The sequence below is a fragment of the Martes martes genome (genome assembly GCF_963455335.1).
Source record: "Martes martes genome assembly, chromosome: 3".
Taxonomy (NCBI): domain Eukaryota; kingdom Metazoa; phylum Chordata; class Mammalia; order Carnivora; family Mustelidae; genus Martes; species Martes martes.
Window position 1 is genome coordinate 86,709,588 of NC_137890.1, and position 143,048 is coordinate 86,852,635.

General features: G+C 48.0%; 1 protein-coding gene across 12 annotated transcripts; it reads left to right on the forward strand.

Moving 5' to 3' along the window:
• The first annotated feature begins 49,695 nt into the window (after positions 1–49,695).
• Positions 49,696–105,338, forward strand: BIN1 (bridging integrator 1). 12 transcript variants are annotated; one of them, XM_080798545.1, is made up of 16 exons: positions 49,696–50,125; positions 77,147–77,227; positions 83,564–83,618; positions 83,876–83,970; positions 84,325–84,420; positions 85,297–85,404; positions 89,984–90,069; positions 90,270–90,345; positions 91,717–91,799; positions 93,202–93,246; positions 94,850–94,997; positions 101,222–101,329; positions 102,225–102,314; positions 102,569–102,679; positions 102,985–103,086; positions 104,687–105,338. In XM_080798545.1, exons 1-16 carry the CDS (start codon positions 50,042–50,044, stop codon positions 104,792–104,794), a joined length of 1,476 nt encoding a protein of 491 aa, XP_080654671.1. In that variant the 5' UTR covers positions 49,696–50,041; the 3' UTR covers positions 104,795–105,338. The 12 variants fall into 12 exon arrangements, with proteins under 12 accessions (XP_080654671.1, XP_080654670.1, XP_080654667.1 ...); XM_080798544.1 differs by lacking the exon at positions 93,202–93,246 and adding an exon at positions 96,300–96,428; XM_080798541.1 differs by lacking the exon at positions 101,222–101,329 and adding an exon at positions 96,300–96,428 and having other exon boundaries at positions 104,687–105,336.
• Positions 105,339–143,048: the final 37,710 nt, after the last annotated feature.

Consider the following 143,048-nt stretch of genomic DNA (forward strand, 5'->3'; position numbering starts at 1 on the left):
TGGCGCAGGGCGGGGGGACTGTGGCTTGGACTTTGCATTAAGGCAAAAGCTGAGAACGAAATAGAAGAGCCACTATATGGAAACCCAGAAGCTAGCCATGCAGAAGCAGTACCATTTACCTGGGATCTTGGTCATCGGGGCTCTCCTGGCCTCTGCTCCTTCCCTCCCTCTCCAGGGACCAAGACCTTCGGACTTCCACCTACAGGAGAAGCGCCTGAGAACTCCTCCAAGTTCCTAGCAAGGCCTCGAGGGACTCCACTCCTGGACCACCCTTCCTAGTCCTCGCTGGGCTGACCTGCCCCCGACCTAGACCCCAGTGGGCAGTGGGGGCAGGACCATGAAGGAGCTCATTTTTTCCAACATCAGCTCCTTTTCCCCTCTGGGGAATCCCCTGGCCAGCCCAGAGGAAGGCCCTTCTTCATGTATCCAAGAAAGCAGTGTGGTTCCCCTGAGGGTCCCCCAGGGTCCTAGTATCTTAGCAGCACAAAGAATGTCAGGTGCGCATGAGTATAGTTGTGTCTGTGAGGCCTCCATGAGGCTGACTTTAAAACCTGAGCTTCGACGGAGGATTGGGAAGAATCCCCATTTGCAGGGACTTGTTATTCCAGCATTGGGGGTCCTCAAAAAGCTTTTGGGATCCAGAAGATACATATGTGCTCTGGAGTTCATAAACAGAAACTAGTCATGAGTCCACCTTCTCTAAGACTCGAAATGCTACTGCCTAGACTCAGGATCACAAATCCTATGCAGTAGATTCTTGATTCTTGATTGTTAAGGAAATGTACAAGACTGTTAATAAAAATGGGGACTGGCCAAAGGTCCAAGAGGGGAATGTAGTGCACTGGCTGCTGAAGTAGAGCAGGGAGAGCACTGAGTGTTTGGAGAGCACTGAGGATTGTGGAGGCAGACAGGGGAGGCAGTGGCAGCGTGGGCAGGAACAATGGATGGCCTGATCACTACCCAAGCTTCGTCCCAGAAGCCATCTGGAGATGGCGCCACCCTCCCTGGACCCTCAGCTCCTCTGCTGGAATAGATGAACTCCCTGGCTCCGTGACCCTGGCAGAAGCATCCAGTCAGCTGAGCCTGAGTTGTGTAACCTCTCCTGGCTACCAGGGAGTGTGGAGGGAGAGGGCTTGGCCTCCTCCAGCCGCACAGTGGGTGGCAAACCTGGCTTCCACCAGACAGATAAGAAGATCGCTCTCCTGGCTGAGTATCCCTAAATATCAAATGTCCAGCACAATTGCCAAGAGATTGTGGTTATTTAGTTATGCAGTTGAAATGACTGGTAAAAGAATTGCTTATATATACATGTATATGTTGTTGAATATTATATGGATATATAATATTATATATACTATATATTATAATTACATGTAGCAAATATAACATCATATATACTACTTGATTTTATTCATTTTGAAAGAAATGTCTCTCTTTTAGTGGCATCAGAGGCTTCTAACCTAAAACTTTAAGATGCTAATTTCCACCAGGAAACATTTTGGAACCTGTGGCAGAGGACATACAGTTTGGGAATGACCAAGTTTATGTCAGAGCCTGAAGTAAGTATTGAACTCAGTCTTTTGGTGTTAACAGGGCATTTCCCCCAGAGGTTATTGGGCTGTCCTGCCCAATGTTGGTATTGCCAGATAAATAAGAACATGGGCTATTAATATTGGCTCCACATTTATTTTCATTTTTATTTATATTCTTTTTTTTAAGATTTTATTTATTTATTTGAGAGAGAGAGAGAGAGAGAGAGAGCACACGAGCAAGTAAGAGGAGGGGCAAAGGGAGAGGGAGAGAGAGAATCCTAAGCAGACTTCATGTTAAGCATGAAGCCTTATGTGGGGACTGATTTCACAACACTGAGATCATGACCTCAGCCAAATTCAAGAGTTGGATGCTTAACCAACTGAGCCACCCAGGCGCTCCTTGTCTAATCACCTTATTTCAAGTTATTGTGCCAAGCATCGTTGACAGAAATGAAGGCTACTTGGTTCTGCACACAGGGAGGTTACAGTTGGATACAGCAGACAACGCATAATTAGAGTGTTATAATGCGTTATACTTCTTAACAGTATGCTGGTGGGTGTGAAGTCCCAGAATAGACTACTCAGTGTATCTTTCTAGAGAGTTGATTTCATTCCATGTTAAATAATTTAAAATCCGATAATGTTATATTAAGACACTTGGAAAAAAACACTCAGCTATACTGTGGAGTTGAATGTAAAATATGAAGTGGATGTTGGCAAAAATGGTGAAATAAAGACCTCTGACATTTCTTTCTATAAAAGCAATGAGAAATACAGCAAAAATGGTCAGAATCAGCTTTTTTAGAACTCTGGGAATTAACTACAAGCTTGCAGAAATTTGGGGAGCATCTATTTAAGACAAATGCCTGAATCTCGGTAAGAATGGTAAGCTTTGTAGCATTTTATTATGCCCTAATCCCACCCTCTGGATAGTCTTGAAAAATAACAGCCCACATTTGCAGTGAAAATCAGCAGCCTGGCAGCCATCTAACAGAGCAGAACTGACCTGGAACACTTCCAAAGCCCCATCACCAGAAAACTGTCATAATTTGACATGCTGATGGTTCCTTGGAAAACTTCATTTACTAGGCTGTCTGTATTTGACCTCTAAGCACACACAGTGTGAAAAGCCTTTTCCTAGGGAGCATTTTAAAAATACAATTACAGGCAGGGCATCTGGGTGGCTCAGTGGGTTAAGCACCAAACCCATTATTTTGGCTTAGGTCATGATCTCATGGGTTGTGGGATTGACCCCTGCATCAGTGGGAAGTCTGCTTGGGATGCTTTCTTTCTATCTGCTCTTGTCCCTTCCCCCACTTGCACCTGCTCTGTCTCAAATAAATAAATAAATCTTAAAAGAAAACAATTACAGGCAATTGATTACAGATGGGTCAAATAGTAGAGCTTTAAGAGGAAATTATGGGGAGTTCAATGTCCATGGGATACTGAAAAGCTCTAAAATATTCTTGGGAATCTAGAAGGCCATGCTTATGTGTAGAGCTGTGAGCATATTGAAGGCTGTATGCACACTCAAGAAAGACTTGAAAAAGCTTTAAGCTCTCACCTCTGGCTGATCTTGAGGCTCTGCAAGCAGGAAGTAAAAGCTTTAAGAACTGAGTTGTTCAATTGCCTGGCTTAGTTGTAAACTGTCTGGCTGAGTATTGAAGGCATGCTGAACACATACAGAGCCCCTCAACAAAGTCTGGGGAACTTATTGGTTCCAAGTCTTTAAGGAACTTTCTCTCCAGACCACCAGACTAACTGAACAGAAACTTCAGTGTCCATATATGACAAAGAATACCTTGTATGAAGGATTAGTTAAAAAAAAAAAAGGCATTAAAACAAAACAAAAGACCAACTACAACAAACAGCAAAACAACAAACTCTGGGGAGAGGGAGAAACTGATTTTCAGAATTGCCATAGCATATTATTTGATATATTCAGTTTTCAACAAAAAATTGTGAGACATGGAAAGAAATAAGAAAGTGTGACCTAGTCACAGGAAAAAGAAAAGTAATCAATAAAAACTGTCCCTGAGGAAGTCCAGATGTTGGACTTACTAGTCAAAGACTTTGAATCAGTTATTTTAAATATGTTCAAAAAATTAGAAAACATGTTATACTAAAAGAAAACATATGCTTAATTTCCACCACTTTACTGGTGTTCTATACTCATCGTGCCATCAGCATTCTCTTATTTTCTTTTAATATGACACAGCCATGTGTATGTGTTATAAATTCTGCAGTTGAAAAGTGCAATAACTAAAATGAAAACTTCACCAGAAGTGCTCAACACATTTGGGCAGACAGAAGTAAAAGCCAATGAATTTGAAGATAACTCAACTGAGGTTATTCAGTCTGAGAAACAGAAAGAAAGAAGAATGAAGAAACATTAACAGATTCTCAGAGTCCTGTGGGCACCATCAAACATACCAGCATATGCATAATGGGAATCTCAGCAGGAGAGGAGAGAGAAAAAGGGGCAGAAAAAATACTTGAAGATATATTGGATGAACACTCCAAAATTTGGTGAAAAAAATAATTTCATATTTTACATGAAATATATGTAAATAATATAGACCTAGGTTTACGAGTGCTCAACAAACTTCCAAGTGGTCAATAAGCTTCAAGTATGGTGAATTCAAAGAGAGAGAGACCCACACCTATAAACATCATAATTAAACTGTCAAAAGACAAAGGCAAAAAAGAAAATCTTGAAAGCAGTAAGAGAGAAGTGACTCATCATGTAGAAGTGATCCCCAATAAGATTCAAACTGATTTCTCATTAGAAATAATGGAGGCCAGGAAACTGTGGGATGATATATTCAAAGTTGTGAAAGAAAAAAAAAAAAGTCAAACAAAGATTCCATATCCAGCCAAGCTGTCCTTTGAAGATGAAGAAATTTAGATATTTCCATATAAACAAACACTGAAAGAATTCATCACTAGAAGATCTGCCTTACAAGATATGCTAATGGGGGTCCTTTAGGCTGAAATTAAAAAAAAAAAAAAAAAACCAAAAACCACCAGACAGCAACTTGAATCTGTATGAAGAAATAAAAATCACTGGTAAGGTAACTAATAGGTACATATAAAAAAGATTATAAATGTCTTTTTTTAATCTGACCTAAAAGACAACTGCATAAAGCACTAATTAGAAATCTGTGTCAATGGTCACAAAATGTATAAAGATATAATTTGTATGACAATAAAGCCACAAAGCAGAGGGAAGAGAATGGAGCTTTATAGGAAAAAAGTTTTATATACTATTGAAACTAACTTGGTATTAATCTGAATTAGATTGATATAAATTAATATGCTAATTGTAAGCCCCTGAGTAACCACTAAGAAAGAACTTGAAAAGTATATAGTAAAAGAAACACTAAGAAAATAGAAATGATACATTAGGAAATATCTATTTAATACAAAAGAAGGTAGTATCAGAGGAATAGAGGAACAAAAACATATAAAAAATATAGAAAGCAAAAAAGATAAGGGCAGACATAATTCCAACCGTATCAGTGATCACATTAAATGTAAATGAATTAAGCAATCCAATCAAAAGGCATAGATTTTCACACTGGATCAACAAAACAAAACACAAGATTCAACTATACGCTTTCTACAGGAGACATACTTTAGATCCAAAGATACAAATTGATTAAAAGTAAAAGAATGGATGGGGTGCCTATTCGAGCATCTGACTCTTGATATTGGCTCAGGTCATGACTTCAGCATTGTGAGATCAAACCCTGGGGCTCTGTGCTCAGGGTGGAGTCTGCTTGAGATTCTCTCTCTCTCACTCTCTGTTTGCCCTTCCTCTCATTCATGCGCTCTCTCTCTCTCAAACGTATAAATAAATCTTTAAAGAAAAGAGTAAAAGACCTAAAGATACAAACGTAGTGATCCAAAGCGGCACGTGCACCGGAATGTTTATAGCAGTAATGTCCACAATAGCCAAACTATGGAAAGAACCTAGATGTCCATCAACAGATGAATGGATAAAGAAGATGTGATATATATATATGTGTGTGTGTGTGTGTGTGTGTGTGTGTGATATATATATGATATATATACACATATATATCTGATATATATGTGTATATATATCATACATATATATCTGATATATATGTGTATATATATACACATTGTGTATACACACACACACACACACACACATATATATACAATGCAGCCATCAAAAGAAACGAAATCTTGCCATTTGCGACAATGTGGATGGAACTAGAGGGTATTATGCTTAGCGAAATAAGTCAATCAGAGAAAGACAACTATCATATGATCTCCCGATGTGAGGAAGTGGAGATGCAAAGTGGGGAGTTTGGGGGATAGGAAAAGAATAAATGAAACAAGGTGGGATTGGGAGGGAGACAAACCATAAGAGACTCTTAATCTCACAAAAAAAACTGATGGTTGCTGGGGGTAGGGGGGTAGGGAGAGGGTGGTGGGGTTATGGACATTGGGGAGGGTATGTGCTATGGTGAGTGCTGTGAAGTGTGTAAACCTGGCGATTCACAGACCTGTACCCCTGGGGCTAATAATACATTATATGTTTATAAAAAATTTAAAAAAGTTATAAACAAAAGAAAAAAGTAAAAGAATGGGAAAAAAGATATGTGATGAAAACATCTGCAAAGATAAGAAAGATGAAGTGGTTAGTCACTGGACAAAATATACTTTAAAAATATTACTAGAGATAAGGAGGGTGATTTTATAATGATAAAGAGTCAAATCATCAGTAAGGTGTAACAATTGTAAACATATAAGCAGCTGACAGCAAAGCCACAAAATACATGAAGCAAGACATAATTGAAGGAAGGAATAGGCAATTCAACAGTAATAATTGGGAGTCTTCATATGTCATACTCAGTAATAGGACGATGCCATAAATCAACAAATAAAAGACCTGAATATCATTATAAACCAAGTAGAACTAACAGACATCTATAGAACTTCCTACCCAACAACAGTAAAATATACAATCTTTTCAGCTGCACATGCAACATTCTGAAGAATAGATCATATGCTAGGCCATAAAACAAACTGAAATAAATTTTTAAAGATTGAAATAATACAAAATATATCCTCTCACCACAGTGGTATGCAATTGCAAATCAATAACTGAAAGAAATTTGAGAAACTCACAGATATGTAGAAATTGACAATACACTTCTAAATACCCAATGGATCTAAGAAGAAATCGCAAGTGAAATAAGAAAATACTTTGAGATAAATGAAGATATAACATACCAAGCTTGTAAGATGCAGCTAAAACAGAGCTTAGGGGGAAATTTATACTTGTAAAGACCGATGTTAAAAAAACAAGACCTAAAACCAAATAACCTAATCTTCCACTTTAAGACAAGAGAAAAAGAACAAACCAAACCTAAAGCAAGTAAAGGAAGGTGATTAACAAAGAACAGAGTGACTATAAATGATGCAGGGAACAGAAAAATAATATAGAAAAATCAATAGAACCAAAAGTTAGTCCTTTAGAAAGATCATCAAAATAGACAAATCTTCCTACTTTGGTCAAGAAAAAAGAGAAAAAATTCAAATAACTAAAATCATAAAATAAATAGGGGATATTATTACTGACAGAAATAAAAATGATGTTAGAGGAATATTATGAACAATTGTATGTTAATAAATTAGATAACAGATGAAATGGATAAATTTTTGCAAAGATACAAACCACCGAAACCGACTCAAAAAGAAATAGAATATCTAAATAGACTTAAGAAAAGAGACTGAATTCGTAATAAAAACCCCAAACCATACACACAGAAAACCCAGGCCCAGATGGCCTTAATGGTTAATCCCACCAAACATTTAAAGAAGAATTAATATCAATTCTTTACAAACCCTTCCAAAAAATGGAATGGAAAGGAACAAAACAGTTTGTAAAGTCTATATATATATATATATATATATATATATATATATATATATATTTTTTTTTTTAGAGAGGGGAAGCGGGTCAGGGAGAGGACAGAGGAAGAGGGAGAGAGAGAATCATAAGGAGACTCCATGCCAATGTGGAGCCCCATGCAGGGCTTGATCTCATAACCCTGAGATCATGACCTGAGCTGAAATCAAGAGTCAGATGCTTAACTGACTGAGTCACCCAGGTGCTCCAATAAAGTTAGTATTATTCGGATATTAAAATAAGACATGGACATCACACAAAAAGAAAACTACAGACAATATTTCTTATGATTATAAATGCAAAATTCCCCCAGCAAAATACTAGCAAACCAAACTGAGCAACACATGAAAATATTTATACACTAAGACCAAGTGAGATTTGTCCCCAGAATGCAATATTGGTTTAATATCCAAAAGATAATTAATGTAATACATCATATCAATACACTGAAAACAACCACCACATGTTTATTTATCAACTGTTAATAGATTAGACAACAGGAAAACCATTTAATAAAATCCAACCCCCTTTCATTATAAGGCATTTAACAAACTAGGAGTAGAAGGGAACTTCCTCAACTTAGTAAAGGCAGTTACAAAACAAACAAACCTAAATCTACAGCTAACATCATACTTAATAGTGAAAGATTGGATACATTTTCCCTAGAATCAGGAACAAGACATGGATGTCTGCTTTCACTATTTCTATTCAATATTGTAATGCAGATTCTAGCCAGGGAAATTAGGCAAGAGAAAGAAATAAATGGAATCCAGATTGGAAAGGAAGAAATAAAAGTTTCTCAGTTTATAGATGACACAATCTTATAAAAAGCAAATTCTAAGGAATCCACAAAAAAATTGTTAGAACTGATGTATGAGTTCATCAAGGTTGCAGGATACCAGCACAATATACAAAAACCAAAACCAAAACCAAACCAAGGGTATTTCCATACATTGGAGTGAAAAATACAAAAACAAAATTAAGAAAACAGCATTAAGAGGAATAAAATACTCTGGAATAAATTTAACAAAAAGAGTATAAGCCTTGCACATGGAAAACCACAAAATATCATTGAAAGAAATTACATAAAACTTAAATGGAAACACATTCCATATTCATGGATCAGAAGACAATACTCCTCAAATAGATTTACAAATTCAACACCGTCCTTCCCAGAGTTTGAGCTGGATTTTTCATGGAAATTAACAAGTTGATCCTAAAACTCATGTGGAAGCCCAAGGGACCCAGAAGAGCCAAAATAATCTTTAAAGGAAAAACAGTGTCAGACAACTCACATTTCCCAATTTCAAAACTTACTACAAAGCTGCATTAATCAAGACAGTGTGGTGTGGGCATAAGGAAAGACATATAAATCAATGGAATAGATGAAATTCTGGGAATAAACTCTCACATTTACATTAGTTGATTACTAATTAGTTGATATAAACAAAACAAGCTAAACAAACAAAACAAAACAAACAAAAACAACTAATTAGTTGATACAAAAGGATCAAACTAATTCAATGAGCAAAAATCAGTCCTTTCCACAAATGTGCTAAGACAACTGGACATTCACATGCAAATGAAAGAAATTGGACCTCTACCTCATACCACATGTAAAAGTTAACTCAAAGTGGAGTAAAGACCTAATGTAAATGTGAAAGCTATAAAAATTTTAGGCGAAAGCCTAACTTTTATAACTTTGGATTTGGTAATGGTTTCTTAAATATGACATCAAAAGCACAGAAAACAAAATAAAAAGTAAATAAATTAAACTTCATCAAAATTAAACATTCCTGTGCTTCAAAGAGCACCATGGAGAAAGTAAAAGCTGGGGCCCCTGGCTGGCTCAGTTGGTGGAGCATGTGACTCTTGATCTCAGGGTTGTGGGAGTTTGAGCCCCATGTTGAGTGTAGAGACAACTTAAAAAAAAAAAAAAGTAAAAGCCAACCCACAGAATGAGAAGAAATATTTGAAAGTCATATATTTAACAAGAAACTTGTGTCTACAATATATAAAGAACACTTACAACTCAATAATAAAAAGACTAATAACCCAATTAAAAGTGGGCAAGTAATCTTGTAACCCATGTTGTAACCTAGACTACACTGATAAGGGGAGGTGAGTTCAGGATCTCAGGCAAAGTTACTGTGATGAAGATTCACTTGCTAATGTTGTATAAACTATGGGGGCAGTATTCTCGCCAAGTCGTCAGGATGCATCAGCTCCATCTTTCAGGCTTTAAGAGGTGTGCCAATAGGACACACATCCAACTCAGGCATGCTCAAGAAAGTCCTCCTGGAGCCCCTAAGCTTTAATCCCCAGCTGCAATGTGAGTCCAGTTCATTCTGCTAAGCTCATGAGCTAAGCAGGGTAGCACAGCTGAAGGACCAGCTCATCTTTCCCCCAGGATGTGCAGCCACGGGGATCCTGATCCCTTCCTGAACCATAGCATGCTGCTAAGAATAGTGAAAGTACAGTGTATGTGCCTCTGAAGATCTTCCCATGGAGTCATGAATATTTACAAGCTTTCCCGGGATAAAGAGATCCTCGGCCTGCAATACTGCTCTGAGTGGTCTCTCTCTTCAGAACACAACCTTAAATTCCTGTCCTCCAGGAATCATATCTTGATTTCACCACAGCCTTCTAATTGAATTTCTGGAATGATGAAACCTGAATTTGGCTCATGAATAAGCCAGTGCTGCTTGTAAACTAGGTCTGCTAGGCTATATGAGGGAGGACACTGGCCCCAACATTTCTTAACCTAGTTATCCCTTTTTTGGATAAAATAATATATGACATGAATATTAGTTAGAACTCTCTGGTTGCAAGTGACAAAAACCCAACCCAAACTTGAGTGGTAGCTGGGCTGATGGATCTAGGGATGCAGTGCTACAATGACATCATCTCCTTTGTGGCTTCTGCTCTCTTTTAGCACTGCCTTCATTCTCTTCTATGGCACACTGTCTTTCTTCTAGAGCATGGCCCTAGAAACTTCCAGGATTGCCTCCTCATGTATTTGCCACCTGAGAGGAGTGGGCTTTCCTTCTGACTCCTAGTTCAGAAAATCCCTGGGAAGGCTCAGATTACCTCAGTCTGAGTCAGGTGCTCACCTGTGAACCTATTAACTATGGCTGGGACTGGGTCAGACTACACTGATATGGGGAGGGAAAAATCCTCCAAAGAAAGAAGTGCTGTTTTTAGAGGAACGGGAGCATGAGAGGCTGAAAGACAACTGACCTCTGTTACATGATGCCGACTGGATTCTTTGATGCTGAAGCTGGTCAGGTTGGTAAACTCCTGGTATAGCAGGCCAAGAATGATATTTACTATTTTTTGTCTACACAGTACTCATTCACCTCTTCCATAACAACCACTGCACTTTCCTCTGAGCAACTACTCTACTCCTATTTCCAGCCAATGTGTTGATATGGGACTCCAGCCCAGTGAGGAGTGCGATCTGTAACCTGGACTGGTCAGTTAGCATAGAACAAGCCCTATGGCCAGCTACCCTGATGGTTCCTATGAGTGTCTTCGGGGCTGGAGCTGTGTGTCACTCAGTTCAGGGTCTTCCACAGCAGAGGTTCCCAGACCTGGATGACCTCACAAACACTTAGGGACTCCTTCCCAGATATAAAGAATCTATAAATGTGGGGTTGGTCCTTGGCATGCATCTACCTACCTACCTACCTATCTATCTATCTATCTATTATCTATCTATCTATCATCGTCTCTTTTTTTTCCCCCTGGGCATCTGTATTTTTAATAAGCTTCCTAGTGAATAGGAATGTTTGGGTTTGGGTATCATTGCTCCACCATGTTTGTATACAGTAGGTAATTTATGGCTGCTGGTATACTGGAAAAGCTTGGGGTCAGTTTTCCAGATGTGATCATACTACCTGTCTTTGAATTGCCTGTGGCAATAGAGCTGCCAGGACTCCCTTGATGTGTTTTGAGGTGGTCCTGGTACTTTCAGCTAATGACCTAGGTCCTCTTTTTTGGTGACATGCCACTTGCTGATGGGAACAAGGCCTCCCAATTCCAGGAGCTGGCAGAACCCCAGAGGTCTGGGACACTTGAGGAGACAGCCAAGCTTGAAATGGGCTTGCCGGGTTAGTTCCAATCAGGCCAGGATGACTCAGTTTGAATGTCAGGACCTTCTAAAATTAATCTGCAGCCACATCTAAAATCAGCACCTCACACAAAGTCACCAGCTCCCTCCTTGCCCATGGAGGATTTGGGAACCTGGGGGAGCTGGGACTGGACCATCTCCATTTTTCAGCCCCTCAGACATTTGTCTGAATTTAAACTTGCTAACAGACAGTTTTCCTTCTGCTTTTTCTCTTCTTTTCTTTTAAAATTCTTTCCCTTCCAATTGCAAGCAAAGGCTATTTTTATGTCCAGGGGTTTCATTTCTCAAAAGGAGGATGACAGGCAGTAGATATTTTAGTACCATGTCCTTAGTTCTTATTAATGGAATTAAGGTACAAATTTAATCCAAAATATTCAGAGATTTTTTTAAAGTTATTTTTTCAATTAAAATAGTTGTATGTAATCATTGTAAAAAATCAGATAATACAGAAAGTTCTAAAGAAGAAAGTAATAATTATTGGAAATTTGTCATCCAGAGATAAATAATTGCTGTCATGTTGGTGCAAGTCTTCCTAATGTTTTTTAACAAATCCTCAAATTCCACACACTTAAAAAAAATAAAAAGGCGTAAGTTGCATAAATGGTAAGCCCAAGAAAGTCTTTGGATTCTTTATCCAAGACAGTCTCCTAGAGGGAAGAAATCAGATATTGAGAGTCTCTACATCAATGTTACTTTTAAACTGTCTTTAACTTTCATAGTCTGTTGGTTAAATTATAAATAAGAACTTTCTGGAAGGCAATTTGGTGTTATGTATTGAAAAAAACAATCCTGCATACCACTTGAGGCAGCAAATGAATTGTAGGAATTTATACTAGAGCACAGCTTCCCAAACTTTCTGGTTCTTGGTGCCTTCAGTGTCTCAGAAATTTTTTCACAACATCTCCTAGGCCAAGGAAGCACGTAATAGTTCCATTTATTAAGTAATTATGTCCAAACAACTTGAGTATTTATGTCCTAACAACTTAGAGGTCAACACTATTTCAGATTCTCTCGCACTGGTTCAGTTAAAGCACCAGAAAAACAGGAATAATTATGATATTTATCTCATAAAATTAAATGAGTTTGACAGCATCCTGGCATTTGATTAGCACTCCATAAATATTAGCAATTGGTATTAGTGGCTAGTCATTTAGAACCATGTTTCCAACATGTAGTTCACAGTAGGAATGAGAGAGGGCGCCCGAGGGTATGTTCTGAGCTCAGGGCTGTCTCAGGAGCCTCCCGCCCCCCCCATCCTTTGCCCCCAGGTGGGCAGACTCCTCACGTTCCCTTGGCTCCTCTTTACCTCCTCATCTCCCTCTTTACATTCTCTCCCACCATCCTGCTTTTCCCACCAAAGAGGAACAGGAAGTGAAACTAATGAAGGACAAAAAGGAAAAGACCTTTTCTTATAGGGTAAGGATGTCTCCTGATTGAGTGGGCTCCCATCCACCCTAATCTTGGATATGGGCTCTTTGAGGGCAGCCTACAAGACTTCCTGTGTGTTCTGTGTAGAATTCTCTGGAGAGTATGCTTAAGGCTTGAACTAACTCTTGTAAGATCCTGGTCATGGCATGCCTTACTTATTCTGTAATGGACGGGTCTGATTGCCTACTTCCTTGCAGTGCCCAGACTGCCCACTCCTTGAAGTCCACCAGTCCAGCTGCTCCTTGTTGTTGAGACAGGCCAGGGGATGGTGGCAGAGGAAAGCTAGTGACAGCGGATTCTCCTTAGCTTTGATCTGCCTCAGTTTGTAACATCTCTTGGGCATAAGGCTCAAATAAGCTAACTCCTTTGGGAGAATGCTTGAAGTGGACCTTGGGTTCCCATTTACACCAGGCAGGATTCTTAGGAGATAAAGTGACAAATCTAATCATCACCATCACACAACAGCTGTTAATTTAACACTTACAATGAACCAAGAGCGATACCTTTTATGTACCTTATCCTATTTAATAATGATAAATACCATGTGCAATATATGTCATTTATCTCATTTTGCAGGTGAGGAAACTGACAACCAAAGAGGTTAAAATTTGTCCTAAGTTCACACAGATGGCAAAGCTAGTATCAGTCACAGTTTGTTTGTCTTGGAGATTAGTATTATGAAATCTGAGAATATTATTTGCAAGATTGATGTATAATCACAAAAAATTGGAAATTGGCCTTAATTTCCACCAATAGCATATTGATTACATAATGTGTAATACATCCATACAATGGAGTATTGTACAATGAGTAAGATTGGCAGTGTGATATTTATTGACATGGAATGTTTTCACAGTATATTTTCTTTCTTTTTTTTTTTTTATTTGACAGACAGAGATCACAAGTAGGCAGAGAGGCAGGCAGAGGGAGAGGGGGAAGCAGGATCCCTGCTGAGCAGAGAGCTTGATCCCAGAACCCTGGGATCATGACTTGAGCCGATGGCAGAGGCTTTAACCCACTGAGCCACTCAGGTGCCCCTTATAGTATATTTTCAAGGACAAATATATAGTATGATTCTATTTCTGAAAGATAAAACAAGTGTTCTAAGACCTTACAAATATTGTTAGGTAAAAGAAAAAAACATGTATGGAAAGAAAGATATTTAGAAATATAAATACCAAAATATTAGTCTTAGACCTTTGCAAAGTGGGATTGTGGGTGATTTTTATTTTCTTCTTCATTGTTCACTTCTATTTTCTTGTCTTCCAAAGTATCTTTGTATTGCTTATTAAAAGACAGGTGATGAGCACTGGGTGTTACACACAACTAATGAATCATTGAACACTACATCAAAAACTAGTGATGTACTATGTGCTGGCTAATTGAACATAATAATAATAAAAAAAAAAGACAGAGGAAAAGGGGACACTGGTCTGGAAATAAGGAAATTCTGTGTTCTAATGCCAGCTCTGCCTCGGACTTATTTTGAGCAAGTCCTTTTCCTTATGAGTTTTGGCATCTTCATTTGTAACATGAATGATTGCTTAGTAGACAGAAAAACCCATGAGAGTAAAGACCATGTCTATTTGTCCTAGAAATGTTTGTAATGATGGCTTTACTAAGTAGTGAATTAATGAACGAATGATAAGAGATTTAAAAATTCGCGGCTATGTGGGTGGGAGAGTTTCAGAGACATGGCATGCAGCAATGGTCCTCAAATGCGATCCAGAGGCAGAAGACTTAGAGATTGTGGGATTTTTTGTGCACACCATGAAATAATCATGAAGACTGGGTCTCTGTTACATTCAGTTTGGCAGTTTGGAAGTTGGTTCTGAGCTCAGGGCTCAGAATGGACTTGGGTTCCAGTTCCTATACTGCTCTTTGCCAGCTGTGAAATCTTGAAATTATATATCTTTTTCTGAGCTTGTTTTCTCATCTGTAAAATGAGAGTAATAATTAACACTTAGCTCAGGGTTGTTCTGAGCATTTAAACACTCTGCTTAGAAATTAGTTCAGAATGGTAGACTAAACTCTAGCCACTTTTTCCTATTTCAAATATTTAGAAACACCAGAAAAAAGAAATTTATATAATCCATAATGTTCTGGCAAACAAGAAAGGGCAATCTCAGTGGAACTGAAATTGTGAGGAATTGATGAAAGCAAAAAAGATGCTGGATTTGGAAGAATGAAATCAGTGTCTAAAACATGTGCAGGAAAGACCACTACGAAAGGTGGGAGTGGTTTCGATGGTGCTTCAAGCTTGAAGACAGTGGATGGGGGGGGGGGGTGGTAGCTGACAGGGTAATGTGCTCAGATGTTGTGGTAGGAACAATCAAGCCAACCAGCTACTTACTCCTCCCACCCCATCTTTCCCCCTTAGCCAAACAGCAGCATCAGAGATATTTGCCTCCATCATACAAATGTGAGCACTCGAATTGGAGAGGCAGGGCAACACCTAGGAAGAACAGACATCAGTTTTTTTTTTTTTTTATCAGTTTGTTTCTTACACTCTATCATCTGTCCCGTGTGATGACTGGAGACATCACCCATAGATTGGGTAACAAAGAATCTCAAATCCAAGGTGAGTGCACAACCTAGAACCACTGGCCACTGAGAAAAACCACTACAATGACACAGGCACAGGGTACAATAAACAGAAACACTATCTCCCAAAGAAACAGAACTAGCAGAACAGACAGATTAAACATTTAGAATGAGCAGAAATATCCTCAGAGAATTATTAGAGAAAGTCTGAGATCTCAGAAATAAAAAGATAATAAAATTCTCAAAGGCATCCTCAATAAATGGGCTATGAACAGGTTAGACATAGATGAACAATAGCATGTAAGTGATCAAATTGAGGAATTCTTTTACAATATACTGCAAAAAAAGGAGAAAGCATGAAATACAAGCTAGGATATATGAAAGGTAGATCCAGAAGTTTCAATATCCATCAGATAGAGGTTCCAGAAAGAAAAATAGGGACTAGAAGCGAGGAAGACTGAAGTAAGTACAGGAGGAAATTTCTCAAGTTGATGAAAAACAAAAGTCCTCATCCTGAAAGGGTCCACCACATGACCAACAGAACAGAAATCTTAATATGACGAATAGTTATGCTATGGTGAAATTTGGAACATGAAGGATAGAGAAAAGGAAAACAGATTACTCATAAAGGAAAGCAGATAAATGTCAGATTCAACAACAACACTGCACACTGGAATATCTTCAGAGATCCAAGAAAAAAATGATTTGAACCAGCCTAGCTATCTCTCAAGTGTGAGGGCAAAATATATAAAGACAATTTCAGGCATCCAAGGATGATTAAATAAATTACCTTCAGTTTTTCCTGCAAGAGGATGTACTCCAACACAATGAAAATAAATCCAAGAGAAAGCTATAGGATTCAAGTAGCAGTGATGAATAAAAAAATCAGTAGGAATAGTAGATGTCTAAATAAGTGTTAACTGAAAAAAAAAAATTCGCCATCTGGAATTGAAATCCTAAAATGTACCATTGTAGGTGGGGAGAGAGGAGGAGGAAAGAAGTATGAGAGGAGAAAGGTCTATGAGGTGTGTAGTGGCTGCTCATGAGAGGCACTATACGTATATGAGCCAAGAAAGGACAAAAAATAATGACCAGATATTGGAGTTAAAATTTAAAAGTAAGCACTTGAACATCAGAAATTAAATCAAGAAAACCCATTCCATTGACAAAAAGGAAAAAAGTGGGGAAAAATAGAAAACATGATGAACACAAATATAAAATAAGATGGCAAAAATAGGCCTGCATATATCAGTAATTATAATAAATGTGAGTAGGTTAAATTGACTTATGAAAAAAAATAGCAGATCAGGAAAAAAAGAAGTCTTCAAAATGTAGCTTCATAGTGTTTCTAAGAGAGATAGCTAAAACGAAATGACAGAGACATTGAAAATGAAGGGGTAGAAGATACGATGAATATATGCTGACAAAAAAGGAAGAATGTCTAATCATATTAACATCAGAAAAAAATGGAATATAAGGCAAAACGAATGTTACAAGGAATAAAAAAGTTCATACATAATGGTATAACAATTATGAACTTTTATTCATCTAACTACCTAACATTAATATATAGAAAAGAAAGCATACTTTAAAAAAATGGAAGCCACAACCAGATGGGGTTTGTTTAATAAATATAATGTGTTAATAAATTCAAAGTTCAGAAGACTGTATTTCCTGTAGATGCTGGAAGGGTATTTGATAAAATCCAATGTTGTTAATAGAATAATTTAACGAACTAAGAATAGATGGACTCCTACTTAACATGATGAAATATCTACATATTGCCACCAAGAAGGGGAAGCTTAGAAATGTTCTTGCTATAATTAGGAAGAAGAGAGGCTGCCCCATTTCAGTAATATTATTTAATATTTTCCTGGATTTATCAGCTAACATAATTGAACTGGAGAATAAAATAAGAGCTCTAAAAATGGGGAAAAAGTCATATTATTTTTACTTGTAAACATTTGTTGATTACCGGGGAAACTCAAGATAATTTATTGGAAAATTATAACACATGATAGAGAACTCAATAAGTTTGGTATGTGTAAAATTAATATACAGAACACAATAAACTACATATATATAAACAACAATCAAAAGTTATAATGGAAGAAATGACTTAACTTACAATAGCAATAAAAGAGATGAAATGCTAAGGTAGATGGTGTCAGAATTGGGTTAAATTGTGGGACAGACACACAGCTGGTGGTGCATGCAGGATTGCTTGCTGTATGGAAAACATGTATCTGGTGTCAGAAGTGAGGTAGTGTGGTAGTAACAAATTAAGAGTAGAAGAGACACACTGGAGATGTATTTTATTTTAATTCTTTTAGGGTAGAGAACCTTAAAATATTCCATTCCAAAACTGAGTTCCATTTCTATATGCTGATGAATAATCTAAAAAGGAAATTAAGAAAACAATTCCACTTACAATAGCATAAAAAAATACTTGTGCCCTGAAAGCTACAAAAAATTGCTGAAAGAATTAAAGAAGACACAGATAAATAAATGAACACATAAATTTAAATCCCTTGGTCATGGACTGGAAAACTCAATATTATTAAGATATCACTATTACCCAAAGTGATCTACAGATTTAATGCAGTTCCTATCAACATCCTAACTATGATTTTTGCAGAAATAGAAAAATCCACAACTAAAATTTATATGGAATCTTAGGGGACCCTGAGTAGCCAAAACAATCTTGAAAAAGAACAAAGTTAGAAGACTCACATATCTTGATTTTGAAACTTCCTATAAAACTACTGTAATCGAAACAATGTGGCACTGACACAAAGACACACATACAGATCAATAGAATAGAATAGAAAGCCTAGAAATAAACCCTTGCATATATGGTGCCATATATGGTGAAAAGGGAAAAGATAACCATTTAAACAAAGGTATTGGGAAAACTGGATATCCACACGCAAAAGAATGGTGCTGGGTCCTTATCTTATACTATACACCAAATTAACTCAAAATCAATAAAAACCTAAATGTAAGAGCTAAAATTTAGAAGAAAGCATAAGGAAAAAAGCCTTTTGACAATGATTTGGCAATGATATCTTAATATGACATGAAGAACACAGTCAATGAAAGTGAAAACAGATGAATTGGATTACATCAACCTTAAAAACTTTTGTGAATCAAAGGACACAATCAACAGCGTGAAAAGGTGAAAAGGTGAAGAGAGGAAAATATTTACAAATCATATATTTGATAAAGGGTTAACATCCAGAATATATAAACACATAAAACATCCAGAATATGTATATATTTAACTCTTACAACTTAACAAAACCCAAACAACCTGATTTTAAAAAATAGGCAAATGGGGGCCCCTGGGTCACTCAGTCAGTTGTGTCCTACCCTTGATTTCAGCTCAGGTTATGAATTGGTGGTCTTGTGATCAAGCCCCCCCCGCCCCCCAAGCCTGAGTCTGGGCTCAGCAGGGAGTCTGCTTGAGATTCTCTCTCTTGCTCAGCCTTACCCCCCTTTCAAATCAATCAATCAATCAATCAATCTTTAAATTCTTTTGGCTATATATCCAGACATGGAAATGCTAGATGAAATATGGTAAGTCTATTTTTCCAAAGTTTTGGGGAAACCACCCTACCATGGTTTCAGCTGTGGTATTGTCTTACATCCCCACCAACAGTGCACAAGGGCTCCAATTTCACTTCCTTACCAACACTCGTTATTCTGACTACACAGAGGGACCAGACAGACATGTGAGGGAAGAAACTTCCAAGCAATTCTAGCTTGCAGCCACTGGGGGCTTTTCTTTCTTTCTTTCTTTCTTTTCTTAAAATTTCTTTTCAGTGTAACAGAATTCATTGTTTTTGCACCACACCCAGTGCTCCATGCAATATGTGCCCTCTATAATACCCACCACCTGGCTCCCCCAACCTCCCGCCCCCGCCCCTTCAAAACCCTCAGATTGTTTTTCATAGTCCATAGTCTCTCATGGTTCACCTCCCCTTCCAATTTCCCTCAACTCCCTTCTCCTCTCCATCTCCCCATGTCCTCCATGTTATTTGTTATGCTCCACAAATAAGTGAAACCATATGATAATTGACTCTCTCTGCTTGACTTATTTCACTCAGCATAATCTCTTCCAGTCCTGTCCATGTTGCTATAAAAGTTGGGTATTCATCCTTTCTGATGGAGGCATAATACTCCATAGTGTATACGGACCACATCTTCCTTATCCATTCATCCGTTGAAGGGCATCTTGGTTCTTTCCACAGTTTGGCGACCGTGGCCATTGCTGCTATAAACATTGGGGTACAGATGGCCCTTCTGTATCTTTGGGGTAAATACCCAGTAGTGCAATTGCAGGGTCATAAGGAAGCTCTGTTTTTAATTTCTTGAGGAATCTCCACACTGTTCTCCAAAGTGGCTGCACCAACTTGCATTCCCACCAACAGTGTAAGAGGGTTCCCCTTTCTCCACATACTCTCCAACACACGTTGTTTCCTGTCTTGCTAATTTTGGCCATTCTAATTGGTGTGAGGTATCTCAGTGTGGTTTTAATTTGAATCTCCCTGATGGGTAGTGATGATGAACATTTTTTCATGTGTCTGATAGCCATTTGTATGTCTTCATTGGAGAAGAGAACATGTCTGTTCATGTCTTCTGCCCATTTTTTGACTTGATTATCTGTTTTGTGCGTGTTGAGTTTAAGAAGTTCTTTGTAGATCCTGGATATCAACCTTTGTCTGTACTGTCATTTGTGAATATCTTCTCCCATTCTGTGTGTTGCTTCTTTGCTTTGTTGACTGTTTCCTTTGCTGTGCAGAAGATTTTGATCTTGATGAAGTCCCAAAAGTTCATTTTTGCTTTTGTTTCCTTTGTCTTTGGAGACCTATCTTGAAAGAAGTTGCTGTGGGTGATATCGAAGAGGTTACTACCTATGTTCTCCTCTAGGATTCTGATGGATTCCTGTCTCACATTGAGGTCTTTTATCCATTTCGAGTTTATCTTTGTGTACGGTGTAAGAGAATGGTCGAGTTTCATTTTTCTACATATAGCTGTCCAATTTTCCCAGCACAATTTATTGAAGAGACTGTCTTTTTTCCACTGGATATTTTTTCCTGCTTTGTCGAAGATTATTTGACCATAGAGTTGAGGGTCCATATCGGGGCTCTCTACTCTGTTCCACTGGTCTATGTGTCTGTTTTTATGCCAGTACCATGCTGTCTTGGTGATCACAGCTTTGTAGTAAAGCTTCACTGGGGGCTTTTCAGTGAGATCCTAGACATGGTTGGAACAGAGGAAAACCAATTCCCTAGAACCCTGCAAATCTCCTCACCCAGAATCTGTGGCTTTTGACAATGGTGGTTATTTTATGCCAAGTTTGGAGTATTTTGTTACCTGACTATAAGTACCTGGAAGACACTTTTTGTGAGGAGGAGGGGACGAACACATTGAGGGGTTTGTACCCACGTGAACTATCTCCGAGAGCCCACAAAAAACTGGCTACAGTGGCTACTTCCCAGGGAGGGGACCTGGGTGATAAGGGCATGGGAGGGAGAGACACTGCCCTTCCACTTTAGTACCTCTTGTAATACACATTCCTGTGACCCAAAGAGGAAATAAAATGTGGAGGTGCTGGAAAGGAAGAGACAAACTGTTCTCGATGGTGGATAGTATAACCTTCTACCTGGTTCACCAGGAGCGTTATTTTGGCAATGGTTAAAGTGAATAAGGGGATGTAGCATGCTGGTCAGGTTATATGAGGTGAATGCGGCACTTTCTTAGGTCCCAGCGACAATTGGGTTGAAAATGTCACAAAAGCATTTTCTTCAGGACTGCCCTCTAAAATGAAGTTCCAGGATAGCCATCTTTACTCTCCTAATGTCCCAGGTCGGATGGCTCTTCTCTAGAGTGCAGGGAGCAGCTGGGAAGAGGCCGGCCCAGCTGACATGGGGAGTCAAAGGGTGCAGGCAACAAGGGGACAAATCTTCTTACCATGGAAGAACTGCTGGTTTAGGCAGGACACAAGCTGGCAGCACTGAGGAGCCTTCAGCCAGTAGCAAGAGGGCGGGGAGGCCGTGGAGGGAGAGAGGAGGTTAAGTAATCTCTGATGGGACTGCAGCCAGGGTCGCAATGGACTGGCTCTCTGGTGGAAATGGCCCTCCTCCACGCCTCTGCCTTCCCTGGCTGGAACTCATCAGGAGCCTCTGAGTGCAGGGCAAAGTCCAAGAAATGGAGGATATGTTCCAAAAGAAGGGTTAATGCCTAAGCCAGTGCTTCTCAGCCTTTTGTACCCCCAGAACCACTGAGAGGGGAGGTGCTGCAGAATGCAGTTACCAGGGCTCCTCCCCAACCACCTGCCCAGGAGCCCCCCTTGAGCAGTCCTGAGGGGGTCTGCTATGCAACAAAGCAGGGAAACCCAGCCCCCAAACTCATGTATAAGCAGGGGTGGGGACCTCTTCTACCAGGGTGGCCCGCAGGAGGTCCAGCTGCTTGAGTCAGAAACTGGGAAGTGTGTTGGTTGTTCTCTCTTTGACATCTCCTCACTCCTTGGGTTCCACCCATCACCTGCTCTCTTCACCTTCTGACTTACTCATTTTTTCATCATCTCTTCATCTCCACCATTAATGATGGCAACAACCAGTTAAAAAAAGAATCCCGGGCGCCTGGGTGGCTCAATGGGTTAAGCCTCTGCCTTCTGCTCAGGTCATGATCTCAGGGTCCTGGAATGGAGTCTGCTCGGCAGGGAGCCTGCTTCCTCCTCTCTCTCTCTCTCTGCCTGCCTCTCTGCCTACTTGTGATATCTCTGTCAAATAAATAAATAAAATCTGTAAAAAAAAAAAATCCCAATGTCCTTGCCAGTGCCCCACACCAATTCAATACAAATTTCTTGGGGTAGGTCCCCAAGCTCATGGTTTTTTGAAGGTCCCCAGGTGATCCAATGTGCAGCGAAGACAGTCATTACTGAAGGGTAACGCCATTGCCCTTGCCAGTGATGGGCTCAGAAATGGGCATGTGACCCGATTCTGCTCAATGAGACCTGAGAAATCTTGGGGGTGAGGCTTCTGAAAATCTAGCAGTTCTGGAAGATTATTCAGTTGTAAAAAGGAATGAAATACTGATGCATGCTACAACATGAGTGCATGGGATGGTGAGTTATCACTCACTGGTTATGAGGGCTCCTTCCCGGGTGACGAAAATGTTCTGGAACTAGACAAGGGTGGTGATTGCACAACACTGGGAATATACTAAATGCTGTTAATAGTAAGTTTCATTACGTGTGTTTTACTAAAGAAGATGGCACTTCTCCTTTGTGTCACAGTGAGAAGAGCAGCCTGAGGAAGAAACCAAGAGTAAGAAACACAGAGCAGAAAAATGGAGGCAAACCTGGTCACATATGACAGGGTTGGGCTGCTGAATCGGCACGCCCTGGGGTCTGTGTTACTTCCAGGCATCTTGTCTTAACGTCCTTATGGTTTCAGGCTGTTTGGGTCAGCGTTTGATATAAAACGTTTTAGATTTTCCTCCTCCAGTCCTTGGAACTGGATAATGTCAGGTGGCCTCTGAGCCTGCCTGACTGAGACCACCCATCTCTGCACAGAATGTCCACCAGCTCCCCAAGTCCACTCCATCTCTTCCAGCTCTCCTGGACAGCAACACTGGGCACCAGACCTTAGTTCTGCAGGAGCTCTGAGAGAATAGCATACTTTGGCCGTTGATTGGAGGGGCAAGTCCTCCCTAAACTGCCTCCTGTCTTTCTAGATGGAGAGCAGCTTCAGTCAGATTCCCCACGAAGAGATTATTAGTGTGTCAGTGACTTCGAAGACTGAAGGGAAAATTGTCATGAGCCTCAGGACCAACTTCCACTCTAAATTAGACCTCTTGGGTGACCTGGCACTTGGGAGACTCAGGCTTGAGGCTTTCCGACACCATCAACACTATCATGGATATTGGACCAGGAGTGCTTCCAAGCTCATCCTTGGAGTTAATCATGCCCCCCCACCCCCACAGGAGAGCTCTACTCTCAGCCCTCTGTCTCCCACACCCCTCCATACTGCCAGAGTAATGCCCAACCCTGCAAGGCACCTCTCTGCCCATCCTCCCCACCCCATTCCTTCTCTCTCCCACCATCTGGAGTTCCTGTTGCATAACCAAGACATGCCTGTATCACAAACCTTTGTGTAAACTTCCAACTTTTTCTTCTCATAATGGATGGGAATGGTCTCTAGACCATACAATTCACTCGGTCACCCTTTCCTTTGTCCCATTCCATCTTGGGTGGGGGGACATGGGGCCAGCAGACTCTCAGCTTCTCTCATGGCCATTTTCAGGCCTTTGCTTCCTCATTTATTCCTCATACCTCTCCTTCTCCACTGCACATTCCGGCTTCTCTACATCTTTCCCCATTCCCCAAACCTGAGCCCTCTCTATTCACTGAAGCTCTGCTTCTCCCCTTTCAACTCTTGCCAGCATCGGGGCCAATGGGGCATCTGCTCCATGGCATGTCTAACCAGCCTCACCATTCCCAGACTTCCCACCTGTTATTATGGCCAAGTTATACTGGGCATGGGTAGGGGCCAGAACTTGCCCACTCACCTCACAGCCTTCTCACAACAGACCCATGTTGAGGCACCATTTTTAGGCCTGCACAGTGAGGATGATCATGTGAATGCCTGCCCTTCTTCTAGGTGAGGGCTTCTCCAGGGCCTGCCTGCTTCAGGATGACAGAGTGATGCTCTGAGAGTAGGGCTGAATCATCTCATGGTACTAGGGACTCAATATTTGGGCTTCAAGGGTAAGGGGATAAGTAACCAGCCTGACTTGTTAGGATAGATACCCTGGAGCTGGTAGGTTGGCTAACAGTATGCTGGGTCATTGTCCATAGATACATCTTGGACAGGCAGCTGAGATCCTCTGAGCTCTTCCCATCCATCCATCCATCCATCCATAAAACAGTGCAACTTAGTGCAGGCTTCCAAACTGTCTTGTGTACAGGACCATGTGGGTACCATGACTGAGTGGAGCAGACCAGGAGGAGGATGGTCGCTAGCTAGATTGACCCTGCCTTTGGTGCTGGAGGTGCAATAGGGAGCAATGAGGACTGGGGGAAAAGTAGGAAGAAGGGTCTGATAGAAAGGGATCAGCTTAGTCAATTATTGCCAAGAGGAAATATGGGTCCAATGGGACCTGATATCCTGATTTTTCTAGAAAATCCAAAAATGTGAGCTTTTATGTAAACTCTCCCAATGTTAAATGTTAATGACTAATCAAATTAAAAACTTTGGGCAGGCTCCAGTTATGCAAGTCAAGCAAAACATGTATGGGTTGGAATCAGCCCTGGGACCCCCTCTGGCATGAGATCCAAAACACAGACTTTGGAAATAGATCGAGCACCTGTTCTAGCACTGGCTAGCTGAGAGATTCAGGGCAAGTCATTCACTCACTTTGAACCTCAGTTTCCTCATCTGTAAAACAGGGTAAGACCTACAGGGTTGATGTGAGGGCTGAAGTGGACAATGCATGAAATGCTCTGCACAGTGCATACTTAGAACGCATGCTCAAATGGGTGGCTGTTGTTACAGTGTTTTTTGTTTATTTTTTGTTTTTTGTTTTTTTAAATAGTGAGTATCTGCTCTGGGCCTGGCACAGAGGCAGACATGGGCAGTGAGGACCCTCACAGGCTTGGTGGTGCTGACTTCAGTAGGGCTGGTGCCCAGCAAGCTCCAAGGATGTGGACAAGGATGACGGGCCTCCCCGTCGGTACCTAGACTTCCCCTTCTCTCCTTCCACCTTCCCTTGGCATCCGCCCCTAGTCTTTTTTGGTTCCTTCTGCTGAAAATGAAAAGGGGAAAAGGAATTTTTAAAAAGCAGAACAAAGGTTTTGGTTTTATTTCTTGTTTGCTTTTTAAGCGTATTTAAAATCCCGGTTTCCAGAAAAGTCAGCAAAGATCATGGGGTAAGTGCAGGGAATAGAAGAGCTTGTCATTATGGGGGGGTCAGAGCCTAGGGTACTGGGAACCTCTATGCTCAGAGGCCTTTCCTCTTCCAAGTGTCTGCTCAGTGAGTGTTGTGGGGCAAGAGGTGCTGCAACAAGCAGGCAGGGGCTGTCATCCACTTGGTAGCACAGGGACAGGAAGGCCCTTTGTTTCCGTCTGTGTCCATGTGAAACATCTTCCTGGTTGCTTGAGTTGACTTCAGTTAGTTTCTGTTATTTGAATCCCAGACGAGTGGTTTTGGTTCCAGGGAGCAGTGATCTGCCCACATTCTTACAGACTGAGGAGGGGTTCACTGTGGGTCCCCAGCAGTTTTGTTCTGGGGCTGGGCACCCCAGAGCTCTGCTTGTTTTCTGTGATGCCACTATAGCTCCTGCCTCTCCTGTGACTGCTGTAGGTCCAGCTCCAAATCCCTCTAACTGGGGCCAGTGGTCGGAGTTGGGGCCTGGGCATGCCTGTGTCCTTGGCACTGCTCCTGCTCCCCTCTCCTCCTTCCCTTCTCCTCCCCTTTCCTTTCTTCCCCTCTCCCCACCTCCCCACCCCTCCCTCCTCCTCTCAGCACCCTTCTATCCCTTCTACCCTCACTGAAGGAACTTCTCCAGGTTCCCAGTTCAAAGAAAAAGACACCTGGGGGGTGGAGGTCTGAGAAAGTTTCTGGTTGATTTGGCTCCTGTCTTCGGTTGCTGGCCTGTTAAGGGATTGATTGCCCTACATGGGTCAGGTGTCAGTTCTAAGTACTGGGTGATCTTGAGCAAATTCTTTCACCTGTCTGAGCTTCCATTTACCCAATCTGCCAAATGGGACAATGATATTTATCTTACAGAATTATGTGAAGAACGCAGATATAATCCAGGTGCTGGGAATTCCTTGAGACCAGGGACAATGTCTTATTTATGTCTGAATCCTTAAATTCAGGTTCATGTGAGTGCTCAATACCTGGCTGTTGAATTAACTTGTTTCTAGGTGGTATATATATATATCAGTTAAGAATACTTTCTGGGGTTGGGGGAAGGGTAAAATAGGAGAAGCGAATTAAAAGACACAAACTTCCCATTATCACATAAATTAGATTTGGGAATACAAAGCACAGCATAGGGGATGTAGTTGATAATATGTAACAACTTCATATGGTGACAGATGGCAGCTAGATTTATGTATATAAAATGTTGAAACACTATGTTGCACACCTGAAACTGGTATAATATTGTATTTAATGCAATTCAAAATTAAAAAGTAAATAGATAAAAATAAGACATAAAAAGATATTCTGACTAAAATGATAATATTTAAATATATTTATCAATTGTGATTCATATAAGTATCACTGTAACTTGTGCTTTCTGCATAAAATATTCAAACACACGCACACACACACACACACACACGAATACTTCTTGCTACAAGAAATGCAAAATGCTCTCTGTAGAGCCCTAGTCACATGAAAAGATTCTCCAAATCATGCAAGTGCTTGCATTGGTTCTGTAACTCATGGCATAAGTATAAGCTTATGTGCAAACCTCTTGCTTGTTGTCTTGTGATAACAAAATAACTGCTGGTGCTCCAGGCATTTCATTGTGTTCAAGGCAGCATAAAGGAGGAAGACAGAGCTGCAATTTCCTTTTATTTTTTTAAAAGATTTTATTTATTTATTTGACAGACAGAGATGACAAGTAGGCAGAGAGGCAGGCAGAGAGAGAGAGAGAGAGGAAGGGAAGCAGGCTCCCTGCTGAGCAGAGAGCCCGATTCGGGGCTTGATCCCAGAACCCTGGGAGCATGACCTGAGCCAAAGGCAGAGGCTTAACCCACTGAGCCACCCAGGTGCCCTGCAATTTTCTTTTAATCAAGAAAAGCAGAAAACTTTCCCAATCCCAGAGAATTTTCACTTAAGTCTCATTTCCCAGAGCTAATGTCAAATGTCCACTTGGTTTCAGGGGAGGCTGGGAAGTATTTAATTTTTCCAAGCACTTTAAGAGAGGTGGCAAGAGACAGGGGAGAAATCCTACTGGTTTAGACAATTGCAGTCTGCTCCAGTTTGTGGTGCTCCTGCCCTCCGCCTTCTGATGGAATTGTGGGATAGAGGCATTTTGTGAGCTTATCAGGTTAATGCCTAGAGTACATAAAAGAGAAAGCCAAGTGTGGGATTCGGGATGGGTCCAGAGGTTTGTCTCACTAGAAGGTGTGGCCATCATTTAGTCCATCCTTCTCTCTCGATTTTGACTTCCAGGCTCCTTAAAGAGCCTAACTGGACAAGATGGTGTCTGAGAGCCCCTGCAGCTTATTATGGTTTAGCTTCATGAAATCTCTGTATGAGTCCAGAGAGGAAGGCTGGAAGGCAAAGAGTTAAAAACAATACTATGTATGATTATGTGCACATAGGTATAGATGCATTTGTAGACAACAGGGACAGAAATGCTGGTTTGAAGCATCCCCCACGCTTGGTCAACTGAGGCAGGAGTGAGAAAGCTGTGGGTTTCTACCTATGCCAGTATCAACCCGGCAGGCAGTCCTGGGCCTCAGAGAGGGCTCCACCATGCTGATCTAGCCTGGTGGGGAGGAGAGGGCAGCAAGGGGCCCTCATCATAAAAGAATGAGTCAGGGTGTTTTGGACTCCTTTCTCCTCCTTCTTCCTTCCAGGGAGGCACTTCTTTATTATTAGCTCCAAGAGCAATCTCTTTCCTGAGCTTGTCTGTGCTTTCCACCTTTTCTAAAAGCAAGGTCTGGGCTTATAGCAACGTTTGACATCTCTTAAAGGAAGAAATTCTCCCTTACCTCAAGTGCGGGCTTAAATTATATTTTTAAAATAGCTTTGCTTCTTTAATTATTATTTTTTAGTTTGTGAGAATGCTCTAGGCTAATTATAAAGAAATCATTCACTGTAGAAAAATCTAAAAACTGAATTTGTAAATTTTTTTGTTTTTTCTTTTTTTACTAACTTTGTATGTTTTCCTGTTGCTTAAGCAAGAAGAGCCTATAACAGGTTTTGTTGTGAGATCTTTACTTGAAACTATGACCTAAATGGTTTTGATTATAATGTTCCTTACATATATAAAATATAAAATTAAGCATAAACTCCTTATGCTTATAGCTCTTATACTACTATAAAACCGAAGCAAATTTAGAAACCATATATAAAGAGGGCACCTGGGTGGCTCAGTCAGTTCAGCATCTGCCTTCAGCTCAGGTCATGATCTTGGGGTCCTCGGATTGAGCCCCACATTGGACTCCCCTGTTCAGCAGAGAACCTGCTACTCCCCTGCCCCTTCTCTGCCCCTTCTCCCGTTCATGCTTGTTCTCTCTGTCTCTCATAAATAAATAAAGAGAAATCTTAAAAAAAAGAAACCATACATAAGCAAAATGACAAAACCAGTAAGATTCAAAATAATATTAATTTAACATGAAGGATGTTCATATTTTACTGAAAATGAGTAACTTACAATATGACCGGGAGACATAAAATGCTTTACTTTTGTTTTTTGTTTTGTTTTGTTTTATTCTTTGTTCAACATGCCTACACTTCAAAAGAATTGAAAAAAAAATCTTAAACTTTTTACTTAAGAGTTTTAATCCTCCAGGTAATATTAGTAATGTAATTTTGGACTTATCTGATGCATGGTGTAGGAGAAAGTGAGTAAGTAAAGGTGCTAATTAAAACCAAGATTTTCAGCCTAAGGGGAAAAAAGATATAAATATAAAATCAAAGAAGTTGATGAGGATATGTAATATTTGCAATATTAAATTTGAATTTGAAATATTAGTAAGAAAGCATGATTTTCTTAAATGTGAATTTTCTAGCTCCATCCACAAAGAGGCCCAAAGAGCAATCATATCTCGATGGGCAATGGGCAAATTGACCATCCAGATTTTGTTGTTTACTGCCATTTTCCACTGCAACCAATCAGAACTTTTGGAGAACTGGCTCATTGTAGGAAAGGAGAGAGAAAATATAAGGTAAGCTTTCAATACTTACATGAGAATGGTGAATTTTATGTGTTAGCTTAGGCAAGGTTATGGTGCCCAGCTGTTTGATCAAACACTAATCTAGCTGCTGTTGTGAAGGTGTCCTGTGGATGTGGTTGACATCTAGAATCAACTGACTTTGAGGGGAGTTCACCCTTGATAATGTGAGTGAGCCTCATCCCATTGGTTGAAAGCCTTATGAGCAAAAATGGAGGTTTCCTGGAGCAGAAGAGATTCTGCCTGACTATAACATAAAAATCCTGCCTGAGTTTCCAGCCTATTGGCCTATCCCACAGATTTCAAGTTTGTTTGTCCAATTGTGTGAATTATATTACGATTATGTAACAAATATATAGCACTTAAATATTTGTATACATTATATATAAATATATAATTACATATTAAATTAATATACAGTAATATATATTAACACATTAAATACATTTCTATATTTAAATAATATATAAATAATTATAATAATTATAATAATATTATAAATTATTGGTTTGGTTTCTCTCGGAACCCTGACTGATATCCCTTTAAAGACTAGGAAGGAGATGGGCACCTGGATGGCCCAGTCCTTTAAGCATCTGCTTTCATTCACATCATGATCCCAGGGTCCTGGGATTGAGCTCCCACATCACATTGAGCTCCCTGCTCAGCAGGGAGTCTGCTGCTCCCTCTCTCTCTGCCCCTCCCCCTCTGCTCATGCTCTCTATCTCCCTTTCTCTCTCTCTCAAATAAATAAGATCTTAAAAAAAAAAAAGACTAATAGGGGCATAGCAAAAGAAAAAGGGGCCAGCTAGATGGGACAATTTGAGTATCAAATCTGGGACAATTTGAGTATCAAATAAAAGGACTGAAGTGACTGAAAACACTCAATAAGTAAAAACCCACAAGTCCATAGTAATGTTTACAAAGAAAGAGAGAGGCATCTGGGCAGCTCAGTTGGTTAAATGTCTGCCTTCAGCTCGGTCATGATCCTGGAGTTCTGGGATCAAGCCCTATGACAGGCTCCCTGCTCAGAGAGAAGTCTCCTTCTCCCTCCTCACCCTCTCCCATCTTATGCTCTCACTCTCTCTCCAAAATAAATAAACAGGGGTGCCTGGGTGGCTCAGTGGGTTAAAGCCTCTGCCTTCAGCTCAGGTCATGATCCCAGGGTCCTGGGATCGAGCCCCACCTCTGGCTCTCTGCTCAGCAGGGAGCCTGCTTCCCTTTCTCTCTCTGCCTGCCTCTGCCTACTTTTGATCTTTGTCTGTCAAATAAATGAATAAAATCTTAAAAAAATAATAAAATAAAATAAACAAAAAAAAACCTTAAAAAAAAAGAAAAAAAAAAGAGAGAGAAAGAGGAAGAGGAAAACTCCATTTCATTTTACTACCCTAGATGGTTATTGTACCAATTCCTAACCTGGAAATAAAGAGAAAGAATTAAGCATTCAAACTATCTTTTTAGCAGAAAGTGTAGAAGGAATGAAAGTGTAGAATGAAAAATTATTTTGCAATCCCCAGTGAAATACTGACTTAGCTCATCAATAGATGTTAAAACCATTTAGTTGAAAGTGTGTTAGGATCAGGATACTTATATGACATTTCTCAGTTCATCTGCTGATTGCAAAGCAAAAGCAGAGCTCCACAATGGAAAGAGTAGGCTGTCACCACCTTAGCCAAGAGACCAAATGAAGTATCACTAATAACGGCATGAGCCTATATCATGTACTTCCAGTTGTGATATGGTGTGAGGTACACAGCCTCAAAGGTCAAGTGAGCCTCTGACGAGTGGTTAGACTGAACTTCCAGTTGCTAGTAAGTTCAAGGGAACAAGTCAAACAAACCTCGAGGAAACATAGTTCAGAATATGGGACAGTCTATAGGACAACAGACCTGGTTTCTTCAAACAGGTAACAACATACCCTCAACCCCCAAAGGAGGACGGTTTGAGATGGACTAAAATGTCCCAGGAATAAATGCAATATGTGAAACTTAACTGACTCCTGTTTCAAAAAAAAAAAAAAAAAAAAGGAAGAAAAGAAAAAAAGCCCAATAAGAGTAAAATTAAATTGGTAAAACTGGTAGAATTAAATTAAATTTAATATGGATTAGATATAAGATGCTATAGAAATATTATTGTTAAATTTCTTAGGCATGATAATGGTCATTAATTTTTGAGATTCACACGGAAGCCTCTATAAGTGCAATGTCATGATACTCGCAGCTACACTTCAAACAGGTCATATATATATTATATATTTATTTAAATTATATGTAATATATAAATTGTGTATACATTATATATAATATAGAAATTATGTATACTATGTGTAAGTTATATATATTATATATGTTATATGAATATCGTGTATATGTAATGTTTTACTACATATATAATGTGTCCAAGTGTTCACAGCTGTTGCATTGAGGAGATGGGTATATGAGTGTTGTGTTATTTTTTTCAGAAGAAATTCTAGTATTTATTGATAAATGTAAGACTGATGCTAATGAAACACATTTTTTAAAAATTGAAGTATAGTTAAGATACCTTGTATTAATTTCAGGTTTACAACATAGTGATTTGGCAACCGTATACATTATGCAGTGCTCACTGCAATAAGGGTAGTCACCATCTGGCGCCATACAAGTTATCACAATATTATTGACTATATTCTCTATGCTGTATTTTTTATCCCTGTGATTTATTTATTTTATAACTGGAAGTTGGTACTACTTAATCCCCTTTGCCTATTTTGCCCATTCCTCTGTTCCTTCCCTCTGGCAACCACCAGGTGTTCTCTGTATTTATGACACTGTGTGTGTGTGTGTGTGTGTGTGTGTGTGTATTTGAGTTATTTTTTAGACTCCATCTGTAAGTGAAATCATATGATGCCTGGCTTTCTCTGTCTGACTTATTCCACTTAGCATAATAACTTCAGGGTCCATTCATGTTGTCTTGAATGGTAAGATTCCATATTAGTTATGCCTGCGTAATATTCCCTTGTGTATATACCACATCTTTATCCATTCATCTACCATGGACACTTGGGTTCCTTCCATATCTTGGCTTTTAAGAATACTGCTGCAATAAACATAGGAGTCCATCTTTTCAAATTAGTGTTTTCATTTCCTTTGGGTAAGTACCTAGCAGTGGAATTAACTATTTTTAGTTTTTTGAGGAATCTTCATACTGTTTTCCACAGCTGGACCAATTTACATTCCCACCAACACTACACAGGGGTTCCTTCTCCACAGCCTCACCAACACTTGTTATTTCTTGTCTTTTTGATACTAGCCATTCTGACAGGTGTGAGGTTATATCCCAGGTGGTTATGACTTCTATTTCTCTGATGGTGAGTGATGTTGCACATTTTTGCATGTGTCTATTGGCTATCTGGATGTCTTCTTTGGGAAAATGTCCATTCAGGTCCTTTCCTAATTTAAATAGGATTACTTGTGGATTTGTTTCATTATTTATTTATTTATTTATTTATTTATTTATTTGGTGTTGAGTTGTAGGATTTCTTTATATATTTTGGATAGTAACCCCTTATTGGCTATATCATTTGCAAATATTTTTCCCTTTCAGTAGGCTGCCTTTTCATTCTGTTAGTGGTTTCTTTTTTCTGCACAAAAGCTTTTTAAAAAATTATTTTATTTATTTATCTGTCAGAGAGAGAGAGAGCACAAGCAGGGGAAGCAACAGGCCAAGGCAGGGGGAGAAAGAGGCTCCCTGCTGAGCAGGGAGTCTGATGTGGGACTGGATCCCAGGACCCTGGGATCATGACCTGAGCCAAAGGCAGGCAGTTAACAGACTGAGCCACCCAGGCATCCCAGTGTGCAAAAGCTTTTTAGTTTAATGTAATTCTAACAGCTTATTTTTGTTTTTGTTTCCCTTGCCTGCAGTAAGTGAGGAGACAGATCTGGAAAAAAGTTGCCGAGGCGGTTGTCTAAGAGATTATTGCCTATGTTTTCTTTTAGGAGTTCTATGGTTTCAGACCCCACATTTAGGTCTTTAATCCAATTTTAGTTTACTTTTGTGTGTGGTGTAAGGAAATGGTCCAGTTTCATTTTTTAACATGTAGCTGACCAGTTTTCCTAGCACCATTCTTTGAAGAGACTTTCTTTTTCCCCACTGTATATTCTGGCCTCCTTATAAGCGAGGATTTATTTTCAGGCTCTCTATCTTGTTCTGTTGATCTGTGTGTCTGTTTTGGGGCCAGTGCCATAATTACTGGCACTACTATAGCTTTGTACTATAGCGTGATTACTATAGCTTTGTACTATAGCTTGAAATCTGGAATGGTTGTGTTAGTCTTTCTGTATTTCTTTATGCTTGAAATTTTCCATTAGGGAAAATTGGGGGGAAAAAACCCTGTAAAAGCAAAAAAATCAAAATAACAACAAAAATCGAACATAATAAAGGACCTTGCCTTATGAAAAAGAAGCCATGCTCTCCAGAGTGACCAGCTGGACGCTAGCTCTTGCTGCTGTTTTAATTCTCACGTGCAGCATGCCCATAGAAAGTAGTTCTGGGAGAAGACCCAATTCTCCAACCACTTTCTCCCTCCTGACTATTGTCAAACTTTTCATGGGGCAGTATGACAGTGTTTGGCCTTCTCTCAACTTAATGTCAACATTGACATGTTAAATCTGCTGGCTTTTTCCTTTCTATTTATCATAAGACACAGTAATTTACTTGGTGCCAGCATGATTCTAAATGGAAACAGATTCCAGAAATTCTAGCCTGGTGTGGCTGACAGCACTCAGTTATGAGACGGTCATGCAGATAATCCAGGTGCCGACACTGGTGTTTGCCTGCCTGGCTCCCTTTTATCAGCACATTGATGACAGCACAGTGCTAACTTTTTAAAAGATAAATTATTTATTTATTCATTTATTTAGTAAAGGCAGAGGGAGAGGGAGGGAGAGAGAGAATCTCTAGCAGACTCCATAGCGAGCTTGGAGCCTGAGGTGGGGCTTCAATTCATTACCCTGAGATCATGACCTGAGCTGAAATCAAGAGTTGGATGCTTAACTGACTGAGCACTCAGGTGCCCCTAGCACAGTGTTACCCCCTTTTTTCCCCCAAAGATCTTATTTGTTTATTTGACAGAGTGAGAGAGAGTACAAGTAGGGGGAGCAGGAGAGGGAGAGACAGGCTCCCGCTGAGCAGAGAGCCTGACATGGGACTTGATCCCAGGACCCTGGGATCATGACCTGAGCTGAAGGCAGATGCTTAACCAACTGAGCCACCCAGGTGCCCCACAGTGCCAGCTTTAATGCTCATGCTCCCAAACTCTGTTGTTGCAAAGCGTGATATGTGACCCAGTTCTAGCCAATGGATGAAGCAAGTCATTCGTGGGGTGAGGCTCCTGAAGAACCTCTGTTCCAGGGACACACTTGGAGGGCACGAGCCTTCAGTCTTTTACTCTTTGCTTCTCCATTTCTCTCTGGCTAAAACTGGAGGTGCAGTAGCCATATTGCTGCTGTGAGCAATACACAGAATACCTTAGCCAGCGGATGGAAGAAAAGAAAAGAAAAGAAAAGAGGATGGAAGGAATCCTATGTCCTCGATAACATCTTTGAATAATTGCATCGGCCCTAGACTGCTTTTCTCCAGACTTCTTTCTACATAGAAAATATACGCTCGGGGCGCCTGGGTGGCTCAGTGAGTTAAAGCCTCTGCCTTCAGCTCAGGTCATGATCCCAGGGTCATGGATGGAGCCCCGCATCGGGCTCTCTGCTCAGCAGGGAGCCTGCCTCCCCCCACCTCTCTGCCTGCCTCTCTGCCTACTTGTGATCTCTGTCTGTCAAATAAATAAATAAATAAAATCTTTAAAAAAAAAAAAGAAAATATACGCTCATGTGTTTAAGCCGGTGTTTACTGGCTTAACTTGCAAATAAATATATCTCTGTATGATTCATTCTGAATATACTAATGTTAGATGTTTAGGTTACCATATATGACATGAATGTGATGCAAAAATTCTTAACAAAATATTAGCAAATAGAATTTAGCAATATATAAAAGGAAATAAATACCATGACAAAGTGGGATTTATTCCAGGGATGCAAGTTTGGCTCAATATTAAAAAAATCAGTCAATGTAATCTATTACATTAACAGTCTAAAGAAGAAAAACTATATAATTTCCACTGATGCAGAAAAATCGTTTGAAAAATTCAATACTTATAATAAAAACTCAGATAACTAAGAATAGAGGAAACTTTCTCACTTTGATAAAGAACATCTTTAAAAAACCTACAACCAACATCATACCTAATAATGAAAGACTGGATGCTTTCCCCACTCTCACTACTGCTGTTCAACATAGTACTAGAAGATCTAGCCAGGGCAATAAATCAAGAAAAGGAAGTTAAAGGCATACGGATGAGAAAGGTAGAAATAAAACTATCCCTATTTGCAATTGACATGATTTTCTACATAGACAATCCTGATGAAAGAAGTCAAAGATGATCTAAATAAATGGAGAGACATTGCAGTGGTTATGGGTTGGAAAACATTGAAAAGATGTTAGCTCTCCCCAGATTGACATATAGTGCAATTGCTATCAAAATCACAGCAAGAAATTTTGTAGATATAAGCAAGATTATCCTAAAATTTATGTGAAAAGACAAAGGAGCTAGAGTTGCTATTCCATTTCAATTCCAACTATTGTACACCAGTGGATGTTCAGCGCAATTCTGAGACTAGCTATGCAGAGTTGGACTCCACAAATTAAAGGTCGTGGTCCCCAACAAGACTGTTCCCACTGCAGATGCTGGCCACAAGTGGGGTCCCAAGACACTTGCATGTCTGATCAACTGGATGCAAACTGGGGGGTTCCCATAGCCTCCTCAGGTTCATTGATTCACTACAATGATGCACAGAACTCAGGAAAGTATGATACTTAAGATTATAATTTTATTATACAAATTAGGGACAATCAAATGAAAAGAAAAGTAGGACATGGTCTGGGAGGGAATGCAGAGCCTCTGTGCTATCTCCCTGTGGAATCAGGGAACATCGCTCTGTTGGCACATCGATGTGCTCACCATTCAGGAAGCTCCATTGAGCTTCAGTATCCAGTTTTTATTGGTGTATCATTATATATTGAATCACTGGCCATGTCAATGAGCTCAATCTCTGGTTCCCTTGCTTCCCCTGAGAGCAGAGTTTGGGCTGATATCATTTGGCCCAAAGCCCCAAGCCTGCAATCACATGATTTCAGTGATCAGCCTTTATCCAAGAGTCATTTTATCTCTTAGCATAAACTCAGATGTGATCCAAAGGGTTCATGAATAACAGACACTCCTACTACTTTGGAAATTCCAAGGATCTACTTTCTCGTCTAGGAACAAGGGACAGATTCCAGTCAAATTCTTTAGTATATTACAGTATAAATATATATAGCATATATATATATATATAGTATAAATTTCTCTGTCTATGTTATTATATAATAGCTAATATTATAGTATATTATATAATATAGTATAAATTTCTTTATATATATTATATAGTAATAGCTAGAACAATTTTGAAAAAGGAGAATAAAGGGGGAAGAACCACTTTATCTGTTTTCAAGGCTTATTATATGGCTACTATTATTAAGACTATGTGGTATTGGTGAAGAGATAGACACATAGATCAATGGAACAAAATAGAGAAACCCAGAAATAGACCCACACGTGTGGCCATGGTGGTGGTTTATATTAATCTACACATGTGACAAAATGACAAAGAGCTACACACATAAGTTGTACCAACGTCAGGGTCTGGTTTTTTTTTTTTTAAGATTTTATTTATTTATTTGACAGAGACATAGTGAGAGAGGGGACACAAGTAGGGGGAGTGGGAGAGGGAGAAGCAGGCTTCCCTCTGAGCAGGGAGCCCGATATGTGGCTCGATCCCAGAACCCTGAGATCATGACCTGAGCCAAAGGCAGATGCTTAACGACTGAGCCACCCAGGTGCCCCAGGGTCTGGTTTTATATTGTATGTGAGATATTAGCTCTGGGGGAAACCGGGTGTTAGCTCTGGGGGGAAATGTGAGACGTGAGATGTTAGCTCTGGGGGAAACTGGGTGAAGGGTACACAGGCTCTCTCTCTACTATCTTGCAACTTCCTGTGAATTTGCCATTATTTCATGGTTGAAAGTAAAGAAAAAATGGGGGCAAAATCAAGACTTTTCCAGAAAGAAATTATAATAAAGGATACGGACGGCCTTGTGTACCTCTTTATACTTTGCTCCCCTACAGAACCACAACCCCAGTCTGAGAATCAGCGAGGTGGAGAGGTTGGGTTTGAGTCCTCCTATGTGCAGGTGCTACCTGCTTGCCCTGGGGTGGGGAGCCCTGACGGTTGGCAGAGCTTGTCCCAGAGGAGGGCTTCATCTAGTCAAAAAAGGTACAAATAATAAAATGGCCCTTGCTCTCTCTTTCATTCTCATCTCAGCTTCTCCCATGCATTTGAGTACATTCCGCCTCAGATGCTGTGGGCACTGACCTCTCCTTGGAGAGACAAGCAATAAGGCAAAATAAGTGCTATGGAATTGCAGAGCAAGGGCACTGGGCCACCTGGTTGACAAGGGGAGGCTTCTGGGTGGTGGGATTCTTTTTTTTTTTTTTTTAAATTTATTTATTCATTAGACAGACAGAGATCACAAGTAGGCAGAGAGGCAGGCAGAGAGAGGGGGAAGCAGGCTCCCCGCTGAGCAGAGAGCCCGTTGTGGGGCTCGATCACAGGACCCTGGGATCATGACCTGAGCCAAAGGCAGAGGTTTAACCCACTGAGCTACCCAGGCGCCCCGGGTGGTGGGATTCTTAAACTGGGTCTAGTGTTGAGCTAGAAACAGTGAGGCAAAGGGGAGGATTCAGGTCAGACCCAGGGAACAGCTTGTGCCAAGGACTGTAGGGGAGGGCTGGCAGGTAAGGGTTGGGGCTGGCTTTGAGCCTAGGAGTGCAGGGAGAGGAAGGTACAGAGGCAGATGGCAGCTGGGCCACCAAGACCCTGCACATTAATATACAGTGTTTGGAATTTATTTTATAATCTCAGGAGGCAGTCAAGGGCAGGAGAGTGGCACTGTCAGAATAACATTTGAGAAAAATCTCCCCAGGCAGTGGAGAGGGCGGATGGGAGGGGAAAAGCCAGGGTCCAGTTAGGAGGGCAAGGCAGATGGGAGGTGGGAGGCCTGAAGGAAGACAGGCTATGGGCACAGGGAAGAGGATTCAGAGAGAAACGGTTTGGAGGGGCAAAGTTAACCAGGGCTGTGTAGACACAATGTGGCTATAATGGCTTCAGAGCCCAAGCCAGGCCCCTTTCAAGAATCTCTGGAACACAGCTTCCTCCTGGTTGCCAAAGTGTCCCCGCCTGGACCCTGGGGCAGTGTGGGTCCAGCCCCGGGCTACCTCATAGCATTCTCAGAGACGCTGAGCCAAGAGCCTGGTCATGGCTTGGGAATGTCTTAATTTCTGTAGATGACTTGCACCAATGTCAGAATTTTAAAATGGGTATGTCAAGGTGCTCACTGCAGGGACCTCCCCCTCTCCAGGGGGGCTGCACCTGCACTGGTGAAGACCTCAGGCACAGGGCCCACATAAGGCAGTTGCTTTCCTCCTGAGGTGTCTACATTTGTGTATCTGTAAAAGTCAATCAATTCAAAATACCTACCTAGTTCATGTTTCCTCCCACTTGCAGAATTTTGGGCAACAGGCAGCATTTTATTATGTTACAAATTATCATTTACTATGGTTAGTTTGTAGAGTATTACCTGTACCCTTCCAGACTGACTCCTTGCAGGCAGGGTCCTGCTGTATTCTCTGTATTCTCTGCTGTGTGTGTCCCCAGTGTCTGGGGCCAGCCCGCTCAGTGCTTGATGATGGGTGATCTGGAGATTTCACTCCCTGGGGGGCAGACAGTTCTTCCAACAGCCTTTGTTTCTGTACTTATAGGCAGGCTGTTTTGGGGTCTAATTAGGCTGTAAAAAACACCTCCCTGCTTCATGTTTATGGTGGGGTTTACATAAACTTTATATGTATTATATATACCTACACACATGTAATTTGCATAAACTATATATGTACATAAGCTGTATATGATATATACAGGATAGCATTGGGAATGCTAACCACTGCTTTGCCCCTTGGCATTTCTGTTGCTTCTGACCTTTCCTGGTTCAGACAGATGAGCTCTCTGCTTTCATTGCTTCAAGGGACAAGTCAAATTTTTGGCTTCTGACATTTGAAAGCCAGGACCTGTTCATAAGCCAGTATACTGGGGGCAGTGCCGTATGAGTTAGCCTAGAGCAAGTCTGCCTCCTATCAGACCAGAACGTTACTCTTAGGGTGGGATTGTGGAGAGTCAGAGGGAAAGTGAACACAAATTTAACACTCTAGGTTCTGATGGAGACCAATGCCCAGGCACAGGGAGGGTGACGGAAATCCCAGCCAGGTCTGGAAGAATATGAGAACATAGTACACTTTGCGCAGAGTCCTCCCAGAAGTCATGCACAAGGCACGGGAAGCTCTGCTGTCCTGTCTGGGCAGTGGGCTAAGGAAGCCTCAGAAGGTTACCCATGGCCCCAACATGGAGGGACAGGCAAAAAGATTCCTATGTCTGCCCCACTGCCTGAGAGGTATCCTAGGACCTCAGTCATGAAGGACGTAAGATGTTTCTCTCAAGCCCTGACCAGACTGGGATGCAGCTGTGTGGGTGACACGAGAACCCAGGCTGGAAAGAGAAGGAGAAGGCACGGTAGGGTGTGGAAGTGGCCAGAAGACAAAAGTGAGGACCAGAGCTTTCTAAGTCTGGAGAAATGAGAGAGGGGGATGGAATGACTTCTTGGTGAAATAAGGCTTGAGACGGAAGAGTAAACGAAGTCAGTTAGTTCTTACACAGCCCAGACTGTGGCTTGAGCTCTGCCCCTACTACCTATGAATATGCATATATTAAGCCATTTTTTATTTAAGGAAGCATTGTGTTTTGGAGGCAGAAGCCATTGAATTGGACATTGTCAGATGTTTACTTAAAGTGAACAAAAACTATTATGTTCTGTGTCCCACTCCGTAAAATATAAAATACGAGAAACATGATTTCATGGCAAGAGTGCTGCAGGCCACCTGCACTCTGTGAATGTGGATCACTGTCTGCGCTGCCGCAGCCCACACGGCAGGCCCGCCAGGCAGAGCTCAGCCAGACCCTCGGTGCCTCTCCCAGTTCCCGGGGGCCAGGAACGAGGCTGGGTGGTAGAAACCGGCTTAAATGCAATGCGGGTCAGCAGGAAATAAGTGAATGAAGAAGCATGGCCAGTGAGTTATAAAACCATAAGTAAATACAGCATCCTGAATGCAGCAAGTGTCAGCTAGAGAGAGAGGAAGTGACAAGGGTGGGACCTATGTGAAGACAGAAAGGCAGGCGACTTTGATTGAACACAGCCTGCCCACTTAAGAGACACCAGCTTCAGGTAGGTCTCCCCTGCCTTGATGCTGAGTGCCTGGGCTGACCTTGGGTGGACCATGCCCAGAGCCAGGTGCAGTGGCAACATTCTAGCAGGGATTTGCTGAGTGATTGATCCGTGCTTCACGGAGAGCACCGGGAGTCAGAGCTAACCAGACCCAGTCCCTGCTGCCCAGGAGCGTCAGCTGAGGCTGTGGTTCTCAAATGGAGCATGGCCTCCACTCAAAGGCCACCACAATTCTGTGTAGGAGGTTGTCATTTCTCAGCTCATCGTCTGAGAAAGAAATGATTCTTCCCCATGAAGATGCATAACCTCTACTTCTGCTCTGGTCGCCACCAGGCTTGGAGGAACACATTGGACGCATCACTGCTCACTGTCAGAATTAAGAATTGGGTCCTAAAGTGTTTTCCCCTCACAATCACGGATTGACTTTTGGGAGATATCAGGTATGTGAGAAAGCAGGCACAGAGAAGTGCAGAGAAGGGTCACTTAGCCCTGCCTGAGTTAGATGGGTGGAGAAAGCCTCGCAAGAGGAGATGACGTGTGAGCTGGGTCTGAAGGGTGGGGAGGGGTTGGTAGGTAGCCAGGTGAAGACACAGGGCTGGGGGCTGGGCATGGCAGCAGATGCATATGAGACTTTAGGAAGGGTACATTCAAAGGCCCAGCACACCTGGGGGGCTGTCTGGACAAGGTGACACACATCAGGGAGGCCCCCTCCACCCAGGTGTTTGCTTGCAGACACAAGGATGCTCAGGAAGCATCAGCTGGGCCACAATTATGTTTCAGGTATATGTGATGAACTTGAGTAGACTAAGTAGGAGAAAAAGGTGAGAAGAGAAAAATCCATCACAAAGAAGGAAGGAGGAATCTGGTATAAGGTGAGAAGAATTTTCCTAAAGACTAATGAAATTTACCGTCTTCTCATGTGCATTTTGCAATCTTTGATGAAGGGTCCCTTCAGATCATTTGCTTGCCTTTTTGTTGTTGTCTCTTAAAATAGGTTGTTTACCTTCTTGTAACTGAGCTATAACAGTTGTTCATATGTTTTCAACGCAAGTCCTTTCCTCGTATGCATCATGAGTGGATTTTATGCGACTGAATGACCTCATAATGGTCTCTTTGAAAGAACAGACTTTTTAAATGCTGAGGAAGTCCCATTTATCACTTTTTAGTGGGAGCTTATATTCAAAATATAGATATGCCAAAACTTAGAAATTTACTTATTTAACCAGCCCATGCTTGGATATTGAGGCTGCTTCCCACTTTTTACTGTTTCACTTGTTGTGAAGAATGTCACACTTAAACCTGTGTTCTGTTCTCAGGAAGCCAATGCTTGCAAGTCTTTTGTTACATGCTCTGAAATGTCTTTCCTAGGGGGCTCCTGGTCACTTGTACATGAAGCTCAGTTTCAAGGGACCATCCAGTCCTCCCTCTTAAGAGTCCAATAGCTTGTTAGTTTGTTTATAAATAAACAGACTAGAAGCTCAGTTTCAAGGGACCATCTAGTCCTCCCTCTTAAGAGTCCAATAGCTTGTTAGTTTGTTTATAAATAAACAAACTAGATAGGATTTCTAGAAATCCCTGAAAACATGCATGTGGCATTTTGTCCCTGCTCTCTGTTTGGGAAACCATTTTTTTCATAGATAATACAAAGGCAATGCTAGTAAATTTCCAGTGAGCCTTTCCAAAGTCTGGAATCTTATTTCCAAAGGAAGTCAGCAGTGATTTATTGAAGGAGCACCGGGCAAAGGGTTGTTTGCTTTTCTGCATCTCTATTTGTCCGTTGGTAAAGCTGGCAAAGGTCATCCTGCTATGTCTCACCACAAAGACGGCCACAGTCCAGATTAACTGAGAGACACAATTGTTGGCCTTTCAGACAATGTGTCATGATAGTAACTACCATTTATTGAGGCCACTAAGCCCTATGTTACCTCTAATTCTCAGCCTTGTCCTGTGTGTATTATTGCTTCACTTAGTAGCTACAGGGAGTGACTGGCCCAAGGTCACATGACTAACAGTGACAGAACCTCGGCCTCTGGCTCTGAAGACTATGATGTTGTCATTTTCTTGCTCTGCTACATTTTAGCTGCACTGCAAACCATGCACATGACAGCCAAAGTTTAAAATATGGAGGAGAAGCACAAGTAAGTTGATTATCTTAAAAATTTTGCTTTGCTCTTGGAGACTTCATTTGTTGGTGGCAAAAGGGAGTAACTGGTTCTTACTGGAAATCTTGTTTCCCAGAAGCCTTGGAAATATCTCAGAGGCATTTGGCGGCCCAGTGACGGCCCTACTCTCCAGACTCCTCCTGCAGCACCTGGTTACATCCGATCAAGGTTGGAGCTAAACATCTGGGGTGGTAGGTTTGAAAACCAGGAGGCAAAGCCGGGAACAAGTCTCCCGTCAGAAGTTCCTCTGGAAGGTCGCCCTGCCATTTCCGCAAGGATCTCCTAAATTATGGCTGCACAGGCCGGGGAAAGTGGACAGATGTCAGCGCTCAGCACCGGCTTGAGCAGAGATTGCGAACTGCACGTCTTCAGCTTCCTTTTCCGCCTTTAGTCTTGCCTCCTATTCCTTCACTAGGTACTCATACATCCCGATTTGCCCAGAACATTCCTGGTTTATGTCTACTCTCAGTTGTAATCCACCCCCCCTCCAACCCCTTTTGGTTTATATTAATACAGATGGACCAGGGAGAGGCACTTCAGAGAAACTCTCACTTGACCATACATCAGGGAGTCACCAGGGTTGTCTCTCAGAAGGGCATGATTATGAGAGCACACATTAGCCATGACTCTCTTGATTGTAAGTGACTTCCAATTGGCCTCAGCAAGAAAAAGATGTATTGGTTCATGTAGCTAGACTGTTGAAGCTGAGGTGTGTGCAGGACCCAAGCTTGATTGGAACCAAGTTCTCAAATAATTTTGTTACATCTGTCTCTCTGTCTCTATTTCTCTCTCTGTCCCCAACTCTCCAACTCTTTGTCAGTTTCATCTTCTAGGCAGGATTGTCTACATGGTGGGCAAAGCGGCCCCTGAGGACTCTAGACTCACATCCTCTCATCTTAGCAAGTTTCCTGAAAAGAGGAACTTTCCTTTCCTACAGGCGTGTATCCCTTCATGCCCAGGGAAGGCTCTGATTGGCTCTGCTTGGGTCATGTGCTCATCCTGAGCCAGTTGTTACTGCTTGGGTGGGTGGCTTGCCTGGGGTACCTACACATAATGGCAAAGGGACACGGCTGCACCAAACCACACCAAATGAAGAAAGAGTCCCTAAAGAAAGTAGGTCAATCAGCTGAGCTGACCAAATTGCATCCGCTATCCACTATATACAGCCATCATTTACATAGTCACCTCTTGATCCTCAGGGGCTTTATGTATAATGTTCCACATTTCACAGTTATGTAAAGAGATTCACCCCCACATTACAGATGAGGCTTGAACTGTTTAAATAATATAGCCACGGATGGAAAAGTTGTCAACGGAGGACCTGACTTCTGACTCCAGATCTGTCTGCTCCTTCTACGATATCCTGGTGGCCTGTAAAATGCCTGTAAAAGGTGAGAGGGAGTGAGGATAATCTGTCAGGGGGTGCTTCTTGGACACAGATCACACATAGGCTGCTCTGAAACATGCTTTTGGAAAGACAAATCCCCTTCTGGTTCTGCCTGTAGATTCTCCTGGATTCTCCATCTCTGTAGGTGACAAAAGCTGCTGTGCCAGGAGGGAGGTAGGAAGCTGGCCGATTCCAGTCACTGGAGATGGCCAGGTGCTGACTGATCTCAGCCTTGGACCTACACTGTGCCCTGTGCCTTTGGGTAAACCCACCCTATCCTCTCTGAGTCCCCATCATTATACAATGTTGGCAAAAATCTTACTGCTATTGCACACAGGGTTCTTCTGACAGTCACAAGCATACAAATTAAAAAAACACAAATTAAAAAATACATACAAAATAAAAAAATACAAATTAAAAAATCTTGTTTCGAGGACTGAGCCTGGGTGGCTCAGTGGGTTAAAGCCTCTGCCTTCGGCTCAGGTCATGAACCCAGGGTCTTGGGATCGAGCCCTCATCGGGCTATCTGCTCAGCGGAGAGCCTGCTTCCCTTCCTCTCTCTCTGCCTGCCTCTCTGCATACTTGTGATTTCTGTCTGTCAAATAAATAAATAAAATCTTGAAAAAAAATCTTGTTTCATAAGATAAAATAATGATGATGATGACAATCACGAGAGCTTCTTTTTTTTTTTTAAGATTTTATTTATTTATTTGACAGACAGAGATCACAAGTAGGCAGAGAGGCAGGCAGAGAGAGAGGAGGAAGCAGGCTCCCCGCTGAGCAGAGAGCCCGATGCAGGGCTCAATCCCAGGACCCTGGGATAATGACCTGAGCCGAAGGCAGAGGCTTTAGCCCACTGAGCCACCCAGGCACCCCTCATGAGAGCTTCTTATTCAATTCTTGAAGAACAGAGGGAAAACGTGGGGGCAGTGTTATTTTCTCTTCAAGGGAAAGGAGGACTGTTGTTCGCTTGTGTGAGTTTTTGGCGATTTGGAAAATCATTTTCCCAGACCTCACAGTTCAGCCGTGCTGGTCGGCAGGCACAGCACACATAGTTCGTCTTTATGGTTACTCTTTCTGTGCTGCCATATTGTGGTTTCCCAACCAGCACCCTAGGGGACAGCTTCCTCATTTCAATTTGTATTTTTAATAGCATTTCTTTCTGATCACAAAAATAGTATTTGTGCAAAATTTGGAAAATAAAAAAGTGAGAAAAAAAAATTCACGCGAATTGCTCCACCCAGAGATACAAAACACATTTGGATAGCAACTGACACTAGAATCATATACAATTTAATATCCTGCATTATTCTGCTATCAACACATTAGTGGCATTTCCCCATCACAAAAAACTTCATAAACATTGTTTCGGCAGACATTTCTTGTATTGCTGTACTATAGTTAACCGCACAGGGTAACAGGCCTTTGTGCAGAGGTCTGGGAGTGGGCTGGACAGCTGGGCCCTCGGGGTCTTCTGTGCAGAGCTGGAGGGATGCAGGGACGGGAGACCTGGGCCCTGAAGGGGCAGAAGGAAAGGCAGGCCCAGAACACTTTGCATATTTACTTGTCTGTTCATTTATTCTTGCCTTGGTATTTGAGGCTCCATTAGGCACCAGTTTCCCTGTTATTCTATCAATGCCCATTTCAAGTCTTCAACATCCCTCCCTTAAAGAGCCTCCCTGCCCCTTCCCAGATCCCGTCCTGTCCCAGATGTGGTGCACTCCTGGGAAAGGAGCCCTATGGAACCCACCACGGTTTCTGCCAAGCCCAGCTCAGGACCGGTACCTAGGAGGTGCTCAGAACTGTTTGGAGACTGAGGGACAGAGCAAACATGAATAATAACAGCAAACAATGGCAATAAATAGGGAGAATAAATAGCTAACGCTCATGTTTTCAGTTTTGCATGATCATAAATTAAGGTGACAGAAGTCTGTGTGATTAAACTTTGCTGAATTTTTATTTCCTAGACTTGAAATTCTAGGACTGAAGAATGAAAGCATTTTGATGAATCTTAATACATACTGCAATATCACTTTCCAGAAATTCCATTTTCTGTTATACTCTCAGAAGAGTGCATGTGAGTGTCTGTGTTTCTGGTTGTAAGTAATGTAATTTAAGAAACAGTTCACTGATTTGATGAAAGCGGAGGAAGGAACGATATTTTCATTGATTTAATGAATGGTAAGACTGGACATCTAAAGTTTGTTTTTTTTTTTTTTTTTAAGTAATCTCTATACCCAATATGGGGCTTGAACCCATGACCCTGAGATCAAGAGTCACATGCTCCTCTCACTGAGCCAGGCAGGTGCCCCAAGACTGAACTTTTTTTTTTTTTAAGATTTTATTTATTTATGAGAGAGAGAGGGAGTGAGAGGGAGTGCCGGCACAAGCAAGGGGAGTGGTAGAGGGAGAGGGAGAAGCAGGGAAGCTGATGCAGTCTCCATCTGATCCCAGGACCCCAGTATCATGACCTGAGCCAACCAGGTGCCCCAAGACTGAACTTTTAAAACCTGTTTATTGATCATTTGAATCTCCAATTTTGTGACTTGTCCATTTGTGCTATTTGCCCAGTTATATTGGGACCTTAGTGTTTTTCTTGTGTATTGTGAGAGTTCTATTTTATTTTCAAAAATATTTCCTTAGGGGGCACCTGGTGGCTCAGTGGGTTAAAGCCTTTGCTTTCAGCTCAGGTCATGATCCTAGGGTCCTGGGATCGAGCCCCGAATCGGGCTCTCTGCTCAGCGGGGAGCCTGCTTCTCTCTCTCTGCCTGCCTTTCTGCCTACTTGCGATCTCTGTCTGTCAAATAAATAAAATATTAAAAAAAAAGAATTACCGTATTTAAAGATAGAGCTGTGTGTGTGTTTAGTTATTAAGGCCAAATAGCATATTACGGAATATTTAGGGAATTAAGAGGAAAGAATCAGCTATAATGCTTTAACCTTAAACACATCTATTTCCTTTGTGCATGGTCCTTTTGAGTCTTGGATCATGAGCACTTGTATTTATTTTTAGTGGTTGCAAGGATAGTGCACACAGTTTTTGGTCTTCTCCTTTTCACTCACAATTATACCATAAGCATTATTTTCATGTTGCTATAGCCCTGTAGTGGTTGTTTAGAATGATCCCTCAATGGCCCCTTCGGTTGCTGTGCAAGCTAACTGATTCTATTCTGCTGATAACCGCGTAAGTTGCTTCTAATTTTTTTTTTTTTTTTTTTTGTCAAGTGATATTTTGAAACACCGAAGTCCAGCAAAGCAGAATCTTCCACTGTTCCCTGGGAGCCAAGTGAAATACAGTTTGACTTCTGCTCATTTCCTCCTTTCCTCAGAGGAGTGTTGGGAGAAATCACTCTTAGGGAATGGTTAGAAAAATGGCAATCATAAAATTAGGAAAAGAGACCATGAGGTGAGCATGTTGAGCTTTTAGAAGAAAGTTGCTTTAGCAACTCAGGCCAGGTCGTTTAGGTTTTGTTTTTGTAACTTGTGAATTGATCATGAGTTTATAATAATAATTTTGACAAAATGCTTTCCATTCGTGCAGTGCTTGGTGTTTTTTCTGGGAAGCAGTTCAGTGTCTCCGCTGAGGGCTTATGTGCCAGAAGACCTGGGTTTGGATATCTGCTTATCTCTTGTGACCTTCAGCAAGCCTCAGTCTATCTTTCTGCAAAATAGGAGTAATAATAGGCCAGGAGGGAGGTTATGATCATCCTCTGTGGGTGCTGAGCAGTAATGGGAAGAACCAGGAGGAGCAGCCAGAGTTCAGGGGGACTTCAAGGCAGAGGGAAGCCAGAACCTTTTATTTCCTGGGCCTCAGTTTCTCCACTTGTATGGGGAAGGGTCTTGGTGTATGATCTGCAAAGCCTTTCCTGCTCCTCCCAGGAACCTCGCAGGGGCCACTTCCCTGGCTTCTGTCCATTGTTCTCAGCAGGGCCTCCAGGACTCCTTTCTCCACTCAGCTCCACCAAGTCCCTGAGAAATCCTCCAGGGCTGTCCTTGGCCTCCAGGACAGCAAAGGGCTGTGGCATCCTTCAAAGCCTCTTACATGATTTGGGGAAGGGGTGTGAGAGGAATCAGTAGACTAAATATATACTTATAAATTTTGAATGAGTGTCATTGATTTGTTGGCAAAGCTGGTTAGCAATAACTTTATCGTCTGTTTGAATAACGATCATCAATCTTTTTTTTTTTCTCCCAGCACAGAAGAGAAGACAGCCCACAGTGTAGTGTTTGAGACCCTGGAATGCAGAATCAAGAGATTTGGTTTCAGGCTAGTCTGTGCTTCTTCTTCTTCTTCTTCTTTTTTTTTTTTTTTTAAGATTTTGTTTATTTATTTGACAGACAGAGATTACAAGTAGGCAAGAGAGGCAGGCAGGGAGAGAGAGGAGGAAGCAGGGGCTTGATCGGAGAACGCTGGGATCATGACCTGAGCCGAAAGCAGAGGCTTTAACCCACTGGACCACCCTGGCACCCCTTTTTTTTTTTGCCTTTTTGCCTTTTTTTTTTTTTTTAAGATTTTATTTATCCACTTGACACACACACACACAGATCACAAGTAGGCAGAGAGGCAGGCAGAGAGAGGAGGAAGCAGGCTCCCTGCTGAGCGGAGAACCCAACGCGGGGCTTGATCCCAGGAGGGAGAGGCTTAACCCACTGAGCCACCCAGGTGCCCCATGTGCCTCATTTGTAAAAGGGGAATGATAATAGCACCCACCTCTTAGGGCTGTCGTGGAGGCACTTAGCTGAGTGCCAGGCACACATTAAGCGCTTAGTAATGTTAAATTGTAGTAGTAGTAGTAGTAGTAGTAGTAGTAATAACTATCAGCAAATGGCAAGATGGAGATCCTGGTTGGCATGGAACTAGGTGCCAGGGACAGAGATGTGAAGTTGTCCCAGAGGCCCCCAGAGAACCCAGGTGGAAACCGGTGAGTCTATAGGCCAGGAGGAGGCGGAACGTCCGGCGTGAGGCCAGAGCCGAGCCCCAGGCTGGAGAGCTGGTTTCTGCCGCGCGCTCGCAGCCGGCGTTTCTCTGATTCCAGGGACACGCACCAATCGTAGCTCTCAAACCCGGGTGTTTGAACGCCCTGGTCTCAAAGTGGCCTCCACTCCGGGGAGGACCGGCATCTTAGTCTCCGCCCCGGGGCGGTGTCATAGGAGTGTCCCAGGAGTCCCACTCGCCGCAGCTCCCGGCATCCGCGCGCACCGCTCCCTCCTTCTTAGCCAAGCGTCCCCGCGCCCGCAATGGCCCTTTAAAAGGCAGAGTCTAGTCCTGAGGGGGCGGGCGGGGGGCGCTGACCGCCGTCCGAGGCCCGGCCCCTCCTCCCTGCCCCTCCCTCGGTCCGTCCCTCCCTGGGTCCCCGCGTCGCTCGCCCCCTCGTTCGCTCGCCGGGCGCACGCTCCGCCTCCGTCAGTCGGCTCGGCTGTCTAGCGCGCGGCGTGGAGCCGGAGCCGGGGCCGGACGCGCGGCTAGGGGCTGGGGGCTGGGAGATCGGCGCCCGCCACCGGGCCAGGCCTGAGCCGCGATGGCTGAGATGGGCAGCAAGGGGGTGACGGCAGGGAAGATCGCCAGCAACGTGCAGAAGAAGCTCACGCGCGCGCAGGAGAAGGTGAGACAGCCCGATCCCCGGCCTCCGCGCGGTCCAAGCCACCTGTCCCCCCCTTCCCGTCCCTTCCCCCGCAGGGGCTGGTCCTCACCCGGGATCGGGCGCTGTCACCTCCGGACGACCGCTGCCGAGGGCCTTCGGGGCTCCATAGGCTGCGGCCCCCGACGTTCTGGGCGCCTCTCCGGTCCGCGTCTTCTGTCTCCCCACCCCCAGCGGGGGCAGAAGAGGGCGCAGCTGTCCTCTCACCCCCTCCCCCGCCCCCCCCCCCGCTCTCCCCACCCCCAGCTTTGTATATTCTCCGCCTGTCTGAGGAGAAGAGGCGGCCCACGCTCTTCTCCGGGCGCGAGGTCCAGTAAATCCTGCCCTGGAGGCCGAGGGCCGGGGGACTGGGAGGCGAGGTGGCGCCCCTAGTCCCCCAGCCCCGCGCGGGCCACGCGGGCTGGGCCCTTGCTAGGGGGAGGGAGCCTGCCCCTTGTGTCCCAGGGCCGCTCTGCTCCGGGAATCCCGAGGCTGTCCCTCAGCCCTCGGGTGCCAGCGGTCTAGCTCCAGGCCTCTGGGCGCTTCCTGCGCCCGCCGTTCCTCCTCCCCACCCGCCTCTCCACCTTCTGTCCCCGCGGGCTGAAGGAGGGATCGGGTTTCCTTTCCCGAGAGGTGCCCGAGGCCTGGACGCTCCGGCCCGGCCCCCGGGGAGCACAGCACTGCGCGCCCCTCCGGGAGGTGCCCTCCTCCGAGCCCAGGCTTTGCGTTTCCCGCGGCTGGGAAGGGGGTGGTGGCTTCGGCTCGGGAGCCCACCACCTGGGTGGGGAGCTGGCTCGAAGGAGCTGGGGCCACCCCGGGGGCGTGGGGGGCGCCGCAGGAAACCCGACCCCTCAGTGTCCAGAGTAACTGGCAGCAGGCGAAGGGGATGGAGCCTGGGCTTCCCGTGGCACCCTGACAGTGCAGGAAATGCAGTATTGGGGGGCGGGGGTCCGCGCCTGTTCAGCTTTCTATCCCAAGCCACCTCTGGTTCATTGAATTGGATCACGCCAGCTGCTGACGCCACTTCCCCTGCCGACTGGGACTCTGAAATCTAGGATTGCAGAGTCTGTGCTCCAGCCAGGGTGGTCCCCAGTGCCCCCCAGCGGAGTGTCTCCCACCCGACACTCGGGCAAGAGTGGGAACCCGAGGACAGGCCGGCCTCCTCCAACCAGTCTGTGGCTGTTTATAAACAATGACTTTTGCAGCTGAGACCTTCGGGCTCCCTAAGGATGGAGCCACGTGATGGTGGGGGGGGGGGGCAGCGGTGAGAGCTTCCTCAGCGCCTCCCTGCGAATCCCGCTGCTCATCCTTGTAGTCCCAGGCTAAGGAGATGGGTGGTGTGCGTGGAGGTTAGGGCCATCAGCCAAGCTCCAGATCTGGCCTGCCCCAGCAGCTGTACACCCTTCCCACCGACCCCCCTCCTCCACCTCCTGCCCCAGGCTAGGAGGAGGGATTAGAGCACCACAGATACTGGCTGGGGGCTGGGTAGACTTCAATAAGCTCTGGTGGTGGTGGAGGGGGGCAGATGCTGCTGCCCTTGCTTCCTCCCCCCATCCTCCTCCTGCCCAGGACTGGGTAATCCATCTAGGTGCCTGGAGCCGGCAGCTCTGGGCTAAGCCGACTTCCTGCTCCTCAAGGGCTAAGCAAGATGAATGGGAAGCAGGTTAGGTAAGACAGGTTCCCCGCCCCCACTCCACTGATGTCCTACTCTTCTCTGGCTCCCCTTTGCCCTTTTGGTGTCCCCTTTGACCTGGTTGTCTTGTCTCTGCAGCAACATCTTTCGCTAATTTCAGGGGCAGTAGGCATGAGCTTTGTCCCCTCCTTGTAAGTGGCAATATGTCATCACTGACCCCACTGAGCTGCCACCGCTCCCTCTTTAGCTCCTGGTCTGTGGCATGGGCAGTTGGCTGACAGCTGGTCAGCCATGGATGCTGGCCTTGGCCAAGGGCTGGCCCTTCGCAAGCCTGAGCTGCAAGGGACTGGAGTTGTTTAGTGGTACTGCTGTTGTCTTCCCCTCTGGCACTGCGCACTGGTTAGGAGACCCTCCCCTACTCCTGGAAGCCAGAGAGTAGCCTTCCTTCAGTCCCCTCCTTTGTTGGCCCTGCTGCAGTACCCCCTTCTGGGGAAGCCCGAGGCCTCAATGCACACCAGCCTCTCCCCCTTGCCCTCTTGTGGTTCAGAGTTTGTTGCAGCATGGGTCAAAGGCTGCCTCCCCAGCGTCTTTTGGTGGTGTTCAGGACCCCATCTAACTCACATTGCCAGTGGTCTCACAGGCACCTCTGCCCCTGCCTCGTCTTGGCCAAACCAATGAGTAATGGGGACAGTTCCAGTTGCGTTGCCATAGGAGGGCATTTCCTGACCAGGGGCAAGCGGTAGCTTTGGTGTGGGGCCTGGATAATATCCCCATAGGTAGGAGGGCCTCATCTCTCTTTTTCTTCTTTCCCAGTTTCCCCTCTCAGCCCAAATATCCACCAGGACTCAGAGGGTGACAACGGGGTCAAGGAAAGTTTGCCTTCTGGTGCCCATGGGGCCAGCTCTCCTGTGTCCCCTGCTGAGTATGTCTTTCCATGGGTCTTGGCTTGGCATTACCATCTCATCCTACCCTGACCCTGCATCACTGGTCTGGGTGCTCCCCCTGAGGGGAGGGCAGATCTATGTGTGTATCCAGGCATTTACCTGGCCCCAGCAGGTGCAGAGTGACTGTTTGTGGACAAACAAAAGAGCATTTGGGGGCTTGGCTGGGGAGCCCTGTTGCAGGCCTGTGGGTGGGCTGATTTGTGCTGTGTGCTCTTCTGCTTTCCCTCCTTCAGCAAATCCTGCCTTGGACATGTGGTGTGTGCCTGGTCCTGGGCAGAACCCTGGGTGCAGTGCAGAGCGGGATGTGTGAGGCTCTGATTGGTGTGGAGCTTACTGTCGAAAGGTCCCATGGCCTCTGGCCCCGAGGAGACATAGAGTATATTGGAAGGGTCACCGGGGTCTGAGCATGGCACCACACTTCTCGCCTGCTAGCCCCTGGCTGCCCCCAGAGTGCAGAGCGTGGGCCTGGAGCTTGGGCGTCATGAGGTCATCTTCCTATTACCTTTGGCTTGTTGGACCCTCTGTGAATGACTTTGTCCATTTTTGGGCCTCAGTAGGGTGACTGGGCAGAGCCAGTGTTGGGTGGAACCTGGGTCAGATGACAGAGGATTAGAGGTTGGCTGGCTGGGCCCCTTGGGGGAGGGGCAGGTCGGGGAGAAGGGACAGCTGTGGTGGGGGTGGATTCTGGCCTGCTGGGCCCTGCCCCTGAGGCCCACTGCTTATGAGTCCTCACAGAGGGGGGCCAGAGCTGGGGTGATGATGAGCAAAGGAAGAAGGCTCCGGCAGGGGTGGGAGTATGCACTCTTTCTGTCCCTCATGGCAGGCCCGGAGAGCCTGGTGTGAGTGGGGAGGCCCAGCTGGGAGGGGGCAGTGCCCAGGGCTGGCGAGTTGGAGTAGATGCTCAGCAGAGGGAAGGCGCAATGGCAGTTATTTATAGGACCCTGACACATGGCCATGATGGCACCATGCTCGTCTGCTGGTCAAGGTCTCCTAACAAAGTAGCCCCATCGGCTTCAGCTGGAGCCAGGCCTGTACAACCAATCCTTACCCTCACGACAGCCGTAAGAGGAGCCACATGGCACAGAAGAGCAGGTGCCCTGGAAGGGGGCCCACCCGGGTCTGGGGGAGGGCCTGTGCTCCCCCCATATTCTGCATTTCTCTTTCCACATCTTTCCTCTCTCTGTCCCTGGGTATCTGAGGACTCTTCTTGCCCCTCTTTCTCTGCCCACACCCCACCCAGTGTCCCCTTTTCCTCCACCTCTCTCTACCTCCCTGCTGTGTGTCTCTTTCCTCTGACCTCTTCCCTCAGAGCAGCTTCTCTCTGAATCTGAGTTATCGGTGTAGGTCTTTCACCTTGCTCGCTGAGGGAAGGCTTCTGAGCTAGCCATCATCTCTGGTAGGGTGTCTGTGGGGACTCGGGAGACATTTGGCTGGGGAATGTGGGGCATGGAGAAGGTGGAAACGTGGCCTCCAGATTTTCCCAAGCTCCAGTGTGCCTGGCTGGGCTGGGGCCCAGGGGGGAGCTGAGTCCCCACCCTGGAGAGTCTGCTGGCTCATGCCTGGACTCAGAGGGAGGCCAAGGCTGTTTTGCCCAGGGGCGTGCAGAGAAGGGTATGCTTCCTGGGGGGGTGTGCAGAGAAGGGTGTGCTTCCTGGGCTGCATGGGACATGGAGAAGGTGTTTCAGAAGGGTCCATGTGGGCCAAGGTACAGGGTGAGAGTGAACACAGGAGGCCAATTAGTTCCTTTGAAGAGAAGGGGCACGGTTGGGGTGGTGAGGGGTGGTAGATTTGGGCCATATTTGATCAAGTCTTGTGGGGAAATCTTTGTATCTCTTGGATTCTCAGAGAAGCCGAGGTTTGAACTCTTCTCCTCTCTTCTTCGCAGATGACCCCATCAGGGACCCCCTTTCCACCTCTGATTTCTGGCAGCTGACCAGGACCCTGCCTCTGGAGTAGGCAGTCTTCATCCAGCTTGTCCCGTACAAGCTGTGTGACTTGGACAATATGAAGAGAATGCTTCTCTCCCTCCCTGCTGCCTTAACCCAAGGCCAGGCTTTGCGTGGTTCTGTTTCCATCAGGTTCTAGGATCCCTGAGGCCTACCCTCAGCATTAGGCCTCTTTCTCACCACAGGAGAAGAGAGTACAAGGGCATGTGGGAGAGACAAACATGCGTGGGCTTGGCAGGCAGGCAGTCCTCAGTTTCCCTGTCTAGCTGGACCTTGGGCAAGTGGCAGGACCTTCCTGTATAAACTGGGGCAATAGTGGTTCCTCTGCACATACTGGTTTTGGAGAGTAAAGCCTTGGACAGGGCCCAGCACATGGCAAGTGCTCCCTAGATGCCTGCTCTGTGGGGCAGGGCCGCACGATGAAGCCACCCAGGAGCCTGCCATCCCTGCCTAGGCCTGCTTCCCACCCCTGCCCCTGTGAGTGTCCATTTCAGGCCTCTATAGACAGCTAATCCTTGCTGAGCCCTAGCTGATCAGGGCTTATGATGCCCCAGTGCCAGGGTGGTGGTGGTGGTGGTGGTGGTGTGTGTGTGTGTGTGTGTGGGCGCGCGCGCGCGTGTGCGCGTAGAGGGGCAGCCTAGAGCAGGGGAGGGAATCAGACAGTTCTGGAGTGAATCTTAACTCATCTTACACATAAACTCGGTGGCTCCGAGTAAGCCCTCTCCTCCCCCCACTCTGGGCTTCTTCACTTTGGCCCTCAGCAGAGTGATGGGGGTTGCTTACTCATTCTTCTACTCATGAAATGAACATCGAGCACCCACTATGTGCTGGGCCTTCTTCTAGGGACAGAGGGTATAGGACTGAACAAAACCACACCCTACCCTCAGGGAACTGACCCATCAGGGAGCAAGGGTGGGGGTGAGGGTGGGGTGGGGGGAGATGCTGGCAGCTAGTGAAGCAGGAGGTGGCCCTTCACTTTTTCTCCAGGGAGTCTGATTAATGGGTGCAGCTTTTCCTGAGCATCCGTAGTGCCCCTGCTGAGGACTCAGGCTGGGTTGTGAACGTGGGTGCTCACCCAGTTCATAGGATCAGCCAGAGAGAGGCTGAGTGGAAGCTTCTGGTCTCCAGGTAAGAGGGCACCTGGGGGAGGAAGGCTTTCTGTTGGATGTCACCCTGGTATGTTGTGTTTTTCTAGAGCCTCTTTGGCAAGTCCCCTTTTGGGATTAAAGGTACAAAGAAAAGGATGCCAATGCTAAAACCACTCAGCAGGGCACTGACAGAGGACAGGCCTGGACAGTTTCGGAGGAACCTGGGCAGGGGCTCTGGATGTGGGATGTAGGATTGGAGGATGGAGAGTGGCGGCGGGGGGGGGGGGGGCGGTCCTGAAAGAGGAAGAGGGAGGCACTGAATATGGCACAGACTTGGGGGCAGGCACTTGTAAGACTTTTTAGAAAACTGAGCTTGCATTGCTCCCCAGGCCCTCCTGCCTTTGGGCAAGTCTGGTTCACCTCTCTGAGCCTGCTTCTTCACCTGCTGTAGGGGACAAATGCCATGCAGCATGCTGGCAGATTTGGTGGTCAGAAGCAAAGGGCGGGACTCATCACTCCCCAGAGGGCTGCTCTTGTGCCGTGGAAGGAGCCCTCTCGTGGGAACTGGCTGGTATCTGGGGTTCCTGGGGCCTCCTCAAAGAGGCTGCCATCTCCCAAGAAGGCCACCCATTTGTGGACTGAGCAGCAAAGCTGGCTCTGTGCTGAGGGCTGATAGGGGTCAGGGTTGGGCAGTTGAAAAGGGAAAGGCAGACTTCTTGCTCCAAGAGAAGCCTTTGTCAAATATTAACTTAGCAATAACAGACATGGTTTATTCTACACCTGCTGAGTGCCAGGTACTTGGTAAAAATTCTCATCCCGACTTTAACCAGGTGAGGTCATGATGATTCCCATTGAGCAGATGAAGAAACTGAGGCTGAGCAGTGGTGTGACTTGGCCATAGGCTCTCCCGGTCAACTGTCTGGCTTACCACATCTCTGGTGGAACCATGCAAATGGGATGGGAATCTCTAGTGACCTTTCTTGACCCCTCCTGACCAAGAAGTCCTTGCCTATGAGGGGGATCATTTGACAGATTTGGGTCCCCAAATTAAAGGTGGGGTCTTCTTCCCCCATTAAAGGAGATTTGAGGGCCCTTGTCCCCCACTAAATTCTCACCTGTATGTGACTTCTTCCCTTTTGGGATGTGTGGTGGGCTCTGGAGTGAGGGGATGGCCTGAGGTTTCCTGATGCAGTCTAATGCAAGAGTTCCTGCAAGAAAATGAGGACAAAGGAGACAATGTGGTGTGTATGTGAGTGTATGTGTTTTCCCAAATATAAAAGCTGCATCCAGTTCATTCAGTATAAAGAAACCCTCTTTATTTAGAGAGTCTGTCTACTTTTGTTTATGTTGTTGCAACAGTGTTTCTTTTATGAAATGATGTTAGTACTAATTATTTCTTAATGTTCTTGGGGAAGAAATAGTCATGCAACTGACCACACATGCACAGACACCAAACACACACACACACACACACAAACTCTCTCTCTCTCTCTCTCATGGAGTGGAATCTAAAAGTCTGGGACCCACTGCCCTTGGGGAACTTGCTGCTCGCCCCTGCAGACTGGCTGTGTGGAGTGGGAAGGCAGCTCTCCTGGGTTCAGGCTTGAGTCTGGCCCATGGTAGCCTGGGACCAGCCCCCCCTAGAGTATCTGCTTCCTGAGGGTGGGTCCTGCCTCCTGCAGTGGCTGTGGCCTCTCCCAGCTCAGTGCACTGGGTGTGTGCTCGCAGGGATGCACGGACTCTTCAGGCAGGGCTGGCAGAGGCCTGGGAGATCCCCTGGGTTTTCAGGGTGCAGGGTGGGTGGGGGAGGGCAACTGGGGCTGTAGGATTTCAGGACTTCAGGGAGCAAAAGAGACCGTAGTTAGAGCTCAGGGCTTGGAGTCGGATGGCTGGGGCACCTCCCCCTTGCCACAGTCACATTCTGAGGGACTTAGGCATCATTGCAAAGTACTGTCTCCCACAGTAAAATGGCCTAGGGCTGTGGTGGAGCTTCCCTGAGATGGGGGCTGCTGTGCTTGGTCCCAGAAACTGAGGTTCTCAAGAGCTGGCCGGGGCCCTGCTGGGGAGCCCTTCGTGGCTCTAGGCCAGATGCCAGAGAGGGCTTGGCCTAACCCCTCTCTCTGCCAGAGCCTTCTTCCAACCGGAAACAGCTTTTGGGTGACAGAAATGCCAGGGATCGCTGACCTGGGGGTCTGTGTGGTTTGCTGGACCCATGACTTCACTGTTAGGGCCAGTGAGCTGCTGCCCTCAGACCCATTTCCACTGGACTGTCTGCAGGCCTTCTTCCCTCCACTTTCTGGACCTCCCTTTCAGCCCTGCTTCACAGCCGATGGGGTAGGATTGGAGCCCCAGCATGCGCCAAGAGGGGGAGTTGGAGCCTGGCTGCAGACAGTGGCCTCAGGGAACAGAGAGCCAGGGTGCCCTGGGGTTGGGCACTTGTGCCTCACATGCAGTGCTCAAGCCTGGGGCCATGGGCCACCCCCCCACTGCTGCCTCTGCAGAAGGGTGGAGAGATGCAGACTTGCCTACCTCTGCAGTGCGAGGGCCGCAGTGGCTCTGGGCTGAGCCCCATGGGCTGGAGAGTGAGTGGACGGTTGCCAGCATCCGCCACCACATGGCTGCAGGGAGGGACTTGTACCAGCTGGTGCCAGGCCAGGGCTTCGGGGCCTTCTGGGCCCCTGCAGGCCTCCCTGTCTGGAGCTCCCAGGGCACCTTCGTAGGGACATCCCTGCTGGCTCCTTGTTTTAGATGCTTCAACTTACATTGAATTAGTTCCCTCAGGTTGTGGTGACCTTATTTATTCTGTCATTCCGTTGTTTGTGGCTTGCCCACTGTGGGCCAGGATGCTGAGGTGCTTGGGTACCAAGAGAGAACCTGCCCCTGACCTCAAGGAGCTCCCAGGGCCCATCACAGCAGTAGGGAGAGATCAAAGCAAGGGTGCTGGTGCCTGAAGTGCTTCTTGTCCAGCCTAGGCTATCAGGAAGTCTCCCTAGACGAGGCACTTTCAAACCCTGAGCTGGATTTGAAAGGCAGAAAAGGTGGGTTGTGGGATGGGCAGGGATGTCTCTGGTAGCCTGTCTGGGGTGGCTGGAATGTGTGTGAATGAGGGTGGTCTGGTGAGGTCCGAGACTGAAAGAATAGGTGGGAGGAGAGCAGGCCCTGGAGGGCCAGGAGGGACCCCAGACCCCCATGTGCCTCAGCCTGCTCACCTTCCTTCCTCACGTGCTGCCTGAGCCATTTGTCTATTTGTCTGTTTTCCAGTCTGGGCTTAGCCGAGAACCCGGTGTCTCACCGTCCAGGGCTGAGGAAACCCCGGGCTTTCTGAGGAAAAGGAGGAGCCCCGGGGTGAGGGGGTGAGTCCTGAGTCCTGAGGGAATGTCCTCAGGCTTGGCCAGGTTAGGATCTGGCTGTGCCCAGGAAGGCACAAGGGGGTCTGGGGCCGGGCTACCATCCTGGAGTCTACCCTGTCAGGGGTGGGATCACAGAGTCTGGGTGATGTCTGTTCCCCAGGTTTGCTAGAAAGACACAACATCCTACACTCCCCACCCCACATGTGCACCTGCTTCTTTGTTTTGGGGTCCCAAGGTGGCACTGGGGGGGTGATACTGCTAAGCTTGGAGAGCCTAACAGCTGGGAGAGGCCCTCAGTGCATCAGTTCACCCCTCTTCCAGGCACCCTGTGTGCTCTGCCCTTCGTGGCCAGGCTACTTGTGAGATGGCCATGTGGGGGTCCCCCAGCTCTTGGGTCAGAGCAGGGGAGCGTCATCAGAAGAGGAGCGTCCTTAGGGAAGGAGGGGTCATGCCAGCGGGTGGGGGCCTCTGGGTCTAAGTGCAGACTGCTGGGAGAGGAGTGGACAACAGGAACAGTAATGTTGGTAATGTTGTACAGAAGGAGGCTTGGGGGCAGCTCTGGCTCGTTGGGGTTTCCATTCAGGCCTGTTGCTGGAGGAGCCATCAGAGGCCGTGGGGCTGGATGGGGGTATCAGGTGACAGCAGAGCCTTTGTCAGACTGGCCCCTTTTCCAACAGCTGCTGCTACTTTCTTTGGACCCTTTGGTCAGCTCAGCATCTCCCCAGGAACATCGCCAACGTGCCTGAGGACTGGATGAGCCTGGGCCCGCCACTGGGCACCAGAGACTGACCTGGCACAGGAGACCTGGGCCGGGAGAGGCCCCTCAAGGGGACCGCCACTTCCCACCCTCATCTGCCATGGTGCCCTATTTCTCTGCTCTGGGATAACATCCACTCTGCCAGGACATGTTCACTATCTCCAGGGCAGATACAGGTGGTGGGTAGACGCAAATGCTAACCCGGGGCCCCGGAACACTGGCAGCTGGGCAGGGTCAGAGGACAGATTGATCCAGGGTTAAGAGGTGTGTATGGGAGGAAGACAGACCCTAACAGAGAGGGTGGAGTGTGGCCCCGGTGACAACTTGGCTCCTCTGAGGTCCGGAGCAAGTTGCGCCCCCATTTCCTCCTCTGTACCCGGGAACAAGAGGAAGTGATGTGACCAATGCCTGGTCCCTGGTGGGCACTGGCACATGGGTTTTTTTTTCCTGGGGAGTGTTTGGGGAAGCCCCTGTGAACCCACAGGTAGGGACCATTCTGTCTTTTGTGTTTTGAACTGTTTGTTTTGCTTATGAGAGGATTCTTGAAGTTGAACTGCGGTGTACATTTTTTCCCTCTTTTTTCCTGTGCTGGTTGAAAAAGCTTAACTGGGAGGTCGTGGTGTCATCTTCTCGAGCAGGGAAGTCAGAGGCCCCTGAGCCAGAGCCCCATTGAATGAGGTCGGGGAAGGACACAGGGTTCCAGGTGGGCTGTGCTCCCAGGGACCAGATGAGGCGTGTGGAGCAGGGGGACAGTGGTGAGGGGTCTTCCATCATTCCACTCAGGGAGCCTACTGTGCAACAAGAGCACAGGCTTTAGAGACCTGGCTTGAACCCTAGTTGGGCCCCCAAACCTCAGCGTGCCCATCTGGGAATTTGAGAAGCATGAGATCCTCTTCTCAGTGAGATAAGGTGAACGCTACTTGGGGCAGAGCTGTGTCCCTGCTGGGGCCAGCTGGCTCCAGAGAGTTGGGGGTGGGAGGGTGACAAAGTCTTCCTATCCTTGTGGCATTGTGTAATTTATGCAGAACCCTCCCACCCACCTTTTTTTCATTTGATTCATTGTCTTGCTGACCTGTGAGGTAGGCAGGACTGGATTATGGTTCCGTTTGGCAGATGAGAGCACCGAGGCTCAGGGAAACCCTAGAATTTCCTCCTTTCCTGCTATCAGACTTGGCTCTAGGTTGGCCTTTCCCAGGTGCTGCCACCCTCATCCCCGAATCCAGGGGTAGGGAGAGACTTTTTTTTTTTTTTTTTTTAATGATCTCCACACCTAAGGGTCTTGAACTCACGACCCCTGAGGTCAAGAGCTCTAGCTACTGAGCCAGTCAGATCAGTCAGGCTCCCCTAGGGGGAGACTACTAAAGTGCAGATAAATGCTCATGCCTGTGCCCTGTGTGTGTGTGTGTGTGTGTGTGTGTGTGTGTGTTTGTGTGTGGTGGGGAAGCCACTCTTGGTTGTCCCAGGAGGCTGGCACATCAGAGGAGAAGGTGAAGCTGCAGAGCAAGTCCTTCCCTGAGTCTGGGGTTCCCTCATAGCCAGGTGTCCATAAATCCGCTCCATGAAGGAGGTGGGAACCCGGCTGCCCCCAGGAATCAAGGGACCCTAGAGGGTCAGATTTGGACAGAGCTGGTCTGATCAGGGAACCCAAAGGTAGAGAAAGAGCTGAGCACAGGCCCCATAGCTCACCCCTCCCATGAAGAAAGAGTTGGGGGATCCTGGGGCAGGGAACACTTAAGAATGAGCTAATGGCTGGAGTGTGAGCTGAGTCCTGATCCAAGATGAGAAACAAAATCCACAATTAGTTGGATACATTTACTAAACTTGGGACAGGACACAAATAACTGTTATTTTTCTGAAATAGAAACTAAGCTAGTGTATTATTTATTTGCATCCCCTCCGCACCTAACAGGACAGTTTAGCAGTCTGTTCAGGCAGTGGGCTTGGCTCAGCTAGAATGTCACCACCTTCCCCAAGTTGACTGCTTAGCCCTCCTGGTTGAGTGGACTGTGGGTCTGGAGGAGGCCACGACCAAGGCGGGACCCTGGGCCCTTCCTGAGGATGCTGGAGGAGGCCCTGTCTGGATCTGGTGGACCGGGGGGGCGGTGGGGGGCGGCGTCTGATCCTGACACCTCTGGCCCAGGGCACTGCAGAAGCTACCTGGAGGGAGAGCTGAGTCAGCACTGTGGGAAAGCCACGGTCAGCAGCAGGACAGAATCCAGTGCCTGCATCCCTGCTTTGTGCGGCTGCACTCACAGATCACCCTGGATGTTGTGCACCCCAGGAGAGCTAGGGAGGCCACCAACACATTCTGCAGCCAGTGCAGTGCCGCTCTTGAGCGATGCAGTAGAGAGAGAAGCCTCCAGGCAGTCAAGTGCTTTCAGCACACCCTGAGTCCCGGGATTCTAGCTCCTGGTCTCCTTCTTTTATCTAGGACTTGGTCTAGCTACTTAATCCTTCCTGCTTCGGTTTGCTTCTGTGTAGAATGGGGGTAACTATCCTCCCCGTTAGATCCAGAGTCTTTGAGAGTGGAGGCTGGTCCCATGGTGGGCACCTGCACATAGTAGACACCTAATGTTAACTGAGTTGGAGTGTGAGGCTCCAGTGCAGAAGCAATGGTGAACGTTTTGCATAGTACCTCATATAGTGTGGCAAGTAGAAGGCTCGGGTTCATATCTCAGCTCTGCTCCTCTCAAGCCCTTGACCTTGGGCCAGTTACTTATCCCCTCTGAGCCTCGGTTTTCCTATTTGTGAGGATTAAATGGGAGAATGGTGTCTCCATTTCACACCAAGGACACTGAAAGTTGGGATGCCAGCTCGTGGACCCAGCTCTATTCTGGGGTGGGGGTGCTGAGGTGCCTTGGGTGGGTGTGGGTGTTCAACTGTGCTTTGGCACTTTGTGTGTGTCTTGTTGGGCCATCCTAGCCAAGTCTAGGCCAACCTTGGCCCATTGGTGGTGCAGGAGTCCAGCCCAGCTTGGAATGGTGGGTCTGAGGCCTCCAAGGAGGAAGGAAGGAAGGAGACATTGCCTGGAGAGGGCCTCATGAGGGCAGGGGTGGGACGCCGGGGGACAACATGGACCCCCCCTTTATTTCCCACTCTTTAAGTTCTCCCACTCTGATTTCCTCTCCCTGTAGGCAACAGAATCCTTTCCAGCGTTTAGATGGTCCAGAAGTGTCCAAAGCTGTAGCAGGGGAAGGCCAGGGGCCGACCTTCGAATCTGGGATCGGGTGTCCATCCCTAGGCCTTGCTCTACTCGGATCTTTCCTGTGTGCCTCCTTGGGCACATTCCCATGATTTAAAAACACTTTTTTTAAAAAAAAGGATTCATAGCTCTGTCTGGCTATTCAACTTACCCTCCGTGTTGAATTGTGTTTCTTCTGGTAAGGAGAGCCCTAGGGGAGGAAGCGGAAGTGGGCATGGACCCCTCTCCAACAGGCATAGAGGGTGTTCTGGTGTTGGCTGTGGTTTTGTGTGTGGGGGGTTTCTGCCACACCTCCCTGTCCTCACTGTCTCAGCCCTTCTGGAACATTGGTGGAAGCCTAGATGTGTTGAGTGGAGGGATGTGGGCCAGATCCTGGGGTCCCTCCCTAGTTGGTGAGACAGGGACTCCAGGGCTGGTGGTCTGCATGAGCCCTGGGAAGCCGAGATGGACAGGCCTTTCATGCTCACTTGGTCCTTACTTCCCTCCTTTGATGACAGAGGTAGGATTCTGAGACCTGGAAAGTGATGACGTGCCCAGGCCTCTGGTGGGCCCCCACATCATCCCCCCCAGCTGTCCCTAGCAACAGGGAGGCCTCCAGGGCTCTGCTCCTGTGCACTGACCTCCTGTGTCTGCTGGGGCTTGGGGGGATGGTGCCTTCCCCTTCAGCCTGACCATTGCCCACCCTATTTTTCTAACCTCCCCCCCGCCGAAGCACAGAAAAACAGGATGCAGGATCAGCAGAAGGAAGCCTGCAAAAGCCCCTGAATATTCATTCCATTTCCCAGGGGCAGGGGCAGCCATGTGACGTCCCCCAGTCCGTTGGTGGTCCCTCTTGCTTCCCTGACCCCAGCCTTCACTCTTGACCGGATTACCGGATTACCGGTTTACCAAGTGGTCAAACACCCCTTCCCCTCGGGTTCCTTCCCAAATTCCCCCCTGCCTCCTCTATTGAAATGCAGTGGAACTAGTCCTCGTCTGCTGGGGAGCACTGAACCAGCCAGTCCTCACCCACTGATTCCCCATCTGTGAAGTTGGGGGTCCCTGTGGTGCTCTCACAGGTACTGGGGATTTGTGGACAGTCCAGGGCTGAGACAGGGAAGTCTCGAGCACAGCTTTTGGGCCGATGAAGGCCTGGGAGTGAGCACAGGGGCTGGACTGAGTCTCCCCTTCCCCACTGACTCCTGGGCCAAGTGCGAGTTGTCTGCACTATGGTGGGCTGGACTGGGTGCAAGTTATTTAAAAGTGATCATGGGCATTGCTCCTTTGAATAACAAAAATAACAACAAGAACAAAAATAGTAGCAATAATGTGTTGGGAAAAAATATCACATATCTTATCTCCATTAAGTACTGTTTAATAGTTACAATTTCACAGATGTGGACATGGAGGATTCCAGTTGGTGAAATAAATGAATGACCTGTTTGCATATTTAGGTCGAGCTTCTCTGATAGAAACAGACATATGCGAAGGGCTCAGGCCTTCCGGAGGGGCAAGTGAGTCCCTGTGGCTGGGGTGGAGTCAGGGACGCCTGCCTGGAAGAGGTGATGTGAAAGGCCAACATGGGCTGGCATCATGAGGAAGCAGGGTCTCCTTGTGGAGCTTGTGGGTGCTCAGGGATGAACTTTCTTGGCTCCAGTCCATGTGGGTACTTCACCCTCTCTTCCCCCCGCTCTGGGTTTGTATTCTGCTGAGTTGTGGGCTGGGCCCATGCTTGGTTGCTCTTGCACACAGGCTGTTCCCCCACTGAGCTAAGGCAGCAGCTGATGAGGGGTCTGTGGGAGGCGGTGCACTGGAGGGCCAGATTCCCCCCTCCGTCCATGGCCCAAGTCCTGGAGCCTGGGCTGAGAATAGCACTCACACTTGCATGGAGGGGACAGATGGGGTGGGTGATGGCTCTGGGGGTGGTTGTGCTGACATCTCTCAACAGGTGGTATGGGGTGTTGGGCCAAGGGTGGGGTCGTTCCCGCCCTCTGCAGGCCCCACCCAGCATGACAGGAGGCCCTGTGTCACTCAGACGGGGTGTGTGTGGGCCTTCTCTGGACCTCTTTGTAGAGTGGGCTGTCTCCCAGGCTCCATGCCAGGAATGTCAAGCGCATTAGGGCTGCTAGTGGGGGCTGCCACTGCTCACAGCTGATGTTTTTTTTCCACGGGATCTACCATTTTGCCATCTTATTGCCAAAGGGGGGCAGGGTAAGGGGGTGGCTTGAGGGGAGGTGGGGTGGATTAGTGTTTGCCGTCCACCAGGAGTGTTGTGCTTAAGCCTGGGTGAGTCACAGGGAGCAGGTGCGCTTGGTGGCAGGCACCATGGAAGGCATGTGTGGACGGGGGGGGGGGGGGGGGGGGGTGGGGGTGGGGGTGAGAGGGTGGGGCAGGGTGGGGACTAGGTGGGAGAGGCTGCTTGAACTTTCTGGCTTGGGTATAAGGAATCCCAGGTCAAGTTATGGGCGAAGGAATAGGAAGGAAATCAGCTACCGCTTTGGGCTGGGCCCTCTTACCTACTCAGCCAAACTTGATCCTCCCTTGTCTTGCTCCGTGTTTATTGATGAAGCTCAGGGCTCAGACCTGAATCTTCTGCTGTGGGGCTTCTCACACCAGAAGTTCTGAGCGGGAGATGTTCCTCCGTCTCTCCCCTTCCCCTGCAGCTGTCCAGACTAGACACTCTGAGCTGGACGTCCCAGAACAGGAGTGACTGAGGGGGGAAGTGGACAGGGAATGGGGGGTTCAGGAGCCCGATGGTGGGATCTGCCCAGGCTGCCCTGGGGTCCTGGCTGTTGTGTCCCCATTGCCCTGCCCTCCCCAACATCTTTGGGCACCTCAGACTCACCATGTCCCTATCTTGGGTAATGACTACTCCTTCCCTTTGTCGCTCAGACCCTGGAGTCTCCTTCACTTCTCACTGTCATCCCATACTCAGCCACTGCTCACATTTCCTGCCTTTGCCAAACCTGGCATTTCCTGCCTTTGGCTCTATCTGGGTCATTGAGGACACCTTTTAAATGGGCTCCCTGCTTCACCCTGCTCTTGGGTCTGTCCCCAACAGCAGCCTAAGTGCTCTAGCACTGTGGGTTAGAGCAGAGCTCCCCAGGGCTTCCGATTTCCATGCAGAGCTTCAAAGCAGGGGCCCCCAGCTAAGGCCCTGTGTTCTGGCCCTGGCTGCTAGGGTAGTTTGTTCAGTGGTGAGAACATGTGGCCTCTGGAACCAGGCTTGGGGTTTGGATTCCAGCCACCCTGCTGACTGGCTCTGTGACCCTGGGGAGATTTTAAAGCTGTGCCTCAGTTTCTTCATCTGCAAAGTGTGGGATCCTACTACTATTTCCTCGTGAGGATTCCGGGAGATTGATAGGTAAATTGTGTGGAGTGCTCAGCTCAGCTCAGCTCATCCCAGCTCAGCATGGCGTTTTAGGACTTCTTCCCCTTCACCCACCCTCTTACCTTCCCTTTGCACTGACCTCGCTCTTCCCACCTCAGGGCCTTTGCACTTGTTTGTACTCTGTTTGGCACGCTCTGTCTCCTTCATCAGGTCTCAACTCTCACTTCCCTGAGCTACTACCTAAGAACAGCACCTCCCTTGCCTCACTCTTTCGCGTGCATTGCTGTGTTTTTGTTTCGAGACTTGTATTATCACCAGTCATGCCTTCTCTCAAGTGTTGGCTCAGGGATCTTGCTATGCTCCCTGCAGAACAGAGCCAGGGAGGCTGGGGGAGGGTGTCCAAGGCGCGCCCCCGCCACAGCTCTCCCAGCCCAGGAGGCCACATCCCGGAGTCCAGGAGTAGGGACTGCTCACCGTGGACTGTATGTGAGGGTCAAGATCCAGTGGGAGCTCCTGAGAAGAGAGCAGCTTGAGCCCTCCTGGAAAGTTGGTAAAAAGTTCCTTTCTCCCCCTGGAGTGTGGATGGGAGGAGTGGAGGGCTCTTTGGGGAGGTCTGGACAGTTGGATGATCTCTGATTGTGGAAGGGGCTGGCCTGCCTCTATCTGGGTGGTTCTGGCCCTTCTAGAAGAACTATTCACGTGGAAGCCTGATTCTGCTATTGACTAGGGATGGGCTCAACCTGGTGGGTGGTCCCTGAGGGGAGGGGAGCCTGTCCCCAGCCAGGGCCCCTCCAGCACTCCCTTGGGGCTCCAGTGCTTCTTTTAGCCTAAACTTCCTTTCGCCTGACTTCACCCTGAGATCCCGGGCTTTGAGCCCCAGTCTCCTCATCTGTGGAACACCTCCCTCTTCTCACAGATGTGGGGAACTCCTGTAAGCCTTTTAGATGCCTTTGGATGAGTGACTGCTGCTGTTCTATGTCTTCCACCTCAACTACCCCAGCTCAGCTGGGCCCTTCTGGGCTCTCCTTTTTTTTTTTTAAAATTTATTTATTTGTTAGAGAGAGAGCGAGCGAGCACAGGCAGACAGAGTGGTAGGCAGAGGCAGAGGGAGAAGCAGGCTCCCCGCGGAGCAAGGAGCCTGATGTGGGACTCGATCCCAGGACGCTGGGATCATGACCTGAGCCGAAAGCAGCTGCTTAACCAACTGAGCCACCCAGGCGTCCCTCTTCTGGGCTCTCCTTAACCCCTTCCCCATCCTGACGTGGGCCCCTGCTGCCTCTGCTCCCCTGTGCTCTGTTGTGGGCTATTCCTGTCTCCCCTGCCCCATTGCACCCTAGCTTCCCCTGGGCTCTGGGTGGCCCTACCCTGGCCACTGGCCATAGGCTTATCTGCTGAACAGGCTGGAATTTCCCCTCCCAGGAGAGAGGGGAGGGGGGTGGCTTTCGGCTGCAGGCACCTGGAGAGGGAGCCTTCCCTTCCATCCGGAGAGGTGGGTATGGAGGAAGAGCAGACCCCAGCCCTCCACCTGTCTCAGGGGTTAGGCTTCCAGCCCTGGGACTGAAGGATTGACGGACAGACAACTGACATGGGCCACGGAGCTCTCTGCACTCTGGCTTTTGACCAACCGGTCACATTTCAAGGCATTGTGGTGGGGCTGATATCCGTGAGGGCCAAGTGTTTATATATTCAGTGAGGGATGTAAAAGAGAGAACCAAACATCACTCTTCACTCTCACCAGTATTTCGTAAAGGAAAGGGAAAATCACTAAAAGAGGAAGGAGGTAATTTTAGAGTGACCATCTCCCAAGCAAGGCCAGTTGGCTTCCTCAGCCAGTCACTCTTTGTAGACTGGTGTCAGGGAACAGTGACTTCCAGAACACACGGACTTGTTAAAAAAAACAGATCACCAAGTGGAGATGAGGGGAGGAGCTTCCTGTGTTGGGGGAGGGGCAGGGGTGTGCCTAGCCCAGCCCAGCCCAACCTCAGTGGGCCAGTGGGAACCTGGAAATGTTTTTCTAGTTTTGTATTTCATGGCAAAAATCTTTGCAAACTTTGCATTCTGCTACACAATCTGTCTATCTATGTTGGTTATGTCACAAAAGTGCCTTTTCTTTTTTTTTAAATAAAGGGTGAGAGTTGGGGACAGAGGGAATAGGAGAGAGAAAATACTGAGCAAGCTCAATGCCTGGCCCAGTGCAGAGCTTGATCTCACAACCCTGAGATCAGGATTTAAGCCGAAATCAAGAGTCAGATGCTTAACCAACTGAGCCACCAGGTGCTCCTTCAAAAGTGCTTTCTTTGCCAGTTAAATCTTTGGAATGCAGCAAGACGAATCTTTTGTAGTAAACCCTAACTGTGCTGCCTGTGACTGTTGGGCATCTGTGCAGTCCTCACTTGAGAATTACAAGTTGAATTTGGGCTTTGGAGTCCATTGGGTCTGGGGCCTGGCTCTGCCACTTATCAGCTAAGTGACCTCTTTGAGCCTCAGTTCCTTCATCTGTAAAATGAGATGACAGTCCCCACCTCAGGATGTCCAGTAAGCCCAATGAAAGCGGGTGTCAGAGGTGATGGGCCTCCCTCAAGGCGGGCCCTTGGACCCGGCTTGCTGGGGTCAAGCCTTGTAGTGTGATCTTTGTGGAGCTCAGGAGGAGGGCCGTTGCAGTGCCCACAGCTGGAGCCTGCGGGGAGCCCCGCTGGGCTGGGATCTGATGGTGAGGGGACCCCTCCAGAGTGGGAGGTGGGCTGGTATCACTTTTCCCCTGGGAGGAAGGCAGGATGCCAGATTGCAGTCCTCAGAGCCAGCCTCCCTCGCCACCACCTTGCAGCCAGCCTGGGGAAATGGAGGTCCTAGGATGGGGGTGCGGTGAGACCAAGAGAAGGAACTAGGGCCCCTTGGCCAGGCTTGTCTTTTGCGGGCAGAAATGTGTGCGTGTGCTTGAGTGTGTGTGCGTGTGCTTGAGTGTGTGTGTGTGTGTGTGTGTGTGTGTGTGTGTGTGTGTGTGTGTTTGGGGTGGGGAGAGGGAGCTGGAGTCTGGAGGGTCTCTCTCCTCCCTGAGACCCACCTGCCTGGAGCTGCTGGGCCCTTCCCTGGCCTAGAGCCCAGCTCTTGTGCTCTCTGGGCTACTGCTGGTTTCCCTTTCTCTGGTTTTCTCTCCATTTCCCCTTCCTCATTCTGGCTTCTCCTTACACAGCATCTCCTGGTCTCTCCTCTGCTTCTTTCCTGGCTCTGTGGTCTCCTTGTGGTTCCCGCTGCCTTCCTGCTGTGCCTGGGGGCGACTGAAGGGCCCCATCAGGAAGTGTGTGTGAGCGGGTGTGCGCAGACACATGGGCGAGCATCAGCACGTGAACACGAGGGTAGTGGGTGTGCCTGCTGCCTGTGCATGGGAGCCTGCGAGTGTGCAGCCGGGTGCTGCGTGGGGGGCCTCGGTGCTGAGGAACATTCTCCTCCCTGGGATGGAATCCTGTTCCTGGCTCTTGCCCAAGGCTCGTGTTTCAACATTTATCTTTCTTCAAAAGTCTCTGAGCGTCTGGGAAGTTGTAAGGGAAAGCCTGATGTGTGGCCAGCCTGGGGCTGCCGGAGGGCTAAGGAGTTTTACTGGCCAGGGACACTCTGCCGTGTGTTGGATTTGCTTTCCGAGACCCTGGGCTCTGCTCCCAGGCAGGAGCCTCAGTGATTTGTCCCTACTGCTGATTGCAGCGGGGCTGGAGTGGGGCCAGACTACTTCCCAGAGAGGTCAGGCCCCTCATTCTCCCCCCTCTCCTTGGCACACCCCAAAGGCACAGCAGCAGGCCTGTGGCTGCTCAGTGGCAAACTGGTCACTGGGAGATTCTCCCCCCACCCCCCAGCCTTTGGGGGAAGCACAGCTGCTTGCTCTGAAGGCAAAGCTGACTGACTGCTCTGTGAGTGAGTTCATGGGGCTCTCCGGAAGGAGGGGCAGACTTTGCTGGGGCTGGATGCTAGAAGGGAAGATGCAGCTACTTCCTTGTGCCCAGGAGAAAGGACCCAGGAGTCAGGAGCCCTGGCTCTGGCCTTGGCCAGGCACCAGGCTACCTCGGCACTCTTTGCCTCTGTCTTCTTTCTCATTAAGTGAGAATGCCAGGCGCCCACTATGGAAGAAGGGGCCAGGGGAGGATGGCAGCATAGCAGGGTTCAGCGAGGCTGGTAGGGTATCCCCAGGCCAGATTCACCTATTGGGGCCAGTTGCCTCTGCCATCACACCCTCCTCCCTGACTCAGTCACTGGCCAGAGAAGCCCATGGACTGTGTGGCCTCAGCGGGGACACAGTGATAGACCCAGAGGTCTAGGTCATTTGCCACAGCAGATGAGATCTGAGCCACACTTGTTCATGGCCACCGAAAAGCCACAGAGTCCTGGCTTTGCTCCTTCTTAGCCATGTGGCCTTATTACTTAATGTCTCAGCCTTACTTTTCTTATCTCTAAAGTTGGGGGTAAGAATATGTAGCTCAGGAAATGGCCTCAAGATTAAATGAAATACTCAGGAGCAAGGATAACCAATAGCAATGAACACACCTGCCCCTGAAGACAACCATTTCTTGGAGAAATGGCTCATTCTGGAGTCATCTGCAGTGTGTCAGTGAGGCATATGCAAAGTGTTTGGCTCGGGGTCCTACCTCCTTCCTCTCCTCTGCTCACTTGTGGGTGCTGCTGGGGTCCTGCCCAGATCCTGGGTTGCCAGAGGGTCTCAGAGGAGCATGGCCACAGGCTCACACGACTAGTGTCAGAGTCCGTCACGTGGGTCGAGGGCCCCTGCAGCATAGGAGCAGGAGGAACAGGGGGCTGGCTCTGTAGGGCCACAGAGCTCCCCAGCCTTGCCTGGCCCACCCCTGCTGTGTGTGGCAGAGGTGGTACAGAAGGAGGCAGCCAGAGCTGACCACAGAGAGAAAGCCCTGGGGTGACAGGGAGTGAGCCAGAAACCCAGAGGCCCCTGGGGAGAGGGGTCAGAGTATGCCAAACTGGCATGTTTGCCTGGGGAGGGGGCAGCTGTGGCTTTTCCCCTCTTGGGGTGTCTTCCTCAGAATAGGGCCCGCCTGTGTGTGCAGAGTGCTCTGTGGGAAAATCTGGCCTTATACCTGCCTGCCCCTCTGTGTGTCCTGCCTGTTTGGGAGCCTCTCTGTGAGGTGCGAGGACGTGCATCCTGTTGCTGTGGTCCCCCCGGACCGCAAGCTCTCCTGGGAGGAAGCAGTGAGGTGGTGACGCCCAGCCCCCCGGGTACAGCTCACTTCTCCACCAACCCCAACAGAGGCAGCCACAGGGCAGGCGCCAGGAGGAGATGATGAGGAAGGTGAAGGTCTGGTGGGGTCTCAGCAGCTGGGTGGTGGGTCCTTGGAGGGGAGCTGGATGAGGCCTCTCCCCACTGTGTGTGTGTGTGTGGGTTGGGGTTCTGGGGACACTGGGGTAAGGTGTGGGTGGGTCCCCATCTTGGCTGGCTGTGTGAGATGCCTCTGCAGCAGCCATGACAAGGTGTGCCGTACTCGTAGATGCTGGAGGGGCCCCCTAGCTTTTCTTTCTGGCCCAGAGCCTGGGGACCAGGGCTTATTGGAAACATGGGCCCTGCCTCCCTGGAGTTTCCCTCCTAGGCCCCTGGACTTGGTCCTTCTCTCTAGCCTTGGGTTCTAGAAAGCACTTATTCCTGCCCTGTGCCGTGCCATTCAGATGTGAATGTGTGTCCCCTCAGTGCAGAACTCAGTCCCTCTCTGGAGGAAGGAGGGCTTAGAGCCCCCGGGAGGGGACTGTCCTGAGTTCAGGGCTCCAAGCAGGGCCACCCACTGTCAGCCCAGGGGGTGAGGGCCCGCAGACATGCTCACCCACACTGTATCTGCTGGGCTGGGGTGGCTTGTGCCCGGTGAGGCCTATGGGGTGCCCCTCCTCAAGTTTTGGAGGCCGGGAGCAGCAGAGAAGCTCAGAGCTTACTCCCAACTGTAAGACCTTAGGCTGTGTGTCCTGACTGATCTGTACCCCCCTGCCATCTCTCACATGAAGGTGAAGACACTCAACTATAGGAGGGGGCGCTTGGTGACTATATTGTGCTTTGCTCGGGGCTTGGTGAGAAGTAAGTGATCAACTGCTCCTAGTTCAAACCGGCCTGGCCCCTAGGGGCTTTCCTGTTCTTTTGGGGTTGGTGGTCATGCAAGCATGGCTGTGCAGAGACACAGATGTCTTGTTCCAGGGCCCATTTGCTGGCTGGGAGGAGGAGAGGTGAGGGTTTGGCAGGACGCCCCATGCTGGCTGTGGGAGTGGGATGCTCTGGGCTGTGAGAAAGGTCAAAGCACAGAGGCTGGGGGAGGGGCACCTCCTTCCTCCGAAGCTCCCCCTGAGCCCTGGTGGGCCTCCTCCGCTGCTCAGAGAGGGGCTGCTGGCGCTGGGTCATGGCTCAGGCTCAGTGAGGTGGGAGTGTGGATGTTCTCAGAAGGAGGTTTGTTTCTGCCACTAGCTGCTCGTCTCTGCCCTGCCCTGCACGGTCCCTTTGGGGGCACGTGGGTTCCACTGCTCTCTGGCTGGGGTGAGGATGTGCTGAGAAGCGGTGGCCCTGATGAGGCTTTCTGGACTGCTGGCCATTGGGCTGCTGAACCGTCTCTACTCCCTCCCCCGGGCTAACACCGAGGTGTGGCAGGGCCTGTGCACCTGTCTTCTGTCCCATAGTCAGAAAGGCTCCCCTTTTATTTTATTGCAAAGGGAGACATAGTGTGAAAGCGTGTGACATAGTGTGTGACAAGTGGGAAAGTGTGACGCCAGAGTGTCTGGGGCCCTCCCTCTACATAACCCTTGGCAGGCAGTGGAAATCCTGCCTCTCTGCCACCAGGCCTTCCTGCCCACCGACTCCTGCTCATCCCTTGTGACCACCTTGGTTGTCCCGCATTCCCTGAGCCCCTGGGAGCAGGCCCCTCTGGACACCCAGAGTCCCCCTGCCGCTCTTAGTGGTCTGCATGTGAGCTTGGCACAAGAGCCAAGAGGCCCCACTAACCGCGTGCTGAATGGATGGAGCTCCGGTGCTGCTGAGGCCCACGGCCACGGTCGGGAGGGGACTGGCCGTGGTCATGGTCTAGAGCTCGCCAGCAGCTGATCAGAAAGGCCTCTTACCCTGTGGCTGGGCCCTGGTAGGAGTTCCAGTTACAGTGGTTGGAAAAAATGGAAGCTGGTAGCGGGAGTTTGTGGGATTTTACTGGACCGAGTTTTGTCCTGGTCTCTCTTCCGAGGCAGGCATGCCCATCTTGTTTTTAGGCAGTCCAGCAGCACCTTGAGGTCGGGGACCCAGGCTGTGTGTCCTTCCTTCTGTCATCTGTTAAATGGGCGTGGGTGCAGTGAGGATCAGTGAGGCCAAGGCCAGCATGCACTTACCGGGCGTTTTCTCAAGCCTTGGCCACAGAGGTTAAGCTGTTAACCTGAGGTCGTGCAGAGTGGGGAGCCGGGCTCACCTTCCTGTGCTGATCACTCTCCTGCACCCTGGCTCCTCAGGCCTGGGACCCCCTGGCGCTGGCCCGTGTCACCCTAGGCCAGACCTCAGACTGACGGAAGCGCCCCTCTAACCCTAGCTCTAAGGGTGACCTTCAGCTTTCTGTCCCCCTGTCGGGCTGAGTACTTCACAGTCTTCCCTTTTGCATAAGAGGGTACTTCTGAGAGATGGGATGTTTTGTTCAAGGTCTTGACTCTGTCCTCAAAGCTCACAGCTTAGATTAGCCAGCAGCCGCCAAGAGCAAGTTCTGTGTCTGCCCTGTCCCCAGCCCTCTGCAGGAGCTGGGGACATGGAAAGGACCGGACACCGTCTCTGACCTCAGGCTGTTCATGGGCCGGGACAGAGCCAGAGGCAGACACTTGGGGACATGGTGCAGCCGCGAGGGGAGTAGGTACCTGGCCCTAAGTGGTACAGGAGCTGTAGGGGAGAGAGGGGGCGGGGGCAGCTTCACAGAGGTGTCATTGGAGCCAAGTTTTGAAGGATGATAGGAGTTTTCTATCCATCCTGGAGGAAGGTTGGTGTCAGGCCGGGCTCTCCGTTGTATGAAAGCAGCTCTGAAGGCCTGGTAAGAGACTGTGGTTACTCGAGTGTGCCACACACAGAGACACAGAGATATGCTTTACAGACAGGAGCCTTAAGGTGGGTGCTAATGTTCTCTTTATTTCCCAGACAATGCCCTCGAGGCTCAGAGAAAGTCCCTTTTCTCAGTGGTCTTCTCACCACCTGGCCTGCTCGCTGTGGCTGGCGTGAAGACCTGTCTGGTGCAACCTACATCCCGGCTGGGGAGCTGGGGCCAGGTGTGCATGTGTGTGTGAGGTTCTGGGGGCTTGGGGCCCCCGGGCGCTCTGGTGGCAGGACTGGGACTAGGGACCTTTGGCCGACTGAGTACATCTCCTCAGGGAGAAGAGAGAGAGGGAGTGGACAGGGCCACCTTCCACTCCCACTCCACCTGTTTTGAGGGCCTACCTGGCCTTGACCCTTCTTCCTGGGAGCTTCGTGCTCACTTCAGTGACCTCTTTTGACTTCTGAAAGTTCTTTCCCACCTGGTGTTCCATTTCTGTCGTTGGAGGTGGTGCGGCCAAGGGGCTGGTGTCTGATGGGGGGTGAGTCACCCACTCAAGCTCCGTGCACAGAAGGCCAGGCGCTTCCACATCTCCACCCCATTTCCATGGGACCATCTGGGTATGGTTGCCAAGGGGGAGGTGGCGGGAGCCCGTGGCCGGTGGGAAGTGCTGATTTTCTTGCTCATGGTTGTTTTGTTTTGCTTTTTGCCTCTCACCTCAGTGTCAGCCTTTGGTCTACAGCTGCACTTGCCCAATAAACTGTGTTGTGACCATTACAGCACAAAGTTGTTGGTGGGTTGCTCTCCCATGCCTATTCCGACTCCTGCTGCCCATATCCTCCCTCACCATCCTCTGTGGCTTCTGGTCACCTCAAGCTATTTGAAATTCCCTGGTAACATACCTTACATCTCTCTGGTCTCCTCGCCTCTGCTGCATGCTCTCTCTCTGCCATCTGAGCAGCTGCCACTTCCCCCAGGAAGCCTTCTCTGATTGTCCAGGCTATATGGCTATCCACCCCAGGCTCCTGCAGTGCCACATGCTGCCCTCTCTCTGGCTGGATCCATGTCTGATTAGCATCTGCTCCCACAGCAGAGGTGCCCATGGCTGTGCACAGAGCAGGTGCTTGGTGATGTGCTAAATGTACACGCCGAGAGAAGGTCTGAGAGTCGATGGGCCTGGCTGTGGCCCCCAAGCCTGTTGGAGATGGTGCAGCATGGCAGCCTGGGCCATCCTACGGCCAGTCAGGGCTGGGAAGGGTCCAGGCTCTGTTCTGGAACAGAGCATCCCTTGGTCCAGGCCACTGTTTTTCCCTCTGCCTGCCACCCCCACCCACTGCCACCTTTCCTTCTCTCTCTTTCTTTCTTTTTAAAAAAGATTTTATTTATTTATTTGAGAAAGAGAGAGAGTGAACAGTCTGGAGGGGTGGAGGGAGGGAGAAGCAGACTTCCTACTGAGCAGGGAGCCGGGTGCCAGGCTAGATCCCAGGACCCTGGGATGATGACCTGAGCTGAAGGCGGGCACTTCACTGACTGAGCCGCCCAGGCTCTCTTCTCCTTCTTTTTGGGCTTTGGCCACTGCCTTTGCTGAGCATCTCAGTGTTGTCCTTCTGCTTCCTGTGGAGGTGCTGTGAGTGGGGGTCTCTGTCTCCATTTTGGTCTCTGCTGCCCTCTCTTCCTGCAAACCCACCCCATCTCTGCCTCAGCTTCCCCTTTCTGCAGGCTTTCTGTCCTCTTTTTCTTTCCCTGCCCTCTCCTCCCCTGTTGCCTTTACCCCTTCTTCTCTCCACCCCTCTCTCTCTCTCATGATACTTCGTCTCAGGCTCCTGATCCAGCTCCTTCTTTTTCTAGGTCTTTCCCCCCTTTCTGGTCTTGGGTCTCTCTGCCTCTACCCAGCTCTCTCCCCACATCTGCCCTCCCCTCCTGCTCTCCCCACACAGCTGAGAAAGCACAGCTGTGACTCATCAGAAGAGTCTGCCTCTGAGATGTCTAGTTGGGAGTAGAGCGGGTGGCTGTGAGCTGTATGTGTGCGCGCGTGTGTGTATGCGCGCGTGTGTGTGAATGTAGGTGTATTAGTGTGAGTGTGAGTGCCACGAGTGGGCCCGGTATGGCCTGCTGGGTTGTAGAGAAGGGAGCAGGGTGGCTAGTGCAGGTCACATCTGAAAATCCAGTCAGATTGCGAGCTGGCTCCTAGTGATACAAACAGCCCGACCCCTGGCCACCCCTCGCTGCCCTCCGTGTCCTGGGGTGGTTACCTCCCAGCTCAGGGCTGCTCTGCTCCTCCCTCTGGTATTCAAGAATCTTGGGACCAGGAAATGGAGTCATGTGGGGAGGTGTGGCTGCCCTTACCTGGCCCTTCTTGTGCTCAGCTCACTTTTTAGCCACCAGGATCGGGTGGAACCCCCAGGGGTGCAACGTGAGATAGCAAGGAGGGGTGCCTGATCCCTCAAGCTGTCTTTAAGGGTGTCCCCCTCCTCCTGGTTTCAGTCATTCCAGCAAGCCTGACCTAAGCACCTCCTCTTGGCTAATAGAGGATGAGGAGGTTTCAAGACTTGATGGACTCAGAGTTGCTTTTGGGGATCACAGCAGCCGGTGATGGTCCCAGTGCCCTGGGCTGTGTGATGCTGGCTGTGGGCCTCCGGGACGTTGGCTGGGGTGGGAAGCCATCTGTGGTGTTGGTGGTTGGGTGCTTTTGGTTTGGCCGCCCTCTTTCTCACGGTAACTCTTTCTCCTGCTGCCTTGGCAGGTCCTCCAGAAACTGGGAAAGGCGGATGAGACAAAGGACGAGCAGTTTGAACAGTGTGTCCAGAATTTCAACAAGCAGCTGGTGAGTGTGGGTTACCTTTGGCCTTAGGGAGCGTGTGCAAAGTAGAAGTGAGGCTGCCAGGTAAAAAATGTCAAGAGCTGAGTTTGTGGCGTGAGAGAGCTGGGAGAAGGGGCCAGTGTGCGCTGGCAAGGTCATGGAAGACTTCCTGGAAGAGGGAATACTGGCTTAGGGTATGGACCAAGGGAAATAGGAGGGAGGGCTGGGGGGTATACTGTAGGTCTTTGATAAGGCATACGGGGTAGATTGGTGGGGGGTGGGTGGGAGTGTTTGGGTTGGAGGGGGCAGTAGATTTTGGCCAAACTCTGGAAAACCTCGAATGTCAGGGCAAGTGGGAGCTAAAGAAGCTTCTTGTGAGGAGAGTGGCATTTGCAGAATTTATTGTGGGAGCAGAGCAGACAGGATCTGATTGGAGCACTTGCTGAGCATGGCCTCTGGACGCCTCCCAGCAGCCCTGTACCGTATCTAGTATCATCATTCCCCTTTTATAGATGAAGCAGTTGAGGCTCAGAGAAGTTGGGTAATTTGCCCAGGGCCATCCTGCTTTGGGAGTGGATTTAGAGCCATATTTATTTGGTTTCAAAGACTGCGATGGCCCCTTACCAGCTCCTTTAGATAGTTAAGAGACCAGTGACAGGAGGGGCTGAATCAGGCGGGCAGCCTGGGGGCAGTGGTTAGATACCAGGGAGGATTTCCTGACTGAAGGACCCTGAATACCTTAAAGGGGAGGCCCCTGAAAACTTTTCCCTCACATACATCTGCTAAGTCTAAAATTAGCCCCCCCCCCCCCATGACCCTGAGATCAAGACCTGAGCTGAGATCAAGAGTCAAATGCTTAACTAGCTGGGCCACTCAGGTGCCCCTAGAATTAGCCACTTCTGTAGCTGTATCTGAAGATAGAGAAGAGGGGAATGAGCTGACCCTGGTGATTCTGCCCTCTCTGGGAAGGGCCTGGCGGCAGGAACTGAGGGAGAGCTGGGCCATGGCCCTGTGGCTTCTGCAGGCCAGCCCTCAGTGAGTAACAGATGGGGATGGAGGCAAGCAGGGGCCACAAGGAATGGGCATGGGGGGTGGTGTCATCGTCTAAGCTGTGCTAGGAAAGGGGCCAAATAGGCCCAGATTTGGGGCTGGGAAGGACCAGGTTCTCCCTGCTCCTGTTCATGCCCGAGGCCTCTGAAAGCACTGAAGGTGCCCACCGATGCCTCTGCAGCTGGAACGGAACCTGGGAGAGGGGGCCTTCTTTGGAGAACTTTGACAGTCCACTCACTGGCCAGGAGCTGGGAGCTGGGGAGCATGCTGGGAGAGAGTGGGGGGCATGCTAGGAAAGGGCCAGAGGGCATGCTGGGAGAGGGCTGGGGAGTGTGCTGGGAGAGAGTGGGGGGCATGCTGGCTGAGAGTGGGGGGCATGCTGGCTGAGAGTGGGGGGCATGCTGGCAGAGGGCTAGGAGGGGTATGTTGGGAGACGGGGGCAGGTATGCTAGGAGAGGCCCCAGGGGGCAGGCTGGGAGAGAGTAGGGGGTAAGCTGGGAGAGGTCCTGGGGGCATGCTGGGAGAGAATAGGGGGTAAGCTGGGAGAGGTCCTGGGGGCATGCTGGGAGAGAGTAGGGGGTAAGCTGGGAGAGGTCCTGGGGGCATGCTGGGAGAGAGTAGGGGGCAAGCTGGGTGAGAGTGAGGGGCATGCTGGGAGATAGTAAGGGGTAAGCTGGTAGAGTGCCAGGTCCGGGCAGATGCCTGTTGGAAGAGAGGGGTTTGGAGAGCAGCTGGGGCAGTCTCCAGGGCCAAGCCCACCCTCGCCTGCCAGTGGAGCTCCCTGAGAGGCTCTTTTTGGCAGGGATGGGAGCCCTCAAGGCTGCTTATCCCCCAGGCCACAATCGGGAGGGGTTTCAAGGCCCAGGTATGTGCCATGTCAGAATCATCTGTGCCCTTGGGTGTCCTGCTCCTTGGTCTTCGGTTTTGTTACCTGCAAAATGGAGGCTTGGACAAGCAAAGCCTGATGTCTTTGCTTCTGGTTCTTTCTGCTGAAAGCCCCTGGGGTAGGTCCCCTGCTCAGCTGGCTTCCTCAGGCTGTGTGGGATGCTCTGAAAGTCCTTTAGGGAATCACTGTTTCTAGATTCCTATTGTGGATGAGGTACTGCTTGTGTGTCACAGACCCGAACCTTGTGTTCTTGAGGCGGGTGCTGATACTCTCTTCATAGACTAGGCGCTTGAAGCTCAGCGGGGTTAAGCGACTCTTCCAAGGACACACAACGCATGGTGTCCAGATCTGTCCACTCTCAGTTTCCCTCTCTGGAGCTGAGCCCCAGTCCTGAGGATGACTGGCTGGGCTGGGGAGAGAGATTGGGGCAGCTCCTGCTCTGGGTGAGGGGTGATGGGGCTGCCTCATCAGCTGGACTGTTTGGCAGAAGGCGAGCAACGTTCGCGTCTGGGAGCTGAGGTTCCGCGCGGCCTGGCCCCAGTGCAGGGACCAGAGCGTTACTCCCTGCTTTCGTCCCTCAGAGTCATCCCCACTGGGCCCCGGTTCTGGACGAGAAGTCACTCTGATCCTGAGCAGAGCCACCAGGCAGTGAGGTCAGCACTAAAGACAGTCAGTGCTGGTGGCCCCCCAGAGGTGGACACGGAGTGGTCACTTGAGCTGGGGGTCTGTCTGCCTTCAGGTCGGGTGGGGTGGCTGGCTTTTCAGGGGCCAAGTAAGAGGGGATAGATTTGAGATCTCATTTGAGGCTTGGGGTAACATTCTCTTGGGGTTAAGGCAGCCACATGCTTCTGGATTTGATGGGTATGTGGGTGTGGCTGGGGCCCCGGGCTTGGGCCACCCTGGGGAAGATGGGGTTGACGTTGAGCATGGGAAGTCTGCAAGCTGAGTGTTCTCCTGCTCTTTTATTTGTGAAGACTACATACAGAGTGCTAGCTGGGGACTAGGATGGCGGGGAATATGGCCTTCAAGGAAGCAAATCTGTTACCCCTTCCTATAGGTGCCCTAGGTGAGGATGTAGGTCGCTGGCTTTCACAAGGGGCAGGTTTCATAGCCCTTCCTGGGTGCACTCAGCACCAGTCTTGGCACTTCTGCCCTCTGTCCCTGCACAGAGAAACAGAGCTTGGCCCACTCAGAGGACCCAGGATGGCTCCCGGGAAGGCCTGAGTAGGACCTGAGCTGGGGGGCTGTGGAGGGGAGGGGAGTGGACCAGGCTCTTCCTCCTGGGACCACCTGTAGTTTGCACCCAGGGGCTGATTATTGCTGTTGGCTTGTCTATTGCCAAGGTGGGGCCAGGTCGGACTCCTTCTTGTTCTCAGGGCCCGCTCTGGTTGAAGAGGGGGTCCCTGGCTATTGTGTGAAGATCCTCTGGGACTGACTGCGAGGGCACGAGTCAGCTGGAGCCAGAGGGAGTCCTGCAGGAGGGATGTCCTTTCCCCCTAGACTCACTGGGAAGATGAGGGCTTGGGTCTTCAGACCACTGGTGGGGGCTGGTGTCAGGGGAGGCAGGGGAGCACCCTTTGAAGGGAGGTATAGCAGGGATGTGGGGTGTGGGCCAAGTCACCCCCATGGAGCTACGCTAGGTGTTGGTACTGGGTTGTGGTGTCCTTCCAGACTCCGAGTCCAGAGGCAGGAGAGCAGGCTGAAGGGATCGTGCTCTAGAACTTTATTGCTCCCTCAGCTGCTCTGCAAGGAGTATGTTAAAGCCCCAGGGACCTCCAGAGTGGTTTCTCAGGTGCCCTATGTGGGGGGCCAAGGGAGCCAGTTTGGAGCAAACACACAGGTTCTGCATTGGCCTGCTGGGCGCTGCCTTGTGGGAGGCAGCTGCCTGGGGGAGGGCTGGGCCTCATCCTGGGCACTGACTGCGGAGTGCGGCTGAGGGGCCCAGCTGCAGCTGGCACATGCGAGGCAGAGCTCTGGGGGTGGCCCCTTGCACATCTGTGCCCAGTGTGCCTGATTACAGCATGGCCTTGTTTGGGAAGCACAAGGGGCCCTGGTACGGCCTGAGGCTCCGGGCAAGCACAGCAGCCCGCCCCTGGGGAGACCCCTTCCTCGGGATACAGAGGAGACAGGATCTCGCAGGATAGTGAGGAGGGGAGGGAGATGATGGTAGTTTGGCAGGAAGAGAAACCGAGTCTGGAAGATTCTGTGGCATCAGATGAATGCAATAGCCTCGAGTCAGAAGCACGTTTGAATCCTCATCTCAGTCCCTGAAGCATCAAGAGTGGGACCTTCCCCATTCCTGGTCCCACAGGGCCCACATCTGATCCTTGATGGAATTCCAGAGAGGTTTCAATGATGTGAACTGGCCCTTGTTTCTTCCTTTATCTTTAATCAGCAGGTCACAAGCTTTGAAGTTCCTCAGAATTCCGTGTGGCCAGGGTGCTAGAGGCTAGTCTGTGGTCTGTGGGGATTGAAGCAATTTTGGAGAGGGTTTTTTTTTTTTTTTCCTTTCCACCACCCCTTGTTTCCCCCCGCACCCCGCCCCCCACATTGTATATCTTATGTGCCGCCCTGGAACGCTCCCTGCACGAAACCTCTACTGTCTTCTGGAAGCCTTCAGCATAATAAGCAGGCCGCTGCCTGTGGGGCCTGAGTGCCCAGGCTGTGGGGTTACTCACTGGTTCTACCAGTCTGTGTAGCACCAGGCAGGTCACTGAACCTCTCAGCTCCCTCAGTGGTCAGGCAGGGACAATGATGCTACGGAGACGAGTACAGGGCAAGAGCCAGCCCCACTGGGCCACTGCTGTGTGACACTCTGAGGACACCAGGAGAGGAAGAGCAGGACCTGCCTATGAGGAGGGAGAGCCCATTTCCAGGGGGTGGGGAGGCAGGTGCAGGAGAGGTTTGAGGGTGCCTAGGGCGTGCCCAGAAGGCTGGTTATACCCCTGCTTGCTGTGGAGACCACCCTTCACCTCCTGTAGAGGCGCCACAGGCCAGGAGGGGGACTGTGGCATCTTGCTGGGTCTGTGTCTGCCTAGTGCTCTACCAGGGCAGGGGAGTTGCCGAGATGTGAGAGCCTCAGGCAGGGACACTCCAGGAGGGTGCTCTTCCCCTGCAGAAGCCAGCCTCTGGCACTGCTGTCCTTGGCCCTCCAGAAGCCCTCTCTCCTCCCATCCCCCCGCTGCCCCATATCACCATCCTCAGCATAAGGCCCATCTCCTGCAGCTGGCCCTCAAGGCTAGGGGCCTGGCCTGGCTCCCTTGTGCCGTTCTTCCTGAGTAGGCATCAGCCTGTGGTCTGCCAGGCAGGGGTCATTCATCCCAGCTAACAGAGGAAGAGACTGAGGTTCAGAGAGGTTTGGTCACTTGCTTAGGGCTACATGTCCAGTGACGGCCAGAGTTGGGTGGGTCTTCATAACCTCAAAGCCAGTGTGCTCTCTCCCCCTTTGTACATGACTTCTGGAAGCTCCAGCATCTCACTCTTGGTGCTCCCATACCTCACCTGTTGGCTCAGCCTGTTCACCCCCTCTCTCACCTGGGGCTCAGTTTTGCTGTTCCTGCCTTGTGTGGTATTGGTAATCCAGAGGAACTGGAGGCTTTGCCTATGGGTGTGTCATCTCTGCTTGTCCTGCTGTCTCAGCAAGTCCCTGGGGCTGCCTCCCCAGCTCAGGGCCTTCCCTGTCTGGCCCAGTCCCCTGGCCGATCTTTTCCTCTTACATCCCTTATCCTCCCTTGGCTGGGCCCGTGTCCTGAGAGTCATGGGCATGACCCCCCTCCCCCACTTCTGTACAGCCTGGCTAAGCCATTCCCTTCCACCTTCTAGAGTCTACCTCCAGGGCCACCCTCCGTCCCTGGCACGAGGCAGTGGGAGCCTGCTGGCCTAAGCTTTTGGGGCAAGGTGTTGGGTGTTCCACTCCCCTGTTCTCATTGGTCCCCTGGTCCGTGGTTGTCTGAGGGCACGCCTGGGACATACACCAGTCCCACTATACATGGGTACTGTGTCATTTGTATCATTCAGCCTGTGCCTTATTTGGGGTGGCAGGGTCTCCACTTTCCTGCCTTCCTTACAGGACTGAGAAGATTGCCCAGAAGAGATAGGTGCTGCCAAACCAGAAGGAATATCCCATGGCGCTCAGGGCTCCAAGGCAGGGGTGGCGATGAGGAGCATGGGATGCTCTCTACGCATTTACATCCAGAGAGGAAGGAGCTGCCGTGCTCCAAGGGGTGCTCTGGGCCAGGTCGTGCCCCAGAACTATTGCACAGGTCTTGTCTTCTCCAGTCCTGCCAGTGTCCCAATGAGGACAGCTGATCTGGGGCGGCCATCAGGTGCAGCCTGCGTTTCTCCACATGGGAGTGTAGGAAGAACAGGGTCAGGCACAGCATGTGCCCCAGGCCCTCACCCTGGCCTTATCTTTCTCTTTGCAGACTGAGGGCACTCGACTGCAGAAGGATCTCCGGACCTACCTGGCCTCAGTCAAGGGTAAGGGGCAGGAGAGGACCTGGTCTGAGTAGGTGGGCTTCGTGGGACACTGAGGGGCCTTTGCCACATGAAGCTAATGGGGGCAGAGCTGGGACGGGGACCAGGGTTTGTGGTGGAGGGGTAGCGCTGGCAGTGGGGACCCACATACCTCCTGGGCCTTCAGAGTTGGGGGCAAGGGTGACCCTCCGTGTCCCGCCCCTGCCCCCATCTTCGTCCCCCCATGGCCCTGGCTGCAGCATAGCCCTTCTACCCCACAGCCATGCATGAGGCCTCCAAGAAACTGAATGAATGTCTGCAGGAGGTGTACGAGCCCGACTGGCCTGGCAGGGATGAAGCCAACAAGATAGCTGAGGTGAGTGTGAGGCAGGTGACCTCCGTCCTTCCCAGAGGGCCCTCTGGTTTCAGCCCCAGACCCATCCCGCCCTGCCTTATGCTCCGGGACAAGGCCTTCTGGTCTTCGGGCATTCACATGCTGTGTGCCCTTGGGCAAATCACCTCTCCTCCCTGACCATCCCAGCCCCGGGCTTATCTGTTCCTTACAGTGGCCCTGGAAGAGGCTACTGGGAAGGAGTTACTACCCCCATTTTACCTGAGGTTCTGAGAAGCTTCTGGGCTGTGAACCCCAGGTCTCTGGGAGGAGAGAGCAGGGGACTGGGCATGGCCCAGCTCCCCTGGCCATATTCTTATGAGCCCTCACCTCCTTCAGAACAATGACCTCCTCTGGCTGGATTACCACCAGAAGCTGGTGGACCAGGCGCTGCTGACCATGGACACATACCTGGGCCAGTTCCCTGACATCAAGGTGAGAGGCACCCTTTGTAGGTCTGTCCTGCTCTGGCCCGGTAGCCTGTGCAGGGGAGGCAGGCGCTGAGGTGACCCTGCCCTGAAGACGGGCACCTCTCTCACCAGGCAATTCATCCCTCCCTCTGAGGCCAGCCCACCGGCCCTCAGACTTGGGCCTTTCTGAGCTGAGGCCTTTGGGTCTCCAGACTGTGGGAAGAGACCCCATGATGCGCATATGTCTGTTTGACCATGTCACTGTGGAGCAACTATAGGGTTGTAGGAAGTATATAAGGGGAGGTGAGGCCTGAGCACGGGTGCCTAATGGGTGCCCTCCGTTGTGGCCGTTGGGCCCTGGGTGCTGCAGACGCGGAAGCAGAGGTGTTGAGGCCATTTGGTGGTGGTTGTGCTAGACCTGATCCCCTGGGGGTTGGGCTCCATGTTGGCCCCCATGGCACCCAACGCAGATGCCTTGGGCTCCTCAAGATGCCTTATGGGGAGGGCAGGAGGGAGGCAGTGGTGCTAGCCTGGGGGTAGAGAAGCCTGGGGTCCGGCAGGGAGGAGGCTTGTTGACACACTGCTGGCTGGTGGGTACTGGCAAAAGTGTCTGGATATTGAAGGCAGTGGTTTGACCTCTGGATAAGGACAGACCCCCAAGGTCATAGGCTGCCTTGAAGGGGTGAGCTCTTTGCCTCTGGAAATGTTGGAGCAAGCGAGTCAAGCATGCATTAGATGCACTTTTGAGCTTGGGGTTGATTGCCCTGCGCCTTTCGGCTTCATCCAGTTCCCAGTGCCCACAGCCCAGTTTCTCTGAGCCCAGCCTGGGTCAGCATCCCAGCGTGGGTGCCAGGCCCTGTTCAGCAACCCTCCCCCCACCCAACCTCTGTCCGTCCTCCAGTCACGCATTGCCAAGCGAGGGCGGAAGCTGGTGGACTATGACAGTGCCCGGCACCATTACGAGTCCCTCCAAACCGCCAAAAAGAAGGATGAAGCCAAAATTGCCAAGGTAAGGGCTGGAGGGTGGGGCTGGGGGAGAGTCTGGAGGGGGCTACCCAAGTACCCTGGAGGGGCCTTCTTCCTGGGCTGTATTCACCGCACCCCTTTGCACTGTTGGGTCTCACTGCTCCCCTGGGGCAGGAATCATCAACCCCACTCACAGATGGGTTTACAGCTAGTGACTAATCCCAGGTAGTGAGCGGGGTGGCGGGTGCTGCTGGGCCCACGGCTGGTGAGGGAAAAGCACTTGTGGGTACCTGGGAGAGGGCCCACCCTGCCCATCTGATGGTGCTTGCCCTGGGCCCTGGGCCCTCCGCCCTGCTCTGAGGCCACTTTCCAGGATGAGAACAGGCCTGGCTTGGGTTTCACTGGATCAGCCCCTCCCGACCTGGCGTGCTCTGAGTGGAATTCTGTCATGGGGAGCCGACGTGACCCTGTCTCCGCTGGAACAAGCCTGAGGGCACAGGGCTTGAGCTGGTCACACTGTCCACCAGTGAGGGGCTGAGGGTGGATCCCCCTTCCCAGTCCACCCTGGGGCAGGACCAAGCTTGCTGAGCCCCTGCTAACGATTCTCACATTTTGCTTTGCAGCTGGAGTTCACCCCTTTCTCTGCCCCTTCCCCAGGGCTCCCCTTAATTCTTTTAGCCTCAAGGGATCTTACCTGCTGGGGGGCTGGACCCCTGGAGGGGTGGCCGGCTTGTCTGTCACTGCATTTGGAACGTTTGGACTTGGTGTTTAATATCTGTGTCTCTGTTTCTCTCTCCCCATCCCCTTCCTGTTTCTCCACTCTCCTTTGCCTTGACCTCCCCTCCCCACCCCCAGCCTGTCTCGCTGCTTGAGAAAGCTGCCCCCCAGTGGTGCCAAGGCAAACTGCAGGCTCATCTCGTAGCTCAAACTAACCTGCTCCGAAATCAGGTGACACTGGCTTCTAACCTTGCACGTGCTGGCGCCTTCTGGTCTGTTGTCCTGTCCTTGGCGCTGGGCGCCTGTCTTGCGCTGCCCAGGGTGGGGGAGGGCTCAGTCACTCTCCTGGGTTGGGGGGCAGGGCCGTTTTCAAATGCCTCTGCTGAGAGAGCACCTGATTTAGATGAGACCTGAGGTCAAATGTGGCGGGGGAGGTGCTGAGAGAGGCTTGGGGCTCTGGTTAACCTGGGTTGGGCCCCAGTCTATTGCTTCGTGCCTAGGTCTCTGGTAGTCCTGGGATTCTGTGAAATCCTAGTCTCTGGGAACACAGAAAAGCCTCTGAGCCATTTGTCCTCTCTGAGGGCTCCTGTCCTGACATGTATGGTCCTTCGAGCCTCATAAAAGCTGGGAGGCTATCCAGAATTTACCAAAGAGACAAATCTGTCTGCAGAGGGAAAATCCCCAGCTCAAAGGGACCCTTGGGACCTGTGGACCTTCATGATGCTCCTGGTGGGGAGCCCTGGCAGGGCTCTTCAAGTGTGGCTGGGATGCTGAGACCTGGGGCCTAAATGGTCTGCCCATTAGGAGTTCCATGAAGGGCAAACTATGCACCACAGTGGTTCTGGTGGATTTCTCGGAGGAGGGTCTTTGTACAAAACTCCTGACTGGTCCTAATACTCTGACAGTACTTCACTCTTCTCAGCCCTCTGCCCTTGGGATGGGTTGGGGTCTGAGTGAGCTCAGTGTGTCCGAGGACCACTATATACACCCTGGGAGAGGTTGCCTCATGGTTTCCTCTCCAGTGAAACTGACAGGACTGCAGCACCCCTTCATGGTCCTGAGGTGGGGATGGGCCACGGAGCCCTGACCCACAAGGTTGGGTTTCTCTTTGGGCAGCTGCCCCACGTTTTCTGGGCCATCTCCTGATTTCATCATCTTCAACCCACATGTGTTGAATGCCCATGATGTGGAGAGCTCTGGGCTCAGCATGGGATCACGGCCCAATTTCTTACCTGACTTGCTGCCTGATTTCTTTTAGGCCAAAATTATGGACTGACTTTGGAGTTGGTGACAGTCCCACCCTGAGGCTGGGGTAACCTGGATCTCCAATGTCTGGGGGAGATGGTCCATGGGAAGTGGAGAAGAGTTGGTGCTGGAGCACCAGCCTGACCTGTAGAGTTCAGGACTTCTGGCTGGAGGGAGAAGGGGCCACTGACCCAGTGCCAGGGTGTCTGCATAATTTTCCCTGAAATGGGTTTGGTGGGAGACCAGGTGAAAAGTTTTGTTGTCCCTGAGAGACAGGGACAGTAGGGGCTTGAGTGTAGTGCCTATGGTTTGATTTTGGGCTCCTGAGATGGGTGTGGATGGGGGATCCTGTTGGGAGGGCCCCACACCCCTACCTCAGGGGAGCCACTAGGGAGGCGAATGCACATGATCTCATTTTTGGATGTTGGACTGCAGATGTTTGGCCTTTCGGCCAAATTGGCTTTCCCATTTGGACCCAATTTTTATTTGAGCATATCCTCTTTCTGCCCTCACCCTGCCTCATGCCTGGCTGGGAGCCGGGGAGCCTTTCGAGTTCCCATGGGCAGCTGGCTGGCCATGAGCTGGGGCACTGGGGTCCTGAGACTGTCCGGCTGGTTAACTTGACTTTGGGGAGGGAGTGTGACCTGATGAAGCTGTGCTCTCTCAAGCTGACCAGCACCACATACCCCGTGGGCTCGTTCTGAGCTGCTCTCCACACTGGCCATAGTCCCCTCAAACTTGCCTGCAGGACCGCGGTTCCCCGCAGCTTGGTCAGTGGCCTGTTGTGGCTGCTCCGGGTGTCCATCTGCATCCAGTTGAGCCATTGTGGCTGCAAAGCCTCCCCAACGATGGACAGCTCTCCCCCCACTTCCTGCCACCCCATGTGCTTCTGAAACAGCCCGAATATGAGGAATGGGACCCAAAGGGAATAACAGACATAGGCCTTGGGTTCCAGGAACACTAAAATAGAGGCACCCTGTTCTTTGCAGCATCGCTGGGCGTGTGAATAGGGCTTGGGCTACCCACCTGGTCTGCTGTGCCACTGTTGTCGTCATTGTCATGGATGTTCATCTGAGGCGTTATGACCAGCATTTGGGGAGGTCGCTGAATCCCCATGTTGAGGTGGTCTCTGGGGGTACGGGAGCCAGACCAAGGCAGGTTCCTGGGGAACATGGGCCTTGAGCCAGACCCTTGACAGCTGGGACGGAGGGGTGTGTGACAGTGCCGGCACTGGTTACCCCTGTGGGAGTCCCTCGTTCTAGGGGTTGTAGACTCATGTTAGTGGCCTCCACTCAGGTACCAGGATGCCCCGTGGGGTAAGGCGGGGAAGGCCTTCTGGATCTGATCCTCTGTGGGAGCTGCACCAGGCATGCATGTTCAAACAGACATTTCTTTGCTTTCTTCCTTTTTTTTTTCCTCCCCCTCCTCTAACTTTAATTTTTAAATTAGATTTTAAAAAGTTAGGCGTGGGGCTTACGTTCCTTCTAGCAAGTTCTGATAACCTGAAGGTAATTGTAGTCAGGAGGAAGGTGGCCTCTCTCTCCTCCAGCCCCACCCACGTCACTGAGGCTGGGCTGACTGGGGCTGGTGCCTGCAGCTGGATGGGACAGCTGGGTGGGCCCGGTTTGGTGTTCTGGCCAGTTGGCTTGCCTTTGCCAGAGGGCCTGAGAATGTAAGGCTGCTGGCGGGAAGTGTTCTCCTGGGAGGGGCCTGCCACGTTCCTGGGTTGTGACTCAGACCCTGAATCCAAGTCACCCCCCTGAGTCACTGTTTCCAGCAGCCCCTTCCAAATGAGCTAGCAGAGTTCCTTCTCTGCCCCGGGTCTGACTCACCCCTACCCTTCCCTCAGCTTCAGCCTGCTGCCTCAGTCCCTACAGTCTTTGGCTGTGGGATGGGGCCTTAGCGCCACCTGATGGTGGGCATGAGCAGGCCCAGAGGGCACTGGGCCTGCCCCGGGAAGGGTGAAGGCTTTGGGGGTGAGCACAGGCATCCTGCCCAGCAGCCTAGCTCCCTCCTCCCCTGGCGCTGCCCTCTCCCCCATCTTTCCCCTGCCTTTCCTGGATGTGCCTGAGCTGCTGCCTCTGGCCTCCAGCTGGTGGGGACAGGTCACAGAGGAGAGAGGAGTAGGGATAGTAAATACTGCTGCCACATCCTACAGGGAGGTGGCTGAGGCAGAGTAGGACCTGCTTTGAGAAAGGGACACTCAGGCAGGGAAAGCAGGGGCGAGGCCAAGGGAGCTGGGCAGCAGGTTGATGCTTAGCCTGAGAGGGGGTTACAGGTAAGTGGGCAGAATCCCTGCTGGGCTTGATCTGGGGTCTGCCTCTGCCTCCTTCCTGGGCCCCAGCCCCTGGGCCCCTTGTCTTGAGCTTTCTTGGAGTGCCCTGTTCACTTCTCATCTCTCTCCTGGCCCACGTGGGGCTAATGGGCTGCTCTCCTTTCCCCTTCCTGGAGCAGACCTGGAGGCAGGTGCCCCGAGAGGGGCCGCATGGGGAAGTCCCCTTGAGTGTCCTCATCTGGTTTAACCCCATCTTGCCCAGAGCCCTGGTCCTAATGTGTTGGGTGGGAGTTACGGGGAGCAGGTCTTAGGGGTGGGCTTGGCCTGGCCTGGGCTGGCTGGGACTGAGGCCCAGCAGAGGAGAATGACCAGTCCCACCCCTCAGGCAGAGGAGGAGCTCATCAAAGCCCAGAAAGTGTTTGAGGAGATGAACGTGGATCTGCAGGAAGAGCTGCCATCCCTGTGGAACAGGTAAGTCCCAGGAGGTCGTGGGGCTGAGCCTTGGCCTCCCTCCTGAGGTTCAGGCGGTGTCTTCCTGTGTTTGTCCACAGGGCCCCATGCCTTCCCATGGTTTGGGTCTCTGGGGAGGATGGAGGTGTGGCTCTCCTGGGCTGTCTGCACTGATTTGTGTGTTCACTTTGCCCTTTTGCTTCCCTTCCTCCCTCCCGCAGCCGTGTAGGTTTCTATGTGAACACGTTTCAGAGCATTGCGGGCCTGGAGGAGAACTTCCACAAGGAGATGAGTAAGGTAGGTCCTGGTGACCCCTGTGCACTTCAGGCCTTGGGCTGTGCTCTGGTGCCAAGGGCCAGGGGCAGAGGCATACAAGGGGCTGGTCAAGTGCCCTCTTTCCGGCTGGGGCTTGGTACACACTAGTGACCACAGTGCCACCTCTGGGCCCTGGCGAGGAGCCACGTAGCCCTACCCTCCAGGAGCTCTCCATTCTTAGAGTCTCCAGGCCCAGTGGGAGTGCTGGAGAGGCTGTGAGCAGAACCCCTAGGCCCAGCCCCTGTCTCCTTCCAGTCCCCAGTCCAGTCCTCCTGCCTGGACAGAGCCAGCCCCTCTCCAGCTGTCAATGTTGACCCAGCGAGCTCGGAGACAGAGAATGGTGGCACCCCCTCCCAGTTCATAGGCAAATAATAAAGTACTGGAATTTTCTCAATTTTTCTCTCATCTTTCTTAAGACATTGAAACATGTCTGTTTTATCTGCCAAAATCTGGTGTAAGAAGGGGTCTGATTAGCTTAAATTCTTGTGTTATGTTCATTTTAACTTAACTGGCAATTAAACTTGTAAAGCAGAGTTGGAGAAACCCAGTGTTGGCAGCCCTTCCCTCTATGCTGTCAGCAGGTTTGACTCTGTCTCTTGGCCCCAGAGGAACAAAGTGATGGTAGTGGATTCCAGGCCCAGGGTGGGAAGAGAGAAAGCAGCTTGGGGCCTCTCCTGAGTCACCACCCTGACCGTGGTTTCCTGCCTTTTAGATGTTCCCTTTCTTTTCCTTCCTTCCTTTAAAGATTTGAGACAACTTATGAAAAATTAAAATGAACAAACAAACAAACAAACAAAGGCATTTGGGGAAAGGAAACATTTACATAAAGTAGGAAGAAAATTTAGTTCTGAGTTTCCTGGTGGCCAAAGCAAAAGAAGGAAATTTTCTCAGTAGTGAGAATGTTCTTTATACACAGGATAAACCTCTTGTCTTGCCTGTGCTTTTGGTGAAATCTCTGGCAGTTGTAATGTGGCCTGGAAACATTTTGGCAAAATGACCTTAACAGTTAGAATCCGAAGTTGGTTTGCAAAAACAATTAAAAACATTTAAAAACAGTACATGCTATGTGAGGCATTTTAGGAAATTTCTATGAGTCGAAAGAAAAGACAGTCTTCCGAAACAGTAACGATTTAGCAACGGAACCCATTTCCTCCATTTTTCCCCTTTGGTTTTCTGGGTCTGGTGTGCAGTTTCCAGTTCCAACTGATATAGTAAGGAAAGCTTATTCCTGGTCAGGGACAGGGGTGCCAGGAAGGGGCTAGGATGTGGGAGAAGCAGGGATGTGACTGGGGACAGTGAGGCTGTTTGGTGGCCCCAGAGGCACCGCCCACCTGCTTGCTGTTCCTCCTGCAGCTTAACGAGAGCCTCAACGATGTGCTGGTCAGCCTGGAGAAGCAGCATGGGAGCAACACCTTCACAGTCAAGGCCCAGCCCAGGTGTGTGACACGCACTGCAGTCTGGCTGCAGATGGCTGGGGGAGGTGTGGTCCTGGGTGGCTCATTCCTGCCAGACCAGGGCGAGGCTTGTATGCCACGTCCCTCCCTCCCTCCGGTGTGTCCCACTGGGAAAGAGCACTCCTGGGCAGTCTGTGTATGCCCTGAGCCTGGGCCTGCCCCTCCCATCGGTGGAGTCAGAGTAGCCAGGGATGCTGTGCAGCTCTGGAGGGGAGGCCCAGGAACTAAATGATTCAGTGCTGGTGCAGAGCCACCTGGGAGGTGAGCCTTCCTCTTAGAGCTGGGAGGCAGTGCCACCTTTCCCCTCTCCTGCTCCTGGAAAAGGGTGAGTCCCTGGAGAGTGACATTCTGCATACCCACGAAAGCATCTTTGTTGCCGTCTTCAGCCCGGCCCCGCCCCTCAGGGCCCCTCCAGTGGCCAGGAGATTCCTGCTTCCTGAGGGGAAGCCGCAAGGGAGGGGGGAAGTGCCTTGCCCCCTGGCTGTGGCTCAGGGGAAACAATAGCGAGTCTGGGGTTTCCCTTCCTCTCTGGCTTGCCCTGTGGCAGCACAGTGTGGCGAGCACGGACGAACCTCTGTCCTGTCCGTAACTGGTGAATATATCTGTGCCTGAGGTCGCTGGGGGATCCCCCAGGACTGAGAAGGTAGTGGGTGTTGCTGCTCCCTTCTCCCTGAAAATAAGACCGGACGTGTGTGACTGAGGGGGGCTGAGGTCAAGGAGTGCATCCGGGCCAGGAGGGGGTGGGGATGAAGGCCAGGAGGCCATTTCCCAGGTCCCTGCGCTGCTCCTGCCTGGCCTCCGGGTAACGGTGGGAGGGTCAGGATGGGTGAGGAGGGTGGCGAGCAGCAGCTGGCCTGGGCGGCCGGATCCATGCTTCCTGTGGGAGAAGGCTGGTCTGAGCTGACAGGGGGGCATGGGGAACTTTGCGAACCTCCTTGACCACGGTGGCCCATTTTGTGCCTGGTTGCCTCCTCTCACAGGCCCCACACCGGCCAGCGGCCCTCCCACCCCGCCCGCTCCCTCCTGGCACTGTGGGCCCCCAGAGCCCCTGTGTGCTGAACCACAGGCCGAGTGGGTGGCTGGCGTCTCCCCCAGCTCATCAGGCCCTGTTTGGGGGCTGCTCCTTTTGCTCATTTTTTCAGCTCCATCCCAGGGCACCTGGCAGCCCGCCGAGGCCAGTGGGGTCCCCAGGACCGGGCGATGGGGTTCTGAGGGCAAGGTCAGGCCCTCTTCATGGTCTTTGAGTATTAGGGGAGGCTTGGCTCTGTGGCACTCCTCTGAGCACAGGGGTTGCTGATGAGGGAAGGGAACAGGCCAGCCAGCCTCGAATCAGGCATGATTCATGCCCGAAATGAAGGCCTCCGCGTCCCGTCCGTTCCCACAGAAAGAAAACTAAACTGCTCTCCCGGCTGCTCAGAAAGAAGAACAGGTACCAGCACCGAGTGCTGCCTTGTGGGGGTGTCTGAGGCCAGCACCCCGGCCATCCGGCCCTGTGCATGCGCCTAGCGCCCTTCTCAGAGGGTACCACTAACCCCTAACCTGTCCTCCCGTGTGCGGTGCTATGGGTGGGACTGCTGGTGGGAGGGGGCCGGCAGGGCAGCAGGCTGCACTGTGTCCTGTGTGTGTTGTGGGGGCAGAGGGCTTGGGGGCTGTTGGGTGGGAGCAACGGGGGCACATGGCCGGAGCTCAGCTGAGTCTGTTCCTCTCTGTACCACAGTGTGTCCACCAGGCTGTGGCCCAGACCAGGAGGTTAATGGGGGAATGTAGCCAGAAAGGAGGCCTGGTGAGCCTCAGGGGAAGGGCTCTGGTAGCAGGTGGGGTTTTTAAAAAGTGTGTGTGTGTGTGTGTGTGTGTGTGTGTGTGTGTGTACTGTGTTACTATACATGCCCTAAGGAGGCAAATACATTCCCATGAAACGCAAATTGACTAGAGATGAGGCGAGACCATGATGTCCCTCACACCTGTCACCTGTCTCATCATCTAACCCCCTGCTCCCCAGGTGATGTGGTCGCTAGCTTCTTTGTAGCCTTCCAGAGCTGCCCTGTACGATATTCGCCTCAAGAGGCTGGTGAGCACTTGAAATGTGGCCAGGGCCACTGAGCCCTGAACTGTTAATTTCACTTAATTTGAATATGAATTCAAACAGCTGCCTGTGGCCAGTGGCTCATCTTCATCAGGGCTGGTCTAGAGCTTCCTGATGCAAGGACAAATATACGTTTTTATTTTCTGCCCCCTCGCACCTGAGTGGCTGGTGACGCACACCGTTTGCCCTTGTTCTCTGTTCTATACTGAACCATATGGCGGGGAGACCTCCCCTGCTCATCCCCAGCAGCCACTCTGGCCGTGCCTCTTGTTGGCTTCTTCTGTTTTCTCCCAAAGGGCCTGGGGGGGGCCAAAGGTGTGGAGATGGTGATGGCGGTGTGGGTGCGGAGTGGGTGGGCAGTGTGGACCCTGGGAACGGGGCAGTGGTTGGTGTCCTGGTGTGAGTGGGTGGACGGGCAGGGAGGCCAGCCGAGGCCTTGGGGAGCTGGCTGAGGAGTGGGGCCCAGGCTGGGCACTGGGGCTGCTGCGGGACGTTTGGGACGAGACTCATTTGCCTCTAGGATGTTTGGCTTTCTTGTGCTGTGAAGCAGGGCTCCCTGGTGGAGCCTGGCAGCGGCCTGCGGGGTGGCTTCCCTGGGGACCGAAGACCTCCAGCTTGGAGTTCCGCCTGGGGCTGTCACTGTCTCTGAGGCGGGCCCTGTGCCCATGCCCCTTCATTTCCCCCTACTCTGATACATGTGCACACACATTTCTCACATGCAAGCATGGGGACATACACTCATGCACACGTGGACATTATATTTTCACAGCAAATCTATGTGGACACGCATACCCCCTCCTTTTCACACATACCCACATGGACACGTATTTTCACACAGGGATTCCTGGGGTACACATCCCAACCCATGCATACCTATGGATTCCTACATTGCCTCTTGTAAGCAGTGACCTCCCTCCATCAGGCTTCCTCTCTGGTCTTACCTCTACAGTGACAACGCCCCTGCAAAAGGGAACAAGAGCCCTTCGCCTCCGCCAGATGGCTCCCCGGCTGCCACCCCAGAGATCAGAGTCAACCACGAGCCCGAGCCGCCTAGCTCGGCCACAGCTGGGGCATCCCTCCCCAAGTCCCCATCTCAGGTAGGCACCCTGTCCCCTCCTTCCCCTCCTGGTCTTCCTTCTGCATTCCCGGTGTCCCCCTCCTTCCCAGTCTTCCATTCCCAACACTGGCCTGGGCTCCCCTCAGTGAGGGAGCCCTGCCTTCTCTCAGGAGCACCTGTGACTGTGTCTCTCCCTCTACCCCCACAGCATCCTCTCCTGCCCTTTCTCCCTAACCCTTGGGGCTGCTGACTTCCTCCTCCTCCTTTCCTTATAGGCTCCCAGGGCCTTCAGCCCCAGGGCACCGAGATCTGTAGGGGTGGCTGCTTTCCCTCCTCCTCACCTTCCTTCTCTCTAAGTGTGGGGCCATGCAGGACCTTTACAGGGTCAGCAAGGGAATGGGCTCAGTGAGGGGAGTGTGCAGTAGCCAAAGGGACTGGCCGTAAGCTTCCAGAAGGCCCCCACCCAGCCTAGCCTGGCCCTCACCCCTGTCAATTTCTCCAGGTTTTAGCCATGTCCCCAGCAGCTGGCCAGCAGCTCTGTCTGAGCTGTAAGCCTTCCCCTACCATCAGTTCCTGGCAGCAGCCCTCTTGGTGGTGGGCCATCGCCCGCCCCGCAGCTGATTAGGATAACCATGTTAAGAGTGTGACAAGAGCCCACACTTGAATAGCACTTGCTCTGGGCCTGACACTGTGCCCGTGCGTTCTGCATTTTCATCCATTCAATCCTCATAACCACTCTGTGAGGCCCAGCCCAGCTCAACATCTGAGGAAACTGAGGCTTGGGGGATTTCCTGACCTGCCTGAGGTCCCCCTCTGCCAGGTGCAGGCTCCCGCTTTGCCACAGGGGCAGGTGAGCCAAAGCTCCATGGGCGGGAGGTGCAGGGAGGGTCCAGGGAGGGTGGAGATCCCAGGCTGGGAGGGAGGCTTTCTTATCTACTCCTCTCTACAGTGTCTAACCCAGCTGGGTGTCAGTCTAGTTTTTTTCCAGTGGCCGCTAGGCAGCCTGCACGCTCTCCCTTTTCTCTCCTTTCCTTTCTATCCTCTCCCTGTCTTTCTCTTTTCACTTCCTCCCCCTCTCAGTCCCCTCCTCTCCTCCTCTCTCTCTGTACATTGTTTCTGGACCTCTTGCCTCAATCTCCCTCTGGGGATGGTCCTGTAATTCTGGTGTCTGTGCCTTGGGCGGCAGTGATTCCTCTGGCTTCGTCTTCTTCAGTTGCCTGGGTGGGGCCACGGCCTGGGGTGTGACTAACTGTGGCTTTGTCTCTGTCTGTCTGTCTGCCCCACCCTGCCCCCCACGCTCCGCTGGGCCTCCCCGTGCGGCCCCTCACCCGCGGACCCACAGCTCCGGAAAGGGCCACCAGTCCCTCCGCCTCCCAAACACACCCCGTCCAAGGAGGTCAAGCAGGAGCAGATCCTCAGCCTGTTTGATGACACGTTTGTCCCTGAGATCAGCGTGACCACCCCCTCCCAGGTCAGCCGCGGCCACCGCGGCCCAGCTCTCTCTTGCTCTCTCGGGATGTGCATGGCCTTCTTCCTTCATCCCATGCCCTGCGCCTCTGCCTCAAGAGCCAGAATCTGGCCCTAGAGGTTGGCCCAGAGCCTCCCCTTTGCTCATTCATCCATCCCTCCATCCATCCTCCCTCATCCATCTCTGCGCATGTATTGTGGCCAGATACAGGGACACAAGTGGGTGGTTCTTGTGGAGCTGGTCAGCTCAGTAGTGGCTTCGTACCTCCACTGATGCGATGGCCAAAGGGCAGAGCGGGAGGTGGGGGAGGACTCGGGCCATCGGGGAAGGCTTCCTGGAGCAGGTGACATTTGCCAGGTGGCTGTAAGCAGACCTATTGCTTTACCTAGAGAAAGCAGCAAGTGTGTAGGCCAGGAGGGGTAAGACATGCGCTCAGAAACTTCTGGGAGTTCAGTGTGTCTGCAGAGTGCTGCAGTGTGGCAGTAAGAGGAGGCAGTGAGGACACAGTTGGGAAGACCCTGGTATGTCTGGCCAAGGCACCTAGACTTTAGCTCCCAGAGCTGCTGACTGGCTTTGGAGGTGGGATGGTGCTTGGGCCATAGAGCAGGGCTGCTGCTCATAAGTGCCCTGAGAAGGTATGTCATGCCTGTCCCCAGATGGACAGAAGGTCACTATGGTGGCACGGGAGTGGGCTGCACATGTCAGATCAGCTCACAGAGGCCACACTGGGCTCACCCCTCTGAGTCTTGTCTCTAGGCCTTGCAGCCAAGGCCCTTCCCACTAGGGTCCTCACTTGTGGTGCAGGCTGACTAATCCCAGGTTGTGGTCCCCTGCTCCAGAGCACTGCCGTAGAGTTGCTCTGCCCAGGGCTTCTGTGCTCTGCCCCCTGAAGACTCCCTTGCCCAAGCTCAGATGCCTGGAGGGGAAGGGCAGGGCCAGAGAGTGTAAGTGTGGAGGGAGAGCCAGTTGGCAACTGAGGACAGTGGTCTCTGTTCAGAGGGGCCTGGGGAGAGTGGGCCTTAAGCCCCAGCAGGAAAACTCCAAGTTAGGACTAGGAACTTTCAATACAGTGTGGCTAGTGGGCAGGTGGGTGACACCCTGGCTTAGGGCCCTAGGAGGCAGGCGAGCTCCCCTCTGTAGATGGTGGCCTGCGCTGTTCCAGGGGCGCTCCTGAGCCGTGAGGAAACCTGGCGGCACAGCGTCTTGGGCAATGTGCTGGGGGAACGCTGGAGTAGGTCTTCACCCTGGCGCTGTGCTCGGGGGAGACAGGAGGATGCAGAGCGCTAGTAAACACTCAGTGGGGAATGGCGCCAGCCACTTATCTATGCGAGCTTGTTGGGTTTTCATCTACACTCCGGGAGGGGGTTGTTGTCCCCATTTAACAGGTGAGGAACCCACGGGCCCACCCTGCAGCCAAACTGCCTGCACCGAGTGTGTCGGCCTCTCTGTTCTCACGCTCGAGGCATGCCTGCCTTGCTACCCTATCTGCTCACTCCAGGGAGCCAGATCTTTGTCCCGGGGGAGGGGATGCATACACTGTGGGTGCTGTTGCCTGGGGCTGGGGTGGGCTGTTGGTGAGGCTGTGCTAAGAGGGCTGCTCTGCAGGGCTCAGGTGAGTAGCCTGTGTCCCTACACCAAAGGACAGTTCTGATCCTCCATGAGGGGGAAGCTGGCCAGCTGGGAGGCAGGGCAGGAGGATGTGGTCTGCCTTTGGGCTGGCGACCTTGTCCCCTTGGAGCATGAGAGGGCAGCTGTCTGGGCTTGATGGACTTCTGACAAGGGGCTGGTGCGGGGGCTACCTGGGGGAGGGAAATGCTGCTGCCAGCAAGTGGGAGGCCACCTAAAACCATGCACTCATGGAGTCTTGAGCACTCTCTCGCTTAGAGAGGGCAGGGTTTGGGGGTCAGTGACACCCCCTCCCCCCACCCGCCCCAGCCCTGGCCCATTAGACAAGGACAAACCTAAGGAAAGGTAGTGGCTGGGGGTGAGCCTAGGGCAGAGGCTTGAAGATCGGGACCCATGTTGAGAAAGTGAAACCACTTGGCCTGGGCTCTCTGTCTGTGGCTTGGCCCAGAGTGGATGCCTTATCCTCCGAGCCGTGCGACAGCTGGTACTTTGGGTTCTCAGAATTGAGAGTCTTGGGTCTCTCCTGGTAGGCCACAGCTCAGGTGTGAAGGCCTTTCTGGGGAGACTGTCTCCCTAGGACCAAAGCCTTGGGTCCTTGTTGATGGAAGACTTCAGGTGGACACAGGCGGGAAAGGTGCTCCTCTCGGCACTGGGCGCCATCAAGAGCGAGTAGACATGGGAAGCCGGGCTGGCCCTCCTGGCACCGCAGGAAGTAGGGGGGGAGGACCCAGGGCCAAACCAGGTCCTTTTCTCTCAGGCAAAGTGTTCCCTGACCCCCAAAGGGCAACCCTGTGCGTGAGCCGGAGGTGCCCCTGAGCAGGCCCCGCCTGACCCAGCCTAGTCTCCTTAAGGGCACTCTCCCTCCATTGTCTGGCTCAGCTTCTCAGTGTGAACACAGTCTCCTGTTACAAGCATATTCCTAGGCTGCAGTCAGGCCCCCTGAATGGGAGTCTCTGGGGGGCGGCTGGGGGTAGGATCTGTAGTTTGAGCACAAGTGCCCCCAGTGTTGGGGAACACACACTTAAGATTGGGCTCCTAGTCAGTGTGCTCTGACTCAGCCCTGTCCTCACTCTGAGGAGCTGGTGGGCAGGTGGGTGTCCCTGCAGATGACCTGTCTGTCTAGGGGTAGCGAGGGTTGGCCAGGGTCTGTCCTAGGGGCCCCCTCTCAGTTAGAGGGAGTGTGTGTGGTCTTGTCTAGCCCAGGGTGGTGGACTGCCCTGCTTCTGGGGTGGGGGTGGGGAGCCTGGGAGAGCCCAAGGATGTGGGGAGCAGAGAGGAGGAGCAGGTGCTGGGAGACCGTGTCGGCCTGCAGGACAGAGTCGGGGCTGGTGCTGGTGGGTGGCTGCCCCGGTGGGTCTGTTGCTGGTGTCTGAGGTGGGTGGTGGGTGCTGCTTTTGTGTGCGAGGAGCTCATGCCAGGGTTGTGCACAGGCCGTGCTCCTTTGTGTGTGAGGTGGAGGTGTCTGTGAGTGTGTGCACCTGCTGTGTGTACCCCATGGAATGCTCCCAGCCGGTCACTAACTGCCTTTCTCCTCTGCCACTGCTGCCAAGTTTGAGGCCCCGGGGCCTTTCTCGGAGCAGGCCAGTCTGCTGGACCTGGACTTTGACCCCCTCCCACCTGTGGCGAGCCCTGTGAAGGCACCCACACCCTCTGGTCAGGTTGGTCTGAGTCCACCAGCACCTGTGGGCCCATGGGTCTATGGGGCGCTGGGTCATGGGCTCAGGTCTGGCCATGTGTGTCCATCTGAGCCAGGCCTTTGGAGTCGTGGGGTCAGTAGGCTCTCTTCACACTCACTGCCATTCCCCTGGCCCCCAGCTCTTGTCATCTCCTCCAGCCTTGAGCAGGAGGAGGGTAAGAACACACACAGGTCAGGGAGAAGGCCCTCAAGAGGAGGGTCAACTGAACACTCACTCGGTAACTTAGGGCCCCTGTCGGCGTCCTTTCCCTCTCCTTGCAGCAGGCCCAGGTCTGGGTGCTCGCTGGCCTGGGGTCTCCGTCCCCTGGCTGGCATCCAGGACTCGACCCTCTGGAGACCCGGGGGCCTGGTTCCATGCTGCTCTGTCCCTGCTGAGCTGTAGGGACCTGGGTTGGGGGTCACTGGGGACAGCTTCCCCCCTCTTCCCAACTAACCTCTGTACTAACTCTCTCCTTCTCCCTCTCTGCTGCGTTTAGTCAATTCCATGGGACCTCTGGGAGGTAAGCGGTGTTTGCTCTGTGCCCACCCCTGGGGGGAGGGGCTGCTCTCTATGTGTGTCCCGTCCCGCCCTGGCCTTTTCACAGGTGCATGCATATGCCCGCACAGGCCAGTGCTTGTGCGCACAGGGAGCGGGCCGTCACTGCTTGTCTCCAGCTGTCCCACGGCTTCCCGTCTGTGGAGAAGCTCCTCTCAGCCAAGCCCTGTGGGGAAGGGGCTCCTCCGTTTAGCTGGAGAAGAGGGTACTCGGTGGTTCAGCTCCAGTAATCAGGGTCTGTGAGCAGTTGCCTGGGAGGGATGTGGTGTCCTCCTGCTGGGCTGAGGCCTGTGAGGGGGGCTTTGGGGTGGAGGGTCTTTGTCCTTGAGGAGTTGTCTATCTGTGGGGGCCCTACAGGGCAGTGACATCAGGGAGCTGGCTGGGACAGGGGGGAGAGGGAGGGTGGCTTGAGATACAGGATGAACAGGGTGAGGCCAGGTGTCCTCGTGTGAGCAGGTCTGCTGGGTGGGCGTCATCATCACTGGGTGGCTCGGGCATGCGGCTCAGGGAGGGCATGGGACATCATCAGCAAACACGGTGCAGCTTCTGCAGGATCAGGGGCAGCTGGTGTGGAAGTGCTGGTAGCACAGTCTCTCGCCAGCTCTAAGGCTCCATATAACCTTACTCTGGGGGAGGCCAGAGAAAGCCTGGTGTGGGCAGCCACCTTGATAAGTGGGTTTTGGTGGGCGGCTTGTTTGCACCTGCTCGTCCCCTTAGCAGCGCTAGGAGCAAGGAAGTGGGTGTGGTTTTCTCTTTATGGGTTCCATGTCTGTCCCCCGCTGGGCCAGGCTGCCTGCCACAGGTACCCAGTCTCCCTTCTGCCAACACTGGGCTGCTCACAACTCTCTTCTCTTGTCTCGTGCCCTTGCCCAAAACCTCTCCTCCCTGGTCTCCCCCCCTCCCCCCACCACCCTATTCTCCCTGGTGGCCCATCACTAGCCCACAGAGAGTCCAGCTGGCAGCCTGCCTTCCAGGGAGCCCAGCGCTGCCGAGGGCACCTTTGCTGTGGCCTGGCCCAGCCAGACAGCCGAGCCGGGGCCTGCCCAAGTAAGTGTCCACCTGCCAGCCTCCACCTGTCCCCAGTCTCTGGGGGTGTAGCAGTGAGGAAGAGCCCCAAGGAGGGGGCACAGGATGGACAAGGCCTCTGGGCCTGAGGGTGAGGCCAGGGCCATGAGCCAGGGGGCCCCAGGATGGGGCTTGTCACTCCTGGTTGCAGTGATTCAGGCCAGATGGGCCCTTATTCTCTTCGCCAGCCCCAGCCTCCCAACTTAGTCCTCACTCAGATGGAGGGAGGTATGGTCAGAGCATCTACTGACCTATGGCAGGCACTTTCCAGAATTTTCTCATTTACTTTTCTCCCTAACCTAGACATTTCCTCCTTTTACAGATGAGGAAGGTGGGGGCTAGGAAACTTGAGTGATTGCTCCCAGAGCTTGGAACTGGCTGAGTGTGAGTGTTGGCCCAGGTCAGCCTGACTGAGGCTGGGCAATGTCCACTCTGCCTTGGCTGGGCCCCCACCATGGTGCCCAACTCTGTGCTGCCCCCTTCTTGGGGTTTGCTTGGCCTGCCCTGGGTTGTTGGGGCTGGGACAGGTGCTTACTGTTGTCCCTGAGTGTGGGGTCTACTGGCTCAACCACCAGGCCAGCAGGTGGCAAGAAGCTGAGGGTTGGCCAGGGCCTGTGAGGGAGGGTCTTGGTGGCATCCAGGGGCCTGTGTGGCAGGTCACTTGGCATCTCTGTGCTGCCAGCACCTTCTCCCAGCTGCTTCTCCAGCTGTTTCCCATGGCAGGAAGCTGGCCTTTTCTCCAGGGGATCCCTGTACCACACAGCGGCACTGGCGAGCTCTAGACACCACTTGGGGTACTGCCCTCCATGGCCCCCTTCCTTGTCCTGGTTACAGCATCTGTCCTGTGTCTGACCCCTTGCCGGCATTTATGTTGCAGCCAGCGGAGGCCTCGGAGGTGGCGGGTGGGACCCAACCTGCGGCTGGAGCCCAGGAGCCCGGGGAGACAGCAGCAAGTGAAGCAGCCTCCGTAAGACGACAGGGGCCAAGGCCCTGTCTTTTCTTTCCTGCTGTCCACCTGTCCTCCCGTTCGTGGCTCCCCGGCCCTGTGTCTTCCCTGTGCTCCTTGCTCTGTGCTGGTCCAGGTTACAGTTCCTATCGAGGAACCCGGAGGCAGACCAGTTTGGCATCAGTCACAGAGACCCTCCCCGTCCCTTGCCTCTGTGGCCCCTGCCCTCTTGGGACCAGCTTCCTGCCCATGCTGACTGTGCTTCCTCCCCCTAGAGCTCTCTCCCTGCGGTGGTGGTAGAGACCTTCTCAGCAACTGTGAACGGCACCGTGGAGGGTGGCAGCGGGGCGGGACGCTTGGACTTGCCCCCGGGGTTCATGTTCAAGGTAAGCCTTGGCCAGCTGACCCCACAGCCTCTGCCATCATCTGACCCGACAGTGCCCTTTTACAGAGGGCACTGAGCTGGGACGCTACGTGGGTTTGCCCAAAGTTCCCCCGCCTCCACTACCCCTGCTACCCAGTCGTCGAGGTAGCATCTTGAGCTCTGGTCCTGTTGCTTTCCCGTGCTTCCAGTCACCATGTTTCCAGGGCACACTGAAGCCACCACAAGGACTGGTGCACTGTGCTAGGTTGCAGATGGGTCCAGAGGCCTCGGAGGATGGGGTGTTGAGCTCTCCCCCAACCTCTGCAGGTGCAGGCCCAGCACGACTATGTGGCCACCGACACGGATGAGCTGCAGCTCAAGGCTGGTGACGTGGTGCTGGTGATCCCCTTCCAGAACCCTGAGGAGCAGGTAAGGGGCAGGAGTGGCCAGCAGGGGGCAGCAGAGACCCACCAGTGCACAGCTGCTCACCCCTCCTTCTCCTCTTTGCTTTTCTCTTCTCCCCTCGCTCATTTCCCCCTGCCTTCACCTCTCTCCCTTGTCTCTCCCTTCCCTTTGGTGTCTCCTCCCGTGCTGTCGTGCTGTCGCATTTCCCTGGGTCTCCATGTCCCCTCCGTCCATTTCCTCGGGCTGTCAGCTTTCCTTCTGGCTTCCTCCCTTCCTTGGCTCTGCCTTTCTCTCAGGTTTTTGCATCTAGGTGTCTTTCTCCCCTCCTCCTCCCCTACCCCTCAAGGTCTCCATCCCCTCCTAGGACAGGATCCCTGGCCACCTCTCCGTGAAACCTTTGGCCCAGCAGTGAGCTGGTGAGGTGTCCTCTTGTCAGCCTCATGTTGGGCTGCCTCTTCCAGGCTGGCCTTGCCCCCTGCCCACAGGGACAGTGTGTGGTTTCCTGCAGGACCCCCAAACACCCCCAGCTGTGTCCCCAGCTGCTTCTCAGGCCAGATACCTTTCCCTGCAGTGGCTTCTCCTCGTTAGTCGATCTCAGAGTGAGCTCCTGGTGGAGCCTGGGGCTGGCACAGAGTAGGGACTGCCCTCCTAAATTCCCACAGGCTGCTTGCTTTGGGTAACTGTGGGTTCTTAGCAGGAGGTCACTGTGGGTGCTGAGACTTGAGGGTAGTAGGTATCGACTGAGGCCACAAAGGCTAGGAGGTTTGAATAACAAGGATTTCCTGGGCCCAGTGCTAAACCTGCCAATTCCCCTCAACCCCCGGCTCTCCACTCATGTCCTCCCAGGGCCAGCCCTGGACTGGGTAGGATTTTAAGAAGCAGAATCCTGGCCCCCAGTCCGCAGTGGGAGTCATGTGGGTGGGTGGACATGGGTCAGAGAACATACATAGGCTCTGTGACAGGTAGGCCATGACATAACAAAGACCGAGGGAGATCCTAGGCTTAGTGGGGTCAATGATGGCCTCCACCATAGGCAGGGATGTATGGCTCCTGTGGGCCCAGGGGTCAGGGTCTGGGGCTAGGGACCTTGTCAGGGCTTCGGTAGGTGGTCCCTGTGAGGGGTCAGTTTGAAAGCAAAGGCCAGGTGTGTGGAAGAGGGCTTGAGGGGGTGGCCTTGAGTCACTTGAGAGACTTTAACTGGTCAATGCTCACCAGAAATTTCTGGTATTGTCTGTAGAAGTCTGGAAGGACAGCTGATATATGCTCTGTGAGCACCAGACAGTGGGAAGCTCCTGGCCTGGGATTGAGGGTGTTCAGGTACATTCAGACCAGTGCAGCAGTTATGCTGCCTTTCTAGAGAGAGGAGGACTCCCCCAAATGCCAGAGTTAAATCCACCTGCTAAAAGGCAGATGGCTCCTAGCTTGGGCAGGTTTGAGTCTGGGGTAGCAGGGAATGCTGCCTGGAGGAGGCATTCTTTCAGGTGGGTGTGATAGGCTGGAGGAAATGACCAGGAAGAATGAGGGGATATCCTCCCAGCCGGTCTCCAGTGTGACCCATGCCCTACAGAGTTTGAGTGCCCTCTGTCCCCTTCCCTGTGTGACCTGGGTGCTCTGCTTCACTCAGGATGAAGGCTGGCTCATGGGCGTGAAGGAGAGTGACTGGAACCAGCACAAGGAGCTGGAGAAATGCCGGGGCGTCTTTCCCGAGAACTTCACCGAGCGGGTTCAGTGAGGGCAGCAGCTGGTGCAGCTCTCTGGGCGTGTGAAGAACACCTTTTCCCGAAAAATGTGTGGGCTTTTTTTTTTTTTTTTTTTCCTGATTTTGTTTTTAAACTTTTGAAAAGGAAAGGGAAATTGAGGGGAGAGACCTAAGTCAAGAGGTGTTCTCCCAAAGATTAGGTTGTTTTCCAAAGAGCCTGTTTTCGGCAAGTCCAGTGGAATCACCAGTGTTCCTGAAGCTGCTGTGTCCCCTAGTTAGGTTCCCAGCCACCCCGGTCTCCCCCGCCCCCACACCGTGCCCGCATGTGTGCCTGGCAGCAGGGCGGGGCCTGGGGGCTGCCGAGCCACCACGCTTGCCTGAAGCTTCGGCTGAGCAGCCCGGGCAAGGGTCCTCTTTTTCCTGGCAGCTGCTGTGGGTGGGGTCAGGTCTCTCCAGAGACCTCAGGGCCCAGACATCGGGCTGGCCTGGCCCTGCCCTGCAGACCGTCTGTGTGCTGTTTGAAAATAAATCTTAGTGTTCCAAACAAAATGAAACCAACTGACAAAGACACGCAGAGAACTTGTGTTCATTTATTTGTCCTCACTCCATTCCTGTCTGCAATGCGACCACACCGTGATTATCAGTGGGTTTTCTACTGAGGCAGTCCGACCCCCTGACCCTCTGCCCGGGCAGGTGCTGCTGGTCAAGAGCCTCCGTTCTCCCAGTTGCCCCACCAGCTGCGGTGTGCTCGCCATCGCCTATGGAGTTGCTCTGGGCTCCACTGAATGCTTCAGCCCCTGCCCCCTGGCCATTAGACTGGTGGTCGGTTGGGGTGTAGGTGATGGGGGCCAAGAGACAGGTAGGGAAGGAGCTTGAAGAGCCAGCTAGGTGCCGCCCTAAGTGACATTATTTAATATGTGTGAGGACTCTGGGTTCAGGTGCCAGGACTCCATTTCCCGGATGTGGAAGTGGAGGCCCAAGGAGGGTGGGTGGCTGGCTGGTGAGGAGTGGGACAGGATTGTGAATCTGCACAGTTGGCCTCAGGGGCATGGGAAAGGCCTGAGCCTGGTGCCAGGAAGGACAAGCACAGCTGGGCCAGCTTCTCCCTCTTCACACTGCCTGCCTCGCTTTCCAGCACGAAGGTCCCCACTGCATGCGGCCCAGTTCTTCAGCTGCTCAGTGAGCTTGGGCCGCTGTGAACAAGCCTGTGACACACACAGTGGTGGCCTGGGTCCGGAGCTGTGCTTGCGGGCCCGGGGACCCACTGGACTTCCAGGTGGAAGGGACGTCTCTCTACATAACTTTGGATAGTGGAGAAAAGCCAGTGAAGGAGATGAACGTCAGAGTCTTAGATTTATTTTTGGGTAAAACCCCTGAGCTTTGTTTCAGGGGCGATAATTACTGCTGTGGCCTTTCCTTGTCTGTGGCTGACTGTGTTGGCTCTGCACACCATGGTTTCCGTGAGCACGGAGGGTGGGGGGCATACTGAGCTCATTTCCAGTTACCCCTGCTTTGGAAGCTTTAGCTTTTCATTCATTTGTCCATTCCTCCCACATTGACCACTCATGCTGGCAGACGTGGGCTTGAAGTTCAGGCTTGGTCCACTCCACTGTGCTTCAGAACCTGGGGTGTGGGGTGTGCTGTGAGAATCTTCCCTTTTATTTCATGATGAGAAATTTAAACACATCGTGCAGGACAAAACATTTGCCTTAGGTTTGTCTCAGTATGAGATTCATGGATGTATCAAATGGTGGCTTTGAGCTTCATCCCCTGACCCTCAAGGAGGTCCTGCCCCTTGCAGTGGGCTGCATTCAGCAGGAAAAGCCCTGCTCTGTCTCCCAGGGGTGGCGCCTGCAGGGAGCTCTGTGTAGGCAGTGGAGGAAGCTGACCCTGCACAGATAGCTCCCAGAGGGAGGGAGCCTGGGTGCGGTACCCCTGCCCAAATGGTAGGCAGTTGGCCTGCAACCTGAGCTGGGCTGAGTGTCTGGGAGCTGGAACACTACCAGGTTTGTGTCTGAGAGAAATTCAAAATTTAGAGGCGAACAGCACATACCTTCTCATGGCTAATGGTCCCTCTCCTTGCCCAAGGCCACAGAATCTGCACAAGCAGTGACCATCCCTGGGAAGTCCCCCTGGTCTCCCCTCCCTCCTGCCAGCTCCCAAGCTCTTCCACTGCGACTCAGACACTTGTCAGCTCTGGCTGGCCTCTTGTTCCTCATCCTTGGTTGGATTTGGAGACCACACTGGCATTGCTTCTCTTGGTCCCACCAGCCCTGATATCACCTGTGGTTTTTGCCTCTGGGAATTTAAATATTCACACCCTTAGTGTCACCCATTCCCAAATACCAGGTCTAAATGGAGACACTGTGACCAAACTTTGGGTTCATTTGCTCAGCAAGCCTTGGCTGGGTATTCTTGGCATCTAAAGTAAGTGGGCACTCAGGCTGTAGCTTAGGCCTTCTGTGATGCTCTTGGGTCCCCTGTTCCCTGGGGTTGGCTTCATCTTTGGACAGGATTCTCCAAGTTTCAGGTTTGATGTCTGTTACTTGCACTGTGCAGAAGAGACCTCCACAGAGGGACACGAGTCTTCCTTTCCAGAAGCCCCTCAGCAAATCTTTGTTTCATTGGCCTGAGTCACCAGTGCTGAGTCAGTTTCTGTGGCTGGTGGTCGGGCCTCTGATCAGCCCCCAAAGTTACAAGGCCTTGAGCCAGAAGTGGGCTGGGCTGAGTGAAAGAGGGTGGACACCTGAACACAAATTTGGGCATGGCTTCCAAAGAGATGGGGGATGGGTTCTAGGAGCTCAAACCAGTGAGTGTGCACTGCATGGTTTCTTCCAGAAGGGGCCATGAGACCAGGGAATGTGGCTGGATGGAGGCTACCAGTAGGGGTGTGTGTGTGTGTGTGTGTGTGTGTTTAGGAGTGCAAGCATGTGTGTGAGACTGGGGAGACCCTTGTATTACTCACCTCAAGAGGGTCAGTATGTGATCAGGAAATATAACTCATGTGGGGGTGTTCCTCCATGTTCCAGCAGGCCTCACCCCAGAACTTTTCCCACTATGGGAGATGATGTAGACAGTGTGTTGTCTTCCTCAGCCTGTGTGGTTGGGGATACACCTGAGTCTGTATAGATCCAGTCTCCTGAGCATTCATTCACTTGCTCATTCATTCATTCATTCACTCACTCACCAGCCATCTCCCACACAGTCCCTGAGATTACAGAGATTATAGAGAAGTGTAGTTCCTACCCCTGATGGGTAGGGACTATCGTGATTGTGTCTTCAAGGCTCTGGAGACAAAAGAGAGCTAGCACCCTGGCTTCCCAGGGGAGGAGGAGTCTCTGCTGAGCCTGTCAAGGTGATGGGCATCTCTGGGAGCTGAAACAGGCAGGTGCCAGCCCGCACAGGGAGAAGCAAGTGGAAAAGGAGGCAAGTCTGGGCAAGAGGAGGGGGTCGGCTGGAAAGGCCTGTGGGGGTTCAGGGCCTCGCTGGGGAGCCTGGAGCTCAGGGGAGAGGTTGAGGCCGAGGGGCACTGAAGGAAGCGATGAGGGCACGTGGGGGAATTTGTAGAGGAGGCAGGAGGAGGGCCTCTGGGTGGCCTGACCACCAATGTCAGGAGGGAAGGAAGAGGTTTTGAGGCAGGACTGCTGAGGAGTTGAGAAACACCTCCCTATAAGAAAAGCCCCTTCAGAAGCCATTTATGGTCCATGAGGCCAGAGAGGGTCAAGGCAGTCAAGACAGCCTGCCTGGCCTGCTCTCAGGCTGGGGCTCCTAAGAGGGGCCCCTGTGAACCTGGCAGACAGGGCAGGCTGCTGCCAGCAGCATCCCAGGCCCAGCTCTGGCTGTGGAAGAGCAAATCACTGAGGAAGGGCCCTTCTCAGCATAATTAGAAAGGATAATTAACAAGCAAGGAAGCAGCCTTCCTAACAGCTCTGATTACAGATGAGGACCCTGGCTGCGGCGGGAGGCTGGGGAAGATCCCCTATCCCAGCCGGCCAAGGTCAACACACAGTGACAAAGAGGGACATTGAGTCTTGCTCAAGGAAACACTTTGTTTGAGTCTCAGGGTGGCAGAAATCCTGGCCGCCAGCCGGTCAGCCTCCAGCGTTTATCTCCTGTCCTCGATGTGCTCTGCTCTGTGTGAATGTCTGGAGGCGACCAGGAAGGAGGTGCAGCTCTTCCCCAAGGAGATGATAAGTGCACGGTGGGCCAAGGTTCTTACACAGAAACTGCCTTAGAGGCAAGGCCATGGGGTTCCTTCCTCTAGAAGCCTGATACGATACTCATTCTTACTTTGGTTGTCCTGGAGGATTCGTGGTTTCTTTTTTCTTTTCTTTTTTTTAATTTTAATTAATTAATTTATTTTAATAAACATATAATGTATTTTTATCCCCAGGGGTACAGGTCTGTGAATCACCAGGTTTACACCTTTCACAGCACTCATCATAGCCCATGGATTCGTGGTTTCTATAGGGCAGAGTTGCGGAAGGGGCTGGGAGGATCCTCCTTCATTATGAACTGGTGACTTCAAGTTTATGGCGTCAGGTCAGGGTCCTCACTGAAGCTTCAGGTGGGTGTATCTAATTGCCCATCTTCTCTGGAGGTCAATGGGCACCTCAAACTGTTTATGCCTCTAGGCTAGGCTTGTCAAACCTGTGGTATCCCCTAGACATCTGCCACCTTCCCAAGGGGCAGACACTGCTAGGCACCCAGCCAATACTCCTCTGTTTCTTCTCCCTAACCAAACTCAGGGTACCAATGAGCTCCACTAAAGTCACTCAGCCTTCCTTGCAGTTATGGGTGGCTGTATGATGCAGTCCTGGCTGATGGCATGAAAGATGGCATCCCTTCCCAAATAAAAAGACGAAGATTTTTCAGTGGAAAGCTCCTTGCCTCCTTCCCTGTCTAGAAGAAGGCTGGAGGTACAGCAGCTATCTTAAGAGCCTGAGGCCACATGAGTAAGAACAGAGGACCACTCACTGAGGATGGCGGAATGGAAAGGTGGAGGGATAGCCTCCTAGAACCGTGTTCATTCCAACCCGCCTGTCTTTTCCTGACTTGGCATGTGAAACAAATAAGCCCATCACATCTGTGGGGGTTTCCATTACGTGAAGCGTTCTTGATTACTTCAAGCTCCCAGGTCTGCCACCGAGTCCTCTGGCCTCCTAAAATGTTCAGAATTGGTTTCTTCCTGCCCATCTCCCCTTCCTCCTGGCTCAGGTCTGGTCACCTCTTCCTGCACTTAAGCTGCAGTGTTCTGGTGGGTCTCGTTGTCCTCTGGCATCTCCCCCCAGGCCATCTCTGGAGCGGACCATGGCTGCCAAGGCAATTTGCAGACTCATTCCTGAACACATGGCTACTGTGTTTTCCCACAGAAGCCCAAATCCCTCAGCCAGACCCTTCAGGAGCTGGTCCCCAACCATCTCTCTACCCCATCTTCCTCTACTTCCTGCCTCAAATCTACTGTCTCGGTGACATAGTTGAGCCACCTGGCCTCTTCTTGCTGTCCCACTTTTCTTTGCTATGCTGGGGCCAAGTGCCCTCAGTGACAGGTCCTCTCCTCTCCTAGTGACACCCACTCCCCTTTAGAGCAGAGTGCCCAGCCCTGGGAGTCAGCCACCTCCTCTGAGCTCGCCCCCATCAGTCCCTCTGTCTGTCCTGGCATTTGTCATGCTGCATGTAGTGGGCTGAGCTTAGCTGTTCCCTCCCCTGAGCTCCCCCTGCAGCAGGAACCCTCTGTGTCCCCTGGCTCCATCCAGGTCAGCATCCTGCCTCGGGTGCTCCACCATGCTCTTCTTGGACCCTGCCCTCTGGCCACCACAGCTAATTACAGAAGCCAGGGAGCCTTGTTTGCTAGAAACTGGAACAAAGGAGCACCAGTCCTATCACCCCAACCCAGCAATCTGTTTTGTTTTTGCCTGTCTGGGAGTGTGGTTTTTAAATACTCAAAGGCAGACCGGGGCTTCACCTGGCTGCATTTTGCCTGTTTGATTTGACCTGAAGACTGAACCTTGTCAGTAGTCTGTGTGGGCTCTGCCTCTGTCACAGCCGACTTCCGTCTCAGCCTGGGTCCAGTCTTGGCTGAAGCCCAGCACCCAGGGTGGTGGACCGATGGTAGACAGGAGAACAATGCTATGATTAGTTGTAATACAGTCACTGAGATTTGGTCAGCCCCAAGGCATACCACCATAGACTCACACTTGCTCATAGTCTCTTCTGAAATGTTGGTTTCCCCAGTGTGACATCGACCCCCTGCCCCACTGTTCTGTGAGCTGCAAACCTTTCTCTATTTTGTTCACATGGATTTTTTTGAAAGACCATAGGCAAGATTTACATTTAAGATCTTTCAAAATAGTGTGCTGTGTGCATGTGTCCTTATTCGAACAAAAGACTGCAGTTGCTCAACACATTCTAGAATTTCCTCTCCAAGTGTCTTCAGGCCGGTGGCAACATTGTTTGGGTGCATTCCATGCTGACAGATTATCACCTTTTGTCGGGGAATTCGATTTTTGTGTAATAGGAAGAAAACAATTTCTATTAGAAAAGTTGCCCACACTTTAAAGTTGGAAAGGATCGGGCCAGCAGGAAACAAACAACTCCTCTAACAGAGTCAAAAGGTCATTTGTTGGGCTGAAAAAACCAACAACCCTAAGATGTTTACTTCTGAAACATGATTCTTTCTCTCTTTCCCACATGGCCTGGATAGCAGAAGCCAAAGAAGAGAGTTGTTCTTCATGATAAAGTTATTTTGCCTCTGCCTGTGGGGGGTGAGGGAGGTTGGTGTGAGGATGTTACCAGGGGCAGGGTGGGGAGAGATGGAGGAGTCTGGACGAAGACAGGGACCCGAGGAGGGAGCAGTGAGCCAGGCAAGGAGCAAAGGTGAGTTGTATGTCTGGTGGCAAACACCTGGTGTTTGTAAGACACTGAAGACTAATATTCAATTTATGTTGTTTCTAATTCTGTCCCACTTTTAATCCTATACCTTTAGTTGTGTCATTGTTGCTTTGACGATACCACGGAGCAGGGCTGAGTTGCAGGCAAGAACTGATCCAGGGCTGAGAGAGGGGCCACCGGGGACAGAAGACTCGCTGGGAGCAGAGGACCGACAGAGCTGTGCATGGAAGAAAAGCCACTCCTCCCCCCCCACAAGTCCTCTGCCCAGAGGAAGCCCTAGGAGATAGCTGGAAGGAAATAAGATTTTCAAAATATGTAGGGAAGGGACAGTGAGCTGCTTGACTCAGGAGAAGAGGAAAGGTTGATTCCTGAGGGAACAAGGGTGCAGAGCACTGACAAGAGGGATGTTCAGACTGTATCCAGGCACCTGCAAGCAGGCCTGGGGGTGCTTAAGAACTGGGCTCTCACACTGGACGCATCCAGCCTTGATGGTGTGACCCAGCCTTGGGTCTCAGTTTGTGGCGATAACACTTCATTCACAGAGTGGTTGTGGGAATTGAGAAGTACTGCAGAATAATTTATTTATTTATTTTATTTTTAAAAAAGTTTATTTGAGAAAGTGAGCATGATCAGGGGGAGGGGGAGGGGCTGAGGGTGAGGGAGAAGCAGACACCCCACTGAGCATGGAGTGGGGTTTAATCCCAGGACCCTGAGATCATGGTCTGAGCCGAAGTCAGCTGCTTAACTCACCAAGCCACCCAGGCACCCCGAAGTATTATAGAATATTTTAAAAAAGTAAAATCAGGCATAGATATCCACATATGTCTCATAGAAATAAAAGTGCAGGATATTTATTTAACTAATTAATGAGGAGCTGGTGAGCTGCTACAGGCATTCTACATGAGAACAGGATTTACAGAGATTTATAGTTTCTCCTGGACAATACTTATTTGCATCTCTGTCAGCCCGCATTAGCTCACTCTGTCTTTACAAAACAGCCCAGCCCCAGTCACTCAAAGGCATGCATCCCATAGAATCAGACAACCGCCGGGTCCACTAGGTCATGTCCAGATTTCTAGCGAAGAGACACACAGTAATTCTTTCGCTTATTTAAAGTCTTTCACATTTTTTTAAAAGACAGTCTCCACCCCACCCAGGGTCATAATAATCTCCAAAAATTATTCTTGATCCCCAACCAATGGGTCTGATCAGGCTTGGCCTGATTATTTTCATAGGTGCAGTAAGTAAATTAATGTTCATTAATTTACAGACCTCCTTGAGTTTGCTTTCAAATCTAGGGAGCCATGCAGCATCATCGAGCGATTGCAAAGGCCCCGGAATTAGCTTCTGTCGGGAAGTTTTCATAAGGGCCCTCAGCCTGGATTTTTAAAAGTTTCTGTTTTTTGCTAGGAAACAGAGCCTACAAACTGTCCACACCAGGTGACTGGATGATTTCCTCTCTTTCCAAGGTTCCTAAGCCAGGGGAATGGTCTTGCCTTGCAGGAAGCCACCTTATTTCCCACCTGTGAGGCCGGCACCCGGTACACTCTCTGGGGAGGACTTGGCAGCACTGATTCTGTACATAAAGTGACTCATCACACCTGGTTAAATGAGAATTATCCCCAGGTATGGCATCCCAAATGCACAATCCAATTATATTTCAGTAAAAAGGAGGACAGTTTCTCCTGTCATTGAATCTATGACGATAACTACACTTCCATGAAAAGCTGAAAGAACGAAGTAATTCTGAATTCTGGCAGGTCAGTGGGAATCAGATGAAAATGTTTCTTCTCGTGCTCAGCTATGAGCTGTTTAACAGCTAAAACCAGTGCCAGTTTTCCACTGCAGGTTCTAATACTCAGTAAGTAGGTCATTGGACCTGTACAAGATGTTTAGTGCACCGCCACTTGGAAACAAACAAAGGCAGAGACCTAAATGTCCACCAATGGGAAATGGATATACTCTGGTCACTCGATGGGAAAGTGAAGAGCAAGAACTACATATATCAATATGGACAAATTTCAGAAACAATGTTCACCACCTTCTTCCCAGAAGAGAAAACTGCAGGGGGAGAGTTACAACATACTTCCAATTTTATGAAGATTAAAAGCTTGAAAACTATGCCATCTATTACTAAGGGATGTCTATCTATAACAAAGTGTTCAAAAATGCGTGGGGATAATAAATATTAAATTCAGATGAATAGCCGCTTCTGTGGAGGGAGATAGAGTAATTTCTGGGAAAAAACGTTTCTTTTCAATATACAAAAGCAAAGTCTATAAAATTGCAGGTTAAGAAGGAAGAGAAAGGGCATCCTCAAGGATCTGTAAATGAAAGATAACTAAAGCAATATCAAAAACGTTCCAAAAAACAATCACAGTAAAATGATCTCATTCAATCTGAATTAATTCTCATTCATTGTTGGCTTTCAGAAAGCTTCTGCTCTGAACTGTGTCCTGCAGATCCTGATCCGTCCGTTGGTGTGGCCTAGTTGGTCCAGACGAGGTCAGCTAAGCAGGCTGTCCCCAGAGATGACTCTCACAAATGCTGGTGTTTGGAGCCGCTGGTAGAGTCTCTTCCTGAGGCGCTCAGGCTGCCCTTCTGTGCGGGACACAGTGCCTGGCCGGCAGTTGATGGCAGAGCTTCCAGACAAACAGAGTTAAATAAGAACAACCTGTGACAGAACTGTGGCTTTTTTTTTTTTTTTTTTTTTTTTATTATAGCAGCCAGTAATACAAAGACAGAAGAGAGTAAAATACTGTACTCCGCTGGGAGGGCACTGACAAGCCTTCGGGGCCTTCATGTAAAGCAAACAGAGTCTGTAATAGTCACGCCGATGACATTCACAGAGACAAACTTAACCTAGGGAAGGCTGAGGGTCTCTTCTGATGTGAAAACGCTTCCAAGGCAGCTCTGATAAAGGAAGATGGAACCCAGTAAACAAACGTAATGACTTAGCATCTCTCTTCCTCGTTTTATAAGGTGAAGAAACAAATCTTTGTGAGTTTCCAGGGGCTTTCTGGGAAGTTTCAAAGAAAGTTTTAGCTGAAGGTATCTGAAAGTTTTGTTTTTATTGTTTCTGTATTCAGGATCCGTTCTTAAGGAGAAATCAAAAGAGTTTTCAGAGAATATTTGGGTGCTTAATTAAGAAAGTATCATGGGTCCCCAGAAATAATCCTTGGTCACCTACTTAGTACTAAAGGAAATTGTAGGTTGCAAGATTGGATCAGTATTTGTAAATCAATCGATGTGATACTTCACATTAATAAAGGAAAGGATAAGAACCAAATGATCTTCTCAATAGATGCAGAAAGAGCATCTGACAAAGTACCACACTCATTCATGATAAAAGCCCTCAATAAAGTAGGTCTGGAGGGAACATACCTCAACATGACAAACACCATATTTGAGAAACCCACAGCAAACCTCATCCTCAATGGGGAAAAACTGAGATCTTTTCCCCTAAGATCAGGAAAAAATGAGGATGTCCACTCTCACCACTTCATTCAGCACAGTATTGGAAGTCCCAACCACAGCAATCAGATGACAAAAAGAAATAGAAGGCATTCCAATCAGCAAGGAAGAAGTCAAACTTTCATTATTTGCAAATGACATGGTACTATCTGTAGAAAACCTGAAAAAGACACCACCAAAAAACAACTAGAACTGATACATGAATTCAGTAAAGTTGCAGGACAAAATCAATGTGCAGAAATCTGTTGCATTTATAAACACCAATAATGAAGCAGTAGAAAGAGAAATTAAGAAAAAAATTCCATTTACAGTCACATCAAAAACAATAAGATACTAAGGAATAAATCTAACCAAAGAGGTGAAAGATTTGTACTCTGAAAACTATGAAATATTGATGAAAGAAATAAAAAATGACACAAAGAAATAGAAAGACATTCCGTGCTCATGGATTAGAAGACAAATGTCATTACAATGTCTGTACTACCCAAAGTAATCTTTGTAAACATATAATGTATTTTTAGCCCCCAAAGCAAACTTTGTTGGCAAAAAAATGCCAATAGCATTTTTCACAGATCTAGAACAATCCTAAAATTTTGTGTAGAAGCACAAAAGACTCTGAGTAGCCAAAGCAATCTTGAAAAAGAAAAGCAAATCTAGAGGCATCACAATTCCAGACTTCAAACCACATACATTACAAAGCTGTAATCATCAAAACAATATGGTACTGGCACAAAAACAGACACAGAGATCAATAGAACAAAACAGAAAACCCAGAAATGGATGCACAATTATACGGTCAAATAATCTTCAACAAAGCAGGAAAGACTATCCAATAGAAAAAAATACAGTCTCTTTAATAAATGGTGCTGGGAAAATTGGACAGTCACATGCAGAAGAATGAACCTGGATCATTCTCTTACATCATACACAAAGATAAACTCAAAATGGATGAAAGACCTAAGTGTGAGGCAGGACTCCATCAAAATCCTAGAGGGGAACAAAGGCAGCAACCTCTTTGATCTCAACTGCAGCAACTTGTTGTTAAGACATGTCTTTAAATGCAAGGGAAACTAAAGCAAAAATGAACTATTAGGACTTCACCAAGATAAAAAGCTTCTGCACAGTGAAGGAAATAGTCAAGAGAACTAAAAGGCAGTCTATGGGATGGGAGAAGATATTTGCAAATGACATATCTGACAAAGAGTTAGGATCCAAAATATATAAAGAACTTATCAAACTCCACACCCCAAAAACAAATAATCCACTTAAAAATGGACAGAAGACATGAATAGACATTTATCTAACGAAGACCTAGAGATGGCCAACAGACACATGAAAAGATGCTCATCATCTTATCATCAGAGAAATACAAATCAAAACTACCATGAGATATCACCTCACACTTGTCAAAATGGCTAAAATAAAAAACACAAGAAACAGTAAGTACTGGTGAGGTTGTGGAATAAAAGGAACATTTGTGCTCTGTTGGTGGGAATGCAAACTGGTACAGCCACTCTGAAAAACGGTATGGAGTTTCTGCAAAAAGTTAAAAATAGACCTACCTTATGACCTGGCAATCATACTATGAGTATTTACCCAAAGAATAGAAGAGCTTTAATTCAAAGGCATACATGCACCCCATGTTTATAGCAGCATTATTTACAATAGCCACAGTATGGAAGCAGCCCAAGTGTCCAACAGCTGAAGAATGGATAAAGAATGGTACATATGTGCAATAGAATATACTCAGCCATAAAAATAAGAATGAGATCATTGCCATTTGCAAGGACATGGAGGGAGCTAGAGAGTGTATCACTAAGCAAAATAAATCAGTCAGAGGAAGACAAATACCATATGATTTCACTCATATGTGGAATTTAAGACACAAAACAAGCAGACAGAAAAAATAAAAGAGAGAGAGAGAGACCACCAAGAAACAGACTCTTAACTATAGAAAACACACTGATGGGGGCACCTGGGTGGCTCAGTCAGTTAAGCATTTTCCTTCGACTCAGGCCATTGTCCTGGGGTCCTGGGATAGAGCCCCGTGTTGGGCTCCCTGATCAACAGGGTACCTGCTTTTCCCTCTCCCTCTGCCCTTCCCCTCCACTTGGGCTCTTGCTCTCTAATAAATAAATAAAATCCTAAAAAAAAAAAGAAAGAAAACACACTGATGGTTACTAGAGAGGAGGTGGGTGGGTGGGGGATGGGTGAAATAGGTGATGGGGATTAAGGGGGCACTTGCTGTGATGAGCACTGGGTGATGTATGCAAGTGTTGAGTCACCATATTGAGTCACACCTGAAACTCCTATAACACTGTATGTTCACTAACTGGAATTAAAATAAAAACTTAAATAATAAAAAGAGAAAAAGGAAAATTGTAAAGTGAACATAGAAGGTGATATAATTTTGAAGATCAGCATCTCTTTTACAAGTGAGGTTTTGTGTGTATTTTGTTTTTTAATAATCAGGGATGTAATAAAGTCAACAGAAAGCACAGCAATTTGTATGGTAGGACACAAACTATCTACTACGGGGGCAAATTACATGAAAGTGAAGAATCGCTTCCGCATAGTAGACAAAAGCACTTATCCATGAACCAAGGCAACAAACCCATCAACAACGAATGAGTTTTGCCACATCTTTAACATATTTCATGGATTCATTTCAGACCCAGGTATTATAAACCAAGACAAATAAAATGTACTTTTTCAGTTTGTCCTTCACTGTTCTCTCTTACATTTTGGGAAGGAAACTGCCCTTTACTCCCTCACAGAACAAAAGCACATACACAGTTGTATTTCTTTGATACTATTGTTTTGTGTATAGCATCAACTACCCTTATTAAAGACAACTTTTATCTGAAGTAACCAACTTCTGTTATACAGAAATAATCCGGGAGGTGGGTGGAAAATTGAGGTCTATCTCTGGCCAGCCTGCGTGCAGGTGAGCAGCGTGCGTGAGTACACACGCACACATTTTGGCAGCCACGTGCATCCATTTTGCCTCCTCTTAAAGTAGCAAACATGAATATGTTTATCAACATGACCTAAATACATGGTGTTTCAGTAGCATATAAAAATAAGAGCAAACTAACATGAAGTTGTGCTTAGTAATTATATTGTAGTGTCATATCTTAGAAATTACCTAGGTAGCCAATGATTATCCATCAATTAGCTCCATTCAACCTCAGTTTAGGGTTTTAAGTTATCTGAAGATATTGGAAATTTACTCACTACAAAGCAGATGATAAGTGTGTCTGAATAACCATTCAATTTAGAAGAACATTAATTTATGGTTTTCATTGTACCATGTAAGAGTAAGGTTAGCTTTTTGATCTTTTATCAGTAACTATCTGGGAAGTTCAAATGGAGTATTTTCTTCATGATAAAGCAAACCAAAAGAAATGTGTACTTGCATTATACTTGACAATGACAATGACAATGAGAAAGAGATAGAGAGATAGAGAGAGAGACTGCACAAGCAGACGGTGCGGCAGGCAGGCAGAGGGAGAGGGAGAAGTGGACAACCCACCGAGCAAGGAGCCCAATTTAGGACTCAATCCCAGGACCCCAGGATTATGACCTGAAGTGAAGACAGTCCCTTAAGCAACTGAGCCACCCAGGTTCCTCTGTATATGGATTTAGAAAACATTTTTTAAGTTAGCAGATTTTTATGATGGATATTTTTTCAAAGCCTAACACTTGAAAGTATTACAGGTTAGGAATATTAGATTTAATAAGTGCTTATTTTTTTTTCTATAAACAAATCAGAATAGAGCTCCTTTGATTTAAGAGACATAATAATCTAATGTATTGTACACTCATACACCAAGAGGTCAAGGCCCTTCTCATGGTAGGCTCATAGACACAGGGATGGACAGATACTTTGAGAGATTTTGACTTCAGTTCCACAGTTTCAGCCACAGGCCAAAAATAAACAAAGACTTTGACCAATCCTAGATCTCAAAGAGATATTTTTCCCAGGGGGCACTAAATTCTTAATGGACTGACCCTCAAATAGACAAACAAAGACCAACAAGCTATATTTTCTGTTGTTTCTCATGCATAAGGGGATAGATCTCTATCATCTGTCTACAGAGATCACCAAATGGTCAAACTGTAAAAACAAATTTTCAACCACCATAGCCAAGAATGGAGAATAACTTAGCAGTCATGCAAGAACCAGAACTAAAAACACAAACACAAATTCAGTTAAGATTAAAACAGAACCAGAGAAGCAGAGGATGAATGAGCAAAACCAAAGTTCTGTTGCTGATTGGGACTCACTCTGGGGGTCTTGAAGGGCTATGTCAGAGCTCAGTAGCCCAGGAAATGTCCTCTCCAGCATGTTGTTTACCTGGCTCTGTCCAGTGAGTCCACTGGGTATCTCATAGGACCTGTGAAACTACTATAGGATAATATTCAAAGAGGTGAAATTATGACTCTCATACATATATAAACACATGGAAGATTTTATTTAACTACTAGTGAACAAAGGAGCCAGTTCAAATGACAATTGGGTTTACAGAGATTATATTTTCCACTGGATTCAATACATTTGCATTGCTGTGGACAAAAAAGTCTTCATCACCATCAACCCTCCAAAAGTTAATTTCTCTATAGGCTTGCTAAACAGCCCAACTAAGAACAACCAAAGGCACACATCCTCATCGAATCAGACAGTTCCTGGAGGGTTTGCTAGCCAGCATTCCATTGAAAAGATACCTGTAATCTTTTTTCCCTTCCAGTATGTTTCCTGATAGAAGGATGCAGAAGTGCACCTGTCACAGAGAGGAGGCCAGGTAAATGGCAACTGCTGGTCAAGTCCAGTGGCTCGGAGTCATCGGGTGTTCCACAATGTTTTCAGGCAGGAAGGAGGTATACTCCTGGGCATTGTCCAGACTTGGCTCATGCCCTGGCTTTTCTGAGTTACCTTCCTTTCTTCCTGGGAAAGAGAAGTAAGTGTTGGGAGGGTGGGGTTAAGAAGGGGGCTGAGTAGGGAGGGGGATACCAGCTAAGGACATGAGCTTGCTGGGTTCCTTCAGGAAGATAAAGTGTCCCCCTATTCCCTCCATTTTTCTGGAAAGTTGAACAGACTGTTCACAAATAAAAATTTATTTTGAATGTATTAGAGTTTATACAGAATTGAACATTATAATAGTTCAAAAGTAAATATACTATTTTTCTTCCAGAAGTGACTTAAAAACTTTTTAATGACCAAATGGCACAGACAGTGACAATTAAGTCCCTGTGCTGACAGATGAGAATGAATGTAGGTTATGGACCCATTAGATCATTTTGGCCAACCCAGCTCTTTTGTGGAAATTTCAACTTGCTGATAGAAGAATCAGAAAAAACTCCAAAGGAATACAGCTTCAATTAATATTTTGTGCATATACTTTGAGGTTTTTCTATTTTTCTATATTTCACTACATCTCTACTTTCAAATATGGATTAATACTATCTGTTATTTTGCAATTAAAATGAAATATGGAGAATATCAACTACATGTGTATCTGAAACACCCTTCATATGTCTAATAACTGTCTATAGGTAGTGTTTGTTAGGTTTCTCCACTGTAAAATTATTCTTTTCCCTCTTTTTTTGTGGTCTCTGGAAGGAAGTCACTATGAACATCCTTCCACTTAAGAAGTGGGGAATTATGGGGTGCCTGGGTGGCTAGTCAGTTAAGCGACAGTCTCTTGTTCAGCTCACATGATGATCTCAGGGTCATGGGATTGAGCCGTGTGAAGGGTTTTGGACTCAGCTTGGAGTCTATTTGAGATTCTTTCCTCTGTTTTTCCCCCTCTGCTCCTTCCCTCATTTCTCTCCTCCTGTCTTGCATGCTCCCTCTCTCTCTCAAATAAATAAATAAATAAATAAATCTTAAGAAAAAAAGAGTTGGGGAATTATGCTCTACCTCCTTGAGTGGGGAGTACTACACAGGAATTGGAATTTGGGATGTGTGGGAGATTTTCCTGTTCTCCCCATTAATTTAATTACTTATGCACTCATTTGTATCAGAATGGACTCATGGATATTGATTTTATACTTTGGGTTACTACTCAATGCTACTTTATTTTGTTGGATGGGGTTTTTTGTTTTTCCTTCTTCACTTTGTTCCAGGCTCATCTTGAATATTTCTTGCCCCAGTTAAAGAAACAGCCATTTCTCTGAGGTACCTGGGGCACACATTTTTAAGGGTCTTTAATATATGTTGCCCAATTATCTGCTAGAAGGTTTGCGCAATTTATAATCTACCCAGGAACATGTTTGTTTCTCATCACACTGCAATGATTTAAAACAATATTGAAAAATAGTATTTCATCACTTTTAATTTAATTCCTTTGATAATTAGTGACTTTCTCTAATTTTTGTAAGTTTACTAGCCATTTGTAATTAGGTAAATTGCTTTTTCATTATCCTTAACTTATCTTTTTATTAGAGAGTTCACTTTTAACATGTTATAACAACTGTTTATCTAGAATGTATATTGACTTTTTAACTATCATATAAATTGCAAATATTTTTCCTAGTTTCTTACTTGGCTTTTGAATTTATTGAATGTCTTTAACTTACACAGATAATAGACATTTGCTTAGAAATTTTAGACATACACAAAAGTAAAGAGGACAATATAATGAAGAATTCTTATGTCCCCATACTTCAATTTCAATAATTGTCACTATTTTGCCATCTCTATTTGAGCTACCACTTCTCTCACATCATTTTTAAAAATTGGAATCATTTAAAGCAAATTCCAGACAGCATGTAATTTTACCTCTAAATACTACAGTATGCATCTCTGAATAACAAGAACATTTAAAAAACCCATTTGATAGGTATTATCACACCTATCAAATTAAATAAACCATAGTTCCTTGATATCATGTAGTACATAGCTAAGGGTCACATTCCCCAAAATTATCTTTTAGAGTTGATTTGTCTGAATCAGGATCCAAAGAAGACCCACATATCACTTTGGGATATATCTTAAATATTCTTTGTTCTTTTCACTTAATTTGTTATTATTATTATTATTATTATTATCATCATCATTACTGAAAATGCTATTGATTTGTTGGAAAAACTAGCTCATTGGATTTCTAGAATGTCTTGTACCCTAGATTTGGCTTATTGTTGCATAGAGGGCCTCTTTAACTTCTGTCTCCTGTATTTCTTATAAAGTGGTGGTTGGGTCCAGAGACGATTAAGTTAGGTTTCCTTTTTAAGGCAAAAACCCTTTTTTGGTGCTGTGGTTTTCTATTGCATCCCACTGTGGTGGTGTGCTGGGAGGCTCATCATATCTGTTGTCCTTTTAGTAATGATAAGATTGATCATAGGTTCAAGTGGGGCCAACCTATTCCTTCTGTTATAAAGTTCTCCATCAAAGTTTCACCTAATAGATTCATTGGTTCCTCTGGAATATAGTTCATAAAGGAAAGGTGGATGTTTGATTTTGCCCCTTTATCAATTTTCAGAGTAATTATTGATGTCCTAACAATTTGCTATGACGATTGAAGAGTTTTTATTTTAATCTTTAAAAAAGATCTTATTTATTTATTTGAGAGAGAGACTGAGTGAGAGAGAGTGCACAAGCTGGGGGCAGTGGTGGACAGGCAGAGGGAGAAGCAGACTCCCTGCTGAGCAGGGACCCTGACGTGGGACTCCATCACAGGACTCTGGGATCATGACCTGAGCCAAAGGCAGATGCTTAATGGACTGAGACACCCAGGCTCCCCGACTGAAGAGTTTTAAAAAAAGTTTTATAGACTCATGAACTTTTATATATTTGTTGTGTTTCATTCCATGACAATCACTTTAGTTGTGCTCAAATGGTCCCATCTTAAGCCAGTGTAGCCTTTTAAAATTGACTACTGTATCTCTTCTTTCTTTTCAGATTATAACACTTGGCTCTGTTGGTTAAGTATCTGACTCTTGATCTCAGCTCAGGTCTTGCTTTCCCTAGGGTTGTGAGTTCAAGTCCCACCTTGGGCTCCATGCTGGTTGTGGAGGCTACTTAAAAAAAAAAAAAAAAAAAAAAAAAAGACCTAAATGAATGAAGAGATAAACTATGTTCATGGATTGGAAGACTCAGTAGTGTTAAATGTGTCATTTTCTTCAAATACATTTATAGATTTAATGAAATTTTAATTAAAATTCCAATAAACTTCTTGGGAGAACTGATTGGATTCACTTAAAAATTTATATGGGAATGCAAAGGCCAAACAAAGACACTATTTAAAAAGAACAGTGTAGGAAGACTTCAGCTTCCAGATACCAAGACCTATTGTAAAGCCATTGTAATTGAGGCAACATGTTATTGGTGCAAGAATAGACATATAGACCATTGACCCAAATATGGTTTAGATACAGACCAATATATTCATAGACCTTTGATTTATGATAATATGAATTATAAATGTCTCAATAAAGTGACAAGTGGAAATCAATGAGAAAAAAAATAAAATGGAATCTCTACCTTGCACAATACATAATCTCTTCTAGATGTCTTAAATACCTAAATATGGAGAGTAAGGCTATACAAAAATTTTTAGAAACTAAAATAGAATATCTTCATGACCTTGAGATAGTGAAAGATTTCTATTTTTATTTTTAAAGATTTTATTTATTTATTTAACAGAGAGAGAGAGATCACAAGTAGGCAGAGAAGCAGGCAGACAGAGAGAGAGGAAGGGAAGCAGGCTCCCCGCTGAGAAGAGAGCCCGATGTGGGGCTCGATCCCAGGACCCTGAGATCATGACCTGAGCTGAAGGCAGAGGCTCAACCCACTGAGCCACCCAGGTGCCCCATCTTTTTCTTTTCTTTTTTTTAAAGATTTTATTTATTTATTTGTCAGAGGGAGAGAGAGAGAGAGAAAGAGAGCAAGCAGAGTAGTGGGGAGGGGCAGAGGAAGAAGAAGGAGGTTGAGTAGGGAGTCCCATGAGGGGCTGGAACCCAGAACTCTGGGATCATGGCCTGAGCCGAAGGCAGATACTTAACCAATTGAGCCACCCAAGTGCCCCTGAAAGATTTCTTAAACAAGAAAGAAGCATTAATGCTATAGGGGAAACATAAGATAAACTGTGCTATTTTCAACATAGTAGGTGGAAAACCTCAGGCTGCTGGCATCTGTAAATTCTGGTTTTAGTTTGTGATTGGACAAGTAGACAAACTGGAAGTCAGCTTTCAGAAACATCAATGTCATTTTGACAGTATATTTTATATCTGCTTCATCTGTAATTAAAAATTTATTTCTATTTTCTCTTTAATAAAAATCTTTTCCTGTCATCATATTTTTGATGATTCTATTTTGTCTCATTTTGTTGACTTAGAAACCCACTTTGTCTATCTATCATCTACCTATCTATCTTAGATTGTGAATGTCATTTTAAAATTTGTATTAACTATTTTATTTTATTTTTTATTGGTCTGCTACTGTTGGAAATGAAAAAAAAAAGAAGAAAAAGAAAAAGCAACTGATCTGTCACCACAGATAATTTGAAAACACTGAAATAAATAACACAAAAATCAAGAAACCAAGAAATTCCACTAATGAAAAAAACCTCATAAATGGAAAAAGTTTTTACAATACATTAGGTGCCAAGATGCTATAAGAATCAATTCAAAAAATCAAGAAAGATGGGCAGAAAACCATGAACACACACTGCATGAGGATTTCTAATGCCGGATCAAAACGTGAGAACTGGCCAGCCTCTCTGTCTTCCGGGACATGAACGCTAAAACCAGGCAGTCAGCAGATAGCAAAAGTTGAAAAGTCCCCCAAAGGTGTCAGGGAAGAGGCAGAGCGTCCTGTGCCCACTGAAAACCCGGCGGATGGGAGAGTGAGGCTGTCAAGCTCTCCTGAGAGCTCTGCAGCTTCCCCTCCATCTAAATATCCACACCCCAGAAGCAGCAGCTGAATGCAAGCCCTGGCTGCCAACACAAATGCTCACGTAGGACCCAAAAGACCCCAGATGATGAGGCGGAACACGCCTAACAGCATCACTTAGGGCTGCATAGTAAAAACAAGCAATGCTCACCTCCCTCAGGTTGGACGGATAAAGGCAGGTGCTCTTACACTGTGGAAGAGTAAAGAACGGGGAAGACCACCAACTATAGTCTCAGGCACTTCTGGGCATAGGTCGCAGGGGGAGGGCACCTGGTCCCCTGGGGCTCCCGGGGCACACGCAGGGTGGTGCAAGGAGACTCTCCCAGAAATTCAGTAAACGTCCTGTTTGGGGGAGTCCTTCCAGCCACTAGGCCAACTTTCCCATAGTATCCAGACATTCTGGGGGACAAGGAGGATTCCCCCAAGGGGTTTTGGGTGGGAGGAGCCCTGCTAGGTCAAGGAATGACACTGACTCTGGTATGGGTCCCGAGCAGAAGGCTCCTGAACCCAGGCTGGGGCTGGAGAGAGTGGGTTTTGCTACTGGGGAGCTGGCTCTGGGGTGGAAGGAGGGGTAGGACAGGGGTGCTGTAGACACCTGGGACCCTGGGGAACAGAGATCTGCAGAGACAGGGGCTCAGACAATGTGTGTGCACACACAGGCTCTGGGCCACTGGCCTGGCTGCCATGATGGCCCCTGCTTTTAAGAGCATTTGGTCCTGAGGTTCTTTTTTAAAAAAGATTTTATTTATTTATTTGAGAGAGAGAGCACGAGCGAGCATGGGGTGGGAGGGGCAAAGGGAGAGGGAGAAGTAAACTCCCCACTGAGTCAAGCTGCGTGCAAGCTCTATCTGAGGACTCTGGGATCATGACCTGAGCAGAAGGCAGCTGCTTAACCAACTGAGCCACCCAGGCCCACCCCGCACCCCTGCCCGCCAGGTCTTCCGGTTCTTGTACCAAACCTGCTCTTGGTGTTCCTGCAGGTTGAGTCTAGTGCCCAGGATCCCTTCATCCCTTATTGCAGCTCCTCCTGGGTATCAGGAGCTCTTTCTTCAAATGGTTTCTCTGGTCCTTGCCACTATTCCTTGCCCAGAGTCTGGGGTTGGTGGGGTGCCCTGAGATACTAAAGTTCTTGCATCCTCATTCTTGTTCTGTTCCTTGCTCAGAGCCAGTGCCTGTTAGGGCTGAGTTTCCATTCCACTCTCCTTGCTGTGCCTACCCAGGCCCACCCTAGTGGTGCTGGGACTCCTCCTTGTCTCACCCCCAACCTGCAGTCCTCACACCTGTCTCAGATGAGTCTTACAGTCATGGATTCATCAATCCCTCCATTACTGAGCAGCTGCTACAAGCTGCAGGTGCTCTCCTGTATCACTTCTGTATGACCTCATCAGTCTTTGATAGCTCCCTGGCTCTCTGGTACAAGATGACTCATTCTCATTTTGTACATTTTTCGCCCTAGACCTGGAATTAGCCCATTTCCCTGGTAAATGGTATCTAGAGAGCACAGCCTGGCTCTAAGCGTTACTCGTTGTTATTAGGTGGTCATTGCTTCTAGCCTTTCAGTGAACAGAGCTAGGAAACATTTATTTTTAAAGAGAAAAATACAACATGAGTTCATAATGCTATTTCTGATTGATTTTTAAGATTGTAGGATTTTTACTTAATTTCCTTGATTTTATACTGTATCATTTTTATGCTGAAAATTATAGTAACTAATGATGGCAACATAGTCATTTAATAACAAATATCAATACTAATCACATGACTACTGAATGTAGTTTATCATTTGTTTCCTTTTTTATTATCTATACAATATCTCCTACTTGAGATGCAGAATCAAAACGCTGTGTTTTAAAACCACTTCAAGTAATTGTTTTCTTTATATGGCTCTGCTACATATTTTATATGCAGTTAGTCTCCTTCATTTAGGTGTATACTTTCAGATTTTAAGGGATTGTTTGCTTTTCTTTTGTCTAAACTTTAAAAAAATATTTAAGACTTTTACAGTCCAAAATAAAAAGCATCTAACAATTACACCCACAGAAGTCTTGTCTTTATAGCTATCCTCTTCATTCTTTTTTTTTTCTCAAAAACCATTTAAAAATATTGGTTTTTGGTTTATCCTTCCATTGTTTCTTATGATGCTATAAGTAAACGATCTATCTATGTTTCTATCTAGTTTCTCCCCTTTCTTCCATAAAAGGTATCATATTATAACCACTGCTCTGCTTGCTTACTTCTTTCGCCTTATTTATTCTCCCTATCGGTGTACAGAGATATTTCCCATTTCTAGTTATAGCTGCTTAGTACTCCCTTGTGTGGCTGAAACATAGTTTATTCAGTCACTTCCCTGCACTGGTTTAAGCCTTATAGAGACTTTTCTCTTATAATTTCTACCTTCCAAGTCATTTTAATAAATTTTTAAGGTGAGGAATTCAAATAAAAAAAAGTCCCCCTCATGGTTTATCTTAAAAATTCTTAAACTTCTCTCTTTAATACCAATTAGTTAATATACAGTGTAATATTAGTTTCAGGTATAGAAACACCTGGTGCTCATCACAAGTGCCATCCTTAATCTCTATCACCTGTTTCACTTACCCCTACCCCTCCTCCCCCCGCCGCCTCCCCTCTGGTAACCAAGTTTGTTCTCTACAGTTAAGTCTTTTTCTTGGTTTGTCTCTCTCTCTTTTTCTCTATGCTCATTTGTTTTGTTTGTTTGCTATCCTATGATCCAGCAATTTCCCTGCTAGGTATTTACCCAAAGAATACAAAAATACTAATTCAAAGGGATATATGCACCCTGATGTTTATAACAACATTATCTACAATAGCAAAATTTTGGACAGAGTCCAAATATCCACTGATTGATGAATGGTTAAAGATGCGGTATATATACACAATGGAATATTACTCAGCCATAAAAAAGAATGAAATCTTGCCATTTGCAATAACATGGATGGAACTAGAGAGAAATAAGCCTGAGAAAGACAAATATCATATGATTTCTCATATGTGGATTTTAAGAAACCAAACAAATGAGTGTCTTAAAATTTTTGATTTTTTTTGTCAGAGTTCCTTAAATGGGGCATTTAAAAAAATCTGAGAGTGCACAGGATACTTCAAGTTGCCATCACATGAGAACACTCACTGCTGGGCTTGTTACATGTGACCCTAGCCCTCATGCAAGTGTCTCTCACTGCTGTGGGGAGCCTGTCTCCTGGCTTTGGGGTCTCTTACTGTCCAGCCTTCCCCTGATGAATGGATATAGTGGAAGCATACTGCTGAGCCAAATTATGATTTTGTAGAAGGTGCTAAATTTTATGAAGCAGTCAAAATGCTATGTGCAACAGAATAAACAACTTGAATACTAAAGCCATAAAGTCAGGATAGTGTATGCCTTTACTGGCAAGTTCAGTGTGAAGGTGAGAGCTCTTGACTATCTCACAATTCTGCTAGCGCACATTTTAAGAAAAACCACCTCTCCACCCCAAACAACACTTGCTGTTTTCTCCCGATCTAATAATTAAATTTAATAAAGACTTTAGCTCTAACTTAGGGTTTATAAGCAATACAGGGGGTAAAGAAATGAATTAAATGACACCACAAAGAAACAGTCAGATGAGTCTGGAAGGTGGGCATTCCAAGTAACAACTGGCCATATCTTTTCAACAGATCAATGTTAAATATAAAAAAGAAGAGAGAGTGTGCTCAGAGCGAGGGGAATGTTCTAGATTAGCACTGTGGAGTAGAACTTTCTGTTATGATGGAAATGTTCTATCATATAGGTGTGATTGTAAAGCACTAGATGTGTGGTTAGTGAGATGAGGAGCTGTGTTTTTAATATCACTTTATTTTTTAAATTAAAATTCATTAGCCAACATATAGAACATCATTAGTTTCAGATGTAGAGTCCAATGATTCATCAGTTGTGTATCACACCTAGTGCTCATCCCATCACAGTTCCTCCTTGATGTCCATCATCCAGTTACCCCATCTCCCCCTACCTCCCCTCCAGCAACCCTCAGTCTGTTTCCTGTAGTTAAGAATCTCTATGGGTTGTCTCCCTCTTTGATGACTTCCCATTCCATTTTCCCTCCCTTCCCTTATGATCCTCTGCTCTGTTTCTTATATTCCACATATGACTGAGACCATATGATAATTGTCTTACTCTGATTGACTTATTTCACTTAACATAATACTCTCCAGTTCCATCCACATCAATGTAAATGGTAAATATTCATCCTTCCTGATGGTTGAGTAATACTATATTGTATATATAAACCACATCTTCTTTATCCATTCATTTGTCAATGGACATCTTGGCTCTTTCCATAATTTGGCTGTTGTGGACATTGCTGCTATGAACATTGGGGTGCAGGTGCCCCTTCTTTTCACTACATCAGTATCTCTGTGGCAAATACCCAGTAGTGCAATTGCTGGTCATAGGGTAGCTCAATTTTTAACTTCTTGAGGAACTGCCATATTGTTTCCCAGAATGGCTGTACCAACTCGCATTCCCACCAACAGTGTAAAAGGGTTCCCCTTTCTCCACATCCTCATCAACATTTTTTGTTTCCTGATTTGTTAATTTTAGCCATTCTGACTGGTGCGAGGTTGTCTATCATTGTAGTTTTGATCAGTATTTCCCTGATGTCAAGTGATATGGAGCATTTTTTCATAGGTCTGCTGGTCATTTGTACGTCTTCTTTGGAAAAATATCTGTTCATGTCTTCTGTCCATTTTTAAGTGGATTATTTGTTTTTGGGGTATTGAGTTTGATAAGTTCTTTATAGATCTTGGATACTAGTCCTTTATCTGATATGTCACTTGCAAATATCTTCTCCCATTCTGTAGGTTGCCTTTTAGTTCTCTTGACTGTTTCCTTTGCTGGGCAGAAGATTTTTATCTTGATGAAGTCCCAATAGTTCATTTTTGGTTTTGTTTCTCTTGCTTTTAGAGACGTGTCTTGCAAGAAGTTGCTGTGGTTGAGGTCAAAGAAGTTGCTGCTGTTTTCTTTTTCAGGATTTTGATGGATTCCTGCCTCACATTTAGGTCTTTCATCCATTTTGAATTTATCTTTGGGTATGGTGTAAGGAAGTGGTCCATTTTCGTTCTTCTGCATGCATATGTCCAATTTTTCCAGTACCATTTATTGAAGAGACTCATTTTTTTTCTATTGGATATTTTTTCCTGCTTTGTTGCAAATTAGTTGACCATAGAGTTGAGGGTCCATTTCTTGGTTTTCTTTTGTACTCCATTGATCTGTGTCTGTTGATACCATACTGTCTAGATGATCATAGTTTTGTAATATAGCTTGAAGTCAGACATTGTGATGCCCCCAGCTTTGGTTTTCTTTTTCAACATTCCTCTGGTTATTTGGGGTCTTTTCTGGTTCCATACAAATTTTAGGCTTGTTTGTTCCAGCTCTGTGAAAAATGTTGATGGTATTTTGATAGGGACTGCTTTGAATGTGTAGATTGTTCTGGGTAGCATAGATATTTTAACAATATTTATTCTTCCAATCCATTAGTATGGAGTCTTTTACTATCTCTTTGTGTCTTCCTCAATTTCTTTCATAAGTGTTCGGTAGTTTTTAGAGTATAGATCCTTTGCTTCATTGGTTAGGTTTATTCCCAGGTTGTCTTATGGTTTTTGGTGCAATTGTAAGTGGGATTGATTTCTTAATTTCCCTTTCTTCAGTCACATTGTTAGTATATAGAAATGCAACTAATTTCTGTGCACTGATCTTGTATCCTACTATGTTGTTGAATTCCTGTATGAGTTCTAGTAATTTTAGGTTGGAATCTTTTGGGTTTTCCACATAAAGTATCATGTCATCTGCAAAGAGTGAGAGTTTGACTTCTTTTTTGCCAATTTGAATCTCTTTTATTTCTTTTTGTTGTCTGATTGCTGAGGCTAGGACTTCTAGTACTTTGTTGAACAACAGTGGTGAAAGTGGGCATCCCTGTCCCTTCCTGACCTTAGGGAAAAAGCTCTCAGTTGTTCCCTATTGAGAATGATTTTTGCTGTGGGCTTTTCATAGATGGCTTTGTGATATTGAGGTATGTTCCCTCTATTCCTACACTTTCAAGAGTTTTAATCAAGAAAGGATGCTGTATTTTGTCAAGTGCTTTTTCTGCATCAATTGAGAGTATCATATGGTTCTTGTCTTTTCATTTATTAATGTGATTTATCACACTGATTGATCTGTGACTGTTGAACCACCCTTGCATCCCAGTAATAAATCCCACTTGGTCATGGTGAATAATCCTTTGAATGTAATGTTGGATCTTATTGGCTAGTATCTTGGTGAGTGTTTTGGCATCCATGATCATCATGGATATTGGTCTGTAATTCTCCTTTTCGATGGGGTCTTTGGTTTTGGGATCAGGGAAATTCTGGCCTCATAGAACATGTTTGGAATTTTCTTTCCATTTCTGTTTTTTGAAAGAGCTTCAGTAGATTAGGTATTAATTCTTCTTTAAATATTTGGTAGAATTGGGGCACCTGGGTGGCTCAGTGGATTAAGCCACTGCCTTCGGCTCAGGTCATGATCTCAGGGTCCTGGGATCGAGCCCCACATCGGGCTCTCTGCTCGGCGGGGAGCCTGTTTCTCCCTCTCTCTCTGCCTGCCTCTCTGCCTATTTGTGATCTCTGTCTGTCAAATGAATAAATAAAATCTTTAAAAAAAAAAAAAATTTGGTAGAATTCCCCTAGGAGGCCATCTGGCCCTGTACTCTTGTTTTTTGGGAGGCTTTTGATTACTGCTTCAATATCCTTGCTGGTTATTGGTCTGTTTAGATTTTCTATTTCTTCCTGTTTCAGTTTTGGTAGTTTATAAGCTTCCAAGATGCATTCATTTCTTCCAGATTACCTAATTTTTGGCATATAGTTGCTCAAAATATGTTCTTAAAACTATCTGCATTTCTTTGGTGTTGGTCATGACCTCTCCTTTTTCATTCATGATTTTATTAATTTAAGTCCTTTCTCTTTTCTTTTGGACAAGTCTGGCTAGAGGTTTATCAAACTTATTAATTCTTTCAAAGAACCAGCTTCTAGTTTTATCTGTTCTACTGTTCCTTTGATTTCTATTTCATTGATTTCTGCTTAAATCTTTATTATTTCTCTTCTTCTTCTTCTGGGTTTAGGCTTTATTTGCTGTTCTTTCTTCAGCTTCAGGTGTAAGGTTAGCTTGTGTATTTGAGATTTTTCCAATTTTTTGAGAGAGGTTTGTTTTGCAATTGATTTCTCTCTTATGACTGCTTTTGCTGTATCCCAAAAGTTTTGAACAGTTGTGTTTTCATTCTCTTTAGTTTCCATGAATTTCTTAAATTCTTCTTTAATTTCCTAATTGACCCTTTCATTCCTTAGTAGGATGTTCTTTAACCTCCAAGTGTTTGAGTTCTTTCTAAATTTCTTCTTTTGATTGAGTTCCAGTTTTAAAGCATTGTGGCCTGAAAATATGCAGGGAATAATCCTAATCTTTTGGTATCAATTGAGATCTGATTTGTGCCCCAGTATGTGATCTATTCTGGAGAAAGTTCCATGTGCACTTGAGAAGAATGAGTATTCTGTTGTTTTAGATGGAATGTTCTGCATATATCTGTGAAGTCCATTTGGTCCAGTGTGTCATTCAAAGCCCTTATTTTATTTTATTTTTTTGATATTCACAACTTCTCAAATGAAATCAGCAAGCACATGAATTATTGCTCTTTGGGGCTAGGACCTCATCTCCTTGTTGAAAAAGAAACCTGTTATTTACAATTTCTCAAATGAAACCAGCAAGCACTCTATTGATATTCTGCTTAGATGATCTGTCCATTGCTGTGAGTGGGATCTTGAAGTCCTATTCTACTAATGTATTATTATCAATGTCTTTCTTTACTTTGGTTATTAATTGATTTATATAATTGGCTGCTCCCATGTTGAGGGCATAAATATTTACAGTTGTTAGATTTTCTTGTTGGAAGACCCTTTAACTATGATATAGTGTCCCTCTCTTACTACAGTCTTTGGTTTAAAAATCTAATTTGTTTGATATGAGGATTGCTACCCTCTTTTCTTTTGATGTCCATCAGTGTGGTGAATGGTTCTCCATTCCCTCACTTTCAATGTGGAGGTGCATTTAGGTCCAAAATAAGTCTCTTGTAGACAGCATATGGATGGGTCTTGCTTTTTTACCCAATCTGATACCCTGTGTCTTTTGATTGAAGCATTCAGCCCATTTACATTCAGAGTAACTATTGAAAGATTCAAATTTAATGCCATTGTATTGCATGTAAAGTCTCTGTTGCTGTAGATTGTCTTTGTTACTTTCTGATCTATGTGACTCTTGGGGTCTCCCTTCACTTACAGGATCCCCCTTAATATTTCTTTCAGGGCTGGGTTGGTGGTCACAAGTTCTTTCAATTTCTGTCTGCCCTGGAAGCGTTTTCTCTCTCCTTCCATTCTCAATGACAGCCTTGCTGGATAAAATATTCTTGGGTGCATGCTTTTTCCATTTAGTACCCTGAATATGTCATACCAGCATTTTCTGGCCTGCCAGGTTTCTCTGAGTATGTCTCATGTTGTCTGATGTTCCTCCCTCTGTAGGTAAGGAGCCTCTTGTCTCAAGCTGCTCTCAGAATTCTTTTTCTCTAAAATTTCAAAGCTTCGCTATTATATGTCATGGTGTTGATCTATTTTTATTGATTTTGGGAGGGGTCCTCTCTGCCTCTGGGACATGAATACTTGTTTCCTTCCCCAGAAATTCTCAGCTATGATTTACTCAAATATATTTGTGGTCCCCTTCTCTCTTCACCTTTGGGCTCTGCAATTATAGCTGTTAGAGCATCCAATTTAGACTGCATCTCAGTTATAGCATTTTTAAGTTTGGCCTGATTACATCTCATTTCTGCTGTAAGAAATTCTCTAGAGTCTTTTATGCTTTTTTCAAGCCCAGCTATTAACTTTATAATTGTTATCCTGAATTCCATCTCTGACCTCTTACTTATATCCATATCAATTGGATCTGTGGCAGAGAACATTACCTTTGGTTCTTTCTTTTGTTGTGAATTCCTCCTTCTAGTCATTTTTCCCAGAGAAGAATGGCTGAGTGAATAAGAAGAATCAAAAATATAAACCACCACCCAAGCAAAATACACACTAGACAAATCCAAAGCAGTCAGAACTGGAAAAAGAAAAGCAAACAAATAAAAAACAAAACAAAACAAAAGGCGGGGGAGAGAATATAATTTCATAGGGTGGACAAAGCAGGGTGATCCACTTGTTCCTGAGTAAATTTTGGTCCATGTGTTAGAAGACACTAAGTCCCAAAATTGCAAAGAAAGCAAAACTGACTGATTATATATATATATATATATATATATATATATATATATAAAATTTGAATAGCATGAAAAAAGGCAAAAAATGAAGGATATATCTATAAAAAGTAGATGTAAAAAATAAAAGTTAAGAAGCAACTTAAAAACAAAGAATTAATAAAATAAGAAACCAGTTTAAAGAGGAAAAAAGACAAACAAGAAATGGAGAGTTTTAGACTGAAAGACAAATGAACCATGAGAAAAAAACCTTGATTTCTATGTACTATTTCCCCCTTGGACTAGAGTTTTACAGTGTTGTGAGATCTGTAAACTAGTTGTTCACCTGTTCTTCCAGTTGGTCTTCTGGGGGAAGGGCCTGCTATGCTGCTTGTCCTTGCCTGGGTAGAGTTGCACTGCCCCTTGCCAGGGGGCTGGGTTCAGTGTAAGCTGGTCCTCTGTATGACTTTTGTTTCTTGAAGGCTTTCTGTGACTCTTAAAGCACCACAATAAAAATGGCCGTGTCCTGATCTCCACCCCCAGGAGTGAAAGTTTGCAGTCACTCCTCTGCAGTAAACCCTCTGTGACAAAACAGTCTTTGCGCTTGTGTGTGCTAAACTCCACAGACTCATGCAGTGGGTGCCCACAGCAACCCTCCTGGGAGGAATCCAAGGGTCTGATGTTACTGCTGTTTGTAGTGCCTTGGGGTTGATAGTAGTCACTGGCTCATGCGTGTACCTGCTCTGCTACTCCTGGGAGACTGCTGAGTGTTGCCCTACTATCCTTTCTGGGGTTTCTGCCCTGAGAGCTGTTGCCTGGTCATGGGTACACCTGTTTCTCCCCTCCTGGGGGATGGCCAAAGGTCCTCTCATTCCAGTCATTTTCAGGTTGCTCAGGCAGAAAGTGGTCACCCCATCTGCCGGGCTCATGGTTTATGGCAACTGGAGCTGAGAGTCCCCTCCTGGGCTTGCTGATGGTAACCAGTTTCCCCACTTCACTGCTTGAGTATGTTAGGGTCCGTGATCAAAGGAACGAGACTGATGCAAAGCGAAAGTCAAGCAAAGCTTTATTTTGCACCAGCATCAGAAACCAACCCAGCCGGTAGGGGCCATCTCTTACGAAGAGGCGACCACGATGACCCCCACGAGGCCGCTTCCTAGACGAGGCCGCTTCCTAGACGAGGCCGCTCCCAACGATGAAGAGGCGATGACGACGAGGACGACTACGAGGACGACAGCCCTGATGACGCAGACTCTGCTCCCCATGACACTGCTCCCAGCGAGGCTGCTCTGGACAAGGCCACTCTGGACGAGGCCACTCTGGACGAGGCCACTCTGAGTGAGGCCGCTCTTCGGATAGGCCGCTCCTGGACGGAGGCTGCTCTGGCAAGGCCACTTCCCAGAGGGAGGCTGCTCCCGACGACTCTTACAGCTCTTATTGACAGCTCTTACTGACAGCTCTTACAGCTCTTACAGCTCTTACTGGTCCGGCGAGACTGCCCCTACTAGCCTCGCAAACCAACTTTTATAGAGGCACTTTTAGCCGGGCTATACACAGGTAGCCAATGAGATTGCAATACACAGAGAAAACTGCACAGTCATGCTAGATCTGCCACACACACAAAAAAACCTGCTAGGTTACACATGGGCAGCCAATTGAATTTCAATTTACCCTAGTAGATATATGCGTGCCCCTCTGATTGGATGTCTTCACCTGGCCTGACCCGCCCTTGTATCTAGGCTTTGCAAAGAAGTTCTTCTGGGAGGGTCAGGGTCAATATAAGTTCACTGCAACAATATGGCTCCCTCTGATTAAGTAGGCCCTTACAAGTACTCTCTGGCCCAGGCACCCCTGTTAGTTCTGTGACTCCTGGGATCCTGAAACCACACTGACGCACCTAGAATTCTGCTCTTTTTATTCCCTGAGCCCCTTTCAGACAGGGATGTTTCTCACTGGAGCAGATTTCTAAGGGTTCTGATTTTGCCCTCTGGGGCTATATAGCTTATGGAGACTCCCTCTCCCCTCCACTCATCTTCTTATATCTTCCCTCAGAGTTATGTCTCCACACCTCCTATCTTGGAAAAAACAGTTGCTTTTCTATTTGTAGAGTTCCAGATATTTTTTTCTTACATCTCAGGCAAAAGTCATGTGTATTTAGAATGGTTTGATAGTTATCCAGCTAAATTCAAGGGACTAGATGAAACAAGGTCCCCTATTCTTCCACCATCTTGCTTCCTCTCCCCATATCACTTCATTTTTATTATTTGTTTATTTTCAATTAACTTAGATAGCTACAAGTGGCCAGTGTCCACTGTTTTGGACAGTGCAATATTTAGAGTAAAAGATATCTAGAAATCATAGTAGCTGAATGCAATGAGTGCTTCTTGATTGGATTTTTCTTTTTTATTATTGAGGTATAGTTTGATATTCAATGTTATACTAGTTTAAGTTACAACATAGTGATTCAACCATTCTGTGCATTATGCAGTGCTCACCACTATAAGTGTACTCACCTTCTGTCACCATACAATGTTATTGCAATATTATTGGCTATATTCCCTGTGCTGTACTTTTCATCTCTTTGACTTATTTATTTTAGAACTGAAATTTTGTGCCTCTTAATCCCCTTCACCTATATCACCCACCACTGTCCCTCTTGACCCCAGGTTGGCAATCACCACTTTGTTCTCTGTATTTGTGATTCATACTTGTTTTTGCTTGCTTATTTGTTTTGGTTCCACATAAGTGAAGTTGTGTGGTATTTCTTTTTCATTCCAACTTATTTCACTTAGGATAATACTCCCTAGATCCACCCATGTTGTCACAAATGACAAAAATCTCATTCTTTTTTATGGCGGTGTAATAATCCATTGTATATATGACTGGATGTGTGTGTGTGTGTGTGTGTGTGTGTGTGTGTTTATTAACATATAATGTGTTATTTGCTTCAGGGGTACAGGTCTGTGAATCATCAGCCTTACACAATTCACAGCACTCACCATAGCACATACCCTCCCCAATGTCCATAACCCAGCCACCCTATCCCTTCCCCCCAACTCCCAGCAACCCTCAGTTTGTTTTGTGAGTTTAAGAGTCTCTTATGGTTTTTCTCCCTCCTGATCCCATATACCCATTACCTAGATTTAATATTTAATTGTATATATATACACATAAACACACACACACACTATATACATATAATATCTATATTAAACAAATATATATAATATATACAATATATAATATGTGTACTATATACTATATACAATAAAATATTAAATCTAGGTAATGAATATATGGTGTTCTGTCACCATTCTCTTTCCTCTTTTGCTTGAAACTTTTTATAATATAAAATAAAAAAATCCACAGAAGTTAGAAGCCATTATACTTATAAATCAGGTTTTATTTAAGATATGGTGAAATAGTATTATTTTTATAATTTTTAGTTTTATTTTTCAAATAAATTCTAAATATAAGATTTTCTCCCTATTCTTTCTAATGAATTTTAGTTTCTGCTTTAAGCAGATAAACTTTGAGCAGACTTTTTTTTTTTTTTTTTTTTTTTTGGTGCCAATATCTTTGGTAACATGAATGAAGTGCTCACAACCTTCACAAGTAAGAATACTAAAAAAAATTCTTCTTGAAAATGAAAGTGGAAAAATATCTTTTGAAATCAAAGCCAAAGCTGAGTGAAGGTCTACATTTGGACATTGCTTAGTCACTGCCAACTGGCCTAGCTGGGCCACTTCCTCCATGCCTCACATGTGCCATCTCTTCTGAGGTGCTGGGTTCCAGGGTGGGCTCTGCTCCCACTGGCTGTGCAAGGGCAGGGTTCCTTGACTTTCTCTCTGTTATCTGGGGGTAACCCTGGCCTCTCAGGAGGTAGTGAGGAGTAAGTCAGCTGCCTGAAGTGACTCTAAATCTTCCTGCACCTCCCAGGAACACTTTAGAAATGAAGCCCACTGAAGGAATTTACAAAAGGAGATTAACTAGGGCTGGAAGGTTCTGGATGGTTTGGGGAGTGGACAAGGTGATGGTCATCATAGCTCAGAAAGACTAAACAGTCTAAGCAAAGAGAAGGGAATGGAGAGTTTGAAGAGGTTGTTTTGGTGAGTAAATATTTTAACTTCCAAGCAATTTATTGGCTGCAATACCTTGGGCCAGCTGTATTTTGGGCAAAGGAATGAACTGATTATAACCTCACTCCAACCTCCATTGGAGATCCTGGCCTCAAGTAAACCCACTGCCTGGGAGCTGCTATTTGGTGCAATTACCATGTATATATGCAGATGGCTCTCCGTTTCTTTGAATCTCTAGTTTAACCCTGTCCTCTGAGCTTTACATGGCAATACCCAGCTACTCACCTGGTGGCTACCACAGATTTCTCAAAGGCATCTTGGATCTGGCCCACAACATAAGACAAAATGCCTGGCTTGAGCTGTCCCCAAACCTGCTTCTCCTTCAATGAGAAATATCATCTTCCACCCAGAATCTGGGAGTCCTTTGGATACTCTTCCTCTTCTCTCCCAGAGCTAATTCTGACCAGGTCTGATTAGTCTCACCTCTATCTCCAGATTGTATACACTCTTGCCCCATTTTGTAATGAAACCAATGTGAGCTCACTTCTTGGTGAGTCATAGAAACTAGACTAGGTGAGATGTACAAAGAAAACTATTTGTAGCAAATAAGGAGCTCATGACTGATAACTTCCAAAGCTATGACTCCCTGGGCAAGGGTGGATAGGTTCCTTTTATTTACGGTCAGGAGAATATTTAAAAAGGGTGTTCTTGTCATGGTCTGTGGAGAAGGGCACAAGATGTGCATGTCCCTTAAGGAAACATGTCTGTATACATGTAGCATGTTATGTAAATGAGGCTTGTTCTCCCCCTCGGGCTGAGATTTTAGTAGTATAATGACGTAAAGGTAGTTTGGGAGCATTCTAGAGGTCACACTGTAAGGGCCTATTTACCCAGAGTGATTCCATCCAGTTAAACAATGATTTTGTTGTTTATGCAGTAAAACTTAAACTGACTCTCCGCCCCCCCCCCCCCAAAAGGGGAGTTACTTAAAAGCAAGTCTGGGAAACTAGTCCCAGGTAACAATCCAAATACAAGGGTGGATCAGGCCAGGTGGAGACAGCCAATCAGTGGGGCATGCATACAGACAGTATTGTCTCCCTAGCTACCAAGGAGTGTAGGCCCCACCTTCTGGGCGCCAATTCTGACCAAGATGATAGGCTAGTTCAAATATCTACTATAGGGTAAAATTGTAAATCAATTGGTCACTCCTGTGTGGCCTAGCATGACTATGCAAGTTTCCCTGTGTGCTACAATCTCATTGGCCACCTGTGTGTGGCCAGGCTCAACCACATGGCCTTTGCCCTTTAAAAGTCAGTCGGCAAGGCAGGGAGGGGTCACCCTCTCTGTAAGAGGCGACCCTGACCAATCGGTTTGATTCTTGATGCTTGGCGCGAAATAAAGCTTTGCTTGACCTTCGCTTTGTATCAGTCTTGCTCCTTTGATTACAGACCCAACAACACCATAGTCCATCTGCACAGGCATGAGTTGGGAGTTACACTCAAGCAGTCTGGGTGATTTGAGCTGGAGGGAGGTCTCAGCAGTCGCTATAGCTCAGAGCCAGTTTTGCCTTCCATTTGCCTGCGTCAGGAGATAAGGTGGAAAGAAGAGCTTAAGGGAAAATGTGGGACAAAGGTGAGTACAAGCAGGTGGGCAGTAAATGTCAGGTCTTGGTGATGAAGCAACAGAAGGCTACAGAAGGCTAGCTGAGGACAAAGCAGAAGCTGACACACTGCAATTCCCCCCACCCTCCACTCCTGGGTGGGACATGTGTGACATTCTTCCAGGAATCTCCCAATTATCTTAATGTTAATACCTTGCTAAGAAGGGAAAAACAACACTAACTTGACAATGGCAAGGCCTCTAGTATGTATCTTGCAGGTCTTCTTTAGCATATGAAAGTTCTTTTGAAACCTCCCTTTTTCTTTACCTCCCCCAATCCCATAGTATATAATCAGTCACCCCTCACAACCCCAGGGCAGCAACTCTTTCTGGCCATGGGTCCTGTCCCTGTGCTTTAATAAACCACCAGTTTGCACCAAAGATGTCTCAAGAATTCTTTCTTGGTCTTTGGCTCCAGACTTTAGCCCAATGAACCTCACTTATATTCTAAAACTTCATCATTGGGGTCTTGCTGGTGACATTTTCAGTTCCCTGCAATCTTCTAAGGACATGGATCTCCTGATATCACCCTTCTGCTTATAATTTTTCAGTAGCTGTCCATTGCTCTTGGGATTAAAAATCACATTCAGAAATAGGGACATCAGTGCTCACTATGTCTGACCCTTGCTCTCCTCTTCTGCCTTCTCTTGTCCCATTCTCTGCTCTGTCTCTAGTTCCACTGAGGAAAATGGGCTTGGCCAAGGAAGAGGTTAGTTGGTAACAGTCTTGTGGAGCATAGACTTGGGAAGAGTCTGTCCTGTCGGTTATCACAAACCTACTACTTGGAAACAGGGTGTCTGCCATTAGTGGAAAGACTGGGTTTTAAAAAATGAAACTGGCTCCTTTTAGCTGCCCATTTGCCTCCTTTTGGTGCTATTCATAATTACAGAGGGACGATAAGTGCAACGTGGGATGTCTGGCACTCAGGGTGTGGAGGACCATCTTTCTCTATACTGTGGCTTTTGTTATTACAGATAACCCAGCAGTGAAAGGCTAAGGGGCTGCCAGGTAAGGGTGGAGTGGAAAATGCATCTGTAAATTGACATGTGTTTTAGGTCCCTGTGGAAATTATGTCAACTTCTTAGAGAATTCAAGATAAAAGTAGATTTGTTTTTGGAAGCCATTAAATTACACACTTTAGTCCTGCTACTGTGTCAGCCAATTACAAATACTAGCTCTTTGAAGAGGAAGACTTCCCAAAGGAAGCCTGCATCCGCTGGTGGGGGTCATTTGCATAAATCCTACAGTCAGTGGCTTGGAACTGGTCCTTTCTCTTCTCTTTAATCTTTGGTGTTTTCTACTTCTCTCTTTCTGCTTTTGTGTCTTTGTTTCTCTTCTCCCTAGTCCTGTCTGTTCTCCCGTGGCTGACTTAATTACTTTGGGTTCTGGTTGATTTGCACAATACCACTCAGCAGGAAATGCTTATCTGGAGCCACTTTCCATTAGAAAAAAAAACTTGCTTTGGGGCAGGGGTGGCACTAGGGTGAGGGGAACGAGGGCATTGCCATGGCTGTAAAATTTAGAAGGGCACCAAAAAAACCCCAGTAATCAAGATATATACTATTTTAATGTGAGATTTAAGAAAAGAAAATAAAGATAGAATATCCATCATGAACAAATTCAAAATTTTAAAGACAGGGTTGGTGCTGAATCATATTGGACTCTAAGGCAAAGAAAATCTGTAATATTGATCCTGTTTCTAATGAAAAATTTGATAATTTTTTTGTATTATGATTTTTTTTCTGCATTGAATCTGCCACAGGGAGGATCTAGAGCTGAAATTCCATGAGGACTCCTATCTCATTACTATTGGATGTGTTTCTGTAAAAGGGCTGGATCCAAGAATAAATCATCTATTTCATGCTGCAAGGGCAGAAGGAGAACAAGGTCAAGACATAAATGCTGCTGAGGTGGTGGAGGTGAGAGAAGCCTAGCCTTTAACGATGGGCAGTGATAAGGGGAGGTTAAGGTGGGTATTCTCCTGGAGGGTGTGTTTGTGGGGTGGGGTAGGCTGGGTGGTATGTGGCACTAGCTCAGGGCTAAGACAAGAGATGTAGACCATGTGTGAAGAAACTTGGATTTCACTTTGTGAACATGGAAAGTGAGCATCTCAAGGAGTTTGGCTGTCATTGTTTTGGGAGAACTTGCTCTGTGCCAAGCCCCTGGAAGGCCCTGCAGTCAGAAGACACGACCCACTCATCTATCAGGAGCCCACAGGGTAGCTGGGGAGACAGGGTCTGAGGAGCCATCCATTTCATAGCCTACTTTTGGGCGGCTAGAGAGCTGTCCTCTCTCTCACACACTCTCCCTTAACCACTAAAATCTCTGCTGGCATTTCCTTCAGGTCTGAAGCTGGTAGTGAATCCTGGAGAGGACCCCAAGAATGAAGCTGATGGTGGCAGGCTTCCTTCTGCAACCCTCTTTGTGCTGGGAGGGACTGAGACAGCTCCCGTTGTGTTTGTGACCTACTCAAAGACCCACAGATCCTCAAAATTCCTTTGTTGTCCCTGAGAAGGCCACCCCACCATTGTCTTTCCATCCAGACTCTCATAGCCTGGAGGCTGGCAGAGGACTCTGGCAGAGTACTCTGGACCTCTCCAACCATACTACAGAGCATAGTACTGCAGAGCCCAGCCTTCAGCTGTAGTTTGTGTTCTTCTGGAAACAGATTCTGAAGAAGTACATGGGTATGGAAGTTTATTTGGGAACTGGTCCCAAAAGGAAAAACAGAGAGGATGGGGCAGAATGAGACAGGGAAGGAGACAACACGTTTCAGGTAGGATTTTGAGACTGTCACTGCATGTAATTGGGTCACTTCCAAGGGTTATCCATTGTAAGATCAGGAGCTGGAAATTTGCTGCTTTTGTCTCCCACTGGCTGGGATGGTCCCCAGAGGCATTCATAATGGACTTTGACAAAGGTGGACAGACACACAGCTTCTGCTCACTCTTTTGTCTTTCTTTTTTTTAAAAATTGAAGCAAAATTGGTA

Coding starts and splice junctions, on each gene's coding strand:
- BIN1 (XM_080798544.1), top strand. CDS start 50,042: ATGGCTGAGATGGGCAGCAAGGGGGTGACGGCAGGGAAGATCGCCAGC. Junction 50,126..77,146: donor TCACGCGCGCGCAGGAGAAG/GTGAGACAGCCC, acceptor CTGCCTTGGCAG/GTCCTCCAGAAACTGGGAAA. Junction 102,680..102,984: donor CCCCGGGGTTCATGTTCAAG/GTAAGCCTTGGC, acceptor CAACCTCTGCAG/GTGCAGGCCCAGCACGACTA.